The 121,896-nt window shown below is 42.7% G+C and overlaps 4 protein-coding genes and 1 pseudogene across 8 annotated transcripts; 3 read left to right on the plus strand and 2 right to left on the minus strand.

Annotated features, from left to right (window-relative positions):
• The first annotated feature begins 50,180 nt into the window (after nucleotides 1-50,180).
• On the plus strand, nucleotides 50,181-54,766 carry rhbdd2 (rhomboid domain containing 2). The gene is made up of 4 exons (XM_039005323.1): nucleotides 50,181-50,680; nucleotides 50,896-51,300; nucleotides 51,518-51,665; nucleotides 51,886-54,766. The coding sequence occupies exons 1-4, from the start codon at nucleotides 50,494-50,496 to the stop codon at nucleotides 52,373-52,375; spliced, it is 1,230 nt and encodes a 409-aa protein (XP_038861251.1). The 5' UTR covers nucleotides 50,181-50,493; the 3' UTR covers nucleotides 52,376-54,766.
• A 3,105-nt stretch (nucleotides 54,767-57,871) lies between these two features.
• Nucleotides 57,872-84,691, minus strand: LOC120057437 (annotated as a pseudogene).
• Nucleotides 78,213-101,597, minus strand: tmem120a (transmembrane protein 120A). Of its 4 annotated transcripts, none has more exons than XM_039005324.1 (12): nucleotides 101,422-101,596; nucleotides 99,314-99,432; nucleotides 99,044-99,160; nucleotides 98,754-98,813; nucleotides 98,508-98,603; nucleotides 97,987-98,076; nucleotides 95,830-95,895; nucleotides 95,474-95,535; nucleotides 95,142-95,234; nucleotides 93,695-93,759; nucleotides 93,527-93,595; nucleotides 92,856-93,357 (listed from the first exon to the last, which is right to left on the minus strand). In XM_039005324.1, exons 1-12 carry the CDS (start codon nucleotides 101,497-101,499, stop codon nucleotides 93,244-93,246), a joined length of 1,029 nt encoding a protein of 342 aa, XP_038861252.1. In that variant the 5' UTR covers nucleotides 101,500-101,596; the 3' UTR covers nucleotides 92,856-93,243. The 4 variants fall into 4 exon arrangements, 3 of the variants coding, with proteins under 3 accessions (XP_038861252.1, XP_038861255.1, XP_038861253.1); XM_039005327.1 differs by lacking the exon at nucleotides 101,422-101,596 and adding an exon at nucleotides 101,287-101,394; XR_005477865.1 differs by lacking the exons at nucleotides 92,856-93,357; nucleotides 93,527-93,595; nucleotides 93,695-93,759 and adding exons at nucleotides 78,213-78,360; nucleotides 84,080-84,783 and having other exon boundaries at nucleotides 101,422-101,597.
• Nucleotides 101,598-108,243: 6,646 nt separating this feature from the next.
• prr11 (proline rich 11) lies at nucleotides 108,244-113,322 on the plus strand. 2 transcript variants are annotated; one of them, XM_039004668.1, is made up of 10 exons: nucleotides 108,244-108,357; nucleotides 109,275-109,393; nucleotides 109,612-109,726; nucleotides 110,806-110,928; nucleotides 111,035-111,274; nucleotides 111,373-111,471; nucleotides 111,649-111,767; nucleotides 112,062-112,121; nucleotides 112,241-112,337; nucleotides 112,451-113,322. In XM_039004668.1, the coding sequence occupies exons 1-10, from the start codon at nucleotides 108,343-108,345 to the stop codon at nucleotides 112,517-112,519; spliced, it is 1,056 nt and encodes a 351-aa protein (XP_038860596.1). In that variant the 5' UTR covers nucleotides 108,244-108,342; the 3' UTR covers nucleotides 112,520-113,322. The 2 variants fall into 2 exon arrangements, with proteins under 2 accessions (XP_038860596.1, XP_038860597.1); XM_039004669.1 differs by having other exon boundaries at nucleotides 111,038-111,274.
• Nucleotides 113,323-113,580: 258 nt separating this feature from the next.
• smg8 (SMG8 nonsense mediated mRNA decay factor) lies at nucleotides 113,581-119,189 on the plus strand. Its single transcript, XM_039005328.1, has 4 exons — nucleotides 113,581-115,166; nucleotides 115,340-115,485; nucleotides 117,472-118,371; nucleotides 118,678-119,189. Exons 1-4 carry the CDS (start codon nucleotides 113,648-113,650, stop codon nucleotides 118,891-118,893), a joined length of 2,781 nt encoding a protein of 926 aa, XP_038861256.1. The 5' UTR covers nucleotides 113,581-113,647; the 3' UTR covers nucleotides 118,894-119,189.
• The last annotated feature ends 2,707 nt before the right edge of the window (nucleotides 119,190-121,896 follow it).

Raw genomic sequence — 121,896 nt, forward strand, 5'->3', positions numbered from 1 at the left:
TCATCAATCTACACACAGTACGCCATAATGACAAAGTGAAAACAGGTTTTTAGAAAATTTTGCAAATGTATAAAAAAACAAAAACAGAAATACCTTATTTACACAAGTATTCAAACCCTTTGCTATGAGACTCGAAACTGAGCTAAGGTGCATCCTGTTTCCATTGATCATCCTTGAGATGTTTCTACAACTTGATTGGAGTCCATCTGTGGTAAATTAAATTGATTGGACATGATTTGGAAAGGCACAGACGTCTATATAAGGTCCCACAGTTGACAGTGCATGTCAGAGCAAAAACCAAGTCATGAGGTCGAAGGAATTGTCCGTAGAGCCCCGAGACAGGATTATATTTGTATTCATTATGGATCCCCATTAGCTGCTGTTGAGGCACAGATCTGGGGAAGGGTACCAAAACATTTCTGCAGCATTGAAGGTCCCCAAGAACACAGTGGCCTCCATCATTCTTAAATGGAAGAAGTTCGGAACCACCAAGACTCTTCCTAGACCTGGCCGGCCGGCCAAACTGAACAATAGAGGGAGAAGGGCCTTGGTAAAGGAGGTGACCAAGAACCCGATAGTCACTCTGACAGAGCTCCAGAGTTCCTCTGTGGAGATGGGAGAACCTTCCAGAAGGATAACCATCTTTGCAGCACTCCACCAATCAGGCCTTTATGGTAGAGTGGCCAGATGGAAGCCACTCCTCAGTAAAATGCACAGCCCACTTGGAGTTTGCCAAAAGGCACCTAAAGGTCTCATAGACCAGAAGAAACAAGGTTTTCTGGTCTGATGAAACCAAGATTGAACTCTTTGGCCTGAACCTGGCACCATCCCTACGGTGAAGCATGGTGGTGGCAGCATCATACTGTGGGGATGTTTTTCAGTGGCAGAAACTCAGAGACTAGTCAGGATCGAGGGAAAGATAAACATAGCAAATTACAGAGAAATCCTTGATGAAAACCTGCTCCAGAGCGCTCAGGACCTCAGACTGGGGCAAAGGTTCACCTTCGAACAGGACAACGACCCTAAGCACACAACCAAGACAATGCAGGAGTGGCTTCGGGACAAGTCTCTAAATGTCCTTGTGTTGCCCAGCCAGAGCCCGGACTTGAACCCGATCAAACATCTCTGGAGAGACCTGAAAATAGCTGGGCAGCGACGCTCCCCATCCGGTCTGACAGAGCTTGAGAGGATCTCCAGAGAGCAATGAGAGAAACTCCCCAAATACAGATGTGCCAAGCTTGTAGCGTCATACCCCAAAAGACTTGATGTAATCGCTGCCAAAGGCGCTTCAACAAAGTACTGAGTAAGGGGTCTAAATACTTATGTAAACGTGATATTTAATTTTTTACATTTTTTATAAATTTGCTACAATTTCTAAAAAACTGTTTTTGCTTTGTCATTATGGGGTAATGTGTGTAGTTTGATGAGGAAATAAGGCTGTAAAATAGCAAAATGTGGAAAAAGTCAAGGAGTCGGAATACCTTCCAAATGCACTGTATACTGTACTATAGTACAGTCCTATACAATCAGTGACGATTTTAGCATGTAAATCCTAGTGGGGCAAGCAACAACAACAAAAAATCTGATGCATGCCAGCAAAGACACTACACAACACAACACTAAACAATACATAAATTGCACTATAACGGCGACAAGCGTTGCCCACAAACTGTTAGGGCCTATATAAAGCTATCCCAACAGCCGAGCTTTCTTTCCAGCATAATGGAGTGAATCCTTACCACCGCCACACCTGGCTATCAGTGGATCCTTGTCTGGCAGCGAAACAATTAATTCAGACTCGTTTACTGCCTTTTTAAAAAACATAGCTGATATGGCTGACTTGCTTAACACAAATGTGGTTTCTACTGACCATTGAGATGTACAAACTATGGCATAAGGGAACAATGAATGGATGAGGCATTCCGTAATTTCGATTAAGACATTAATGAGCGAGCGACGATGGATGTAATCAATATACAGTTGAAGTCGGAAGTTTAGATAAACCTTAGCCAAATACATTTAAACTCAGTTTTTCACAATTCCTGACATTTAATCCGAGTAAAAATTCCCTGTCTTAGGTCAGTTAGGATCACCACTTTATTAAAAGAATGTGAAATGTCAGAATAATAGTAGAGAGAATGATTTATTTCAGCTTTTATTTCTTTCATCACATTCCCAGTGGGTCAGAAGTTTACATACACTCAATTAGTATTTGGTAGCCTTGCCTTTAAATTGTTTAACTTGCGTCAAACGTTTTGGGTAGCCTTCCACAAGCTTCCCACAATAAGTTGGGTGAATTTTGGCCCATTCCTCTTAACAGAGCTGGTGTAACTGAGTCAGGTTTGTAGGCCTCCTTGCTCGCACACGCCTTTTCAGTTCTGCCCACAAATTTTCTATGGGATTGAGGTCAGGGCTTTGTGATGGCCACTCCAATACCTTGACTTTGTGGTCCTAAAGCCATTTTGCCACAACTTTGGAAGTATGCTTGGGGTCATTGTCCATTTGGAAGACCCATTTGCGACCAAGCTTTAACTTCCTGATTGATGTCTTGAGATGTTGCTTCAATATATCCACATAATTATCCTTCCTCATGATGCCATCTATTTTGTGAAGTGCACCAGTCCCTCCTGCAGCAAAGCACCCCCACAACATGATGCTGCCACCCCCGTGCTTCACGGGTGGGATGGTGTTCTTCGGCTTGCAAGCCTCCCCCTTTTTCCTCCAAACATAATGATGGTCATTATGGCCAAACAGTTCTATTTTTGTTTCATCAGACCAGAGGACAATTCTCCAAAAAGTACGATCTTTGTCCCCATGTGCAGTTGCAAACCGTAGTCTGGCTTTTTTATAGCGGTTGTGGAGCAGTGGCTTCTTCCTTGCTGAGCGGCCTTTCAGGTTATGTCGATATAGGACTCGTTTTACTGTACTTTTGTACCTGTTTCCTCCAGCATCTTCACAAGGTCCTTTGCTGTTGTTCTGGGATTGATTTGCACTTTTCGCACCAAAGTATGTTCATCTCTAGAAGACAGAACGCGTCTCCTTCCTGAGCAGTATGACGGCTGCGTGGTCCCATGGTTTTTATACTTGCGTACTATTGTTTGTACAGATGAACGTGGTACCTTCAGGCGTTTGGAAATTGCTCCCAAGGATGAACCAGACTTGTGGAGGTCTACAATTTTCTTGGCTGACTTGTGGAGGTCTTGGCTGACTAATTTTCCCTTGATGTCAAGCAAAGAGGCACTGAGTTTGAAGGTAGGCCTTGAAATACATCCACAAGTACACCTCCAATTGACTCAAAGTATGTCAATTAGCCTATCAGAAGCTTCTAAAGCCATGACATAATTTTTCTGGAATTTTCCAAGCTGTTTAAAGGCACAGTCAACCTTGTGTATGTAAACTTCTGACCCAATGGAATCGTGATACAGTGAATTATAAGTGAAATAATCTGTCTGTAAACAATTGTTGGAAAAATTACTTGTGTCATGCACAAAGTAGATGTCCTAAACGACTTGCCAAAACTATAGTTTGTTAACAAGAAATTTGTGGAGTGGTTGAAAAACAAGTTTAATGACTCCAACCTAAGTGTATGTAAACTTCCGACTTCAACTGTAACTATGTGTTCAGCACTTTTGAAATGTACAGCAACAGAATGCAGAACATGGGCTGCTCTTACATTATTTTCCCTGTACACCAAATCAGAACCGTAGGATAAATAAAGGGGCATATAAGCAGACCATGAAACCTCTTACAATATTAGATGATAACATTTCTCAAAAACAGGTTATAGGCTACATGTACAGCACCACCGAGTCAGAACAGTAACATTAGGTGAAATTAAGAGGTGAAAATAGACCAAATTATTAGGGGAGGCACATGGGCTGCTAACAGCTTACTACACAACATACACTTAGTATTACTTTCTTAGCTACAGTATACATCTCCCTTGCATATTACATAATTTATGCAGCAGCATACAATACATTTTTGGACTCAACTTGACTTGTGATGTGCTCACTTAAACATGAAGGTGGCGTGGCGGTTTTGTCATCAAAGTCTGGATTTATGGTGGGAAGTCTGGAAAAAAACGCACAGACACTCCATTGAATAGCAGGCTAGTGGTTGCTTTGCATTGCTTGCAGTTAGCCACTGATTCCTTCTAAACGACTCATTGTTGAATTTGCGATTTCCAACTTGATGTGTAATCTTTATGTCCAATGGCGATGAGCACCGATACGTTTTATCTATAATTTCTCTTCGTTATTTCTCTTCATATGACAAGGATTAAAAAGGATTTGCCAGTAGATTGTCGACTTGATTCATGATGATGACTGCTAGCTAAGATTTTGAAAGTAAGATGTTGACATGATCAGTTCAATGAAAGCTACTGTACATATATCGTGATTTGACGTCATTTTATCTGTGGCCAATGACCTTGAGCCTTCTTGGAAGGGCACTTGTAATATAACTCTATGGCTGGACACAAAGGGGTGACATTTTTTATGTCTACCCGTACTAAGGACATAAACTTTACGATGACGTAGTGTCCCCATGAGTGACAGAACACTGAGCCAATCACGGCACAATGCTCCTATTTTTTGCTGGCTCGCCCCACCACAGAAAGCACTGAGCTAGGCTGAAACACCTGCATTTTGGAGCTACCTTCCTCAAGAAAACAAAAAAGAGACCGTGTGTATGCGGCTTTATTAACTGAATGATATATATTTTTTTTTACATTGTTTGCAAACTGATATGTGACACGTATTAATGCCAAAATAACATGCAAAACAGGCAAGCCCTGAAAAATATATATATTTATATATATTGTTTTTGGGGGGGTTGCTAAAAATGTGGAGCTCAAAACAGGTATGTGACGGGTCGCCACTGTATACAATGAGCACTGTGTAGGCATAGACCTGGGAGACCAAGTGAGTGGACTGATCACTGACGTTAAGAGATCAATTGACAGTCTGTTCGATAACCAAGCCTTCAGGCACTCCGGCTGTATGTCCATTGGATGCCATACAAGTTAGATCTGTAGCTGAGTGATATAGGAGCATGTCATGTATAATTGCCATAGTGGAGTTCAGCTATATCCAGGGTTGTGTCCAATGGCCTTGCTCCTCTTAAAAAGGTACTTTGTGCTCGTGGCAGGTGCCAATAGGACGTAGTTTGTGAAAATTACGACCAATTTCAGAAAGTAGGGCCTGAGACAAACATTGGGCTTGAGGCTGTGCTGTTAAGTTGACAGTGGTTGAGAGGCATGTATAATTTAGGCAACCCTCAAAACCCGGAGACAGCAGCCGCTCGTAACAAAGGTGCCATTGCTCTGGCTTGGTAGCACAGATGGGTAGCACAGAGAGGGCTTTGTACTGAGAGAGAGAACGAGGGATAAAAAGGGAGAGTGAGAGAGAGGTCTACCAGAGGAGTGAAAACCTTGAAGCAGCCAGATGCTGCCAGGTCTGTCCCCTGCCCCCACTTCACTCTTTAATTACTGGGCACGTCAATTCACAAGGGTGACATGTTATAGAGGCCAGACAACAGGCCACTGAGTATTACACCTACAAATCTTGCCAGCTCTGGTACAGACACACATCCACAAACACAATACAGAGATACAGACAGATAGAAATGCATACCCAACCTTTATAAAGGTGTGTGTCAGTATTACGCATATTAGTGAGTACAGACCCACTGGTGTTGTATTAAAAAGAAAATCCTGCTAGGCCATATGTAGCCCATTAGCCCTGCTCACACCAATGTGGGCAGGTTCCCCTAGCAGGCTGGTACTCAGCGTGGCATCCCCTGTAGCGCCGGGGCCTGGCTGGCGTCCTCACCCTGCCAGGCCAGATGATGAGTCGGGCATATGATGGTTCAACACACTAGCAATGTCCCGCATCGGCTTTACTTCCCACCGCGTGGCCAGACTGACGTTGGTTCCAGGAAGAGGCACATAAAGGAAATGAAGGTGTCTTAATGTAAGGGGTGGCCGTTTTGTAAGAGTTCGCCGCTTTAAGATTAAATTGTGGATGATGGTTGAGATGTAGTCAGGGGGCTGGCTGAAAAAGAGGTTATTGAGTGTGAAAGTGGTTGTAGTCAGTCTCATGCTATAACTAGCGAGCTAATTGGCTTGTGGGGATTTTTTAAAATAAAAAATAAAAAATCTTACCAATGTAGGCAAAACTATCAAGTACTATTTCAAAAATAATTTCATAGTTTGGGTTTAACAAAATCCTGATACTTCTGCCTATTTCCTTTCGCTTTCTTTATAGGGACCACAGTCAGAACTAAAGTAGTAGTATTTTCCCAGTCAATCATTTGTTGTACAGAGTTTAGAACACATTTTATGGCTGTTTAATTAGATCCAGACCTGTGTTTCTTGCTTCCTGCCCTTGTGATGCTGTGGGAAAAGAGGGAGGTTACAAGTGGGAATACATTGAATAGAGCCATTAATAGAGAATTGTATTAAACATTTCCAAATGCATTGAAACTTGGAACAGAACCAAGATCTCCGACAGAGGTTGCTGCACATTGGATTCACGTATTGTACTTTTTTGTGTATTGTAACATACACCTTCACCTTCTCAACAAACACTGAGTCAATAAAAATACAATACTGCTCAGGCAGAGGAAACAGGATGAAAATGAAAAGAAGAGCGATGGGAAATAGTGGCGTGCTCAGGTGCCTGTGTTTGTGGAGCCCTTGTTAATCCGGCATGTAATGGAAAGCAGAGATTACTTTACAGAGAGCAACAGTCACTGCATATTTATCTTAAACACAGCTTCATACGGCCTAGAACCTCTTGTTTCAGGGAGCCAGAGGAGCTGTTCAGGCCAGAATAGTTTTTCTTGCTTTTAATGAAATGAGGTGAAAGACGGAACGAAATGGACGCCGGGCCGGGACTAGGATAAGAAGGAGGTTGTGGTACCCTCGTTACGGGGGGTAGAGTCATGGGGCAAAAACGAGAGCATCGGGGCTTTAACGTATTGAGGCCACAACGGAGATGCTGATGGTGTGAAAAACTCTCCCTTGTTTTTGTTAGCCTTTTTCTCGTGCTCGCTTCCCTCCATCTGAAGCACCTTGGGTGATAGAATTTGTCCATTGTTTTCCTGGCCTACCCCCTCGGTTCATCACTATTACAACACATTCTGTGGAGACAGCAGCTCCACCACTAGCCAAACCCACATGACATCTGTGGACAGTCATTCTGCTTCCTCAAGACATTGAGAATTTAGAATCATTCTATGGACAACCTCAGCATCTTAACTCTGTTATGGTCAAGTCTTTATGGTGCTGTGTTATCCACCTGGATTTGCTCAACCAGACCGTATGACAGCATACTGTAAATCATAGCCTTAGCAATCAAAACAAAACAAAGTTACTTTTATTTATTCAAATGTTGTTTTCAGTTCACGTTTACATTTTAGCAGAGACTCTTATCCAGAGCGACTTACAGGAGCAATTAGGGTTAAGTGCCTTGCTCAAAGGCACATCAACAGAGTTTTCACCTCGTCAGCTTTAGGATTAAAACCAGCAACCTTTTGGTTACTGGCCCTACGCTCTTAACTACTAGGCTACCTGCAGCATTATGGTCACAGACAGGTGTGCTTTAATCAGCATCTGACTCTGGACTTCATGCCATCTCACTTTAGATCACTTTTTATAGAAGACTTCAAACCAAGTCTCTGGCCAGGCCAGTTAGAGTAAACCAGCCCTCACAGGCACCAAAATGGCCCATTTTAGGCCCATAAATGGACGACCACCACACCATGTCTGCACATCACAAACATCCATACCTGTCTGACACACAGCCTGTACAGCAAAAAAAACAACGAGACCTCGTCAGACACGAGAGCCAATCACATTGTCTGGAACCCAAAGAATCCCAAACCTGGGGTGTGCGCCAACATTTGTGGCTTTTCCCACGTGCTCTGGCTGGCCTGCAAAGGCCGTTTGCTCGGCCCAGGAGCTAGTCTTACAATACCTCTCTCCCATCTGCACTGCATTACTGGGCCTGACGCTCTGCCCGCCACTCAAAGGAGACTTTATGGATCTGTGAGAGTGCGAGCTGCTCCCTCTCAGACTGTTTCCCATTAAGATCTCCATCGCCATCGAGGTTCTCTGTTACATACTTACACCTACTCACACCTCCCCGGGAAACCTGCCTTCCATTTACCTCCACTCACATAGCCTGTTTTCTTTTCTACAAACTGGAACGATGAGCTGATTGAAGGCGTTGTAGTGTTAACTTTTACCCGTCCGTTTTACTGTTATCGAATAGTACTGAAAGCCTACAGTCACCTCAATGTTATGAGAGAGACGTTGTCGGCTAGGATTAGTAGTTTGTCAGTAAAGTCAGTCAGCAACGGTCTGGGTTTGTCATTTGGTGTCCTGCACTCTGTGGCTTGTTTTACCTCAAATGAGAGGGTACGGTATGATGCGGTTTACACAATCCCATTAATACACCAAACTTACTTCTAGGCCAGTTAATCATACATACTGTAAATGTGTGTGTGTAAGTTGACAAAAACCTTTGTATGAGAATGAGTGTGCTCGTTTTATTGAATAAGTATGTCTGAGTAAGACAGTGAGTGTGTTCATGTGCCTGCGAGGGTATGTGTGTCTGTGTATGTGTGTGTACTGTACTATATGTGTTTACAGTACATTAATAAATGTACTGTTCCTTTGTTTTTGCACGGATAGCAGAAGGGAAAAGTATGTAGCCCGTCTAGTCCATGCCTTGCTGATAGACGTACGGGTCGGTGGAAGGACAAAGGGGGAGAGGTGATAAGACTCCCTCCCAGGTGTTGGTTCCAGGAGGAGTCTAGCCAAGAGGATGTGGTTTCCCTCTCCACCCCAGCCTGGCTCACCAAGAATGCTGAGTTACTGGGAAAAGCGGGACAGGAAAAAGATACAGCGCGTACCGACCAGGGCAGCACTATTTTGTGTTTTACTAGGCTCACATGGCCCAAGCCTCACACTTTTAACCTCAGCAGATTCTGCAAAGCTGCTTTCTGTATTGTTCTGCAGAGACTGTGTTTATAACATGTGTTTATCAGGACTTTGCAGTTGTTTGTTATGGCTGACTCAGTGCTTGTTCTTCAATCCTGAATCATTTGAGCCAAAGTATTAGGAAAGCTGAGGTCATCAAGGGTCAGCAAGAACTTTTGAGAACGATAATAAACCAGGGTGTAATACGACCTGAGCTTGAATCTGAACAGTACATGGATCCAAATTGGAATGACTTGACTGTTTGCTCAGATTAATTGGAGCTTCATTCACAGTAAGCAGGAGGTTGAGTACACAGACATGGATTTAGTTTTGGGCAGGGTTTCCTTACTCTATTCTCTTTGACAGACCTTAGTCAGCAGGGCCTGAGCAGCTGGCTCCACCTGCTGTCATTTTACCTTTCAGCATTTATATGCAAGTTTTTCGTCTTCGTCAATTATAGATTGAATTCAATGATCGTCATAATCATGGGATGATTGGTCAGTATCGTACTTTACCAAAACAAGAAATGTATGCACATTTACATTTATTTGACAGGGACAATGCACATTAATCAACATTTCTGTAAATGTGCCAGATTTAGCCAGCTGTGTCACACCCTGATCTGTTTCACCTGTCTTGTGATTGTCTCCAACCCCCACCAGGTGTCTCCCATTACCTCATGTGTATTTATACCTGCGTTTTCTGTTTGTCTGTTGTCAGTTCGTCTTGTCCCTTCAAGTCCTACCAGCGTGTTCTCGTGTTTCCTGTGCTCTAGTTTTTGCTTTTCCTTGTCTTCCCAGTTCTGATCCTGCCTGCCTCTGATTTGGATTACGACTATTTGCCTGCCTTGACCTACTGATTGCCCTTGTACTGTAATAAACTCTGAGATTTGTACTATCCGCCTCCTGTGTCTACATCTGGGTCTTAGCCTGAGCAGTGATAAGCTGCCTATTTTTTCAAACCATTACACCCCAATTACGATCCCATTTCAACACAGAAGGCTCTATCTAGCCTCCCCAGTTACTGTACTACAACCAGTTATTTAGTCCCTGGTCCTTATGCATGTGACATAAGCACTGAGTTATAACTACTTCTGCTGTCAAAATGTCTGTCCTCCCTGAAAATATGTGAAAATATGGTATTGTGTTTCCATATTGGTGAAAGTACAAAACAAGAGGAAGTCTGAGAGCATGCAATAGCCACAGAGGGAATGGAGGAGGGGGGAGCGTAGACCAAAATAAAAACACTGCAACATTCCAAAAAAGGTTAAATGCCTTTATGAAAACAGGAGCAGCATCACTTAGAAAATATCTGCTGGAAATAACATTATTGCTGCAAACACGTTGTGTGGGAAACATGATCGGCTGCCAGCTGTTCCCTTTTTTTCCTCTTGTAAAAAATGATAATTTGCTAGTTTGTATAATTCCGAACTTGTCAACATAATTTGAAGCGACGCATTATAAATGTATTGGCAAAGATGAATTGAATCCCAAGGCACAGAGAAATGCCACAATAACATGACTTCAATTGAAGGAAGAAGTCAGAAATGTTCACTAAAGATGGTGGTCATTTACTGAACTCTGTCATTGGGACATTTCACATAGACATACCCACAATGTAATGACACATGTAATGATACATTGTGGGTTTCCCTGTGGAAAGGAGCTATTGTGGGGCTCATGCTAAACTACAGAAACAAATGTATAGTCAACTGACTGTGGCTAGATCAAATCCTCCTATTGCCTCATATCCCTCTTCATCCTCCCCTCCTCCAATAGATCAAGTCTGGCAACAAGGCTAGCTGTTGTACACCACAGAAACATTTCATACTCTCAGATGATTTCTTTACAAGTTCACGGCCAAACTGCTTGTAACCTTGCAGTCAATGTAGTGCTCCCTGCTCACAGGTCTGTTGTTTTACCCTTGACCTGATGACCTCATTAAGTCGGGTGTAAGTTTATTGATACTGTCAGTGACTGTGGACCAGACTGTGCTTACGACTTTATACAAGATGTCCCTCCCTGCTGCTATTTGACTTTCAACCTGTGTGCTTGGACTCTTTCCAGCCTATGATCCAACCGCACTAGGCCCCCTAGACCCCTGAGCATCCCTGCTCACATTTCCACGCCAAACAACCATCTCAATGACATCTAAACATCCCTCAATACAGACATCATCTCTCTGCCCTCCACACCGTATCAGTTCCACACTGAAAAGTCTCCGCTTTCCAAATGGGGGAGAGACACCGTTTCCACTTGAGCCTACTCTGCTTTATTGCATTACCCATAATCCCACTCACACACTACTGTGGCAAGGACTGCTCAGAGTTGGGTTTCGCAGAGTTGGCACATAAGCTGGGCCCTCACAGACATCCGTCCCCTCTGCCATCCACTAAGAGGATGGTAGCAAATGGCACGTCTCTTGGCAGCGGAACACAGAGCCGTAGAGGATGTCAGTCTCGCCCCTGGCATTCTGCTCATGTAGCACCACTGCAAATGGTGGTGGCTGAGGGAGGAGGTGGACATGTCACTTCTCTTGTCTGGTTTTGGTTTCTGTGCTAATGAAGAACGGCAAGTTGGCTCAAGAAGAAAATATGTCTAGAACTGGAAGTTGGCTAAAGACTTGCACCCAGCAACCATCACAGCCCCTTCCCATTGGAAGTGCCATGCATTGTAAACTTGGAACATATGCTAATGCTAATGTGAAGCCTTTACTGTTTATTAAAAGTTAGCATGTGTTTGGCCCCAGCAGGCGCAGCGCTGGGGGACTGGTCAAGGCCTTGGGGACTGGTCAAGCGGACTGGACCCCCGGCCGCTCGCCTCAACACACTCCACGCCACTGACCCCAAGGAGATTACGAGCGCACCCAGCGGGCAATAAAACGGGTTGGCACCAGAGATTCACGTTATTGCATCTGTCAGCAGGAAACAGGGCTGGATTAAGGGGACGGGGCTGGAGGGGTGGAGATGGCGATGTCTTGTTTGTTTCTCTTTCATGATCCCCCCCTGTCAGCTGTCACTCAAGTAGAGGCAGAGGAGGCCCTGAGGTCTTAATATCATCGTCTGTATGAAGCCCTGATTGATATGTTAGGTTGATACGCTGAGGTCTTAATATCATCGTCTGTATGAAGCCCTGATTGATATGTTAGGTTGATACGCTGAGGTGCTGTTGGCCCACAGTTGTAAGCTGTGAGACATATTGATTTTAGTGGCAACTTGGAGGAAACCTTTTTAATATCCCCTCTGAAACTTGACCATCCCAAATGTGTTTTGTGGTCCTCAAAGTTGACAACATGGAAAGCAAGTTTTGGGTACTGGACTTTCGACATGGCTCAAAATCTTGTTAGCCTGCTGAGCTAAAGCCCGAAGGCAAATCCTCAGGTCTCAGGCAAGATTGCTCATCGCATAAGCATACAGTAGCTCTGAAAACTACCTCCACTACACCATCACATAGCAACCATTTGACAACAGAACTGAATTTATGTTTGTTAAAAGAGCAGTCATTCAAGCTGCACTGCCTTTCTCAGGGGATGTTTTTTTGCCTCCTGCAGTCACTGCAGGAGCTTTTCCGCTCTACATCCGCCACACTGTGACCAGCTGAGGACCAGAGCAATGGTCACACAGCAATGGTGTGTGTGTGTGTGTGTAAGCAGTGAGCTGAGGCCTGATTCGCGTGGGGTGTTCTGTGGACTCTGCACACACATACAGAGACCAGCCTCCTGTTTATTGCTGAAGCAATGATGGGAGGCCATTTTCTAGAGCTGTGAGCTGTGGAAGAGAAAACAAATGTGGAGAATGCCAAATGATGTGTCTCCACAAGACTAGACTTTGACGATTTCCAGTCCTCTGGGGATAAAGCAATCTGGAATCAGGAGGCTGATGCTGTGTCTCCAGAGTCAGGAAGCAGCTAGCACAAGAAGTGGCGGTGGTGAGATAGGGAGGCCTGATAGGACACAACACTGTCCCAGCCAGCTGAGGGGTGCTGAGTAAGGAGCCCCAGCAGCCCATGGCTCTACCTCAGCGGCAGATTCCAGATTCCAGGCGGCCCCGGGGAATAGCCGGGAATGCTCGGACCAGCTGTTTGGGACTAGAGCGTGGGGAGCTAACGGGGTTGGAATGGGTTTAGCACATCCCAGGAGACCCAAAAACCAGTTTAACATTTAATCAGCTGGCCATATCTCTCTACCTCTCGCTCTGTTTTGTGGAGGCTGTGTACTGGAAGAAGACCCTGAGTTTTTTGTTCTCTTCTCAGTAACCAGAACACTCCTTATGTCGGCCGTTTTTTCTGTTGTTTTGACTGAGGTTTTGCATGTGCAATGTCTTATCAGCTAGAGTTAGTCTTTAGCCCCGTTTATACCTGACGCTTACATGTGTCCTTCGTCCTTATCTTGTCCTGATCTTGCCAGTTTACACTTGTAAGACCTGATCAAAATCAGTTCACGATGATTCTTTTAATCGTCTACACCTGTCTAGACATGTGGGTAGAATCAGAATGAGGACAAGATCAGGACAAAGGTTACATGTTAGAACCAGATATAAACGTGGCTTTAATGCTTGGGAGCTCTGTAAAATGTACTTTTATTTAACTAGGCAAGTCAGTTAAGAACAAATTATTATTTTACTATGACAGCCTACCCCGGCCAAACCCTCCCTTAACCCAGACGACGCTGGGCCAATTGTGCGCCACCCTATAGGACTCCCGATCACGGCCGGTTGTGGTACAGCCCGGGATTGAACCAGGGTCTGTAGTGACACTGAGATGCAGTGCCTTAGACCGCTGCACCACTCGGGAGCAGTTCCTTGTTATACATGGTAAATTGTTTTTTGTTGCATCATCATATCTGTTGATTGGGCGATAGAGTGTTCGGCTACATATACAGTATCAGAATCAGAATCACCTTTATTCACCAAATACATTTACATATACCCGAGAATTTGATTAAGTGAAATGGTGCTGCCACAGTAAACAGAGTCAACAGACAGAATATACACGATAAACATAATACAGACAGAATATATCTGCGCTATATCTGCTAGCATACTAACTGTTAGACCATAGGTAGACCTTTCCCAGGCAGTCTCTGTGGGAGTTTGCCTGGATGGGGGTCAGGGGGGTTGCGGGCCAGGATGGGTGGGTGGCATTCCTGTCAGTGTCACCTCTCACAGAGCAGTCTTGTTCAGCAGACAGGCCCAGTTGTCACCAGGAAGGGAGAGATTTGCCTTCTTCTTCTTCACCACATGGCCCCTCACAGACAGCTGCTCTGCCATTACACCGCCCACAGGACAGCAGAAAAGGTTTTAAGTCAAGTAAATCAGAACAGGAGACGAGGGATAAATAGAGGGAGGTTGTAGCCATCCGAATGTAACCAGGCCCATTGCAGGAGCCAAGGATAGGATGGTGTGACCGGTGTAGAGTGCCTCTGCGTTGTGTTTTGATCGGCTTGCATATGACCAAAGGATCAGGATTTATCTTTTATTCTTTGATAATAATAAAAACAAACATCCATAAATGAAGTGTTGTGCAGTCCTTATGCACCAACTCCTCTATTCCACATGGATATAGTAAACAGGGCGCAAATAAGAATAACAATTGTATCGTTTGACAACGATACAATATAGTGCAATGTACCGTATAGCCTATGGGCCTGGGCTAGCCAACTTTCATAAATGACAGCCAGGCGTTACGTACAGTTAGTACATGACGTGCACTTGCAAACTCACAGTGATATATAATCAAATTATCATAACAAAAACACAACATAACTGATAAAGAAAGAAACCATAAAATAAATGTTGTGCTGCCTTTATGCACCAACTCCTCTGTAAAGTACAAATTAACAAAAGGGGGCATGAATAGCCATGCTAGCCCAATGACAACATGTAGCCTACAGTAGAACGTACAGTAGCTAGCATGTACAGCATTCACAAATCAACAGATGAAAAGTTCATAAATGCCTGAAATGCATAAATATCACAATATACCGGTAGAAGACCATAATATTCCAAAGTCAGTGACAATATAAACTCAATATCTGTGCTTTAACATACGGGATTGATTATGATTTTCATGGGACAATTTTTCAGTAACCTACCTCTTCCAAATTGATACAGTAGACAGGGAAGAGGTAAGGGGGGCAGGGGATGTTCATGAGGGGGAATACAGAAGGAGAAGGAAGTGTGCGACATTAAAAAGGACACTTAAAGCAATAAAAGGAATGTACAGTAATATCAGGCATGGGAACTATTCAGACTTTGTGTAATTATACAACATAAAATGCAACACTTGTTACATGAGCATGGGTGCTACATTATGTGATGTGGGCTGCCGGTACTGTATGTGACCCTGTCAATATTGTTATATTGTCAAGGCGTGTCATAACATGTCATATCAACTTATGAACAGTTATTAATCTTGTATGATAAACCTTATTATGTATGAAACTGTCAAACATTAAACCAAAGTTTATATGGTTACCTATAGCAGCGTTTCCCAAACGCAGTCCTTTTGCCTTAGCAGTACACAGCTGATTCAAATAATCATAACTTGATGATGAGTTGGTTATTTGAATCAGCTGTGTAGTGTTACGGCAAAAACCAAAACGTGCACCCAGGAGCGGTCCTCAGAACCAAGTTTGGAAACCCTGACCTATAGCAATCTTTTTGTGCAGCAGGGGGAAAGAATATGTTTCAGTTTCATAGACATCCATGTGACCCTTTAGCAACATGCATCTGGCTTGCTGTCAGCATTATCTGCAGATTAGGTTGTCATACGGGCTACATCATTAGAATATCAAACTCCTTTCCACAAAGTTGCCCACATACAGCCCCCGACATCACACTCACACCATGTGATTGACTGGCAACTCCCCTGTCTCTAGTACAGGTGACAAGTTGACCCAGGAGATGTCTGGAGTGGACTGTTGGCATGTGGACAACATAGGTGACCTCAGAGACAAATAGCAAAGATACACACCGGGGAGGGAGGGATGACGGTTTAGGCATGGTAACTAGTTAACGGCTTTTCAGATAGAGACATGGAGTGTGATGTGTCAGGGGGACCGATCTGCACATAGTACCGGTGTTATGAAGAGAACGGTGCTATGGGATGAGGGCATTGCCTGGCAGCGGGCCACCACTACTCTAATCCACCCCATGTTGGCAGATATACAACCCCACTCACACCATAACACACACTGGTAGGCTTGTGTAAGGCGCAAGGCCTCTGGGACTCGATATAGTATGTGTGTCTAGTTTGTAGTGTGTGTCTAGTTTCTAATGAGTGTATGTATCATGAGCATGTTCATTTGTGTGTGTGTGTGTGTGTCTTTATTTGTGTAAGGATGTGTGTGTGTTGTCAAAAATAGGATTAACTCTGAGTCGCTATCAGGGTCGCATAGAGTGTGGAGTGAGCCAGTGTTTTACAAGGCACGGATCAAGGCTGGCCTTGGGGTCCCAGATAAAAGCAGGGGCCCTGGGGTCACTGAGAGAGAAGAGGGAGGCACCAGCCATGACACTAATGTAATACACACACAGACCTGACACCAAGCCCCCGCCACCCTCTCATCCCCCAAGCCCTCGTGCCACAAAAAGTTGTCATTATCTCTCCCAACATAGCCCCACTATCAACCCCCCATCACCCATATAGCCATTCATATTTACATACTCTGTCATTCCCAGTAGGAAAGCATTGCAACAGATTGTAATACATATTGTACACATAACGCATACATAGCTGCTCTCTCTCTATCAGCCTGTGGCGGTCTATCAGTGTCAATGTTCCAGGGCCTGCTCCACTGTTATATAGCTATAGCGCCGGGTCTCTGGGGGTGATGAGGCCTGGCTGTAAGCATTCAATGCCCGCATGGTCCACTGATAAGCAGGGGGATGTTTGGGATGCCGACACTTTCTAACGGCTGGGGGGGAGGGAGGGAAGAGGGTTCTGCTAGTTGTCACTGGAGCTGTGGAGGTAGGCATACAGACAGGAAGACTGTGGTTGCTGATACGGAAGGTGACCAGACGGGACTGATTCACTACCTTCTTGTATGTGATATAGAGAGGTGCAAATGTAACTTTCATATGACAAAGATGTGGTCACTATGATCAATAGAAAAAATACTGAAGTGGTATTATTCAGTATTCCTTATTGAATCAAAGTCATATTCGTTTTTGCATGCCATTTAAAAACATGATTAATGTTTTTGCAAATTGAGTACAATTTCAATTAATTTCCTGAAATGACTATAAGCAACCTTGCTCACACTATCAGACTGAAAGTTTGTGCTTTTGAAATTGTCTTCTTTGGAAGTTTTCAAGTGGCCTTGTTCATTTCAAGAAATACAGCACAATGTGAACAATATCCCCCTCTACTGTAAAGCAATAATCCAAGAGTGATCCAGATTATTTTCATTATGGAGAAAATGTGTTTTCCGTGAAAAAGAACATGGAATACTTTCTACAGTGGATTGTTGGGAGGCGTGCCCACATGGCAGCTGGTTAGAGAGGAGTGTTTGTGTGTGTATGTGTGTGCGTTACTGTGTGTACGTGTGTGTGTGTGTGTGTGTGTGTGTGTGTGTGTGTGTGTGTGTGTGTGTGTGTGTGTGTGTGTGTGTGTGTGTGTGTGTGTGTGTGTGTGTGTGTGTGTGTGTGTGTGAGTATGTGTGAGTATGTGTGTGTGTGTGTGTACGTGTGTGTGTGTGTGTGTGTGTGAGTATGTGTGAGTATGTGTGAGTATGTGTGAGTATGTGGGGGTGTGTGCAAGGAAGTGGTGCCAGGTGGCTCTCTGCAGGGAGGGGGATAATTAAGTGGAGGTTGTGTTCTAGCTGACCTTGACCACTGGGTCCTAAAACACTGGGCAGGTGTCCAGGGCAAAGCCGGGGTGATTACACACATACACGCACACACACAGCTTTGGATACAGCTTTAGAAACTTTGTTCTAAAGCTGCATCCACGCCCATTGGATGTAGTGACCATAATATAGTTGCTATATCCAGAAAAGCCAAAGTTCTGAAGGCTGGGCCTAAAATAGTGTATATGAGATGATTCAAAATGTTTTGTAGTGATTCCTATGTAAAACATATTAGTTGGTCTGATGTTTGTAACGTGGAGCATCCAGACGCTGCACTTGATGCATTTATGACATTGCTTCTTTCAGTTATTGATAAGCCTGTATCTATTAAGAAACTGACTGTTAGAACTGTTAAGGCTCCTTGGATTGATGAAGAATTGAAAAACAGTATGGTTAAGAGAGATGTGACACATGTTTCATAAACAACAGGTGTAGACTAACAGTGAAATGTTTACTTCCCAACAATGCAGAGAAAAATAGAAAAATAATAACACAAGGAATAAATACACAATGAGTAACGATAACTTGGCTATATACACGGGGTACCAGTATGTAGTCGATGTGCAGGGGAATAAGGTAATTGAGGTATTTATGTACATATAGGTAGGGATAAAGTGACTAGGCAACATAATAGATATTAAACAGTAACAGCAGTGTATGTGATGAGTCAAAAGAGATTAGTGCAAAAAGGGTTAATGCAGATATTCATTAACCCTTTTTAGGTAGCTATTGATGAACTATTTAACTAATTATTTAGCAGTCTTATAGCTTCGGGGTAGAAGCTGTTCAGGGTCCTGTTGGTTCCAGACTTGGTGCATCAGTACTGCTTGCCGTGCGATAGCAGACAGAACAGTCTATGACTTGGATGGCTGGAGTCTTTGACAATTGTTAGGGCCTTCCTCTGACACCGCCTGGTATAGTCCTGGATGGTAGGGAGCTTGGACCAGTGATGTACTGGGCCATACGCACTATACTCTGTAGCGCCTTGCGGTCGGATGCCTAACAGTTGTCATTCCAAGTGGTGACGCAGCCAGTCAAGATGCTCTCAAGGGTGCAGCTGTAGAACTTTTTGAGGATCTGAATCTTGCCAAATCTTTTCAGCCTCCTGAGGGGGAAGAGGCGTTGTCGTGCACCATGATAGTTCCTTAGTGATGTGGACATAGAGGAAATTGAAGCTCTCGACCTGTTCCAGAACAGCCCTGTCGATGTGGATGGGGGCATACTCGGCTCTCCGTTTCCTGTAATCCACGATTAGCTCCTTTGTCTTGCTGATGTTTGAGGGAGAGGTAGTTCACCGGGCACCACACTGCCAGGCCTCTGAACTCCTCACTGTAGGCTGTCTCATCATCGTTGGGGATCAGGCCTACCACCGTTGTGTTGTCTGCAAACTTAACGATGGTGTTGGAGTCGTACGTGGCCACGCAGTTGTGGGTGAACAGGGAATACAGGAGGGGACTAAGCACATACCCCTGAGGTGCCCCCCGTGTTGAGGATCAACGTGGAGAATGTGTTGTTCCCTACCCTCACCACCTGGGGGCAGTCCGTCAGGAAGTTCAGGATCCAGTTGTAGAGGAAGGTGTTTAATCCCAGGGTCCTTAGTTTAGAGATGAGCTTGGAGGGCACAATGGTGTTGAATGCTGAGCTGTAGTCAATGAACAGCATTCTCATGTAGGTGCTCCTTTTGTCCAGATGAGGAAGGGCAGTGTCGAGTGCAATAGAGATTGTGTCATCTGTGGATCTGTTAGGGCGGTATGCGAATTGGAGTGGGTCCAGGGTGTCTGGGATGATGGTGTTGATGTAAACCATGACCAGCCTTTCAAAGCATTTCATGGCTACAGATGTGAGTGCTACGGGGTGATACAGTTGAAGTCAGAAGTTTACATATTTTTAAGTTGGAGTCATTACAACTCGTTTTTCAACCACTCCACAAATGTATTGTTAACAAACTATAGTTTTGGCAAGTCGGTTAGGACATCTACTTTGTGCATGACACAAGTAATTTTTCCAACAATTGTTTACAGACAGATTATTTCACTTATAATTTACTGTATCACAATTCCAGTGGGTCAGAAGTTTACATACACTAACTAAGTTGACTGTGCCCTTAAACAGCTTGGAAAATTCCAGAAAATGATGTCATGGTTTTAGAAGCTTCTGATAGGCTAATTTACTTAATTTGAGTCAATTGGAGGTGTACCTGTGGTTGTATTCCAAGGCCTACCTTCAAACTCAGTGCCTCTTTGCTTGACATCATGGGAAAATCAAAAGAAATCAGCCAAGACCTCAGAAAAAAATTGTAGACCTCCACAAGTCTGGTTCATCCTTGGGAGCAATTTCCAAATGCCTGAAGGTACAACGTTCATCTGTACAAACAATAGTACGCAAGTATAAAAACCATGGGACCACGCAGCCGTCATACCGCTCAGGAAGGAGACGCGTTCTGTCTTCTAGAGATGAACATACTTTGGTGCGAAAAGTGCAAATCAATCCCAGAACAACAGCAAAGGACCTTGTGAAGATGCTGGAGGAAACAGGTACACAAGTTTCTATATCCACTGTAAAACGAGTCCTATATCGACATAACCTGAAAGGCCGCTCAGCAAGGAAGAACTGCTCCAAAACCGCCATAAAAAAAGCCAGACTACGGTTTGCAACTGCACATGGGGACAAAGATTGTACTATTTGGAGAAATGTCCTCTGGTCTGATGAAACAAAAATAGAACTGTTTGGCCATAATGACCATCATTATGTTTGGAGGAAAAAGGGGGAGGCTTGCAAGCCAAAGAACACCATCCCAACCGTGAAGCACGGGGGTGGCTGCATCATTGTGTGGGGGTGCCACCCCAGTAAAACGAGTCCTACAGTATATCGACATAACCTGAAAGGCCGCTCAGCAAGGAAGAAGCCACTGCTCCAAAACCGCCGTATAAAAAGCCAGACTACGGTTTGCAACTGCACATGAGGACAAAGATTGTACTATTTGAAGAAATGTCCTCTGATCTGATGAAACAAAAATAGAACTGTTTGACCATCATTATGTTTGGAGGAAAAAGGGGGAGGCTTACAAGCTGAAGAACACCATCCCAACCGTGAAGCATGGGGGTAGGTAGCAGCATCATGTTGTGGGGGTGCTTTGCTGCAGGAGGGACTGGTGCACTTCACAAAATAGATGGCATCATGAGGAAGGACAATTATGTGGATATATTGAAGCAACATCTCAAGACATCAATCAGGAAGTTAAAGCTTGGTCGCAAATGGGTCTTCCAAATGGACAATGACCCCAAGACCCCAAAGTTGTGGCAAAATGTCAAAGTTGTGACCACAAAGTCAAGGTATTGGAGTGGCCATCACAAAGCCCTGACATCATTCCCATAGAAAAGTTGTGGGCAGAACTGAAAAAGCGTGTGTGAGCAAGGAGGCCTACAAACCTGACTCAGTTACACCAGCTCTGTTAGGAGGAATGGGCCAAAATTCACCCAACTTATTGTGGGAAGCTTGTGGAAGGCTACCCAAAACGTTTGACGCAAGTTAAACAATTTAAAGGCAATGCTACCAAATACTAATTGAGTGTATGTAAACTTCTGACCCACTGGGAATGTGATGAAAGAAATAAAAGCTGAAATAAATCATTCTCGGATATAAATCATACAGGATACACACCTCCATCTACAGTATGAATACCTCCATCTACAGTTTAAACACCCCCATCTATATTATAAACACCTGAAATAAATCATACAGGATACACACCTCCATCTACAGTATGAATACCTCCATCTACAGTATAAACACCCCCATCTATAGTATGAACACCTCCATCTACAGTATAAACACCTCCATCTACAGTATAAACACCCCCATCTATAGTATGAACACCTCCATCTACAGTCCAAACTCCTCCATCTACAGTCCAAAATCCTCCATCTACAGTATAAACACCTCAATCTACAGTATAAACTCCTCCATCTACAGTATAAACACCTCCATCTACAGTATAAACACCCCCATCTACAGTATAAACACCTCCATCTACAGTATAAACACCTCCATCTACAGTATAAACACCCCATATATATTATAAACACCTCCAACTACAGTATAAACAACTCCATCTACAGTATAAACACCCCATCTATAGTATGAACAACTCCATCTACAGTCCAAACTCCTCCATCTACAGTCCAAAATCCTCCATCTACAGTATAAACTCCTCCATCTACAGTATAAACACCTCAATCTACAGTATAAACACCTCCATCTACAGTATAAACACCTCCATCTACAATATCAACTCCTCCATCTACAGTCCAAACTCCTCCATCTACAGTATAAACACCTCCATCTACAGTCCAAACTCCTCCATCTACAGTATAAACTCCTCCATCTACAGTCCAAACTCCTCCATCTACAGTATAAACACCTCCATCTACAGTATAAACACCTCCATCTACAGTATAAACACCTCCATCTACAGTCCAAAATCCTCCATCTACAGTATAAACTCCTCCATCTACAGTATAAACACCTCAATCTACAGTATAAACACCTCCATCTACAGTATAAACACCTCCATCTACAATATCAACTCCTCCATCTACAGTCCAAACTCCTCCATCTACAGTATAAACACCTCCATCTACAATATCAACTCCTCCATCTACAGTCCAAACTCCTCCATCTATATTATAAACACCTCCATCTACAGTATAAACTCCTCCATCTACAGTCCAAACTCCTCCATCTACAGTATAAACACCTCCATCTACAGTCCAAACTCCTCCATCTATATTATAAACACCTCCATCTACAGTCCAAACTCCTCCATCTACTGTATAAACACCTCCATCTACAATATCAACACCTCCATCTTCAGTATAAACTCCTCCATCTACAGTATAATCACCTCCATCTACAGTATAAACACCTCCATCTACAGTCCAAACTCCTCCATCTACAGTATAATCACCCCCATCTACAGTATAAATACCCCCATCTATATTATAAACTCCTCCATCTACAGTATAAACACCTCCATCTACAGTATAATCACCTCTATCTACAGTATAAACAACTCCATCTATAGTATAAACACCTCCCTCTACTGTATAAACATCTCCATCTACAGGATACACACCTCCATCTACAGTTTAAACATCTCCATCTACAGTTTAAACATCTCCATCTACAGTATAAACACCTCCATCTACAGTATAAACACCCCCATCTATAGTATAAACACCTCCATCTACAGTATAAACACCCCCATCTACAGTATAAACACCTCCATCTACAGTATAAACACCTCCATCTACAGTATAAACACCCCCATCTACAGTATAAACTCCTCCATCTACAGTATAAACACCTCCATCTACAGTATAAACACCCCATATATATTATAAACACCTCCAACTACAGTATAAACAACTCCATCTACAGTATAAACACCCCATCTATAGTATGAACAACTCCATCTACAGTCCAAACTCCTCCATCTACAGTCCAAAATCCTCCATCTACAGTATAAACTCCTCCATCTACAGTATAAACACCTCAATCTACAGTATAAACACCTCCATCTACAGTATAAACACCTCCATCTACAATATCAACTCCTCCATCTACAGTCCAAACTCCTCCATCTACAGTATAAACACCTCCATCTACAGTCCAAACTCCTCCATCTATATTATAAACTCCTCCATCTACAGTATAAACACCTCCATCTACAGTCCAAACTCCTCCATCTATATTATAAACACCTCCATCTACAGTCCAAACTCCTCCATCTACTGTATAAACACCTCCATCTACAATATCAACACCTCCATCTTCAGTATAAACTCCTCCATCTACAGTATAATCACCTCCATCTACAGTATAAACACCTCCATCTACAGTCCAAACTCCTCCATCTACAGTATAATCACCCCCATCTACAGTATAAATACTCCCATCTATATTATAAACTCCTCCATCTACAGTATAAACACCTCCATCTACAGTATAATCACCTCTATCTACAGTATAAACAACTCCATCTATAGTATAAACACCTCCCTCTACTGTATAAACATCTCCATCTACAGGATACACACCTCCATCTACAGTTTAAACATCTCCATCTACAGTTTAAACATCTCCATCTACAGTATAAACACCTCCATCTACAGTATAAACACCCCCATCTATAGTATAAACACCTCCATCTACAGTATAAACACCCCCATCTACAGTATAAACACCTCCATCTACAGTATAAACACCTCCATCTACAGTATAAACACCCCCATCTACAGTATAAACACCTCCATCTACAGTATAAACACCTCCATCTACAGTATAAACACCCCATATATATTATAAACACCTCCAACTACAGTATAAACAACTCCATCTACAGTATAAACACCCCATCTATAGTATGAACAACTCCATCTACAGTCCAAACTCCTCCATCTACAGTCCAAAATCCTCCATCTACAGTATAAACTCCTCCATCTACAGTATAAACACCTCAATCTACAGTATAAACACCTCAATCTACAGTATAAACACCTCCATCTACAATATCAACTCCTCCATCTACAGTCCAAACTCCTCCATCTACAGTATAAACACCTCCATCTACAGTCCAAACTCCTCCATCTATATTATAAACACCTCCATCTACAGTATAAACTCCTCCATCTACAGTCCAAACTCCTCCATCTACAGTATAAACACCTCCATCTACAGTCCAAACTCCTCCATCTATATTATAAACACCTCCATCTACAGTCCAAACTCCTCCATCTACTGTATAAACACCTCCATCTACAATATCAACACCTCCATCTTCAGTATAAACTCCTCCATCTACAGTATAATCACCTCCATCTACAGTATAATCACCTCCATCTACAGTATAAACACCTCCATCTACAGTCCAAACTCCTCCATCTACAGTATAATCACCCCCATCTACAGTATAAATACCCCCATCTATATTATAAACTCCTCCATCTACAGTATAAACACCTCCATCTACAGTATAATCACCTCTATCTACAGTATAAACAACTCCATCTATAGTATAAACACCTCCCTCTACTGTATAAACATCTCCATCTACAGGATACACACCTCCATCTACAGTTTAAACATCTCCATCTACAGTTTAAACATCTCCATCTACAGTATAAACACCTCCATCTACAGTATAAACACCCCCATCTATAGTATAAACACCTCCCTCTACTGTATAAACATCTCCATCTACTGGATACACACCTCCATCTACAGTATGAACACCTCCATCTACAGTTTAAACACCCCCATCTATATTATAAACACCTCCATCTACAGTATAAACAACTCCATCTACATATAAACATCCCCATAATTAAGTAAATGTACTTCTATTCTTTCTCTTGCCACTCATGTTGCAGTGAAAGGAAGAACAAGAGTGGATTAGCAGATGCATTAGTCTTGTCACATCCTCCCAAGACAGCAGTAGTCACAGCTGGGCTGGCTGGGCAGAGCTCCAGTGTGTTTCTGTACAAATAAAGCCTTCCCACAATCCTCCTGTCTGTCACTGCTGGGAAATGTCTCCTCTCACAGATATGGACCCTCTTCCCATCAGGCACCTCTTTTCCTGGACCCTCCTTCTCATTCAAAACATAAAATTCTTGATTGGAAATGGACATTTTAATTTGAATATTTAGTAGGCATGATTATTTCTTGTTTCAGACCAACAGGTTCCTCCTCTCTTCCTGATGATGTTACTTTTGTGAGACTTTTGAAACAACAGCCTTCTAATTATATCGTGTTTTACAGTATAACATCTAAACTTTATATTTATGATATACTGTATCTGTGTTTTGTCAGTCGCCTGACCCTCAGCCATAGGAATTAGGGCCGGGTCATCTCCTCCTCGCGGGCCCCCGTGGTCAGCCAGTAATCAGGAGACAAAGTTCAGCAGAGCCTCTAATGAAGATGCCTAGCACATCTGACAGGTTGACCCTAGATATGGTGTGCGCACACACACGTGTGCCTGTGCGCATGCATGCTTGTGTGTATGTTAAGAGGGGGGGGGGGGGGGGGGGGGGAAGATCTGTCAACAAGAGGGTCTGCGTGAAAGTCCATGTACTAATAAAAGCGCCCCCGCACCTGTTGAAAAGGAGGGAGGGAGAGACGACAAGCAGGCAATGACTATCTTCTTTTGCTTTTGGACTACATACCTCCAATAGGGTAATTCATTATTTTTCACACTATAAGCTACAACCATTACATACATGCCAAATATCATGACACAAGCACTACATTGTCTATGATGGGATGCTGAATAGTTGTTGTTCTACTTGTAGTACCCAATGGGATATTTAATTTGTCCCGATAACTACGATCGGTTTACACCTGGCTCCCGCTGTGGCTTTCTGAGAACAACAAAGCCACATTAAATTACAGAATGTAGCTGCCATAGCAAACTGTTCTCAGTGTTACATCTGATGCAAGCAGATGGCAAGTGCCATGCATTTCAGAGGCAGAGTGGGCACCAGTACACCATTCAATGCTGTTAAATGATATAACATGAAAGAAACGGCATGACATCATGATACTGTTCATCTTCTGATAGCATGCTTGTCTGAGAATGAAGTGTAACATCTATCGCAAGTCCTTGAGTATGTGGAGCCGGTTCTATCATATAATGGAATGGAGTTGTTCAAATGGTTAAGTAAAACCCAGACTTTCCATATGAGTGGTCATTGTAAGCAATGGAAATAACTAATGCTGCTGGAGGAAGCAGTGAACTTAGACTCACCTTAGTGAGCTGTAAATCTCTTGTTTAGTCTGCAAATCATCAAATCAAATCAAATGTATTTATATAGCCCTTCTTACATCAGCTGATATCTCAAAGTGCTGTACAGAAACCCAGCCTAAAACCCCAAACAGCAAGCAATGCAGGTGTAGAAGCACAGTGGCTAGGAAAAACTCCCTAGAAAGGCCAAAACCTAGGAAGAAACCTAGAGAGGAACCAGGCTATGAGGGGTGGCCAGTCCTCTTCTGGCTGTGCCCGGTGGAGATTATAACAGAACATGGCCAAGATGTTCAAATGTTCATAAATGACCAGCATGGTCAAATAATAATAATCACAGTAGTTGTCGAGGGTGCAGCAAGTCAGCACCTCAGGAGTAAATGTCAGTTGGCTTTTCATAGCCGATCATTAAGAGTATCTCTACCGCTCCTGCGGTCTCTAGAGAGTTGAAAACAGCAGGTCTGGGACAGGTAGCACGTCCGGTGAACAGGTCAGGGTTCCATAGCCGCAGGCAGAACAGTTGAAACTGGAGCAGCAGCACGGCCAGGTGGACTGGGGACAGCAAGGAGTCATCATGCCAGGTAGTCCTGAGGCATGGTCCTAGGGCTCAGGTCCTCCGAGAGAGAGAAAGAAAGAGAGAAAGAGAGAATTAGAGAGAGCATACTTAAATTCACACAGGACCGGATAAGACAGGAGAAGTTCTCCAGATATAACAAACTGACCCTAGCCCCCCGACACATAAACTACTGCAGCATAAATACTGGAGGCTGAGACAGTAGGGGTCAGGAGACACTGTGGCCCCATCCGATGATACCCCCGGACAGGGCCAAACAGGAAGGATATAACCCCACCCACTTTGCCAAAGCACAGCCCCCAAATACACTGTATATTACATTATTTTAAATAATCACCGTACCCTTTTATGTTTTTGGGGACTAATCCAAGCTTTACATGACTACCAGGCCAATGCAGGTATATGGACTGGACCATTGTGAGGGAGAGTGGGTGCAGTAGGCGTTGTATGAAAGGTTTCCGATTGGTGTGTCAGTAAGTAGCATAGCAGTACGGCTGGATAGTGGACTAAGTGAACTGGTCTTTATCAGTCTGCCTGTCAGCTCTCTACAGAGACCCCCACAGACCCCCTGCACATACTCTGTTACATTAGAACCCTAGAAAACACACACACACACACTTATCACCTAGCTGAGAAGATAAGTGCAGGAAAGTAATCCTCCCCTCTCCCCCTATTTTAGTCACTTTATCATCTGCGCTCATTGGTCAGTTACACAAGACACCCCAGAGGCCTCATAACAGAATATTGTTATTGAGAAGTCGAGCAGGCAAAAGAGAGGTTCTACTAATATAGGAGCAAGGTGGAATCCTATTACACAGGCACCGACGCATGTGGCAGGGTTTACAGTCCATTACGGATTACAATTGGAGAGCCAGCCATGATCTGCCCAACAATGCCTCTCTAGCAGACAAACTCAATGCATTTTATGCACGTTTTGACAAAAACAACACCGAGCCATGCACGAGGGCCCCTGCTGACCCAGTGGACTGGGTGATCTTGCTCTCCAAGGCCGACATTAGTAAGGTTTTTAATCAGGTCAACACTTGTAAGGCCGTGCAGCTGGCAGGCATATTCATGGTCATTTTCAACCTCTCCTTGTCCCAGTCTGTAATCCATACATATCTCAAGCTGACCATCATCATTCCTGTTCCCAAAAACTCTAAGGCTTCATGCCACAATGACTACCACCCAATAGCACTCACATCTGTAATCATGAAGTGCTTTGAAAGGCTGATTATGGCACATATCAACTCAATCATCCCAGACACCCTAAACCCACTCCAATTTGCATACCACCCCAACAGGTCCATAGATGATGCAATCTCAATTGCACTCCACACTGCCCTCACCAACCTAGATATATATGCCATTTAAATCCTTGAAGCTCTGACGATAAGAAGAATACCTATGTGAGAATGCTGTTCATTGACTACAGCTCAGCAATCAACACCATAGTCCCCTCCAAGCTTGTCACCAAGCTTGGGACCCTGGGACTGAACACCTCCCTCTGCAACTGGATCCTGGACTTACTGACGGGCCGACCCCAGGTGGTTAGGGTAGGCAACATTACCTCCGCCACGCTGACCCTCAGCACGGGGTCCCCACAGGGGTGTGTGCTTAGTCCTTTCCCTGTTCACCCACGACTACATGGCCATGCACGATTCCAACACCATAATCAAGTTTGCTGACGACACGACAGTGGAAGGCCTGATCACCAGCGACGATGAGACAGCCTACAGGGAGTATGTCAGTGACCTGGCAGTGTGGTGCCAGGACAACAACCTCTTTCTCAACGTCAATATGACCAAGTAGCTGATCGTGGACTACAGGAAACAGGTAGGCGACCACGCCCCCATCCACATCGACGGGGCTGCAGTGGAGAGGGTCGAGAGCTTCAAGGACTTAAAATGGTCCACACACACGCAAACAGTCGTGAAGAATGCCTCTTCCCCCTCAGGAGGTTGAAAATTTTTTGCCATGGCCCCTCAAATCCTCAAAGTTCTACAGCTGCACCATTGAGGTCATCTTGACTGGCTGCATCACTGCTTGGTATAGCAACTGCACAGCCCTCGATCGCATGGCGCTACAGAGGGTGGTGTGGACAGTCCAGTACATCACTGTGGCTGAGCTCCATGCCATCCAGGACCTCTATATCAGGCGGTGTGAAAAGAAGGCCCAGAAAATTGTTAAAGATTCTAGCCACCCAAGCCATAGACTGTTCTCTCTGCTTCCTCACAGCAAGTGGTCCTGGAGCATCAAGTCTGACACCAAAAGGATCCTGAACAGCTTCTATCCCCTTGAAGGCATTCAGTTGTACAACTGACTAGATATCCCCCTTTCCCTTTTCCAATAAGGCTGCTAAATAGCTAACAAAATGGCTACACAGACTATCTGCATGGACCCTTCTATTTATTTATTTTTTTGCACTATCTGTGCAAACTCACACACTCACTCACACACACACTCACACTGACAGTCCAACACACTCACACTCACTCACACTTAATTTGCTCACAGACACATAACCTGCACACACATTCATACTGACTCTACACACACGCACACACACTCATACAATCATCATATAGGCTGCTGCTACTTTGTTTATCATAAATCCTGATGCCTAGTCACCTTACCCCTATACATATCTAACCCTACCACTCCAGAATCTCTTCTATTTTTCGTGTGTTTCTTTTCTACTTGACTTTGTTTTTTATTTTTTACACTACTACTGATATTGATTACTGCATTGTTGGGAAAGAGCAAGCAAAAAAAGGCATTTCACTTCACTAGTGCATGTGACAATAAAACTTGAAACTTCACAACTATAGTAGTTGCCATTCAAGATTTATTTAACAATGAATAAAGGTTTTAAAAAATCTATCAATCCAGCCACTTGAGGTTCCACCACCAGAATGAGAGACAGAATACAACAAACATACATGTAAAAAAAAATCCAAACCCCTTATTACAGTGCCAGATGACCTCCATTATCTATCAACAATTATAAACTCTACATTGCGTCTTGCCTCAGAACAGCCCTTAGTCTTGGTATATTGGCCATATACCACACCCCCTTGTGCCTTATTGCTTAATTATAAACTGGGTGGTTCGTGCCCTGAATGCTGATTGACTGACAGACTTGGTATACCCTTAGCCATGGTATATGGCCAAGGGCTGTTCTTATGCACGACGCAACGTGGAGTGCCTGGACACCGCCCTTAGCTGTGGTATATTGCCCATATATCACAAACACCTGAGGTGCCTTATTGCTATTATAAACTGTTTACCATGGTAAAAATAAGTGTTTTGTCATACCCATGGTATACGGTCTGATATACCATGGCTGTCAGCCAATCAGCATTCAGAGCTCGAACCATCCAGTTTATAATGCTTAATAATAAACCTAGACACATCAACGGAAAACATTTTTTCACTCTGACTTGACCTTGTGGTAAAGTGCTAGCAAGTTTCCATTTGGACAACCAACTATATATGTTTGTAATCTATACAGTTTAATTAGGGAAGGGAGACAGACCGTGTTCACACCATGGCCAGCGCCAGGCAACTCTGTGGCGGTGCCAGATGGGCAGAGGGGAGCGGCAGCACTGACAGTTTCCTGGCACCCTCACTCCTCTCAGACACTGTGCTACACATGGGAGTGAGACATGCTAAGCAGTGAGAGAGCTGCACACACGTAGGGGGAAAAGAGGAGAGATGAGAGAGATAGAGTGAGGAGTCTTATCTTATGCCATAACAGGCTTAATACAACCTGGACTTTGCAAGGTAGACCTGTGCTCATCTCATTTCTCAAAATGAAATGCAATGTAAATGTTTAAAAATGTCAAAATTAAATTAGCCCAATGATAGCAGAGTAATGCTTCATATACATTTATCAAACTGTGACACACAACATATACGCATGTTTTCATTGATAAATCAGAGCCATATTTACAAGCACTACAACCTCGCCTGGAAAACGCCCCGCAAAAATGCGCACATTTTGTGCTGGCAGAATAATAGTCTCATTTGCTGTATAATTTGGAAATGTTGGAACTGGGCCACTTCTAAAAGAAAGCGCAGTAGAAAATGTTATCACATTTCTGTGGAGAATGTTTTAATCTTTTGCAGTGACTTTTTCAAGCTAAAAATGCATCCCGCCAATAGCGAGTGCCGAACATTGGCTGCGCATTCTAAATGTTTGTCTATTCAAACAAAAAAAGTAGGCTAAATACTACAGCCACACTATCCAAAACAAGTGTTGTTCAATATTTTGTTTTTTAAATAGATGATTGTGTTGCTATCTCCTGTCTTGGTATAGGCTGTTAGATTAAATATGCTATGATGTCACACTCCTATCTCACAACAATACTGTGGCCCACCCATACTGTCTAGAATACCGCTCTATTTACTTTCAAGCATAATGTTTATTGTGTAGCGGGAATAAACGTGTCATGTGAGAAAATAGGATTATGATTTTGGCCCATATAATAAAACTCAAAGAAACATATTAGACTACATGCTACTATCTCAATACCAACGGCAAATGCACATGTTTTATCATTAGCTGACAATTTAATGTTTTTATTAGCCTACCATTATTACTATTCCCGTGTGTCAAACACCTCCATTTTGCCCAAAACAACATTTACTTGTAATACAATTATTTTACCACTAAAAGTAGCACGTAAGCATGGTCTGAGATTTGCATGGAGATACTCACTTTCCTGTCAAATTCAAATTTGATAAATACGCGGGAAGTGGAGCATGCAAGTTTTTTTGTTGTTGATAAATGGGGCCCCTGGAGAGTACATGTGAGCGGTGTGGCTAGGAACTTTATAGATTGCTTCATTTAAGCTTCATGCTTTTCTTTTTGAAGTTTAAAGTCTGACACACAAGTCTAGAGCTCTGAAAGAGCCAGGATTTCATTTGCCTTTTCTTCATAGCCTCTTTGTTTGCGGCGTGCTCCTGTACCTTTACCTTTGAGTCATTGCCTATGCCCGACCTCCTGACAGTGTTAAACCCTTTGTACTGTCACAGCCTCACAAACACTTTTTTTTAAAGATGTGAGTCTCAGATAATAAGCATATCTTAGTTTTAATATGAAATCTATTGAAAAACTATGATAACAAAACATTGAAAATAGTTCATACATCATCTGACACTGTGCTACAAAGTCATCAAAATGCAACCTCAAAGGAAATGTACATCTCTTAAAATATCTCAACCACATCTCAAAATATATACAGGTAATTACAAAATTACAGAACATAAACGAAGATGGCTGGTGAGGGGGATGTAATCTTGGATACTGGAATTTCTTTAGCAGGATGTTTCAGGTTATCGTTGTGCTGCCTATGTAATACAATGTATGTGTCTATGCAGTGGAATCAGAGTTGAGTTGGGCTGAGGTGTTGATAAGGTCTCTGGGAAAACTCTCTCTGGTCTCCTTCATCCGTCTCATTGCCCTCTGGAATGCCTCTGCCAATCAGAGCACAAATACATTGTTTACCAGACTGTGTTACTTGCTTTTGCTCAGCATATCGTGTACCAGCATCTTGACATTTTGTAATTCTTTCTCAATAATTTGTATGTGGATATGCTATTCCGTACCCAGGACATTATAGACAGCCCCTTGCTGGCTGAAGCCTCCCAGCTGGTCCAGAACACTCTCCCTCTTCTTCAGGTTGCTGGCTTCAACAAATGCCCTGCACACAAGATAAGCACAGTGACATCAAACAAACATAGAAAATATGGCCCAAATTGAAAGCATCCAGATCTCTATAAGTCGTACATTTTTACATTATTCTGCTTTACCCCATACTGGACATAACTGTGGACACCTCATAAAAATAATCTGAAAATATTCACTATGGTATTTTCATCTGTGCAACCAGACTCACCTGGCGTGCTGGACACAATGGAGGTTGAAGGTGACGCTGCCTGTGGTCTGTATGCGGAAGCCAAAGCGACTCAGCCTCTCTCCCTACTGTACATAGACAGAGTCCAGGGGTAGCTGGGAGAGAGTCAGAAGGGAAGGAGCAACGACCATCTCTTTCAAATGCCAGCGCGAATCCTGGAAGGAGCTTCATTGCAGCGATTGGACTGCATGGAGTTAACCATCATCTCAAGTGAACAATTTCAGCTGATAGTTCCAACAGACGAGGAAAACTTGACTCTAGAAAATATTTTTTCCACGAGAGGACTACACATTCTTCATCTCAACGTTAGAAGTCTTCTTCCCAAGATTGAGGAACTTCGCCTACTCTATAGTAACTGTAAGGTGGGAGTGCTTTGCTTTACCGAAACATGGTTGGATGGTTCGATAACAAATACTGAGATTGAAGTTGAAAAGGATGTAGTAATTAAAAGAGACCGCAATCGCAAAGGCGGGGGAGCTTGTATTTATGTAAGATCAGGTATTGGGTTCAACTATAGATCAGATTTAAACCATGACGAGATTGAAGCTGTGTGGTTGGACATTTTATTGCCAAAATGTAAACCTATTATAGCTGGAACCTGTTATAGGCCACCAGACCAGTACAAGTTTTATGAATCGTTGGAGGAGACTTGCTCCAACTGTACAGACTTTGGTAAATCAGATGTTATTGTTACTGGTGATTTTAATACAGATATGCTCAAAAAGGGCCATGCTACTTTTAAAGCTCTTAAAAAAATGTGTAATCTGTTTGCCTTATACCAGCTGATTAATGAGCCCACCAGGGTCTGTCCTTCTACCAAAACCATCATTGACCTTGTGTTGGTGTCATATAGATCAAGGATATCAAACAGTACGGTTGTAAACTTTGGGCTCAGTGATCCTTCCATCATTTTCTGTAGTAGGAAGGCTCAGAAAACAGCTTTTAATTGACATAACTTAATAAAAATTAGGGCTATGAAGAATTATAGTGCAGATATTTTTGTTAATTGTTTGAGCAAATTGGACTGGTCTGCTGTATTGAAATGCAGTGAGGTGGAGAATGCCTGGGGCCATTTTAAATCATTGTTTTTACATACTGTAGATAAGCAGGCTCCAGTAAAAAAGGTTAGAATCAAGCAAAGAACTGAACCATGGAAGAATTATCACATTTTAAATTAAATTAGGCGTAAAAATTTACGCTTTCTGGAGTTTAGGAAATCCAGGGCAGATTATATATTTATAGACTATAAGAAATTAAGAAATTAGGTCAACAGGATGATACAGAAGGTCAAGAAAGAATATTTTAATGACAAAATAGTTGAAAATAGGAACAATCCGAGTAAATGATGGAAGTGTCTGAAGCTGTTAGGTTACAGTAACAGATTAAAGACCAAAGCTCTCAATCTTAGCTTGGACATTGGAGGAAAGGTTACATCAGATAAGACCATGGTTGCAGACAGTCTGAATAGCTATTTTACAACTATAGCTAATACATTAGTTCGCAAGTTACCTAGTCAATCAGGTTGCTATGGGGAGAGTCATGTCCAGCAGTTTTACTCACAGCAGGAGATTCAAGTAGATGATTTTTCATTTGAAAAGGTGTCTGAGTCAACTGTGCTAGAGAGGCTGAAAGAACTTGACCATTCCAAAGCAACTGGTCTTGACAACATTCCTGACAGATTTCTAAAGGATGCTGCGGTAAATATGACCCCCTGTGTAACTCACATTATGAATCTGTCTATTGAGCTAGGGTGTTTCCCAGTGAACTAAAACTTGCAATGGCCATTCCTTTATACAAAAAAGGGAATACGTTAGATCATGGAAACTATCGGCCTGTCTGAATCCCCTGTGCTTTATCGAAGATCATGGAAAAGATTATGTTCAAGCAGATTTACAGTTATATTTCCTTGCATAACCTATTCTATGAGCTCCAATCTGGCTTCAGGAAATCCCATTCCACTGACACCTGCCTACTATATCTGACTGAACACATAAGGAAGGAAGAAGACGGAGGGAAATTTTGTGGTATGGTTATGTTAGATCTCCAAAAGGAGTTCGATACAGTGGATCATGAGATTCTATTAATCAAACTAAGACCCACGGGCTTTAAAAACTAGGCAGGAAAATGGGTCAGCTCTTACCTGCAAGGAAGAAAACAGATGGTGGATGTGGATGGAACCCTGTCTAAACCCAAAATCTTGAACTGCGGGGTACCCCAAGGGAGTGTGCTGGGTCCACTTTTATTTCTATTGTATATAAATGATCTGAAATCTGCATGTACATGTGATATTTTCCTATATGCAGATGATTCTGCACTGTTGGTTTCCCACAAAGACAAAAATGTGGTTGAGATAGCCCTCAGTGCTGAACTTCTGAAAGTCAGTAAATGGCTATATGACAAGAAGCTGTCCCTTCATCTTGGAAAAACAGAGTACATCAAGTTCGGGTCCAAAGTGAAACTGAGGAAATCCACAGATTTTAAGGAGGTAGTAGGTGACATAGTAGTCGCAGCAAAATAATCTGTTAAGTATCTTGGATGTGTGATAGATAACCATCTGACAGGGGAGAGCATGGCACAAAATGTTATCTCCAAAGTGAACCATAAAAATAGGTTCCTGGCTAGAACCTCCAAATATCTGGATAAGAATGCAATGGGGATATTGGCAGGGGCTCTTGTTCAGTGCCACTTCGACTATGTGTAACAGTTTTTCTTCCATCCCTCTCCTCACCCCTACCTGGTCTCGAACTAGGGACCTTCTGCACACATCAACAACTGCCTCCCACAAAGCATCGTTACCCATCGCTCCACAAAGTGCTTTGTGGGTGACTGTTGTTGATGTGTGCAGAGGGTCCCTGGTTCGAGCCCAGGTAGGGGTGAGGAGAGGGACGGAAGCTATACTGTTACATTGATGCTGTTGACCCGGATCACTGGTTGCTGTGAAAAAGGAGGAGGTCATCAGGGGGGTGAGTGTAACCGGTGTGAAATGGCTAGTTTGTTAGCGGGGTGCGCGCTAATAGAGCTTCAATCGGTGACGTCACTTGCTCTGAGACCTTGACCCATGTGGAGCGATGGGTAACGATGCTTCGTGGGAGGCAGTTGTTGATGTGTGCAGAGGGTCCCTGGTTTTAGCCCAGGTAGGGGCGAGGAGAGGGACGGAAGCAAAACTGTTACATATGCATGCTCTTCCTGGTACAATAGTGCCCCCAAGATATAAAAAATTAATTGCAGACATCTCAGAACAAATTAGTCAGGATTATTCTTAAACTTCCAGCACTTACGCATCTTGACTATTCACACTTTGAAAGTCTTAGATGGCTTAAAATGGAGGAGAGAGTCGCTCAGATAAAATTGTGTCTTGTGCATAAGATTGTCCACAGTATGGTCCCCAGATACTTATGTAACTACTTTAACTTAGTAAGGGATAACCATAACTGTTCAACTAGAAGGAGTGAAATTACGTTGTTCCTTTTAGATTTAAAAGTGGTAGGGGAAAGAAACATTTTTATACTCAGCTGCCATTCTTTGGAATAATCTTCCAAAGAATTTGAAACTTATAACCTCCATAGGTAGTTTCAAGTTCTCACTGAAAAAATGCCTAAATAGTAGCATGTCTCAAAAGTGAGTGGCAATATTAAAGTACAGTGCCTTGCAAAAGTATTCATCCCCCTTGGCGTTTTTCCTATGTTGTTGCATTACAACCTGTAATTTAAAAATATTTTTATTTGGATTTCATGAAATGGACATACACAAAACAGTCCAAATTGGTGAAGTGAAATTTAAAAAAATACTGTTTCCAAAAATTCGAAGAAATAAAAAACGGAAAAGTGTTGCGTGCATATGTATTCACCCACTTTGCTATGAAGCCCCTAAATAAGATCTGGTGCAGCAACCAATTACCTTCAGAAGTCTATATATATAGACTTATAGATATATAGATATATATATTAGGGATTGATTGTTTATATATCAAGGTTATGTGAGACAAGGACGATGCACCTGTCCATAGTTGTTTATTAGGAACAGAAATTGTATTAATTATCGGATGCTGTGAAACAAACAAATTGTGTCTGTCATTGTGTGTTGTCATTACAATTGCCGCCTAACCTTGTTGTATTCTCGCTTCCTCTTTCCCTCTCCAAAAGGACCACAATGGAAATAAGCTGTTAAGCTTTATTGTGTTATCCTTGATGATTTTCTTAAATTGTGTGTGGAGACGTCATCATCTGGAGCGCCCTTATGTATGGGTTTTACAAATTGTCAAATAAATTCAATCAATCAATCAAGCTAGACTTGTATTTAAAGAAATCCTTATCTTCTAAGTCAGTGTTTTTAGCACTTTCTTCAGAGAATTGCGATATTTTATTTGTACCTTGAAGGTCCCTCTCACCCTGACGTAACTGTAGTCCTCCATCTCAGGGGATCCACCAATAAAGAAGCGTCTCAGTTCCGACACGGTTCCGGTCTGCAGTCGTCTCCACGTATAGCATGTTATGGTATGCTTCCCTATGGGATACAGACACACACCTGTTTGAGCCAGAGTTTATCATCATTTATACTACTTTCAGAAAACAATTCTGACTGTCATTGAACGGCGCCATGCTCTATACACATCTTACCAGGGGTGGAAGGGATGACCAGGTAGCCATAGCCATAGTTCTGTAGCGCTGCCAGAAGTCCAGGGAGAGGACCTTGAAGTAGAGCACTGGCCATTGGGGGAGGGACTCTATGATCAAATAATAAGCAGAAAAATTAAATAAATGCCATATGAAGTTATGCTATGATGAAATGCATGGAGCCGTGAAAATGCCCGTCACAAATACCATTTAATTTTCATTATCATCAGGAAAAAATATATAAACTCACCCTCTGTCCCATCCTCTCTCCTGTCCCATCCTCTCTCCCTTTCAGCCTCGAAGCTGAAAGGGTAACTGAAGAAAGCCACGTCGTCCTGAAGGCATAATAAAAGCATGTTCAGATGTTTACCTATGTCTCTCATAAGAACAGAGGTTAATGTGAAGACCTGAATTGTAGACCCACCTTTCGTATGACTTTGTGCGACAGGTTCGAGTCGACTGAAATGGCAGAGTGGACCAATCTATGCATAACAGGCAGAGTAAAGTTAGTCAAAAACAACTTGTTAAAAATAACCAGCTACAGTGCCTTACAAAAGTTTTCAGATCTCTTGGATTTCTTCACATGTTATTGTGTTATAAAGTGGGATTAAAATGGATTTAATTGTCATTTTTTATCAACAATCGACACAAAATACTCTATAAATTGGAAGAAATGTTTTATATTTTCTAAGATAAATTACAAATTCAGAATTAAAATATACTCATTGCATGAGTATTCCCTTTGTTCAGCATAAATTCGTTCAGGATTAACAAATCACATAAGTTACATGGACTCGCTCTGTGTGAAATAATAGCGGTTGACATGAGTTTTGAGTGACTAACCCTTCCTCTGTCCCCCATACATACAGTTGAAGTCGGAACTTTGCATACACTCATTAAAACTTGTTTTTCAACCACTACATTTCAAAAGTGCTGAACACATAGTTACAGTTGAAGTCGGAAGTTTACATACACTTAGGTAGGAGTCATTAAAACTTGTTTTTCAACCACTCCACAAATGTCTTGTTAACAAACTATAGTTTTGGCAAGTCGGTTAGGACATCTACTTTGTGCATGACACAAGTAATTTTTCCAACAATTTTTTACAGACAGATTATTTCACGTATAATTCACTGTATCACAATTCCAGTGGGTCAGAAGTTTACATACACTACATACACTGTGCCTTTAAACAGCTTGGAAAATTCCAGAAAATGAGGTCATGGCTTTAGAAGCTTCTGATAGGCTAATTGACATAATTTGAGTCAATTGGAGGTGTACCTGTGGATGTTTTACAAGGCCTACCTTCAAACTCATTGCCTCTTTGCTTGACATCATGGGAAACTCAAAAGAAATCAGCCAAGACATCAGAAAAAAAATTGTAGACCTCCACAAGTCTGGTTCATCCTTGGGAGCAATTTCCAAATGCCTGATGGTACAACGTTCATCTGTACAAACAATAGTACGCAAGTATAAACACCATGGGACCACGCAGCCGTCGTACCGCTCAGGAAGGAGACGCGTTCTGTCTCCTAGAGATGAACGTACTTTGGTGCAAAAAGTGCAAATCAATCCCAGAACAACAGCAAAGGACCTTGTGAAGATGCTGGAGGAAACAGGTACAAAAGTATCTATATCCACAGTTTTATTTTTGAACCTTTATTTAGCTAGGCAAGTCAATTAAGAACAAATTCTTATTTACAATGACGGCCTAGGAACAGTGGGTTAACTGCCTTGTTCCGGGGCAGAACAGCAGATGTTTTTTTTACCTTGTCAGCTCGGGGATTCAATCTAGCAACCTTTCGGTTACTGGGCCAATGCTCTAACCACTAACCTACCTGCCACCCCAGTAAAACGAGTCCTACAGTATATCGACATAACCTGAAAGGCCGCTCAGCAAGGAAGAAGCCACTGCTCCAAAACCGCCATAAAAAAAGCCAGACTACGGTTTGCAACTGCACATGAGGACAAAGATTGTACTATTTGGAGAAATATCCTCTGATCTGATGAAACAAAAATAGAACTGTTTGACCATCATTATGTTTGGAGGAAAAAGGGGGAGGCTTACAAGCTGAAGAACACCATCCCAACCGTGAAGCACGGGGGTAGGTAGCAGCATCATGTTGTGGGGGTGCTTTGCTGCAGGAGGGACTGGTGCACTTCACAAAATAGATGGCATCATGAGGGAGGAAAATTATGTGAATATATTGAAGCAACATCTTAAGACATCAGTCAGGAAGTTAAAGCATGGTCGCAAATGGGTCTTCCAAATGGACAATGACCCCAAGCATACTTCCAAAGTTGTGGAAAATGTCTTAAGGACAACAAAGTCAAGGTCTTGGAGTGGCCATCACAAAGCCCTGACCTCATCCTCATAGAAGTTTTGTGGGCAGAACTGAAAAGGCCTGTGCGAGCAAGGAGGCCTACAAACCTGACTCAGTTACACCAGCTCTGTTAGGAGGAATGGGCCAAAATTCACCCAACTTATTGTGGGAAGCTTGTGGAAGGCTACGCAAAACGTTTGACCCAAGTTAAAACATTTAAAGGCAATGCTACCAAATACTAATTGAATGTATGTCAACTTCTGACCCACTGGGAATGTGATGAAAGAAATAAAAGCTGAAATAAATAATTCTCTCTACTATTATTCTGACATTTCACATTCTTAAAATAAAGTGGTGAACCTAATTGACCTAAGACAGGGAATTTTTACTCTGATTAAATGTCAGGAATTGTGAAAAACTGAGTTTAAATGTATTCGGCTAAGGTGTAAACTTCTGACTTCAACTGTACATACGTGAGGTCCCTTAGTCAAGTATTGAATGTTAAGCACAGATTAAATTACAAAGACCAGGGAGCTTTTTGAAAGTCTCATAAAGAAGAGCAGTGATTGGTAGATGGGTAACAATAACAAATCAGACATTTTATATCTCTTTAAGCATGGTCAAGTTAATAATTAGGCGGTGCATTATGTATTAAACCACCCAGACACATCAAAGATACAATCGTCCTTCTGAACTGAGTTGCAGGACAGGAATGAAACTGCTCCGGGATGTTACCATGAGGTCACTGGTGATTTTAAAACAGCTACAGAGTTCCATGGCTGTGATGGGAGAAAACTGAGGATGGATCAACAACATTGTAGTGACTCCACAATAATGACCTAAATGACAGAGTGAAAAGAAGAATACAAATATACAGAATAATAATAAGTAATACATATTCCAAAACATGCATCTTGTATGCAACAAGGCACTAAAGTAATTCTGCAAAAAAACACAGCAAAGGAATGCACTTTTTGGCATAAATGCAAAGTGTTATGTTTGGGACAAAACCAACACAACACATCAATGAGTAACTGCCTCCTTATTTTCAAGAATGGTGGTGGCTGCATCATGGTATGGGTATGCTTGACAATACTGGGGAGGTTTTCAGGATAAAAAGAAACAGGATGGAGCTCAGCACAGGCAAAATCCTTAAGGCAAACTTGCTTCAGTCTGCTTTACACCAGAGACTGGGAGAGGAATAAACCTTTCAGCAGGACAATAAGCTACAACAAAAGGCCAAATCTACACTGGAGTTGCTTACCCAGAAGACAGTGAGTGCGGTTACATGCACTCACATTTGTCATAAGAAACTAGCTCCCTGGTATACAGAAAATACCCGAGCTCTGAAGCAAGCTTCCAGAAAATTGGAACGGAAATGGCGCCACACCAAACTGGAAGTTTTCCGATTTAGCTTAGAAAGACAGTACCGTGCAGTATCGAAGAGCCCTCACTGCTGCTCGATCATCCTATTTTTCCAACTTAATTGAGGAAAATAAGAACAATACGAAATTTATTTTTGATACTGTCGCAAAGCTAACTAAAAAGCAGCATTCCCCAAGTGAGGATGGCTTTCACTTCAGCAGTAATACATTCATGAACTTCTTTGAGGAAAAGATCATGATCATTAGAAAGCAAATTAGGGACTCCTCTTTAAATCTGCGTATTACTCCAAAGCTCATGTGTCATGAGTCTGCACAACTCTGCCAGGACCTAGGATCAAGAGAGACACTTAAGTGTTTTAGTGCTATATCTCTCGACACAATGATGACAATAATCATGGCCTCTAAACCTGCATACTGGACCCTATTCCAACTAAACTACTGAGACAGCTGCTTCCTGTGCTTGGCCCTCCTATGTTGAACATAATAAACGGCTCTCTATCCACCGGATGTGTACCAAACTCACTAAAAGTGGCAGTAATAAAGCCTCTCTTGAAAAAGCCAAACCTTGACCCAGAAAATATAAAAAACTATCAGCCTATATCGAATCTTCCATTCCTCTCAAAAATTTTAGAAAAAGCTGTTGCGCAGCAACTCACTGCCTTCCTGAAGACAAACAATGTATACGAAATGCTTCGGTCTGGTTTTAGACCCCATCATAGCACTGAGACTGCACTTGTGAAGGTGGTAAATGACCTTTTAATGGCGTCAGACCGAGGCTCTGCATCTGTCCTCGTGCTCCTAGACCTTAGTGCTGCCTTTGATACCATCGATCACCACATTCTTTTGGAGAGATTGGAAACCCAAATTGGTCTACACGGACAAGTTCTGGCCTGGTTTAGATCTTATCTGTCGGAAAGATATCAGTTTGTCTCTGTGAATGGTGTGTCCTCTGACAAATCAACTGTACATTTCGGTGTTCCTCAAGGTTCTGTTTTAGGACCACTATTGTTTTCACTATATATTTTACCTCTTGGGGATGTCATTCGAAAACATAATGTTAACTTTCACTGCTATGCAGATGACACACAGCTGTACATTTCAATGAAACATGGTGAAGCCCCAAAATTGCCCTCGCTAGAAGCCTGTGTTTCAGACATAAGGAAGTGGATGGCTGCAAACTTTCTACTTTTAAACTCGGACAAAACAGAGATGCTTGTTCTAGGTCCCAAGAAACAAAGAGATCTTCTGTTGAATCTGACGATTAATCTTGATGGTTGTAAAGTTGTCTCAAATAAAACTGTGAAGGACCTCTGCGTTACTCTGGACCCTGATCTCTCTTTTTTTAACGAACATATCAAGACTGTTTCAAGGACAGCTTTTTTCCATCTACGTAACATTGCAAAAATCAGAAACTTTCTGTCCAAAAATTATGCAGAAAAATTAATCCATGCTTTTGTTACTTCTAGGTTAGACTACTGCAATGCTCTACTTTCCGGCTACCTGGATAAAGCACTAAATAAACTTCAGTTAGTGCTAAATACGGCTGCTAGAATCCTGACTAGAACCCAAAAATTTGATCATATTACTCCAGTGCTAGCCTCCCTACACTGGCTTCCTGTTAAGGCAAGGGCTGATTTCAAGGTTTTACTGCTAACCTATAAAGCATTACATGGGCTTGCCCCTACCTATCTTTCCAATTTGGTCCTGCCGTACATACCTACACGTACGCTACGGTCACAAGACGCAGGCCTCCTAATTGTCCCTAGAATTTCTAAGCAAACAGCTGGAGGCAGGTCTTTCTCCTATAGAGCTCCAATTTTATGGAATGGTCTGCCTACCCATGTGAAAGACGCAGACTCGGTCTCAACTTTTAAGTCTTTACTGAAGAGATGTCTTCAGTGGGTCATATGATTGAGTGTAGTCTGGCCCAGGAGTGTGAAGGTGAACGGAAAGGCTCTGGAGCAACGAACCGCCCTTGCTGTCTCTGCCTGGCCGGTTCCCCTCTCTCCACTGGGATTCTCTGCCTCTAACCCTATTACAGGGGTTGAGTCACTGGCTTACTGGTGCTCTTTCATGCCATCCCTAGGAGGGGTGCGTCACTTGAGTGGGTTGAGTTACTGACGTGATCTTCCTGTCTGGGTTGGCGCCCCCCCTCGGGTTGTGCCGTGGCGGAGATCTTTGTGGGCTATACTCGGCCTTGTCTCAGGATGGTAAGCTGGTGGTTGAAGATATCCCTCTAGTGGTGTGGGGGCTGTGCTTTGTCAAAGTGGGTGAGGTTATATCCTGCCTGGTTTGCCCAGTCCGGGGGTATAGTCAGACAGGGCCACAGTGTCTCCCCACCCCTCCTGTCTCAGCCTCCAGTAATTATGCTGAAATAATTTATGTGTCGGGGGGCTAGGGTCAGTCTGTTATATCTGGAGTATTTCTCCTGTCTTATCCGGTGTCCTGTGTGAATTTAAGTATGCTCCCTCTAATTCTCTCTCTCTTTCTCGTTCTCTTCTCTCGGAGGACCTGAGCCCTAGGACCATGCCTCAGGACTACCTGGACTGATGGGTTAGGGTTAGGGAAATCCATGAATGGCAACAGCTGGTGTCTGACGGCGACTGATCATACCCATTAAGGTCAGTAAAGGAAGAGTACGTGCTTAACTCTAAATTCCCTTCTGTAACCCATTAAAAAGGGTGCTTGGAACCAAAAATAGATTTTTGTTTTGTATGATACCCATCAAGGACGAGACTAGCGAGGCCAAGGCAATAGTGAACAACTTCAACACCCACGGTTCTCCTGAGGTCATCTTGAGTGACCAAGGTCATGAACGCTGGAATAAGGTACGTATGTTACAGGTTATATTCTGTCACCAATGGTTTGTTATATTTATTTTTTACAATTTGTTTTTGTTTTTCCATGGTACACAATCAGATATATTTCAATATCTTAAAGCACATTGTCAATAGAAATTGCTTTCCTACCCCCTCCTCCAGGTTTGGTGAATGGACCAACCAGACCCTCAAGACTGCCATGGGCAAGTCCCTTGATTGGTATCAGGAAGGGTGGGAGAACAACCTGAAGGTAATTCTCTTTGCACACAACAGCAGCATCCAGGCTGAGTATGGACGGGAGCCGCAGCTAAAGACTGAGGTAAACAATGCAATTGTATATACAATTATTGTATATACTGTAGTCTTTCAAAATTGTGATTGACTTAGTGTTTGTCTATTGCTATTTTTGCACAACGTACTTTCAGATCACTGAAACCCCACCTGACATGGTGGAAATTGTCGAACCAGATCAGAACACCTTCGAGTACTACCTTCAGGCACAGACTGAGAAGGATGTGGAGGTTTTTAAGCAGGTAAAAATGATTGTCTGCTGTTAATATAGTTTCTGTCCCTCCAAGAGATATGTAAGAAATGTATTTGTAATATGAAATATAATTGCATGTATTCCTGTCATCAATCAAGGTGAGACAGAACATGGACAAGGCGCAGGAGAAACAGAAGGAGAGCTACCGGAGCAGAGTGTTTAGGTCTCTGTCTTCTACCCTGTTCCCTTTAACTCTGCTCCTGTTCTCCAGGACCTAGGGGTTCTGTTCAACACCCAGACGTGGATCCACCTGATGTTCTCCATTACCAACCACCCTCCAACTTTTCATTACATCATCTACAGCTACTGTTGTCATGTTATCATTATCTGCTAAGAAAGTTCTTGCTCTATCATACTGGCCCTCTTCACTTCCCTTTGGCCAAAGAAGACCTAAGACCCCAATGCCAGACACTGCCCTGCGGCCGGTGCTGTCCTTCGGATGAGACTCTGCACACAGAGGTCCTATCTCTCTGTGGTCACTAAACATCTCATGGCACTTATGACATGAGTAGGGGTGCTGACTCTGCATCTCCTGGCTATATTTCCAAGCCTGATAACTACACGCTATGTAAATCTAACCCATTATCATACGCTACCCTAGTAGGCTGTATGGGAACCAATATAATTATTGGGTATTTTTTAAATTAATTTTTTAAAGAATGGTGCATGTCTCAAAATATAACAATGAGACCAATATGTGTATTTTGGTAAACATAGTTCATGTTTCTGAAATTAAGTTTCTCTGTGTGTTGGAGGAGTAAGCAATACTCAAAATCTCTGCGAGTGTGTGTGTGTTGTAGTAGTAGTTGGCCATTATTTCTTTGAACATCTCAGTTTGGGCAGCAGCCACTGGAGAAACCTGTCAATCAAACAGAACAGGAGAATAAATAGTAGTTTGCCATTAAACATCAGATAGCTGCTCTTTCTCTGCTATCTCATTCAATTTCTATAATTCTCTACCTAATTCTATTTCTATAAATCTCTAAAATGACCTTGTTATGTTCCCCTCTTCTATTTCCTCACCTCTTCTTCAGACTCTTCTTTTTCCTCTTTCTTGTCCACCTTACTTTCTCCAACATTTTCCACCTGCTGCATCTTACTGGCCTTCTCTTTCTTCACTTGCTTTTTTCCCTTTGACCTTCCCTTCCTGAATATTTTGGACAAGGAGATAAAGTAATATAAGCTTATGGCTATTTTCTACTCTTGAGCTACGATATCTAGAGGTATGATATACTGTAGAAGGACATATGGCCAATATTCCCTTCCTGTTTCCTCTCACCTGTGGGGTCACTCCTGACATTTTCTGGAGCAGCTTCCTGCCGTTCTCACTCAGGTTGGTGATTGGGGCCAGGCGAGGGCTGCGGGTGCTGAGGTCACAAGAGGAGAGAGGCCAGACACAGGACCAGAGACTTTCCCTGGGTTCTATAAGACCAGAAACAACAAACAAACTGTCAGGACAGTGCTATGTTATACACAATCTGTAGATATACTGTATGACTAATCTATAAATACATTAGATACATGACTACACTCAATAAGTACGATTAATTTACAAAGCTCTGGACATAGTTCTTTTTTTCAGGCTTGAGGAGTCTGCTCTCAGCTATTCTGGTCTACATTTCTGCCATGCTCTCTACCATTTCGGCCATCTCTCCAGGCCACTTTCAACCTTTCCAAGTCCTTCAGCCAACTGTCCAGGTTTACTGCCTCAAGATCACTTTCACTGCAGTTTCTCTTCATCACTTGGATCAGTGCCCTCACCTCCTCGCCCATCCTCCCTTTGTCTTCCCTATTCACATCTTCATCCCTCAGTCTTTCTTCCTTCCTCCTCCCCATCCACTTCTCAATCCAGGCTCTGAAGCATCCCTCATTCTTCTGCCTCTCTTGGTTGATGTCCTGACCGTCATTGACCTTCTTCAGGTCTTCCTCCAGGTCGAGCTCTATGGAGGCCAGTTTTTTTTTTAAATCCTCCTCAGGCGCTCCTCGTTGGTGTTGGTCCACTGTGTCTTCTTGTCCAGCTGCTCCCTGCAGGGCCGGACAGTAGGGACCAACTCCATCAGGCGTGATGCCTTCTTCAGGGCTCTCACAGAGGCAGGGAGAAGGATGTTGGGCTTGGCCACAATAATCTGTACAGACATAACGTCAAACCATTGAGATGTAACACACACTAGTGATGCATTGACTCATAAGCAGCAGTCCCGCGGTTATATCCACAGGGCGGCGGGTTTAGGGTCATGAAATATTATGTGGGCGGCGGTCGGGTTGAATAAAAAGAAAACAATACATGAAAAAAATCCATAAATATATCATTCTTGTGTCATTTATATCTATAGGCTATTTAGCATTTGTGCGTAAACCTAAGCTTTAGGGCCTAACTTGGGGCGTGCCAAATAGACTAGACACCAATCACCAAACACTTTTGGGAAAGGGCAGAAAAAGTTATTGTTGATCCACTGACGCAAAAAGGACAATGTCAGAGTTTAATTCAATAAGAGGAAAGCTACGAAATGGAAAGTTGAAAATTAAGAAGGGATGGCCAGAAAAGTAATGTTTGGGAAAGATTTGGTGAAGTATTCAAAGAGGATGATGGAAGTGCCTCTATTATGTGTGATGATTGTGAGGCACTATACAAATTCGACAGTCACAAGAGGGGGATTCAAATAGGCCTATGGCACATCAAGGGAACAAACAGCCTACTGTTCAGATTGGTTAAATGGAAACTGAAATCTGGACACTGACTGTAGATCTTTAACCTCTCACAGTCTTAATATTAACTCCTGCAGAATTGAGCATTTATTGCAGTGAAATGATAGGCTACACCAAATGTAGACTATATTTTGACTTGGAAACAGGAGTGGAGAAATATGATTTCGAATGTGCAGTTAGGGACTGCTTTATCAGCCTCCTAAACGCTGAAAGTAGTTTCCCCTTGTTTTCTTGAGTTATAGCATTTTCTTCTTGCTCTGCGAAAGAATCAGAGATGACGGAGAACTTTACCGATGTCAACTAGATTGAAGCATTCATTCTACCATTTATAACATTATTCCGGTGAGCAAGGGTTTATTTAGTCTTCTATCTAATTATAGACAAGTTGACTAACAAATAACCTACCAAAATGTCGGAAAATATAAGCAGAAACATATCCATATTAGGCACAACAAAATCCTGCACCCCCTGCCAAAAAATCGTTCCGCCTTCTCTGACGGTGTTCTATATTTGCGGGCTAGGGTCAGGTTTTCACTTTTTCACATAAAGTCGGACGGTTGCGGATGGGTTATTAGCAATTGCGGGTGGGTTTGGTTGAACAAACTGCTGACCTGCGCACCACTAACACACAAACACACAAATGTAAGAGAATACCAGTCGAGGGTCCTTCAGTGAAGCCCCTTTTCTCTGTGGTTTCTTTGAAGGCCCTGGACTGTCCTCAGCAGAGGCATCATTGCCATTATCACACTGTGTGTCAGAGAGCTAGTTGGTCATAGTCCATTCTCTACATTCAGTCAAAGAGTTCCTCAAATACATGGTGCAGAACATACCACAAAGTCTGATTCATCCAAGGAGTGGAGAGACAGATTGTCGTCCTCTACCATATCCCTCACTTCAAACTTTGTCACCTTTCCATCCTTCTTATCCTTCACTATCAGCGGTGGTGTCCTCCTTTCATGATCCTCATCATCAGACTGTGTATCAGAGTAAATTATTCTGAGACTATTCTCTTTACAGTCATATCACTCAACACATATATGGTGTACAACTCTCTTACCTCAGATTCACAGTCAGTGAAGGAGTAGATAGAGATGTCATCAGAGTTGGAGGATGAGATCATCCCATCGTAATTTTTCTCCATCAGCCGAGTCACCCTTCCAGACTGAAGAGACAGACAAAGGCATGTACTTAGAGCAGCCATAGAATACACTGGCATTGACTGCCAAGAAAATGTTGAATATTTAGGCAACTCCCATAACATTAGGGATGGGACTAAAGACCTTCCATACTGTAGGATTCTTTAGCATTTCCAATGAATGATTGTCAATTCAACCAAGCCAACCAAAATGGCCATAAGAATCAACAGATTGATCTATCTGTTGTGTCTCTATGGGAACAGCAGAGATGTCTGACCTGGCTGAGAGGCTCTGGATTGATGTCCCGTCCATCCCCAGATGTCTGTTCCTGCCCACAGCTCTCAATGATTGGCTGTGAACAGTAAAGAAAAAATGTAACACTCTTTTGCTCATTTTGGCCTTGGAAATAACTTGGAAATAAATGATGTAGCTATCAATAAATCATTTAAGTAGCTACTGTTATGTGGTTGATTTGAATGTGACTTACAGGCCTTTTGTGGATCTGAGGGGTCTGCGCTGAAGTAGACTGTCAAGACAGCATTCAATTTCAAATGAGTTTAGATGGGGGGGATAACTGCAGTTTGTACATGGAGCATAAGTAATGTTTATGTGTAATTGTTTTCAGGCCGCATTTGACTTACAGGCCTTGGTCTTCTGTGCACCTTACCGGTTGGTCACATCACAGAATCAGGGGTGTTCACCCTCACTGGATTCAACTGTCAACACAACACTCAATTTAAAATGGGATAACAAAGACAGAACACAAATTAAATAAATTGGTATTTACCACATAAGGGCGGCGCCTTAAAGCTCTTTTGATTCTCTCATCACTACAATCCATCTTGCTTTCTGAGGGATACATTTTCATCAATTGATTGGCACAAAACATATCCTAACAAACACACACACACAGACAAATGGCACGCCATTCCCTATATAGTGCATTTACTTTGACTTGTGCCCATATAGTGCACTTATTTTGACCTGAGCCCACTGGGAACAGGTCAAAAGTAGTACACTACAGGGTGCCATTTGGGACTTCTCCAAAGAATGTAAGAGTCTACCAGACGTTCTAAACTCCAAATGACCTTGTGCTGTGCGAAAGAGTCCAACCAACCGTTTACAATCGTACTGTAGTATTCTCTGCACAGACTTCAGCGAGGGCAGACTATGCGGCAAAATATTACCTGAAACAACCTGATTGAAGAAAGAGATTGTACTGATGATATCAAAGCGGAACACAGTTTATGTCGCGAATTGATGCTTGGTTACATAACAATAGGTCACCGTTTAATGGCCGCGCATAATACGTCACGAGAAAGGCGTAAATGGGACCGGACTGGTGGCATCTCCCCCCTTGTTGTAAATTATAACTGTCAAATCAAATCTATGTAGCTATCTAACTCAAATGTCTGTTGAGGACTCTTTGATAATCACATTTGAGGCACATGTCAGCAGGTGGCAGTGTCTTCAAATGCTGTAGTTTATGATGGGTGCAACAGTTGAGCAACTTTGAGGTTGTGATAATTGAAATGCGGAAGTACATTTGTTTTGGCTGAACAAGCTTGTTCGCATATTTCTACAATTAATCTTCTTAAAATCGGATTTTAAACCTAACCAAACTGCTAATTTAATGCCCCAACCTTAAATTAAGACCAACAAGCTTCTTTTTCCCCATTAATTTTTACGATATATCCATTTTTACTTTGTGGCTGTGTTATCTAGTGGGAACCTCTAGTTAGCTAGCTAGCTACCCTCTGGCTAAAGTGTACTGCAATTTTGCATAAAAAGTTGATTGATTATCCAAGTACTAGTTTGAAAAATATGCACCGGGCATCAAAATGATCTCCTGCATAGTTTTAAAAGGTATGATTCAGAGGTTCAAGAGTTTTACTCCTGAGTTCAGGCTCACGAGTGGGATTGTTTCTGTCATTATAGTATCATTTGTTTTGTTTATTGTCACTACATTTTTCGGTTTATCAGAGGATGTCTTCAGTCTTGGAATGACAGTTTTTGGCAATGGTCATGGTAAGTTAGCTCGGAGGGGTTGAGTGAATCAACAATCATATGCTCGGTAGCTACTTTGAATGGGAGTGTTGTAACGTTAGCTAGCGTGCTAAAACGTATAGCTAATGTAACAGACGGTGCCAGTAGACTATAGCAGCAAGTTACAACACATCACGGCATGTTTATATCTGTCAACCCTATCATTTATGTTTTAATCCTTTCCTCTTCCTTTGCAGTGCACAAGCTCATCACATACTCCTTCCACCACAAGACAGTGACCCAGCTACTCCTCAGTATTGGGGTTCTGGGGCCTCTCTGTGGTGGCATTGAGAAGAGTGTGGGCACTGTTCGGTTCCTCTTCATGTTTCTGCTGCTCTCTATCAGCACAGGGGTGTTGTACAGCATACTGGGTCTGCTACTGTTTGGTGCATCTGCCCAGAACCAGGTGGAGGGGTTCATTCCAGTATCCCTCTCCCTTATGTGTATGGCCACAGTGCACTCCCGTATGGTTAAGGGCTTTCTTTTCGGGGTCACTGTACCCATGTTAGCCCTGCCCTGGCTGTTTCTGTTCATCATAACACTTTTGGTCCCACACACTGTGTTCCTTTGTAATGTCATCGCCATCATCGCAGGGGGGATCTGTATCCTTACTCCAACCTCATTGCGGTTCAAAATAAATGTGATACGCTCCTCTGCAGTACGTCACAACTTTATAAGTGTGCTTAGTAGTGTAGTTAAGTGGTATTAGGTTATAGGTGTTGTATATGAGTCCTGCTGCTAAACATTATGGCATGTTTGTTTAGAAAAATCTTGCATCACTGCTTCACACATTCTCCTTAACTTGCACTGGTGAAACAGACGGAAAGGGCTGGCTCTCACTTCTGGACATGTCCGATGCCAGGGCATCAGTGCTGGACAAGAAGATGCCTTTCAGGCTGCTGAGGAACATTGGTGTCCTGTATGTCCCTGCATCAATAGAGGCGAGAAGGAAGACGGTCCACCCACCGTGAGTACTGAGAAAGCACCAGACCCATTAAATAACAATTGCTGTGTGCAAGCCAGAGCACATGATGTACTACAGTATAATGAGGTGCAGTTATAATAGATGATCCTCAGCTGTAATTGAATACTGTACAATAAGAACCTAGTGGTCCCCCATGATTAGATAGAGAATCACTGGTATAGATAAGCTCTCTGAAATCTGTCCACGTTCTCATTGATTGCAGAATAATTCCAACCCCAGGCTCCTACCCAGTCCAAGCCTACGCTCCAGTGTCCTCTACCTCCAACCTACAGGCTACCGAGACCACACCAAAGACATTTGAAGGCTGGGCCCACTCCTACTATACACAGGGGAGCCCTGTTCAGCTCTCAGGTTATTACGGACACAACCATGGATATGGCATCAAGCATAGCTTTGGGCCAAGTCACGGACATGGTCACAAACATGGATACAGCTGCAGCCACAGCCAAGGTCATGGACATAGTCACGAACACAGCTTCGGCCATGGACTCAGTCATGAGCATGCATCTGCCTCTCAAACCAGCAGTCACTGTGCTCCAGTGGCTCAACATCCATATTCTCAACATTCCCACCTCAGTCCACTGTCTGTGTCTGTCAGTGCCCCCCAGAGTTTCACAGCAAACATGCCGGAGTCACTGCCAGAATCTGTGACGGTTCATCCAGGAGCACCTGTGTCTTCACTGACAGATTGATGACTTCAATCAGTAACACCAAAACTCGCTATAGCTCAATTGAAATTTATGGGCAATGTTATCGAAGACCGGAAATTACCTTTACATTTCAAGTGTGCTATTCCTTGTAAAAAATCCTTGTAAAAACGTCAACTCATGGTATAACTAATAACATAAAAAAAAAAACATGATGTCAGTGTGGTTATAAGCCGCTATATCTCTGAACTTCTGCGATACAGATTTAATCGAGCCCATAGTTGTCATTCAATGTGTTTTCTGTCTCATGTTATACATTGAGATGTAATATGCTTGGGCAAGTGGTTTGAGGCAGTACTTGAAGGTCCACTTTTTCTTCACTGATGTTTTTGGTTTGAATACACAAGCAGGCTCTGAATGTTCAAGGTCAAATCAATGCAAGAAGGCTTTGATTGTGAGTTGATTGTAAGACCTCCTTTTGGCTTGTGTGTTTTGTACTTTGTGTTTTATTATTTTAAAGTTAATTTCTCTACCGTAAGCCGAATCCGACGTCGTTTTAGAGAATTTGGCAGTACGTCCAACCGGCCTCACATCCGCAGACCACGTGTAACCACGCCAGCCCAGGACCTCCACAGCCAGCTTCTTCACCTGCGGGATTGTCTGACAGCCACCTGATGAAACTGTGAGTTTGCACAACCAAATAATTTCTGCACAAACTGCCAGAAACCATCCCAGGGAAGGTCATCTGGTTGCTCGTCATCCTCACCAGGGTCTTGACCTGACTGCATTCGGTGTCGTAACTGAACTCAGTGGACAAATGCTCACCGTCTATGGCCACTGGCATGCTGGAGAAGTGTGCTCTTCATGGTTGAATCCTGGTTTCAACTGTACCGGGCAGATTTATGACTGCAAAATTAATTGCCTCTGAGGACAAAGTTTAAGTGTGTGGGTGAGCGGTTTGCTGATGTGAAGGTTGTGAGCAGAGTGCCTAATGGTGGCAGTGGGGTTCTGGTATGGGCAGGCATAAGCTACGGACAACAAACAGCAAATTTGCACAGCCGTTGAAGAGGAGTGGGACAACATTCCACAGGCCACAATCAACAGCCTGATCAACTCTGCGAAGGAGATGCGTCGTGCTGCTTTTGGCAAATGGTGGTCACACCAGATACTGACTGGTTATCTGGTCCACGCACCTACCTTTCTTTTAAGGTATCTATGACCAACAGATGCATATCTGTTTTCCCAGTCACGTGAAGTCCATAGATTAGGGCCTAATGAATTTATTTCAAATTACTGATTTTCTTATATGAACTGTAACTCCAGTAAAATCTTTGAAATTGTTGCATTTATACTTTTGTTCATTGTACTTAAATTAAAATAGCATCCACTCAGCACTAAATTAGATCCATTACATGCAGTTTGTTTTGCAATGGATCGTTCAAAATGACTGTCGCTTCAGAGGCAGGTGACAAGTGGGTGAGATGATCCAGAGAGTGGGCTACAAGGGCAGATTATGATATCTTTGAAAAATGAACTAGTCGTGCACAGGAAAGAGAAGCCATAAATGACAACCAAGACTAAATAAAGCAAATCAATGATCTCCATTTATTATTTCTTTACAAATGCATTCTTTAAACTTATACTGTTCATATACAAATATATATTTTGCATATAAAACTGGATCAAGTGGTAAGAGTCATGTAACACATTATACAATATCAGTAATGCAAGAGAAAAATGTAAAAAGGCACATTTCTTATTTAAATGACATGTACCATGCCATATTTGATTATGTATCACTAGAATAGTTGAGGGGTTTTTCTATTAAAAGAAACACAAAATGATAGACTGCTGAACATTTGTATTTAGGCTTTCAACCATCAGCATAATAAAATAAAACTAGATAAAGTTCTTACAGAATTAGTGATTATCAGAACACACATAAATGACAATTAATAGATGTATTCATGTTGACTGCAAGTGCACATACCATACAACACATTTTGCATTGCCTAAATGCCGAGGTAGTGTCCAGCTAAACATAACTAGTAGGTACTAAGCCTTACAGTCGGAGGATGAGAAAAAAAACACCTGGGCATTTTTTACAGTAAACCACCATTTAATCTAAGACCTTTTCTGTAATGAACCGATGAAGAACAAAGCTCAGACTAAACAGTTACTGCAATTTAAATGTATGAATTGTACAGTACATGGTACAATATGAATATGCTACTAGTATGCATATTTGACTAATCTTGCACTGCTCTCTGTATTTACACAACCTTCGTGCATCTGAATAGGCAGCCATGTTGAACTTGTAAATACATTTAAAGACGGCAAATATAGAATGCTTTCAATGCCTTAGACATTTCAGATAAGTTAATTGACAATATATATATATATATACACTGCTCAAAAAAATAAAGGGAACACTTAAACAACACAATGTAACTCCAAGTCAATCACACTTCTGTGAAATCAAACTGTCCACTTAGGAAGCAACACTGATTGACAATAAATTTCACATGCTGTTGTGCAAATGGAATAGACAAAAGGTGGAAATTATAGGCAATTAGCAAGACACCCCCAATAAAGGAATGGTTCTGCAGGTGGTGACCACAGACCACTTCTCAGTTCCTATGCTTCCTGGCTGATGTTTTGGTCACTTTTGAATGCTGGCGGTGCTTTCACTCTAGTGGTAGCATGAGACGGAGTCTACAACCCACACAAGTGGCTCAGGTAGTGCAGTTCATCCAGGATGGCACATCAATGCGAGCTGTGGCAAAAAGGTTTGCTGTGTCTGTCAGCGTAGTGTCCATGGCATGGAGGCGCTACCAGGATACAGGCCAGTACATCAGGAGACATGGAGGAGGCCGTAGGAGGGCAACAACCCAGCAGCAGGACCGCTACCTCCGCCTTTGTGCAAGGAGGTGCACTGCCAGAGCCCTGCAAAATGACCTCCAGCAGGCCACAAATGTGCATGTGTCAGCATATGGTCTCACAAGGGCTCTGAGGATCTCATCTCGGTACCTAATGGCAGTCAGGCTACCTCTGGCGAGCACATGGAGGGCTGTGCGGCCCCACAAAGAAATGCCACCCCACACCATGACTGACCCACCGCCAAACCGGTCATGCTGGAGGATGTTGCAGGCAGCAGAACGTTCTCCACGGCGTCTCCAGACTCTGTCACGTCTGTCACATGTGCTCATGTGCTCAGTGTGAACCTGCTTTCATCTGTGAAGAGCACAGGGCACCAGTGGCGAATTTGCCAATCTTGGTGTTCTCTGGCAAATGCCAAACGTCCTGCACGGTGTTGGGCTGTAAGCACAACCCCCACCTGTGGACGTCGGGCCCTCATACCACCCTCATGGAGTCTGTTTCTGACCGTTTGAGCAGACACATGCACATTTGTGGCCTGCTGGAGGTCATTTTGCAGGGCTCTGGCAGTGCACCTCCTTGCACAAAGGCGGAGGTAGCGGTCCTGCTGCTGGGTTGTTGCCCTCCTACGGCCTCCTCCACGTCTCCTGATGTACTGGCCTGTATCCTGGTAGCGCCTCCATGCTCTGGACACTACGCTGACAGACACAGCAAACCTTTTTGCCACAGCTCGCATTGATGTGCCATCCTGGATGAACTGCACTACCTGAGCCACTTGTGTGGGTTGTAGACTCCGTCTCATGCTACCACTAGAGTGAAAGCACCGCCAGCATTCAAACGTGACCAAAACATCAGCCAGGAAGCATAGGAACTGAGAAGTGGTCTGTGGTCACCACCTGCAGAACCATTCCTTTATTGGGGGTGTCTTGCTAATTGCCTATAATTTCCACCTTTTGTCTATTCCATTTGCACAACAGCATGTGACATTTATTGTCAATCAGTGTTGCTTCCTAAGTGGACAGTTTGATTTCACAGAAGTGTGATTGACTTGGAGTTACATTGTGTTGTTTAAGTGTTCCCTTAATTTTTTTGAGCAGTGTATATATGTTTATTTTTTCACCTTGTGGGTACTTCACAGCAGGATAAACATCCAGAGGCAATATTTCATATCATAATCACCTCTGTTTACGCCTAGTTACACTTACAAAAACAATGTGTAACATTCAATGTATAATATCTCCAACTTTTCTAATCTGATGGGAAACAGTGAAGGTCTGCACTCTATTTTATTAAAAAAACGAATTGGTTTATTCCAAAAATGTCCATAACCTTAAAAGGAGCGCATGGACCAAATGTACACTGAACAAAAATATGAACGCAACATGCAACAATTTCAAAGATTTTACTGAGTTACAGTTCATAAGGAAATCATTCAATTTAAATAAATGAATTAGGCCCTAATCTATGGATTTCACATGACTAGGAGTACAGATGTGTGTCTGTTGGTCATAGATACCTTTAAAAAAAAGTAGGGGCGTGGATCAGAAAACCAGTCAGTATCTGGTGTGACCACCATTTGCATCATGCAGCGTGACATCTCCTTCACATAGAGTTGATCAGGCTGTTGATTGTGGCCTGTGGAATGTTGTCCCACTCTTCTTCAATGGCTGTGCGAAGTTGCTGGATATTGGCAGAAACTGGAACAAACTGTCGTACATGTCAATCCAGATCATCCCAAGCCTGCTCAATAGGTGACATGTCTGGTGAGTATGCAGGCCATCGAATAACTGGGACATTTTCAGCTTTGTGTACCGAAATGTGTACCGATCCATGTGACATGGGGCCATGCATTATCATGCTGAAACATGGCAGGACAATGGGCCTCAGGACCTCATCACGGTATCTCTGTGCATTCAAATTGCCATCGATATAATGCAATTGTGTTCGTTGTCAGAGGCTTATGCCTGCCTGTCCATACCATAACCCCACCCCATACACGCTGTCTGCCATCTGCCCGGTACAGTTGAAACCCGGGATTAATCCGTGCAGAGCACACTTCTCCAGCATGCCAGTTGTCATCGAAGGTGAGCATTTTCCCACTGAAGTCGGTTACGGCGCCGAACTGCAGTCAAGTCAAGACCCTGGTGAGGACGACGAGCGCGCAGATGAGCTTCCCTGAGATGGTTTCTGACAGTTTGTACAGAAATTCTTTGGTTGTATAAACCCACAGTTTCATCAGCTGTCCGGGTGGTTGGTCTCAAACGATCCTGCAGGTGAAGGAGCCGGATGTGGAGGTCCTGGGCTGGCGTGGTTACACATGGTCTGCGGTTATGAGGCCGGTTGGAATTATCTAAAACGACGTTGGAGGTGGCTTATGGTAGAGAAATTAACATTCAATTCTCTGGCAACAGTTCTGGTGGACATTCCTGCAGTCAGCATGCCAATTGCACGCTCCCTCAAAAGATGAGACATCTGTGGTGGCGTTGTGTTACAAAACTGCACATTTTAGAGTGGCCTTTTATTGTCCCCAGCACAAGGTGCACCTGTGTAATGACCATGCTGTTTATTAAGCTTTTTGATTATCTTGGCAAACGAGAAATGTTCACTAACAGTGATGTAAACAAATTTCTGAACAACATTTGAGAGAAATAAGCTTTTGGTTTATGGAACATTTCTGTGATCTTTTATTTCAGCTCATGAAACATGGGACCAACACTTTACATGTTGCGTTTATATTTTTGTTCAGTGTACATGAAAGGCCTGGGGGTTAGGGGTCAATTTGGAGTATGAGACCATTCCCAATGAATCTTGAATGAATTGCACTACCTCTCAGCACGAGTCTCCACAAAATGCTGTCCGTAAGATTACACACCAAAACAATAAGTACAACAAACATTCATCCATACGTCTTTCCATTTAGTGATTATGTGCTGACCTCTAAAAACAGTTTAAAACAGTTCACCGTTATCACTCACCCTCCACCAGAATGAAATAGGTTAACATAGGGGTTTGTGAGTGTGTGATGTAACGTTAGCTTCATCTTCTTTAGCTCCACGTCCTGAGAGTAGCGGCCCTTTGTCATCAGCTTCTTGATGTAAGCCACAGCCTGTGTGTGTGTGAGGCTCCCACCTCCTCAGCAATGTCATAGAAGGCATCCTGCACATCCCGCGCCATGTTCCGGGCATCCCTAGGAAAAGACAAGTGGCAGCCATATTTACAGAGGGAACAAAATAATGATGGATTTTCCTTTTCAAAAAACCCTCAAAGCATGTACAGTGCCTTCAGAAAGTATTCACACCCACATTTTGTTGTGTTACAGCCTGAATTTAAAATGGAATAAATTGAGATTTTCTGTCACTGGCCTACACACAATACCCCATAATGTCAAAGTGGAATTATGTTTTTAGAAATATTTAGAAAGCTATAAAGAATGAAAATCTCAAATGTCTTGAGTCAATAAGATTTCAACCCCTTTGTTATGGCAAGCCTACATAAGTTCAGGAGTAAAAATGTGCTTAACAACTCACATAATAAGATGTATGGACTCACTGTGTGTGCAATAATAGTGTTTAACATGATTTTTGAATGACTACCTCATCTTTGTACCCCACACATACAATGATCTGTAAGGTCCCTCAGTCGAGCAGTGAAATTCAAACAGAGATTCACCACAAAGACCAGGGAGGTTTTCCAATGCTTCGCAGAGAAGGGCACCTATTGGTAGATGGGTAAAAATATAAAAGCAGACATTTGATATCCCTTTGAGCATGGTGAAGTTATTAATTACACTTTGGATGGTGTATCAATACACCTAGTCACTACAAAGATACATGCGTCCTTCCTAACTCAGTTGCCGGCTGTGATAGGAGAAAACTGAGGATGGATCAACAACATTATAGCTACTCCACAATAACATAAATTACAGAGTGTAAAGAAGGAAGCCTGTACAGAATACATTTTCCAAAACACGCATTCTGTTTGCAACAAAGCACTAAAGTAAAACTGCAAAAAATGAGGCAAGGAAATGAACTGTCCTGAATAGAAAGCGTTACATGTTATGTTGGATTTTTCCCAAACATCACTGAGTACCCCTCTTCATATTTTCAAGAATGGTGGTGGTTGCATCATGTTATGGGTATGCTTATCTTCGGCAAGGACTAGGGAATTTTGGGGGATAAAAAGAAATGGAATAGAGCTAAGCACAGGCAAATCCGAGAGGAAAACCTGGTTCAGTCTGCTTTTCAACAGACATTGGGAGACAAATTCACCTTTCAGTAGGACAATAACCTTAAACACAAGGCCAAATATACACTGGAGTTGCTTACCAAGATCACATAATGTTCCTGAGTGGCCTAATTACAGTTTTGAAATCGTCTTGAAAATCTATGGTAAGACTTCAAAATGGCTGTCTAGCAATGCTCATCAACCAACTTAACAGGACTTGAAGAATTTTAAAAGGAATAATGTCCAAATATTGTACAATACAGGTGTGCAAAGCTTTTAGAGACTTACCCAGAAAGACGCACAGCTGTAATCGCTGCCAAAGGTGATTCTAATATGTATTGACTGGGTGTGAATACTTATGTAAATTAGATATTTCAGAATTTAATTTTCAATAAATTAGCAAACATTTCTAAAAACGTTGTCATTATGAGTTATTGTGTATATATGGGTGAAAAAAATAAATATTTAATCCATTTTAAATTCAGCATAACAACAAAATGTGGAATAATTCCAAAATATGGAATAATTTCTTCCTAGGTTCTGGCCTTTCTAGAGTTTTTCCTAGCCACCGTGCTTCTACACCTGCATTGCTTGCTGTTTGGGGTTTTAGGCTAGGTTTCTGTACAGCACTTTGTGACATCAGTTGGTGTAAGAAGGGTTTTTATAAATAAATGTGATTGAAATGTGATTGATTCAAGGGGTATGAATACTTTCTGAAGACACTGTACATATACTGGTGGTCTGAAATGGTTCTTACCCACAAATGTAGATGTGAGCATTGTCAGTATGGATCAGCTTCCACAGGTGTTCATTGTTCTTCTTCAGGAGATGCTGGACGTACACCTGAGCATGGATAATCAAACAATTAGCCTAACTGAACAATTCATTTAAGTGATATAAAAGACATTCTCTTGAAGTCTGCAGGTTCTTAAGGCAATACGAATCATAGGAAGTATCAACAATTGTACCATATCTAAGTCATAGATAAGAGCATATTGAATCTTATCACATAGTTAACGCCTCATAGCTGACAGAGAAGTTAAGCTGTGCTGTGTTACCTTCTCCTCTTGGTCTCTGGAGAAGGCCACGTTGAGCTGAGTCAGCACGCCCACCTTCTCAAACTCTTCCAGTTACTGCTGGTACATGAAGTCCTGATTTCTGTGGCGACAGCCGAAGTACAGTATCGTCTCGCCGACATCCTTCCCTGATAGAAAAACAACACACTCTTTTATTTACTTCTTTTATTTAACCCTTATTTTACCAGGTAAGTACACACTCTTGATGTGAAACTGTGTCACACTGGCACTCTTTTCCCTTTTGCTAACATATTAAAACATACTTGTTGAAAACAAATTCAGGTCAACCTAATTTACTGTAGAACATGGAGACTTGCTTGCTGTGGACTCCATCTATTCTATGCACAAGCCAAACACTGTTCTGTTTTAACAGCTGTTCTTCAAAATCACAAAATACCACACAATACCAGAAAATCCACACTCTGGACACATTTCAATTTTCCAATCCAATAAGTAGACTTAGATGCCAGACGAGGCCCAGGCTTTCTTCCTCCCTAGCTGGTTACCTTGCTCCTTCATCCAGCCTCTCTCCTGGAGGAAGCCCATGAAGGGGGCGATGCCTGTGCCGGGCCCAATCATCACCACCGGGTTGCTGGCCTTGAAGGGCAGCCGGAACTGGGACTTGCGGACGTACATGGGCACGGTGGCCTTGTGGCCGTTGTCCATCACCACCACCTTGTTCTTCAGCCAGTTGGTGGCCACTCCCTTGAAGCTCCGCCCTGTGCTGGTCTGGAACTCCACCACTACCGCACAGATGCTCACCATGTTGGAGTACACCTGACATCAAGACAATACACAGTTATTAAGTAAACATAAAGAAACAAAATAAAGAAACAAATAACTGAAAAAGTGGGAACTGAACTGGCAATAACAGGTCTGCTGTTCTCCGATTCCTGGTACCATATCCTGAACTCCTATGTTGCTCTCCATTCATGGGCGCTGATGTACAAATGTATATTTCTCCCTAAAATGGACAAAGTATTTTTATTTTTTCTAATAGTGGGTCTCACCTTGCCAGAGGAGGCGATGGAGTAGTAGCGAGCCTGTAGGCGGGGCAGCAGCTCACACAGGTGGTCTATGGTAGGGTGGAGGGACGGCATGTCCTCCAACACAGCCAGGATGTTCCTCTGAGAATCCAGCACCCAGCTCTGGTACAGACCCTGACAGAGAGACACAGACAGACAACAGTTACTCTCCATTGAGTATGTTTACATACACACTAATAATTTGATATTAAACTGATTATGGCAGAAGGCAGAGTACGGCATTCGTCATGTAAACACCTTACTCTGCTTATCTTAATCAGCGTACGGTCATAATGGAAGTAAGCATACGCCGATTAAAACACCTGGTTTTATGAGCAATATTTTCTAAATATTAGGACATGTAAACAGCTTAGTTGGCATTCCAGTGGTGTATTTGATCTGCACATGTGCCAGCAGCGGGTAGTGCCAGTAGTATAGTAGTATGCTCGAGTGAAGTGAGTTCAAAAAAACTGAAAGTATGCATCTTATAAATAGTTTTCACATACAAACTTTATATGTCTGAATCAAATAGTCTGAACAAAAATAACATGGTCACTGTAGTAGAACGTTTAATTTGATTGGTGATTTTCAGCATTCATCAAAAGTCCCATCAGGTAGCCTGATTTCAGATGTGTCCATACCAACAGGTTTATTAGGGAAATCGTTCTTCTTGCAAAGCATGTAAACGTTTTAAACAAACTACTATATTAACCTGACTATCCACAATAATCACATTATTGTATGCATGTAACCATGCTCATTGATACAGAGCATTTACAGTTATTCAAACCTATTGACAGCATGAATTTCTGGGTGGGCAGTGGAGTGTCAGTCAGTCAGAGGTTTGAGGGGTGCCAACCTTGCCCTCGGGGGAGGCGGAGGCCATCTTGCGCAGGATGTCCTGGTCCTTGGGGTCGGTGGCGTACTGGGCCAGCTCAAACAGGACGTTGGTGCGAGGGGGGTTGGTGATGTCCAAGTAGTGGGTCAGAGCCGTGCGGTACGTTGTCGGACACGGGAATGGGTGCTTCTTATTGGACTCCTCTGAAACACACACAGATGAAGAATCTTATCAGCATCATTGTTTAAGATTCAAGTTCTCTTTATTTTGAGGCCACTGCATCCATTTTGGTTGTTAATGGTGGACTACATGATTTAGTTGACAACGTGTGCAGCAGTATCTTTTCAACCTCTGGATCATGTGCATTAATTTGCAACCAAATATTATGGAAAATGCCAATGGAAAAAATAACTACTCCAATGCAAATGCAGATGCAAAGCAGCTCACATCATGTCCCTGAGCCATGATTTACAACTGACCGTCGAGGTTGTTGAGAGAGATAACAGTGTCCAGTTCGGCGTCCAGGATCTGGCCTATTCTGTTCACTATTGACACGTCATTAATGGGGTAAACAGCAACGTGGTCTCCAGAGTCATATCTACAGGGAATTAGAAAGACGGGGAGATGGATAAACAAGACTTCCCACTGTATTTATCTAACAAGCAAATGTCATTACATATCCAAGATATTTACATGCTTTTTGCGTGTGTGAAAAAGAAAATTAAATTGATTAACCAACTCAACACTTGTTAGCAGACAGAAGTAATGCAGTAGGCATAGGAAGGCAGAAATGCATTATATTTAAAGGCCCAATGCAGCCAAAAATGTGCTTTGCCTGTGTTTTATTTATATTTCCACACTATGACATGGGAATAATACTGTGAAAATGATAATGCGCTTTTAGTGTAAGAGCTGTTTGCAAAGACTGCCTGAAATGTGGGATGGAGCTTTGGCCTGCCATCACCAGGTGGTAAATTGGTTAATAGCCCAAAAAGAAAGAGAGTTCCAAACCTAACAATAGTTTCAGTTTTCCAGACCAGACAGTCTTAGCAAAATTCTTGCTTGGGAAATGTTTATTTTTGACCATTTTAATTGAAAACAATCACAGTAAGGTACTTAATTGTTACCCAGAAATGATTTGATATTGAGATAAAAACAGCTGCATTGGACCTTTAATGGCATAGGACTTTTCATATAAAATATTAATAAAGAGCAGATACCTGATTTGGGAGCCTGAGATGTCCAGCTCTAAATGCATCAGATGTCGGTCGCCGGCTTGGTTCAGCTGGCGGTTAACCGCTACCGTGGCCAAGTAGGGGTTCTTAGCATCAAAAGGCCTCCAATGACAAATATACTGGAGTTATCACAAAGCCATTTCAGACAAATGGAGAAAAGTGCTACTGTTGTAAAAAGGGTTCGTCCAAAGGTCCAATAAATAACTAACATTTGAGAGGAAATGTCTAATATAAAATGATCTGAGAAGACAAGTGAAGGCACTTTGGCCAATGTCTATAGAGGGATTTAGTTTACACCTGTCTAGGTCTCTCAGATCAGTGCAGATGAAGGAAAATATAATTTCGACTATTGAGATGCACCCTAAAAGCACACTGTCTTTGCTGTTGGCATTGGGGAGATGGTGAGAATCATGTCAGCGTCATGACAACAGTCATCCCTTTATTTTTCAAATTCATATTCAAGCTGCTTTATTGGCATGAAAAACATTGTGTCAATATTGCCAAAGCAATAATAATAAAATTATAAACAATGACAAATAATAATATAGAATGGCAGTAAATAATAATACAAAATTAAATATAAAAATAGTAACAATAAAATGGTAACAGTCAATAATCGAATGTAATGTAATAAAAAAATGAAACTATAACTAACTTATAACTAAATAACGGTCATCTTCACCATTACATCGGTACTACAACTACTATCATCATTACCACTACTACCACCACCACCATCATTAAAGTGCTATCATTACCATTACCACCCATACCATTACTACTTGGAATGATAAACAACAGTAATAATAGTAATAACAATAACAGTAATAACAATAATAGTAATAATAAGTAAGTTACTGCTTACTATGCAGATGTTATTATTCAGTGTCTCTCAGGCTATGGCAGGCAAATACATATTTGGCTGCAAGAGGAGCCATTGCTCCTTCGCCCATGAGTATTTTTAGTTTTTCCTCTGGGTTTAATAAGTTAAAATTTGGAATAAATGTAGAAATTTCTGTGAATAATGAATCTCTTGGTGAGGAATATTTATCACAGTAAAGGAGAAAGTGCATCTCTGTTTCTACCTCCCCTGTCGTGCAGTGACCACATACACGCTCCTCTTTGGGTAGCCATGTCTTTTTATGTCTGCCGGTTTCTATTGCCAATCGGTGGTCACTCAGCCTGTACTTGGTAAGGATCTGTCTCTGCTTCGTATCTCTGACAGAGTAGAGATATTCAGCCAATTCATATTCTCTGTTTAGGGTCAGATAGCAATTTAGTCGGCTTTGGGATTTTGTTTCGTTTTTACAATGTTGTATATATGAGTCCTTTGATTGGTTCAGGATTTTGTTTATTGGAATTCTTTCTTTTGAAGCAGTGCTGGTGTCACTTATTACCTTTATTGCCCTGAACAACAAGCATAATCTATTAATTCCGTTCCATGACAACACAGCTCTGTCATTACGCCTGATAGCTGAGCTCCCTACACCACTCACGGTTTCTGGGTCTCAAAGCTCTTGAGGCGACCCATCTCCCCAGTATACACCTTATTCATGTTGATGTCAGTTGGAAACACCAACTCGTACTGCCGGATGCTAAAGGAGAGGAAGAAACGGACAGGTGGTTACTTCCTGCTCCGCATCTCGACCACTCATGATCACACACCTTTGAAGTCTAAAAATAACCCGTCAGTGCAGCTAAGGGCCGATATCAAATCAAACTTTATTTGTCACATGCGCCGAATACAACAAGTGTAGATCTTACCGTGAAATGCTTACTTACAAGCAGTGCAGATCAAGAATTGTTAAGAAAATATTTACCAAATAAACTAAAGTAAAAAATAATAAAAAGTAACACAATAACATAACAATAATGAGGCTATATACAGGGGGTACCAGTACCGAGTCAGTGTGCGGGGGTACAGGTTAGTTGAGGTAATTTGTACATGTAGGTAGGGGTGAAGTGACTATGCATAGATAATAACAGCAAGTATCAACAAATTGAGGGGGGGGGGGTGTCAATGTAAATAGTCCGGTGGCCATTTGATTAATTGTTCAGCAGTCTAATGGCTTGGGGGTAGAAGCTGTTAAGGAGCCTTTTGGTCCTAGACGTGGCGCTCCAGTACTGTTTGCCGTGAGGTAGCAGAGAAAACAGTCTATGACTTGGGTGACTGGAGTCTCTGACAATTTTATGGGCTTTCCTCTGACACCGCCTATTATATAGGCCCTGGATTGCAGGAAGCTTGGCTCCAGTTATGTACTGGCCCGTACACACTACCCTCTGTAGCGCCTTACGGTCAGATGCCGAGCAGTTGCCATACCAGGCGGTGATTCAACCGGTCAGGATGCTCTCGATGGTGCAGCTGTAGAAATTTTGGGTATCTGGGGACCCATACCAAATCTTTTCAGTCTCCTGAGGGGGGAAATGTTTTGTCGTGCCCTCTTCACGACTGTCTTGGTGTGTTTGGACCATGATAGATCGTTGGTGATGTGGACACCAAGGAACTTGAAACTCTCGACCCGCTCCACTACAGCCCCGTTGAGGGGCCCTGTTCGGCCCGCCGTTTCCCGTAGTCCACAATCAGCTCCTTTGTCTTGCTCACATTGAGGGAGAGGTTGTTGTCCTGGCACCACGGCCCGTTCTGACCTCCTCCCTATAAGCCGTCTCATCGTTGTCGGTGATCAGGCCTACCACTGTTGTGTCATCAGCAAACTTAATGATGGTATTGGAGTCGTGTTTGGCCACGCAGTCGTGGGTGAACAGGGAGTACAGGAGGGACAAGTACACACCCCTGGGGGGCTCCAGTGTTGAGGATCAGCGTGGCAGACATGTTATTGCCTACCCTTACCATCTGGGGGCAGCCCGTCAGGAAGTCTAGGATCCAGTTGGAGAGGGAGGTGTTAAGTCCCAGGGTCCATAGCTTAGTGATGAGCTTCGTGGGCACTATGGTGTTGAACACTGAGCTGTAGTCAATGAACAGCATTCTCACATATGTGTTCCTTTTGTCCATGTCGGATAGGGCAGTGTGGAGTGCAATTGAGATTGTGTCATCTGTGGATCTGTTGGGGCAGTATGCGAATTGGAGTGGGTCTAGGGTATCTGGGAGGATGCTGTTGATGTGAGCCATGACCAGCCTTTCAAAGCACTTCATGGCTACCGAAGTGAGTGTTACAGGGGCAGTAATTATTTAGGCAGGTTACCTTCGCCTCCTTTGGCACAGGGACTATGGTGGTCTGCTTGAAACATGTAGGTATTACAGACACGGTCAGGGAGAGGTTAAAAATGTCAGTGAAGACACTTACCAGTTGATCCGCGCATGCTTTGAGTACACGTCCTGGTAATCCGTCTGGATATGGACAGCCACATACGCTTTTAGTGGGGTTCGCTCTCTGTGATGCAAATGCTATGATGCATGTGCGTATGGTAAAAGGATTGGATGCCATGCAGAGCAGAGTGAAAGGCCTCAAAGCACAGGGGAGACATTCATGTCGGGCACTATTATGCATGCAAACAGAATTTGAAATGGAAATGTGCCGTTGTTTAACCAAATGTGTGGACGGTCATTTAGGTTTGTTATTTGCAGTTGAAGCTTTATGCTTGTTTTTCTGAAAACATGCAAACAATGTCAGAGTCTATCAAACATGAATTAATCAATTGTTTAATATATCTGATATGTCCAGTATTCATAGCTGGTGATACTACCAAGATCCCTTGTTCTGTATTGAATTGGAATACAAAGTAAAACATTATGGGCCGGTTTCCCAGACACAGATTAAGCCTAGTTCTGGACTATAAAGCTTTTCAATTGAGAATCTCAATTGAGAATATGTTTTTATCCTGAACTAGGCTTAATCTGTTTCTGGGAAACCAGCCCTCTAGGTCATAAAAGAAATGTATAAAAGGAAGTACATCTGCTCCTAAAGCTCCATAGTAAATATCTCTAGTTGGCAACCAGTCTGAGTCCGACCAGGAGAGAGAGAGGGGGTAGCCAACTAGCTATTACCTGGTGTTATCTCCTGTGGCCTCCACCCCAAAGTGTTCACACACAGCAGGCCAGAACTGCTCCTTCCATGATACAAAGTCTTCCTCAAGGCTGGGGAAGAGGGTAAGACAGACGTAGAACACAGTCATAGGATATTTTGATAAGATAAATACATACATATTTATGAATATGGATTCATTTAGTACTCACTTGCCATCATCGTCTCCCATTCTCAGGTCATAGATCCTCCTGCCACCCAGCTCTTCCAGTCTCTTGTCGGTATACTTTCCCATTGCATTGAAGTGCTCATATGTTTTATTCCCCAAGCCAAACACCTGCAGAGTTCAAAGGCGGACGCTATAAGCTATCATAGTAGATCAAAATGAATTAACTACATATAAATGTAAAGCTTCCATGATATACAGTACCAGTCAAAAGTTTGGACACACCTACTCATTACAGGGTTTTTCTTTATTTTTACTATTTTCTACATTGTAGAATAATAGTGAAGACATCAAAACTATGAAATAACACATATGGAATCATGTAGTAACCAAAAAAGTGTTAAACAAATCAAAATATATTACACATTTGAGATTCTTCAAAGTAGCCACCCTTTGCCTTGATGACAGCTTTACTTACTCTTGGCATTCTCTCAACCAGCTTCACGAGGTAGTCACCTGGAACGCATTTCAATTAACAGGTGTGCCTTGTTAAAATGTATTTCCTTCTTAATGCGTTTGAGCCAACCAATTGTGTTGTATACCACCCCCCAAGGTAGGGGTGGTATACAGAATATACGGACTTGGTCTTTTACCAAATAGGGCTATTATGGCAAGAACAGCTCAAATAAGCAAAGAGCAACGACAGTCCATCATTACTTTAAGACATGAAGGTCAGTAAATCCGGAAAATGTCTTTAAGTGCAGTCGCAAAAACCATCAAGCGCTATGATGAAACTGGCTCTCATGAGGCCCGCCACAGGAAAGGAAGACCCAGAGTTACCTCTGCTGCAGAGGGTAAGTTCATTAGAGTTACCAGCCTCAGAAATAGCTTCACAGAGTTCAAGTAACAGACACATCTCAAAATAAACTGTACAGAGGAGACTGCGTGAAATCAGGTCTTCGTGGTCAAATTGCTGCAAAGAAACCACTACTAAAGGACACCAATAAGAAGAAGAGACTTCCTTGGGCCAAGAAACACGAGCAATGGACATTAGCAATGGACACTGTCCTTCGGTTTGATGAGTACAAATTTGAGATTTTTGGTTCCAACCGCCATTTCTTTGTGAGACGCAGAATAGGTGAACGGATGATCTCTGCATGTGTGGTTCCCGCCGTGAAGTATGGAGGAGGAGGTGTGATGGTGCTTTGCTGGTGACACTGTCAGTGATTTATTTAGAATTCAAGGCACACTTAACCAGCATGGCTACTAGAGCATTTTGCAGCGATACGCCATTCCATCTTGTTCGTGCTTAGTGGGACTATAATTTGTTTTTCAACAGGACAACAACCCAACACACCTCCAGGCTATGTAAGGGCTATATGACCAAGAAGGAGAGTGATGGAGTGCTGCATCAGATGACCTGGCCTCCACAATCACCTGACCTCAACCCAATTGTGATGGTTTGAGATGAGTTGGACCACAGAGTGAAGGAAAAGCAGCCATCAAGTGCTCAGCATATGTGGGAACTCCTTCAAGACTGTTGGAAAAGCATTCCAGGTGAGGCTGGTTGAGAGAATCTCAAGAGTGTGCAAAGCTGTCATCAAGGCAAAGGGTGGCTAGTTTGAATAATCTCAAATCTTTTTTGATTTGTTAACCACTTTTTTGGTTACTACATGATTCAATATGTGTTATTTCATAGTTTTGATGTCTTCACTATTATTCTACAATATAGAAAATAGTAAAAATAAAGAAAAACCCTTGAATGAGTAGGTGTGTCCAAACTTTTGACTGGTACTGTAGGTCTAGTATATCATGGTAGGTCTACTATATCATGATGCAAACCTGAGTTGACTGTAAATGCAGTAATACCCTATCTCCTCATGTCCAAGCTGTACATTTACTCAATTACACCATATGGATCAGATCTGTAATCTAAGTGGCTTTCTATGGCTGGATGCACAACAAATGTCAAGACCAAGAAAACATGGATTTCCCAGATAAAACGCCACAACCACATCACAATGCTGTCTCAGGAGAGTCGCACAGTGAGACCGAGAGGAATCCATGGTTAACATTGTTCAGTAATGATGTCAATGAGAAAACACTCCAAAATGGAGACTCCCAATGTCTTCAAGCCACAAGCTGCCAGTGCTCTCCTGCTCCAGCCTTGAGGTTGGTCAGGCCCAGAGCTTTGTTTGGCAGGACCACATGTTTCCAGTTGGTTAGTGAGTTTGGAGGGAAGTGGCGCACTGTAGTAAAGTGTGGATTCCAGCAGAGCCTTTCAGAGCCTTATACGCGGACATCTCAATCCCTATCTCCCCTTCAATGGAGATGCAATATGACTTATTCTGTGTGGATCCTGTCATAGCTAAACATGCTGCGCTGCACACCAATGTTGATGCCCATTCACCTTGATGCACCTACTACAGATCAGTCTCAATACTAAATTCAGACAGCAAAATACCAACCGCAAAGTTGACTCCGTTCAGTTCCTCATCGGTCTCCTGCATCCAGTCGTAGAAGTCCTGAGCGTTGTCTGTGGGGTCCCCCTCCCCATAGGTGGCCATGCAGAACACAGCCAGAGAGTTGTCGATCTCTACAAGACGAGGCAGCTCTGACTGAGGAGAGAAAGGAAGAAAAATACATTGGAAATTGAAACAGGATTCGTTCACCAATGCAACAATCAAGTCATTAGCTCTCCTAATGTTATTAATATAATAAATATCCAAATACATTTTTGGATTTAACTTGAAATGAACAAAAATACATTCTAAGACTAAACTTGAAATAAACAAAAATACACAAGAACCTAAATATTCACTACAAAGCTACTGGAGGTTACATGCAGTATGTAGAACACTGAGACAATATAAATAGTGTACTATACACATGTAAAGTCAATGGGAATAAGACCAGTACCATGTCATATTCTTCAAGGTCAGCTGACATGCCGCTCATTCCGTAGCGCTGGGCGTCTTTGGCCAATCGGCCGCAGAACTCCTCAGCTGTGCCCGTCTGAGAGCCATAGAACACCACCATGTTCCTGTTCTGGAGAGGCTGAGGGAGATGGCATCATCAGCAGTCATCCTACATTATAGAGGACTTCTTAAAGTTTCTTAGCTGGACCCATTGGGAACATTGCTTACATCCGCTATGACAGGCTCATTGTCCACCCTCCCTCCCAAAAGCCTGGGAGGAATGAGAGAGCCAAGCCTCAGGGTCGGTAGCTTCAGTCCAACATCACACACACACACAAACATATATTTATTTTGTCTCCATATTATGTCTATCTCCGATAAGCTACCAAGGAAAGGGCTAAGAATAGCCCATTTTAATATACTGTATGTAGCCTTAGAAATAAGGTTCATGAAATCAATAACTTGCTAACATCAGATAACATTCATACTGGCCATCTCTGAAACTCATTTAGATAATTATAGGATACAACAGTAGCAATAGAGATATAACATCTACAGAATAGACAGGAATGCCTATGGGGGAGGTGTTGCTGTATATCTTCAGAGCCATATTTCTGTAAAGCTTAGATAGGATCTCATGTCAAATTTTGTTAAAGTGTTGTAGTCGCAAGTTCACCTGCTTCATCAAACCTCTTCTTTTAGGTAGCTGTTAAAAGCCACCAAGTTCTAACAGTCAGTATTTGGATAATATGTGTGCAATGCTTGATAAATGTGTGTGATGTTAACAGAGAGGTCTATTTTCTGGGTGACATGAACATTGACTGGTTAGCAACTAGCTGTCCTCTCAAGAGGAAGCTTCTAACTGTGACTTATGCCTTAATACGACCCACGTTATCACTCAAACAACTAGAGTGCATACCAATAGTGTTGGATCTGTGACATCCACTTGTATTGATCATATATTCACTAATGCTGCAGAGATTGTCTGCAAAGCAATATCAATTTTCATTGGTTGTAGTGACCATAAGATTGTGGCAATAAGAAGGAAAGCCAAGTGCCAAAGTTTGGGCTCAAAGTCATTTATTAGAGATCATACAAAATGTTTTCTCAGGACTTTTGTTGAAGATACAAAACATGTATGTTGGTGTATTAGGAAGTGAATCCAGATGCAGCACTGGAAGTATAAAAAATTTAAAAATCCAGCACTGGAAGCTTTGTAAAATAATTCATGCCAATTGTTGACAAACATACACCTGTTAAGAAACTAACTGTGAGAACTGTTAGAGCCCCCTTGATTTATTATGAAATTAAATTATGCAAAAGTTGTGGCAAACAAGTCAGGCTCCTCAGCAGATTGGTTTATATTCTGTAAATTGAGAAATGTTGTGACTAAACTTAACAAAAATAACAAGAAATTATATTACCAAACACAATGGAAAAGAGACTTTGGAGTACCGTAAATTATACTGAACAAAAATATAAACCCAACATGTAAAGTGTTGGTCCCATGTTCCATGAGCTGAAATACAAAAAGCTTAATTCTCTAAAATGTTGTGCACAAATTTGTTTACATCCCTGTTAGTGAGCATTTCTCATTTGCCAAGATAATCCATCCACCTGACAGGTGTTGCATATCAAGAAGCTGATTAAACAGCATGATTGTTACACAGGTGCAGCTTGTGTAGGGGACAATAAAAGGCCACTCTAAAATGTTCTGTTTTGAGGGAGCATGCAGTTGGTATGCTGACAGCAGGAATGTCCACCAGAGCTGTTGACAGAGAATTTAATGTTAATTTCTCTACCATAAGCCGCCTCCAACGTCATTTTAGAGAATTTGACAGTACGTCTAACCGGGCTCTCAACCGCAGACCAAGTGTATGATGTTGTGTGGTTGAGCGGTTTGTGCGTTGTGAACAGAGTTCCCCATGGTGGTGGTGGGGTTAAGGTATGGGCAGGCAGAGGCTACGGACAACGAGCACAATTGCATTTTATTGATGGAAATTTGAATCCACAGAGATACCGTGACGAGATCCTGAGGCCCATTGTCATGCCATTAATCTGCCACCGTCACCTTTCAGCATGACAATGCACGGCCCCATGTCTCAAGGATCTGTACACAATTCCTGGAAGCTGAAAATGTCCCTGTTCTTCCATGGCCTGCATACTCAGACATGTCACCCTTTGAGCATGTTTGGGATGCTCTGGATCGACAGCATGTTCCAGGTCCCACCAATATTCAGAGGAGTGGGAAAACATTCCACAATAAACAGCCTGATGAACTCTATGCGAAGGAGATGTCGCAGGAGATGTGTCGCGCTGCATGAGGCAAATGGTGGTCACACCAGATAATGACTGGTTTTCTGATCCACACACCTACCTTTTTTTTAAGGTATCTGTGACCAACACATGCATATCTGTATTCCCAGTCATGTGAAGTCCATAGATTAGGGCCTAATGAATTTAGTTCAATTGACTGATTTCCTTATTCGAACTGTAACTCAGTAAAATCTTTGAAATTGTTGCATGATGCATTTATATTTTTGTTCAGTATATATCATGGGCAGAAACCCCAATTAATCTCCATCGTTCATTGAAGTTGATGGGTCATTTATAACAAAACCTTTCGATATTGCCAATCATTACAATGACTATTTCACTAGTAAAGTGGAAAAACTCCGAAGTGAAATGACAACATTAAACAGTGAACCATCATATTTTTATATAAAAGATCTAATAATGAAAGAGAAGGATTGTTGTTTTGAATTTGGTCAAGTTAGATTGGGGGAGGTGGAAAAACGATTGTTATCCATCAATAATGATAAGCCACCAGGTACAGACAACCTTGATGGGAAACTTTTGAGAATGGTATCAGACTGTATTGCCACCCCTATTTACTAGATCTTTAACCAAAGCCTAAAAGCAGAGAGTCTCAACTCATGGGTTGCGACCCAAGGATTTGAATGGGTCGTGAGCGCAAAAAATGTTTTTATGAAAAATTATGTTTTTTAAATAAAATACTCCATTCTAAACTTAAATGACTAAAACCAGGTATAAAGTGTGTAGAAATGATAATGAACCTATACTTCTAAATCATTTAACCTCAACTATTTTTCTTCAATGACAGTATTTTCAGATTTGGTTGATTTTGTAGTCTCAAACCAGTGAGCTTGTAACGTTCGTCTTCCTCCTCGTCTGAGGAGGAGCAAGGATCGGACCAAAGCGCATCGTGGTTTGAATACATACTATCGTTTATTAAACGAAGACGAAAAAACACTTAAACAAACTACAAAACAATAAACGACGTGAACAGACCTGAACTTGAGAACATATAAAACATGAACGCACGAACAGGAACGAACGAACGAACGAACGAACGAACGCACGAACGCACGAACAGGAACGAACGAACCAGTACCGTGTGGCGAACAAACACAGACACAGCAACAATCACCCACAAACAACCAGTGAAAACAGCCTACCTTAATATGGATCCCAATCAGAGACAATGACAAACACCTGTCTCTGATTGAGAACCATATTAGGCCAAACGAACAAACCTAAACATAGAAACAAATAACACAGACTGCCCACCCCAACTCACGCCCTGACCATACTAAATAAATACAAAACAAGGGAAATAAGGTCAGGAACGTGACAGAGCTTAACATTCTTCATCAAGAAAATTGGCAAAATTGAATTATTGTCAATGAAACGTTGGGACTGTTGTTCCCTTGTCATGTAATTGGTACATTTAGAATATAACAATAAACATAGTTTTCCAGATTGCATTTTGGCAACAACAAAAAAAATTAGATGAGAATATTGGATTGCGAATGAGAAACCTGGTTCAATTTAGGTCTTGAGGGAAAAACAGTCGAGAACCACTGGCCTAAAGGAGTGTGTGTGCCCACAGGCCTGAAAGGAAGCTAAAGTAATTTCACTCGCTAAAAAAGTAGTAAAGCACCCTTTGCTGGCTCTAACAGCCAACCAATCAGTATGCTGCCTGTTCTTAATAAACTTATGGAGGATTGTGTTTGACCAAATACAACGCTCTACATGTCAGCAGCCAAAGCCAGTGAGATACAGTCAGTACCAGAATGGGTGATTAATAATAAACAGGTCTAAAAATCAACACCATCATCCCGGAAACCCTAGACCCATTTCAATTCGCATACCGCCCCAACAGATCCATAGATGATGCAATCTCAATCGCACTCCACACTGCCCTTTCCCACCTGAACAAAAGGAAAACCTATGTGAGAATGCTGTTCATTGACTACAGCTCAGCGTTCAACACCATTGTGCCCTCAAAGCTCATCACTAAGCTAAGGACCCTGGGACTAAACACCTCCCTCTGCAACTGGATCCTGGACTTCCTGACGGGCCGCCCCCAGGTGGTAAGAGTAGAGACAACATCTGCCACGCTGATCCTCAACACGGGGGCCCCTGACGTGTTGAGGATCAGCGTGCTTAGTCCCCTCCTGTACTCCCTGTTCACCCACGACTGTGTGGCCAAGCATGACTCTAACACCATCATTAAGTTTGCTGACGATAACGGTGGTAGGCCTGATCACCGACAACGATGAGACAGCCTATAGGGAGGTCAGAGACCTGGCAGTGTGGTGCCAGGACAACAACCTCTCCCTCAACGTGAGCAAGACAAAGGAGATGATCGTGGACTACAGGAAAAGGAGTGCAGAACACGCCCCCATTCACGTCAACAGGGCTGTAGTGGAGCGGGTCGAGAGTTTCAAGTTCCTTTGGTGTCCACATCACCAACAAACTATCATGGTCCAAACACACCAAGAAAGTCATGAAGAGGGCACGACAACGCCTTTTCCCTCTCAGGAAACTGAAAAGATTTGGCATTGTATTTGATTCAAAACATTCTCTAAGACATAAACCACATAAGCGTGTGACCATTGAGCAAGTTGAGGAAGCTAAACTCCTAGGTATAACATTGGATGGTCAATTATCATGGTCAAGTCATATAAGTTGTTGTGAAGATGGGGAGGGGTATGTCTGGTATAAAAAGATGTTCTGTGTTTTTACACAAAAATCAACTGTACTAGTTGTTCAGGCTCTAGTCTTGTCCCATCTTGATTACTGTCCAGTAATATGGTAAAGTGCAGCAAAATAAACTGAGCAGCACGCCTTGCCCTTAATTGCGCTACAGAACTAACATCAACAACATGCATGCCAGTCTCTCCTGGTTGAGGGTTGACAAGAGATTTAATTGCTTCTCGTTTAGTTTTTACTGTGATGAAAATTCCAGATTTTCTGCATAATCAAATAACATTCAGCTCAGACACCCATACATACCCCATAAGACATGCACCAGGGGTCTCTTCACAGTCCCCAAGTCCAAATGAATTCACAGCAAAGCAGTTTTATAAAGAGTCATCATCACATGGAACTCCCTTCCATCTCCATTTACTCACGCAAACAGCTAAATTACCTTTCGAAATGTATAAAACAAAACATGGAACGGTGGGGACTGTGAGAGGACACACACATTTTTTGTTGTATTGTTTGTATATTGTTGGATTTAAACATTTGTGTGACTGTCCTTGTATTTATTATGGATCCCCATTAGCTGTTGCCAAGGCAGCAGCTACTCTTCCTGGGGTCCAGAAAAATTAAGGCATTTATATAAAATGTTATATACAATTCAATACATTTTACAACACATTAAGTGTGTGCACTCAGGCCACTACTCTACAACACAAAATCCATGTGTATGTGTGTGTATAGTCCGTATGTTATTGTGTGTATGTGTGTGACTGTGCGTCTGTAGTCATGGCTCTATGTAGTACTGTGTGCCTCCCATAGTCTGTTCTGGACCTGGGGACAGTGAAGAGCCCTCTGGTGGCATGTCTTGTGGGGTATACATGGGTGTCCTAGCTGTGTGCCAGTAGTTCAAACAGACAGCTCGGTGCATTCAACATGTCAATACATCTCACAAATACAAGTAGTGATGAAGTCAATCTGTCCTCCACTTTGAGCCAGGAGAGACTGACATGCATATTATTAAAGTCCCGCTTTGTGGAACCTGACCACACAACTAGACAGTAGTCCAGGTTCGACAAAACAAGGGCCTGTAGGACCTGCCTTGTTGATAGCGTTGTTAAGGCAGAGTAACGCTTTATTATGGACAGACCTCTCCCCATCCTAGCTACTGTTGCATCAATATTTATTGACCATGACAGTTTACAATCTAGGGTTACTCCAAGCAGTTTAGTCTCCTCAACTGCTCAATTTACACATTATTCATTACAAGATTTAGTTGAGGTTTAGGGTTTAGTGAATATTTGTCCCAAATACAATGCTTTTAGTTTTTTCTTTCTTGCCACCCATTCTTGCCACCCATTCCCATTCACCCATTTCTTGCCACCCATTCTGAAACTGACTACAGCTCTTTGTCTATCAGTGTATCAGTGTTTTGTTACTTTTCATGTTTTGTGCTGATTATGGACCCCAGGAAAAGTAGCTGCTGCTTCTGCAAAAGCTAATATCGTCCATATATACCCTGACTAGAAACCACATGTTTTAATATGACAGTCACCAAAGCAAGTTAAGTGGCATATAGCCTTCATATCCATTTACTAAATAAATAGACATAATTTTGTCTAAACTAATTGCTTTCTACGTACGACACAGCATTTAGCATAAAGCTACTAACCGTTTTCTTTATTTTCTCAATGAAGCTGGTTTCTCGCTGTGGAGTGACTCTAGAGAAAGACAAAGCAGATGTTAAAGGCAAACATCCACATGTTAACTTAGTCATTCAATCTACTAAATGGCTATTACACTGCCTCATATATAAGAGGCCATTTGAGGAGGGAGAGCAGAACATGTTTTTTACTCTGGAATTCTCAACCCCTTCTGACCCCATGGGAGAGATTTTCGTATGAGTCACACCCACTTGCTAACATGTACCACAGTACTGAAATCCCTTCACAAGTCATGGAAAAGCAGAACAGAAATAGCTCAGTTGATCATTGGTAAAAACTTTGAACAAAGACAGTAACTGCGTGTAAAACTCACCAATGAAAATAACATGTCAATTGTCAATGAAATGTGTGCTCCTTAGCAAAGAACATTGGAGGTATCATTTCAAGTTATGCACTTGCAACATAGAATTATCAAGAGGAAGTCCTTCAAGAAGTGACAATTGCTGCATGTGGTGAAAGTATCTTAAGTAAACTTGTACTGCACACACCTGTAATTCAGACTATAGCCTTTTTGATGACAGGATATCATAATCATAACATTCTGCAACATTGATTGTTATTTCTAAAACACTGGTAAGCAGCCTGGGAAGCTGACGTGCAAATTAGCTAATCAAGTCAAATTTTTTCTAACAGTAACACACATTTTCCTGAAGAGCATCAACATGATAGACAGTGAAGAGAGCATAGTTGAACAAGGTGTCACACACACACACACACACACACACACAGAGAGAGAGGGCGACTGACCTGGCTGCTGCTACCTGTCTTTCTTTGGGCAGAGGGAACACACATCCCATGGCTAGAGGCAGTGTTCTTCAGCGCCGCACAGAACACTTGTCTGATCCACAGTGGGACACAATCCAATAAAGCAGTTGAGGAAGAAGCCCCCTCAGAACGGACTAAGGGCTGGCCTCTCCATAGTGAATTATGCCGATGCAGGAGCGATTCTGTCTCTCACTGAACATATGCCAGGGGATAACACAGAGGGAGAGAGGGATATGAGAAAGAGAGAGAGGAGAACGAGAAAGAGAGTGAGGAGAAAGAGCAAGAGAAAAAGGGAGAGAGGAAAGAGAGACAACCCATGACCATTAATTCCTTGAAGTATTTACATTGTATATAACTTACAAGTAATAGCGTAACCATCATCCATGTACATTTTGTTGTTTATTTATTAGCCATTCTCTCTTTTTCTTTTTTTTTCGTATTTATCCTCATTGCATTGTACTGTATTTACTGAAATGCTGTACCACTATTGCTTTGGCAATAACTACAAAAGAGAGAGAGTTTGAGGTTTAAAAAAACCTTTATGTTTGGGAACCAACACAATGAACACTCAAATCAACAAAAACATGGTTAAACATCAATTAAAAACAACACCAAATCTTCCTCCACAGTAACTAAACACAACAACCTCTGAATACCCCATATGCTCATAAACAGCCCTATGTTATTAACCAGTTTGTAACAGGAAAACTCAACCCTCAGTCTCGCTGCCAACATCCCCTCCAGCATGCCCACCACGTCCCCAGACCCCTGTCCCCGAATACTGTTCTTTCGTGTCTTCCAAATTGCTAATTTACAAAGTTAAGTAAGAGAACTACACCCCTTCGACTAAACCTGTACTTTGGCCCAAATATAAACTGTTGGGAAGACAAAACCTCTCCCATAGCTGAGAACCAGCTAGTGATCAGGTCAATCATCCTGAGCAACCTGGGACTCAGCACAGAATGGACACCCCTCCCCAACAGTAGGCTCCAGGTGTACCAGATGCATATTGGTGTCTATAGCTCCATGTATTATCCTCCATTGGAGGTCAGCTGTCCTCTTATCAATAGGCAGTTTATAAAAATACCACCAACAGCCTTTTGGGGAGGCACCTGGACCAAACTGTCAGATGTGTGCGTACTGGTAGCCAAGTCAGGTGCAGGAGAGCAGAGATTTGTGAACAGGCGGACACTTTTTTTAGGCAAAAGTGCAAAACGCGCAAAACAGTCACAAGAATTATGTTTAACAATAAACATCTTCGTGAAAAATAACACAGAAAAAACAAGCCAGTCTGGCGCGTCAACAATACACACGTAACACAAACAATCTTACACAAAGACATGATGGGGAACAGAGGAATAAATACATGTAGATTGATTGGGGAATGAAAACCAGGTGTGCAGGGAACAAGACAAAACAAATGGATACATGAAAAATGGAGTGGCGATGGCTGGAAAGCCGGTGACGCCGACCGCCGCCCGAACAAGGAGAGCCGACTTCGGCGGAAGTCGTGACACAAACACACCAGCTCACCTCCTCCATTTAACCCCTTCCTGGGAAGAAGCACGGGACACTTTTACACATATTATGTACATGGCCTTCTTTCCCACCGCCCAGCTCTGGAAGGAAAGCAGCATCCCCACGTCCTACTCTAATGCCCCCGCCGCAGCACTAACATTCAGCGCAGGAAACACATAATCCAGACCCTCCGTCCACCAATCAGAGTTGGAAGTATCAGTCACATACTGCCGATAAAGTACTGGCAAGGAATCTCAGACCTCAGCTACGACCTTCCTCAGTAGGTGAGATAATCGGATTCCCGCTCTTTCTCCCAGCTCCTCCAACGATATGCTCCTGCTCCGCATCAGATGACACAGCTTGGTACGCCCCACACCTAACAGGCATGAACGTAGGCTGGCTGAACCCACAGCACGGGACTGGATCAGAGGCTCTTCAAAAAGCCACATCCCTGGTGGCGTGCCAGCCTTACGGGACATATCGGACACTCTCCAAGCCTGCATAACAGACTCATAGAATGGAGTCAGGCCAGACAAATCAACCCCCTCTAGTTTTAAGAGGAAAAGGGGCTTGTCTATGCCCAAACAGCCCGCTCTCCTCATCGTGTAGGCTGTATCGACCCAGCTAGAACCGTCACTGTACAACAGTCTCTGGGCTGCTTGAAGCCGCTAAGCCATGATCCTAGAAGAAATATTCACCAGGCCTTGCCCACCCTTGTGCAGTGGCAGGTACAGGGCAGCAACTTTAATCCAATGTTGTCCAGACCAGAAGAAATTGGCAAGGGTCCTCTGAAGCTTTTGTATCAGGCCTCCCGGTGGCTGTAAAATCATTAGTCTTTGCCACAAGGTAGAGGCGGCTAGGTTATTGGCTAGCAGCACCCTTCACCTATAAGACAGCTGGGGTAGCTCCCATTTCCACCTAGACGATCTGGCACACACCTTCTCCACTACACCCTCCCAGTTCTTTTTCTGAAATACATCAGAGCCTAGAAAAAAAAAAAAAAGTCTTCATCCCATCTCTGCCCCACTGGAGCCCCCCTGGTAACCGTGGAGCGAACCCTATCTGAAGCTGACCTGCCCCCAATTAACTCTAGCTAAGGAGGCCCCCTCATACACCTTCAAAAGCGTTTGAGAGAAGCTTAACATCCTCACCCCTTGTAATAAAAACTGTCACGTCATCTTCATACACAGACAGTGCTATCGTAGGTCCCTTCATATCCCCTGGCTCAGAGAAACCAGTAAGCCTTGCTCTTAAAAAACAAAGGATTGGTTCAATTGTCAGACAATATAACTGTCCTGAAATTGGGCATTCCTGCCTGATAACTCTCTGGACAGGGATGGGGCAGCTCAAACCACACCCCCACCTTCACCATACATGAGGCCCCAGCATACAGTAAACTCATCCAAGACAAAAAAACATCCCCAAACCCAAAGGCTTTTCATTGTTTTGAACAAGTACTGGTGGTCCACACGCTCAAAAGCCTTCTCCTGATCCAAAGAAAGCAAACCCACATTCACATCAGACAGTTTACAAATGTCTAAAACATCTCTTATTAGAAATAAGTTATCAACAATAGAGTGGTCAGGTACACAGTAAGACTGGTCCTTGTGGACTAACAGCCCCAGATATTATTTCAACCTGTTTGAGAATCACTTCGATATAATTTGAAATTCTGCACACAGGTTGCCATTTTTTTTGGGGGGGGGGGTGCAACAATGAAAGCACAGCATGTTGACAGGATACAGGAAGAACCCTCATTGAAAGATTCACACCGCACTTCATAAAAATCCCCCCAGTAGACGCCCAAAAGTTGTTATACAACTCAGATGGTAAACCATCAACGCCAGGGGCTCGGCCTGATGAGAGCTGCATAACTGAAATGGACAGCTCCTGAAGAGTAATGTCAGAGTCCAAAGCAGCTCTCTGCTCAGGGCCCAATTGAGGAAGTCCCTGTAACAACCGTTCAGCACACAGAGGATCACAATCCTCCGCCTTATAGAGGGACAGAGTAGAAATCCACGGCATGTTGGCACATCTCACCGCCATCCGTGGTCACCTTCCCATTAGGGAGACAAAGGCAGACCAACTGTATGCGTTGCGATGTCGACTTCCCTAGGTAAAAAACAACGCTAGGAGCATCCATATCCTCGAGGGTAGCAAAGCGAGACCTAATAAAGGCACCCTTCACTCCTTCATGTATAAACAACCTCAGTTCATGTCTCTTGTCCTGTAAGATCATGACTAGTCTGGGGTAATTCTGAGTGAGCAATTTCAATTGAATAGATTTAATGTCCTGTTCAGAGCCCTGTTCAAGAGCCCTCAACCATCCGATCGACAAGACGCTCTTCGTTAAGAAAAACCACCACCGCTTTATTCATCCGCGGCGCATAAGCAACATTTTCAAAGCCTACCTTCTCTCCTACGGTGACCATAAACTCCTCCACAGTGACAGTAGCTTCAGTAACACACCTGAAGCCGTGCCAAAGTGACAGGAACGGCGTCCCCATGTGGGTCGCCATCCCTACCAAAATCAGGGCAATTCCAACAAGAAATACAATATACCTAATTCTACCACTGAAAAAACCCTTAATCGTGCATAGAAAAAGGAAAAACCCCAAGAACACCACTCGCACTTACAATTCCCAGCATGCAGAGAGAGAGGGGGGGAGAAAGGGGGAGAAAGAGAGAGAGAGGAGAAAGAAAGAGAGAGAAGAAAAAAAGAGGAGAAAAAGAGCGGAAAGAGAGGAGAAATAGAGAGAAAGAAAGAGGAGATAAAGGAAAGAGATTAGAGAAAGAGAGGGGAGAAAGAAAGGATAAAGAGGGAGATGAGAAAGAAAGGATAAAGAGGGAGATGAGAAAGCGGAAAAAGTGAGAGACAGAAGAAAGAGATGGAGAATAGAGAGAGAACGAAAGCGAGAGAGAGCGCGAGCGAGGAGAAAGAGAGAGAGGGGAGAAAGAGAGAGAAGAAAGAAAGGAGAAAGAGGGAGAGGAGAACGGAGGAGAGAGGAAAAAGAGAGGAGAAAGAGAGGAGAAAGAGAGAGAGAAGAGAGGAGAAAGCGAGAGCGAGAGGAGAAATAGAGAGAAGAGTGAAAAAGAGAGAGAAGAGCGAAAGAGAGAGGAGAGAGGAGAAAAAAGAGAAAGAGAGAAGAAAGAGAGAAGAGCGAAGAGAGGAGAAAGATAGGAGAAAGTGAGACTGAAATAGAGAGAGATGAGAAAGAGAGAGAACGAGAGAAGAGAGAGAAGAAAGAGAAAGAGAGCGAAAGCGAAAGCGAGAGCAAAAGCAAGCAAGAGAGAGAACGAGAGAGAGAAATGAACTACTAGTGTGTTTTAGCTCTCTCAACACTGTTCCCATTCAGACAGAGAGAGCCAGTGGGCCTGGTATTTTCCCTGTGGAGGGGATTGATCCAAGCGACGCCAACAAAGGAACATAGGCAACAGTCACTGATCAAGCCCCATGCCAAGTCCTGCCTGCCTATTCCGTGGCAGAAGCCAAGTGGAGACAATGAAACAACAAGGCTCTCAGTAACATTGGTGTGAGATGGACTTCTCAAGCATCCACCTTTCAAGGAAACAGAATAAAAACAAACACTTCAAAAACTTTTCACAGCTTCCTCAAATAGCCTCAACCAGTGCCTTATTCAACAGATGAACGCATGTATAGACCTAATCCAGAAAGTTACAAGGAAAAATAAATGAGAAAACAATTAAAACCACTACAATTGCATGTGGCCTGGGCGATGTAGCTTAATTTCCAGGGTATGTTAGAATAAGCTACAGTCATCCAAGACTCTTAAAACCACTTCCAATCATTTTTTCCTTTGAAAAAACAACCACAAATGTAAACTAATGTGACCACACATGCCCCCAGTTAGGCCTACATGAGGTCAACCCATTAAAATGCTGGAACCCCTGACCAGCCCAACCACAGTGTGGTCTAAAGCAGCACATGCACAAGCACACTGCCAATCCCTGCTTTCCACTCAGCTCCAAGTTCCAGGGCATGAAAATAGAAATTACTTTTGGTCACTAGGGTGCGATAAAATGGGAGTGTTCAAATTTAAACTTCCTGGGTTTTTGAGGGGGAAATCTGAGCAAATACACACTAATGTTAAATCAACCTTGATGATTTAAATGAACAGCTAAGCACACAATCTTTAAAGATCGTTGGCACTATCCCACTTCTGACACCAATATAGCGGATATTGACAATGCAACTTCCACTGCCGGTCTCAAACCCGGGTCCCGCAGTGCGTAGGCAAACATACTAACACTGTTCCAATAGCATACACTCTCTTGGGAGTTGGGATTTTACAAATTAGATTGTCAACGAAACCCTACCTAGGCAAGGGTTTCAAAATATTAAATCATAGAATTTTGGTGGAAGAACACTTACACAGTGGTGAGCCTCTTGAATTCTGGGATTGGCCCCTGTCTTCTTGCGTGAGAGGAACCAGTAGATGAGTAGGCCAATGATGAGCGAAAAGAGGAATATGTCCAAGTTCCTGAACAGAGGTTCCTGCTCAACAGGGGCCCACGTCAGGGCCCTCCGGGACCACACTCTCTGCCTCCAAGGGGCCACTCGTTGTCTGACAGGTCAATACTGGCTGCAGCCAGAGCAGAGAAAGGACCCGAGGAAACAATTACATTAACTTGGTGTAAGACTAGGCTACAAGGTAATAATGTAACAAGGGTTGGATAGGTGCATCTATATTGCCTTATTTACATACTTTAATTGAAATATATAAAGAGAAGGAAAAAAATTACCTTATTAGGGTGTGGCTTAAGCTATGGCCATAGCCTATGCAGTGTACTATTCAGGATACCTGTAATATAGTCCTAATGTACTATGCTTTCTGATTACATTTTAGAAAACATTCCAGGTGACAAATGGGTAAATCCATTTGAATTCAATCACTTTGACAGCCTTTCTTTCAAAATGGCTACCCATGTTTTGAATTAAGACTTACAAACTCACATGTTCAGTCTCCCCAAAAAGCTTGTCCATTTCATGTGACATCCATAATTCCTCTTATTTTCTTTATTTCTCCAACATGCCAGAAGTCAGATTTTTGGGGTATACACTCCCCCCAAGTGGTACTGTAGACACACACATCAAAAGTTTCATTCATATTTTGTTTGTCCATCCGTTGTGATTTTGCATGCAAATGTAACATCCAAAACGCTGGAATCACCCCTAAGTAGTATCGGTGTTGACAAGTTGCCTGCTGCTTTAACACATGAATTGACCTGGGCTATGTAGGGCACATTTAATCAGCAGCAGCATAGTTAGTGAGATGAATGTTTGACACAGCTGAGATTCAGTCATGTAGAGATGAGTGACGACTGGGATTTTGACAGCATTTCTCTCCATGGGTATGACAAAATGAAAGGCAGAATGTTGTGCTCTCGGCTCAAGTAGTACTGAGAACCATTTTTGTCTTTCAATATGCCTTTAATTATTCTGTCAGTCACACACACAAAACATTGAAAGATAGATAGCCTGAGGGTAAATTTGCACAGTGGCAAGAAAAAGTATGTGAACCCTTTGGAATTACCTGGATTTCTGCATATATTGGTCATTGAATTTAATCTGATCTTGTGTCACAACAATCACAAAGTCACATCAATAGACAAACATAGTGTGCTTAAACTAATGACACACTAATTATTGTATTTGTCTTGTCTATATTGAATAGATAATTTAAACATTCACAGTGTAGGTTGGAAAAAGTATGTGGCTAATGACTTCTCCAAAAGCTAATTGGAGTCAGGAGTCAGCTAACCTGGAGTCCAATCAATGAGCCGAGATTGGAGACGTTGGTTAGAGCTGCCTTGCCCAATAAAAAACACTCACCAAATTTGAGTTTGCTATTCACAAGAAGCATTGCCTGATGTGAACCATGCCTCAAACAAAAGAGATCTCAGAAGACCTAAGATTAAGAATTGTTGACTTGCATAAAGCTGGAAAGGGTTACAAAAGTATCTCTAAAAGCCTTGATGTTCATCAGTCCACGGTAAGACAAATTGTCTATAAATGGAGAAAGTTCAGCACTGTTGCTACTCTCCCTATGTAACGGTCATCTTGTGGTGAATGAGCGGACCAAGGCGCAGCGGGTGATGAATACATACTGATTTATTATAACAAGACGAAAACACTAATGAACACTAGAACAAACTACAAAAACAATAAACGAAGTCAACAGACCTGAACAAACGAACTTACATATAGACGAAGAACGCATGAAACAGGAACAGACTACCTAAAACAAACGAAACAGTCCCGTGTGGTATACACAGACACAGGAACAATCACCCACAAACAAACAGTGAGAACAGCCTACCTTAATATGGTTCTCAATCAGAGGAAACGTCAAACACCTGCCTCTAATTGAGAACCATATCAGGCAACACCTTAACCCAACATAGAAAACACATAACATAGACTACCCACCCCAACTCACGCCCTGACCAACTAAACACATACAAAAACAACAGAAAACAGGTCAGGAACGTGACACCCTAGGAGTGGCCGTCCTGCAAAGATGACTGCAAGAGCCCAGCGCAGAATTCTCAATGAGGTTAAGAAGAACCCTAGCGTGTCAGCTAAAGACTTACAGAAATCTCTGGAACATGCGAACATCTTTGACGAGTCTACGTACATAAAATACTAAACAAGAATGGTGTTCATGGGAGGACAGGATCATTTTTGCAGGAGAATGTTAGGCTATCTGTCTGCCAATTGAAGCTCAACAGAAGTTGGGTGACGCAACAGGACAACGACCCAAAACACAGAAGTAAATCAACAACAAAATGGCTTCAACAGAAGAAAATACGCCTTCTGGAGTCGCCCAGTCAGAGTCCTGACCTCAACCCAATTGAGATGCTGTGGCATGACCTCAAGAGAGCAGTTCACACCAGACATCCCGAGAATATTGCTGAAATGAAACAGTTTTGTAAAGAGGAATGGTCCAAAATTCCTCCTGACCGTTATGCAGGTCTGATCCGCAACTACAGAAAACGTTTGGTTGAGGTTATTGAGCTAAAGGAGGGTCAACCAGTTATTAAATCCAAGGGTTCACATACTTTTCCCACCCTGCACTGTGAATGTTTACACGGTGTGTTCAATAAAGACATAAACTTACAATTGTTTGTGTTATTAGTTTAAGCCGACTGTGTTTGTCTATTGTTGTGACCTAGATGAAGATCAAATTTGATGACCAACTTATGCAGAAATCCAGGTATATCCAAAGGGTTCACATACTTTTTACCACTGTAATTGAACCACAACATGTATCCCCATTTGGAAAATGTGAGCAAAATATACACATTGTTCTTTTGATTTGCAGTCCATACATACAGCATGCCATGGATAAAGAAAGTAACTGAAAGCTATAGTGTCATACACCTGGTACTTCCAATAAGTTCTGTCATTTTTGATTGACTTCTGTTGCATCACATTGTGCCCATTATAGCATTGTCTGGGGCCAATTTAATGTAAACAAAGGCAAAATGACATATCTATTGCAATTGTTCAATTACACCAATTAAAATGACAATTTAATGTGGTATATATTAAGGTCCATAATAGTTAACTAATAAAAACTCACTGGTGCACACTTCACTATTGTACTTACTGTAGTGTGGTTTCACAAGTCAAATAAACTTGATAAGATACATTGTTCCCTACACTTCCACAAATATCTGTGGTTGGTTGGAAACACAGTGAATGGTTGGCAAGCTTGCTGCTTGCTCACTTCATCCAGTGTTGCAGATGCCCATTTTTTTGCAATATACATGTGTCACGCCCTGACCTTAGAGATCCTTTTTATGTCTCTATTTTGATTTGGTCAGAGCGTGAGTTGGGGTGGGCATTCTATGTTCTGTGTTCTATGTTTTGTATTTCTTTGTTGTTTGGCCGTTGTGGTTCTCAATCAGAGGCAGCTGTCTATCATTGTCTCTGATTGAGAACCATACTTAGGTAGCATGGGTTTTGTGGGTAGGTGTTTTCTGTCTTTGTGTCAGCACCAGACAGTACTGTTTCGTGTTGGTGTATTTTTTGTTATTTTGTCTTAGTGTTCTGAGTTAAAATAAATATCATGAACACGTACCACGCTGCACCTTGGTCCGATCCTTCTCGTTCCGACGACAACCGTTACAACATGATCATTTAGCTAATCTACAACAGACATGCTGCTATGATGTTCACTTTATTAAGAAGATACTTGACACGTTTGAGCTGACAAATTCTTTCTAAAGTCTGACTTCGTCTTCCACCGCTTAGGTTACCCAAAAACCTGTACAAAACAGTGGAGCACACGTGTGTAATCTGTTCAAAGCAGCTAACGTTAGTTCAAGGATCGTGTTGTATAACGTTAACTTACAGGCTACGTGTTGCCTCCATTGTCTTGTAAGGCGACGTCAAATTCATAACCTTTAAGCATATTTGAACATAGTATAAAGTTGAAGTAAAACAAAATACTAATTGAATTCGAACAAAATAGCTACTTTTACCTTCAAGCTGCTCCAGCACAATAAAACATCAGCGAGGCAAATCGCTTTTACATCATTACCATAGTGTGCGCTGGTGTGCTCGCGGTTGTCAGTAGTTACCACCTCCTTATATAGATCAGTGGATACCCCAGCTACAAAGTCAAAATTAGCTTTTAGGTATGCATAAGATTAGCAGTGTGGTTATGGTTAAGGTTAGGTTTAAAATCTGATTTTAAAATTAAGAAGATAAATTGTAGAATTAGACGGGGATTGCTGCTGGCTGCATGGGCTGGGCTCAGTGGTGTAAAAATACTTTGAAGTACACGTAAGTAGTTTTTTGGTATCTGTACTTTACTAATTTTAGTTTTGACTACTTTTACAAAAAAAAATTATGTACTTTTTACTCCAGACATTTTCCCTGACACCCAAAAGTACTTGTTACATTTTTGAATGCTTAGCAGGACAGGAAAATGGTCCAATTCACGCACTTATCAAGAAAACATCCCTGGTCATCCCTACTACCTGATCTGGCGGATTCACTAAACACAAATGCTTTGTTTGTAAATCATGTCTGAGTTTTTGGGTGTGCCCCTGGCTATCCGTAAAATATATATATTTTTTAAATCATGCCATCTGGTTTGCTTAATATAAGAAATTTGAAATTATTTATACTTTTACTTTTGATACTTAAGTACACTTTATCAATTACATTTACTTTATTTAAAACCAAATACTTTTAGACTTTTACTCAAGTATTATTTTACTGGGTGACTTTCACTTTTACTTGAGTCATTTTCTATTAAGGTATCTTTACTTTTACTCAAGTATGACAATTGGGTATTTTTTCCACCACTGGCTGGGCTGACTGTTAGGGGATAAGATTAGGTTAAGGTTAGTGTTAGGAGTCAGGTTAAAGGGTTAGAGTTAGGGGAAGGGTTAGCTAACATGCTAAGTAGTTGCAAAGTAGATAAAAAGTATTAAGTACACTGAACAAAAATATAAACGCAACATGCAACAATTTCAAAGATTTTACTGAGTTTGTATTTATTATGGATCCCCATGATCTTCTCTTAGCTGATGCCTATAAGCTATTCCCTACTCTACTACCACATATCTACAACACAAAACACATGTGTACGTGTGTGTATAGGGCATACGTTATCGTATCGTGTTTGTATGCATGTGTCTGTGCCTATGTTTGTGTTGCTTCACAGTCCCCGCTGTTCCATAAGGTGTATTTTATCATTTTTTCAAATCAAATTTTACTGCTGCATGAGTTACTTGATGTGGAATAGAGTTCCATGTAGTCATGGCTCTATGTAGTACTGTGCGCCTCCCATAGTCTGTACTGGACTTGGGGACAGTGAAGAGACTTCTGGTGGCATGTCTTGTGGGGTATACATGGGTGTCCTAGCTGTGTGCCAGTAGTTCAAACAGACAGCTCGGTGCATTCAACATGTCAATACCTCTCACAAATGCAAGTAGTGATGAAGTCAATCTCTCTTCCACTTTGAGCCAGGAGAGATTGACGTGCATATTATTAATGTTAGCTCTCTACGTACATCCAAGGGCCAGCTGTGCTTCCCTGTTCTGAGCCAATTGCAATTTTCCTAAGTTCCTCTTTGTGGCACCTGATCACATGACTGAACAGCAGTCCAGGTGCGACAAAACTAGGGCCTGTAGGACCTGCCTTGTTGATAGTGCTGTTAAGAATGCAGAGCAACGCTTTATTATGGACAGACTTCTCCCCATCCTAGCTACTGTTGTATCAATATGTTCTATTAGGTAACACTTTATCCACAATATAGCAGGTGGTGTAAAGCCGTAACACATACATTTTTCCAGCAACAGACTATGATTGATAATGTTAAAATCCGCACTGAAGTCTAACAAAACAGTTTATATGGCCCTAATCTATGGATTTCACATGACTGGGAATACAGATATACATCTGTTGGTCACAGATAACTTTTTTTTTTAAAGTAGGGTCGTGGATCAGAAAACCAGTCAGCACCACACATCTCCTTTGCATAGAGTTAATCCGGGTGTTGATTGTAGCCTGTGGAATGTTGTCCCACTCCTCTTCAATGGCTGTGTGAAGTTCCTGGATATTGGCGGGAACTGGAACACGTTGTTGTACACATCGATCCAAAGCATCCCAAACATACTCAATAGGTGTCTTGTCTGGTGAGTATGCAGGCCATGGAAGAACTGGGACATGTTCAGCTTTCAGATTCCAGGGTTGTGCAAACCCACAGTTTCATCAGCTGTCCGGGTGGCTGGTCTCAGACGATCCCACAGGTGAAGAAGCCGGATGTGGAGGTCCTGGGCTGGCGTAGTTACACGTGGTCTGTGGTTTTGAGGTCGGTTGGACGTACTGCCAAATTTTCTAAAACGATGTTGGTAGAAAAATGTACTTTCAATTCTCTGGCAACAGCTCTGGTGGGCATTCCTGCAGTCAGTATGCCAATTGCATGCTCCCTCAAAACTTGAGACATCTGTGGCATTGTGTTGTGTGACAAAACTGCACATTTTAGAGTGGCCTTTAATTTTCCTCAGCACAAGGTGCACCTGTGTAGTGATAATGCTGTTTAATCAGCTTCTTGATATGCCTGTCAGGTGGGTGGATTATCTTGGCAAAGGAGAAATGCTCACTAACAGGGATGTAAACAAATGTGTGCACAAAATGTGAGACAAATATGCTTTTTGTGCGTATGGAACATATCTGGTATATTTTATTTCAGCTCATGAAACATAGGACCAACACTTTAGAAGTTGCTTTCATATTTTTGTTCAGTGTAGTTGCAAAGTTGCTAATTAGGTCAAATGCTAAAGTTGTTCATGATGAGATTAGAACACACAACCTTTGGGTTGCTAGACATTCATTTTTGCTTTACCAAACTTAATATATCATACTAATTTGAATGTCCTGGGTTTACGTTTACTATGTTACGTCTAATCAATGTAATGTAACATAAAGTAACATATCATACTAAATGAAGTGGCAAGGATTTTTGTTAAAGGTGCACTATGCAGAAATCACTTCATTATTTCCTGGTTGCAAAAATTCTAATAGTTTGCCTAATTTCCATTTATTTGACAAAACAAGCAAGTATAGTGTAGGGAATAATTTTACCATCTAAACCACTGTGAAATATATTTTCCATAACCAAAAATATTATATTTTCAGTTTGAAGCTGGTTTACAAAACCAAAAGTAAAAGACGCAAAACGAAACTTAAGAATGGGAAGCATATAGAAGAGATCTACTGCGTCTTTCAAGTAATCGACAGATCTATAACTCATATTTCTATGTGAATTTGGTCCACTCACCCAAAAAGTTACATATTGGAGCTTTAAATATAATAAGTTTGCTCTGAGACCAGGCTAAACATTTTGGTTGCTAGAGTTTTGCTTAATATACACACACCCATTCACCCCAGCCAACCACCCTGTTTTTTGTTTTTTTTATCCGCCGTCTCCCCGCAAGAGGCCTTTTGCCTTTTGTTAGGCCGTCATTGTAAATAAGAACTTGTTCTTAATAATTTTATATTTAAACTTTAATGGCGTAGGGACGTCGCAAAGACCCTGGCTGTGCCTGTGTCCAATCCACCTGGTCCTGCTACCTATCCTGTGCTGCTGACTACCTGGCGTGCCATAGAATGATGTCCGACTGCCATGCCCCTTACCATCACACCCACATACATTGAATTCCTAAAACATGCACACTATTCATTATGGGTTTTAGGCTGAATATCTGTAAAACACTTGCTGATGTCATAAGGGCTTTAGAAAATAAATGTGTTTGATTGAAGTGTGCTGCCTTCCATTTCCTTATACATTATCAGATAAAATTCCCTTATAAGATCCAATTTGTTTTATTGATATTATTTATTGACTATTAATTACACTTCAGATTGCACAAATTTATGAACATATAATTTAATAAACCTCTAAACAAAACTATCATTACATTAATTGCATGTTGCATCTGGGGAGAAAAATACATGTATTTTACTCTTAATCTAATTTTTACTTCATAATTTCACTTCATAAATCTTTAATCTTTCTTATTAAAACTGTGAATAATGTTCTGTAAATGAGTTCATGGCAACAAATACAATACATGTAATTTTGAAACTATCAGACCAAAGATGAAAAAATGTACTGATACAACCTGATTGGGTGAACGCGTTACGCAACAACATCCGGGACTAGCATTAGCCACTCTAGCATGGTGCTGGAAAACGGCTTCATAAAGAAAGTATGCATATTTTCAGTTTTTTCCGCCTTCTCGCCATTAAATCGATTTAAGGTTTGAAAACAGACTCCTTTGCAGCCTGAATTAAGAATATTTTATGTACGAACCAGTCCACAGGGGATATGAATGTATAGCCGGCTGCACACATTCCCTTTGGATGGTAAGATGAAACGACTCGATATCGCCATCTGCCTGCCTTTGGGCTACAGTGAAATGTGATAACGCCATGTACCTGAAAGGTCCTAAAATTGAATTAAATAGGATGGTTGATGTCAAAGTGAGTTCTATCAAACCATCGAGAAGAACACTATCCATCTTCAAAATAGTATCAGCCAAGAAGAAAGTAAAATTGTCAACATATCAGTGGTAATACGCATGGCATAGTCTCCTGATGAGACATTTAATGAACAAAGCACAGACTCAGTCAGTGGCTTATTATTGCAGTGAGCTCTCTTTTGACACAGCTGAACATGTAGACAGTTTAGTGACTGTCAGTGCAAGGCATGTAATTCTCTTCCACTATAATATCTCCAACCTATTCAGGTAATCTCACACACAATTAAATCATACGATGCTGAAAGTGACAAGCTGCATTTCTCAGAAAAACAAAGAACAATGTGGTTCAACATTTTTACTCAAAACGAAACACATTAGATAAAATGGTGCAACAGAAAAAAGTAAACGTTTACAAGACAAACACATAAAATAGACATAAAAAGCATATTAGTATAAAACACCTTTTGCACATATTCTTTTGAATAAATTGTTGGGTTCATAACAATGTCTAGTTATCTTTCTCTTCAAGTCTTATAGGCTCTTGGACTTGTCTTGGTTGTGGATGTACTTATGGTAGACTACTCCAAGTGTGGTGGAGAAGTTCCCCATGAACAAGACAAGGTAGGAGCAGCCACACATGAAGACCTGTAGGGTGGGGAGGGAGGACAGGTTAGGAATACTGTTGCAAATGTTCACTTTAAATTTGACAGTCAACAAAATAAACAACAAAAAACTAAAGGAGCTTGCCACATATTAATATAAGTTTCATTCATTTCTCTGTGAAATGAAAAGAGCATCTGTGAAATGCACTGACTTGCCACTCTTTACACTCTGGGAGCTGGGCCATCCTGAACAGTGTTAGGCCATTGTAAAGCTGCCAGAACTACAAACACACAGAACATAGTGGTGTCACTCTGCAGAAACAACAATATCCAGAAATAACTTTTGTACTTTCAATAACCCCCCCGCTGCTGATACTCACATGACCAAAGAACAGGAAGGGCAGAAGGAAGGTCAGGCCTCGCCACATCCACGACTGGAAACCCTCTGAGGTGGTGGAATGTTTGTTTACGTCACTAAATACACTACATGACCAAAGTATGTGGGCACCTGCTCGTCGAACATCTCATTCCCAAATCATGGGCATTAATATGGAGGTGGTCCCCCCTTTGCTGCTATAACAGCCTCCACTCTTCTTGGAAGGCTTTCCACTAGATGTTGAAACATTGCTTCCAATCATACACAAGAGGATTAGTGAGGTAGGGCACTGATGATGGGCGATTAGGCCTGGCTCGCAGTCAGCATTCCAATTCATTCCAAAGGTGTTAGATGGGGTTGAGGTCAGGGCTCTGTGCAGGCCAGTCAAGTTCTTCCACACTGATCTCGACAAACCATTTCTGTATAGACCTCGCTTTGTCCACGGGGGCATTGTCATGCTGATACAGGAAAGGGCCTTCACCAAACTGTTGCCACAAAGTTGGAAGCCCAAAATCATCTAGATCGTCATTGTATGCTGTAGTCTTAAGATTTCCCCTCACTGGAACTAATAGCCCCGAACCATTATTCCTCCTCCACCAAACTTTACAGTTGGCACTATGCATTGGGGCAGGTAGAGTTCTCCTGGCATCCGCCAAACCCAGATTCGTCCGTCGGGCTGCCAGAGAACGCGTTTCCACTGCTCCAGTATCCAATGGCGGTGAGCTTTACACCACTCTAGCTGACGCTTGGCATTGTGCATGGTGATCTTAGGCTTGTGTGCGGCTGCTTGGCCATGGAAACCCATTTCAAGAAGCTCCAGGCGAACAGTTCTTGTGCTGACGTTGCTTCCAGAGGCAATTTGGAAGTAGCGTTGTAACCGAGAACAGACGGTTTTTACACACTACGCGTTTCAGCACTCGGCGGTCCCGTTCTGTGAGCTTGTGTGGCCTACCACTTCACGGCTGACCTGTTGTTGCTCCTAGACGTTTCCACATCACAATAACAGCACTTACAGTTGACCGGAGCAGCTCTACCAGGGCAGAAATTTGACGAACTGACTTGTTGGAAAGGTGGTATTCTACGACGGTGCCACGTTGAAAGTCACTGAGCTCTTCATTAAGGCCATTCTACTGCCAACGTTAGTCTATGGAGATTGCATGGCTGTGTGCTCGATTTTATACACCTGTCAGCAACGGGTGTCAAACTAATTTGAAGGGGTGTCCACATACTTTTGTATATATAGTGTATATGGAATGCTCATATAATAACCATACAATACCAGTAAACATGTACGATACAGCTGCAAACTACACTATGTGTTGATGATGATATCAGGTCAATGAGGAGTGATGGAGGAGGATGCGTTTTTGTAATTTTGGTCATGTTACTCTTAAACACGTGATCAGTGAGTAGTCATGATGACACACAACAATATGTGACTTCTCACTCACCAACTGTCAAGTCCATGTTGTGACTCTCTCCCAGGGCTCGAAGTCTGTACAGACAGCCACTCTGGTAATAGTACTGGAGAAACTGGACAAAACCTATTTTGCACAGACAACACAACAACAGAAGTGTACTGTATTAATACTGACACTGTTCTATTTCGTCCCAGGTTTCAGGTCAATCCCATTTCAAAGGTGAATTAATTGAAATGCCTATTCAAAAGTTGAATAGTGCCATTTGTTTTCAATAATGATAGCTTCATATTAAAAACAACTGTATGTGATTTACGCCATAGTCATTCTATCTCACACTTAAAGATATTACAGTTGTGTCTTACTTTGGTACAAGCAGTAGGTGAGAAACTGATTCCTGAACATCTGGTAGAGTATGCCTTCTGGCCTGTAGGACGGACAGGGCAGTTAGATAAGTACTATGGTGCAAATTACATTATAGCCAATCAGAGGTAAAAAAAAAATGCATTTGGGTTGAAGGTCAACAAGCTACCTAATCTGTTCTTCTTGTCTTGTGCACTCATAAATATGGTAATAAAAATGGTAACATGGTAACTTACTAAAACTCCAGGCCTCTGGGGCTGCAGTGTTCAGTGTCTCCCTCGTGCTTAATTTGATCACACGCCCAGCCATAGTTAGAGTGATATCATATTGCAGATGTAGAACATTGGGGAGCACTTACCAAGTCAGCATCACTCCAGACAGGAAGCAGAACACATAGTGATGAAACACCCACCAACCCTTGATCCTGAAGGAACAAACAAACAAGTCACACCAAGATCTACAGTGGGGCAAAAAAGTATTTAGTCAGCCACCAATTGTGCAAGTTCTCCCACTTAAAAAGATGAGAGAGGCCTGTAATTTTCATCATAGGTACACTTCAACTATGACAGACAAAATGAGAAAAAAAATCCAGAAAATCACATTGTAGGATTTTTAATGAATTTATTTGCAAATTATGGTGGAAAATAAGTATTTGGTCACCTACAAACAAGCAAGATTTCTGGCTCTCACAGACCTGTAACTTCTTCTTTAAGAGGCTCCTCTGTCCTCCACTCGTTACCTGTATTAATGGCACCTGTTTGAACTTGTTATCAGTATAAAAGACACCTGTCCACAACCTCAAACAGTCACACTCCAAACTCCACTATGGCCAAGACCAAAGAGCTGTCAAAGGACACCAGAAACAAAATTGTAGACCTGCACCAGGCTGGGAAGACTGAATCTGCAATAGGTAAGCAGCTTGGTTTGAAGAAATCAACTGTGGGAGCAATTATTAGGAAATGGAAGACATACAAGACCACTGATAATCTCCCTCGATCTGGGGCTCCACGCAAGATCTCACCCCGTGGGGTCAAAATGATCACAAGAACGGTGAGCAAAAATCTCAGAACCACACGGGGACCTAGTGAATGACCTGCAGAGAGCTGGGACCAAATTAACAAAGCCTACCATCAGTAACACACTACGCCGCCAGGGACTCAAATCCTGCAGTGCCAGACGTGTCCCCCTGCTTAAGCCAGTACATGTCCAGGCCCGTCTGAAGTTTGCTAGAGAACATTTGGATGATCCAGAAGAAGATTGGGAGAATGTCATATGGTCAGATGAAACCAAAATATAACTTTTTGGTAAAAATTCAACTCGTCGTGTTTAGAGGACAAAGAATGCTGAGTTGCATCCAAAGAACACCATACCTACTGTGAAGCATGGGGTTGGAAACATCATGCTTTGGGGCTGTTTTTCTGCAAAGGGACCAGGACGACTGATCCGTGTAAAGGAAAGAATGAATGGGGCCATGTATCGTGAGATTTTGAGTGAAAACCTCCTTCCATCAGCAAGGGCATTGAAGATGAAACGTGGCTGGGTCTTTCAGCATGACAATGATCCCAAACACACCGCCCGGGCAACGAAGGAGTGGCTTCGTAAGTAGCATTTCAAGGTCCTGGAGTGGCCTAGCCAGTCTCCAGATCTCAACCCCATAGAAAATCTTTGGAGGGAGTTGAAAGTCCGTGTTGCCCAGCAACAGCCCCAAAACATCACTGCTCTAGAGGAGATCTGCATGGAGGAATGGGCCAAAATACCAGCAACAGTGTGTGAAAACCTTGTGAAGACTTACAGAAAACGTTTGACCTCTGTCATTGCCAACAAAGGGTATATAACAAAGTATTGAGATAAACTTTTGTTATTGACCAAATACTTATTTTCCACCATAATTTGCAAATAAATTCATAAAAAATCCTACAATGTGATTTTCTGGATTTTTTTTCTCATTTTGTCTGTCATAGTTGAAGTGTACCTATGATGAAAATTACAGGCCTCTCTCATCTTTTTAAGTGGGAGAACTTGCACAATTGGTGACTAAATACTTTTTTGCCCCACTGTATGTACAGGCCACAGCGAATAAATAGCTAGAATGGACAGTACATATGAGATATAATAAGTGTATTATACATGCAGGATTGTACATCAATGTACAGTAGTTAGTATCAATTCAGGACTGCCGTGTGTGATGTAAAAAAGCTCACAGCATAAAAATCCTAATAAAATTGAATTGTGAAGATTTTTACATCACACACTGTGCAGGTATACGGAAGACGACAAAGAAAAATAGTATCGTATAGAAGTCAATCTATAGTGCAGACAAAGTATCCTTGTGTTTCACACAAGAGATGGCATATGCTGAGGGGACAAAGCAGCATCAACATGCCTCCATGTAATGAGGCTGACACAGACAAGGTGCTGTTTCATTGGACCACTGTTGTAGCGCAAACACACAGTGGTGCAGTGTCTTCAGCTGAATGCAAACACACACCAGCAGTATGAAGTGCTGACTACTGACCTGGAGCCATTGCTAATGAGGATACTCTCCCGAATGGTCAGTGTGCAGTAGTACCACACCAGCAGGAAGTTGAAGAGAGCGTCTAAGGCTCTGCCAAACAAAGACGGACACAACCACAAACACTAGTTCACCAAGTTCACAGTTAAGTTCACAGAGTTCAGAGTCAAAGACAAACAGGAGCAAACGTAATTTTTTGGTATTAGTGCATAATAACAATATATTACAGCTAATAATACATACAATAGTGGAATGTTTTTAATGAGTTGCTAATTTTAGCGTAGCCTAGTGGTTAGAGCGTTGGACTAGTAACTGAAAGGTTGCAAGATCGAATCCCCGAGCTGACAAGGTACAAATCTGTCGTTCTGCCCCTGAACAAGGCAGTTAACCCACTGTTCCTAGGCCGTCATTGAAAATAATAATTTGTTCTTAACTGACTTGCCTAGTTAAATAAAGGTAAAATAAAATAAAAAATCTAAATAAATATGGATTGTCAATAAAATGGTATATGAGAGGTTACTCACCTGTAACTGAATACAAAGCGACATGTGAATGAGAAGACGAGGAGTAGGACGGTGAGGACCAATTTGAATTTCTCATATTCATCTTTGTAGGCAAATCTTGTGGCGAGAGAACAGAGAAAAAGCATCTGTTATGTTCACCAAGAGGCAAACAGTTATGAGTTCAGTTTGAGTATGAGTTCTCATTGTCATGTTATGACTTCATTATTACATTGCAATAGATTTGTTAAATTACTTTAAAGCTCTTACTTGGAGTGTTTGTTGAGCAATGTTACATTCACGTTCCCAAGAACGAGACTGAGGTATAACCTGTACAGCAAAGGGGAGAGAATTTTATCAAGAAAATAATTGTCTACAAATCTTCTCTAATAGAGAGCCAAACTCACTTTGTCTAGTTGAGAGCCAACCCGTATCAAGCTAAACTGTTTTACACTGACAGTTTGGACTACACACTATGTGCTTAAGGTGTGTTGTAGTAGATAGCCTAACACCGAGACGGTAGCCGCTCGCTATGCAAAAGACGCCTATATTTGTTTTACCCATTCTTCTTTGGCAGGAAAGACTCCATTTCAAAGAAAACATTTGGTCTGTCCTTGATAGATTCCTGGATCCCATCTATTGTATTAATTTCCTCTGGACTCAGTGTTTCTTTGCATCTAAAGAGGAAAAGGACAACATGATTTAGTAATAAGTCCAAAGCGGACCAATAGAATAACGAGAATTATGACTAATACACTGTGATTACTAGATAACATTGAAAAATGTGAGGTTCCATGTGTCCTATTACATCAACTGTGCTTGATACTCACTCTTCCAGCGACACCGTGAGCTCTTTTAATTTCTTCCTCTGTCGTGCTATGGCATTGGAACAGCTGTCTTGTAGCTTGGAGACCTCCTCAAGCTTCTGTTTATACAGACGGTGAGTCTCCTAGAGGAAAATAGAGATGGTAAGAACAATTTTGCATCTCTATGGTGCATATGCAGCACACTGTATCATCTCAGTCACTCAGCAATGTGGTTGCACTAGATATGATGGGATATTTCACTGACACTTATTGTCATTGCACGTAACATTAGTATGACCATACAGCTGTATTAAAGCTTGCTTGTGCTGAGCCTATTCATTTTGTTTAGGCTAAGTTTTACAATCTACCTTGACATTTGTACGGACCTAATCGGATGTGGCCTAGGTCTCACACTTTGGAAATTATGGAAATCAATTTCAAAATGTTGGTCTAGTTGTACTGCTTGCTTGTGAGGCTTCCAATGCAGCCATTTTTATCTCAATACCAACAACTTTCGGGGTAACAATGAAGTACCTTACTGTGATTGTTTTTAATTAAAATGGTCAAAAAGAAAACAAAAATAGCTTCTTAGCAAAGAGCAATTTCTCGAGCAAGAATTTTGCTTGGACTGTCTGGGAGTCATCTGAGTATGGAGGAGAAAAGAGAAAACTAGCTTTTATTGACAGAGAGGTTTGGAACTCTTGGTCTATAACTAATTTACCGCCTGGTGATGTCACCTGGCAGGCCAAAACTCCATCCCACCACAACAGGCTAACATTTTAGGCAGTCTTTTCAACCAGCTCTTACACTAAAAGAGCATTGTTGTAATTTCACAGTATTATTCCAACCTCATAGTGGAAATATATAAAACAGAGGAAAATCACATTGACAGCACTGGGCCTTTAAAAAATAAGAAAAGTGATAGCTACTGATCTGTGGGTCCTCCAATGTTATAACTTCTCAAGAGTTTATGTCAATTTACAGTGATAAGTTGTATTAGAAAATTAAATTAGTTCCAAATATATTTGATAGCAATAGCTTTTGTAGGTAGAAATCAGTTACTCTGGAAGCAGCCTAATATCACCAGGTTGTATACAGAACGTGTTTGATATCATAGTGGAATTTAATATGATATATTTAAGCAATTAGGCCCAAGGAAGTGTGGTATATGGCCAATATACCACAGCTAAGGGTTGATCTTAAGCACGACACAACGCAGAGTGCCTGGACACAGCCCTTAGCCGTGGTATATTGGCCATATACCACAAACCCCCGAGGTGCCTTACTGCTATTATAAACTGGTTACCAACGTAATTAGAGCAGTAAAAATAAATGTTTTGTCATACTCGTGGTATACGGTCTGATATACCAAAGCTGTCCACCAATCAGCATTCAGGCCTCGAACCACACAGAGTATAAAGTATGATATATTACATGTATTCAATTTAGTATTGTACTGTGGTATGATTGTTGAATGTATTTTGGGAAATTAATAATTATATGTCAAGGTACATTTAAAAAGAAAAAACTGTTTACGACATTGTTATGCCTGTCCAACTACTGCTGTAATCCTGTGATAAGAATCTGTGTGCCAGTTTTTGTTTAATAAAATAAAATACATATCCTAAAAAATTAAATCAGATGATCAAAACAGCTTTCAAACAGATTTCTGCTGCAGTTGCTTTCAACAAGTTTTTGGTCTGGAGTGGTCCATAAAATTATCCTACTGAAGAACCTTCATTCTTGCATTCTTTCTTGGGTGTGCTAGCTAGCCAGCTAGGTTGACGGTTTGCCAGAGCAGTGGCAAACTGAATGTGGACAGCTTGTTTATGAATACCCAATGCCATTAATAATTCCCATGACATTTCGTTAGATTACTATTTCAATGAACTCGCTAACATTAGTCAGTTCAAGATTGTAAAATGTGCAATCACAGCTAGCTAGCCTACAAGTACATGTTTCTGGATTGGCGAGCATTTGCTGCCAACGTTACCTACCTAGCTAGCTGTCGTAAACACACATTGTGCGGGTTAGCTCGTTTATGGGCGACTGGCTGTAGCGAATTGGCGAACCGCTAACTTGAAGTCAGCAAGTTTGTAGGAAATATACTTTTCTAAAAACATACCCCTTACCTGGACCCGTTGAAAGTCCTTTTCCAGACCCTCCCACTCCTGTAAGCAATCAGCCAAACTAGTTTGGTTGAATAACATTGTATTCCTATGTGGGCAAAGGCAAGAACACAAGAAATGTCAGCTGTGCAACAGTTGTAAGACCTATCACTTCGAGGACACCTCATCCAACTCTGTTTATCCAATGAGGTGTCCCGATTCATTTCTTGAAGTTTTCACCGCCCACGCGTGAGCCAATGAACGCCTTCGAACAATAGAACAGCTGCTTGGGTGACTGTTAATACCGTATTTTTTTGCGCAAGATCATGGTGTCCTCAGTGGCGGAAAAAGTTCCCACCCGACACGATTGTCTCGTTTTTTAAATGAATGGATTGCCAGGGGCACACTCCAACACTCCAACATAATTTTTAAAAAATGTGTGTTTAGTGAGTCGCCAGATCAGAGGCAGTAGGGATGACCAGGAATGTTCTCTTGATAAGTGCGTGAATTGGACAATTTTCCTGTCCTGCTAAGCATTCAAAATGTAAGGAGTACTTTTGGGTGTCAGGGAAATTGTATGGAGTAAAAAGTACATTATTTACTTTAGGAATGTAGTAAAGTAAAAGTTGTCAAAAATATAAATAGTAACGTAAAGTACAGATATCCCAAAAAACGACTTTAGTAGTACTTTAAAGTATTTTTACTTAAGTACTTTACACCACTGGGTGTGCCACTGGACCTTATCATTACATTGATTACATAATCCTGACAAGTTGTCATTCAGCATTCCTATGAAATTCTCAGGGCCTATGATTCCAGAATATCAGCAGGACAAATGTATCACTATGATTCCAGAATATCAGCAGGACAAATGTATCAATGTGTATAAGTTGTTTTAGCTGCACCGATGCCTGGGCCTTCAGAAATAATAATATTGCATTACATATGTGTAACGTCCTGACCAGAGTTCTTATGTGTTTTGCTTGTTTAGTGTTGGTCAGGACGTGAGCTGGGTGGGAATTCTATGTTGTGTGTCTAGTTTGTCTGTTTCTGTGTCCAGCCTAATATGGTTCTCAATCAGAGGCAGATGTCAATCGTTGTCCCTGATTGAGAATCATATACAGGTGGCTTGTTTTGTGTTGGGGATTGTGGGTGGTTGTTTCCTGTCTCTGTGTTTTGTCTGCACCAGATAGGTCTGTCTCGGTTTTTTCACATTTGTTATTTTGTATGTTGTTTGTAGTGTTTCACTTGTTCTTTAATTAAACATGTTGAACACTAGCCGCGCTGCACTTTGGTCCTCTCCTTCACCCCTGGAAGAAAGCCGTTACAGAACCACCCACCAAACTCGGACCAAGCAGCGTGGCAACAGGCAACAGCGGCAGCAGCAGCAGCAGCGGGAGCTAGCAAGGCAGAGTGGCTGGAAGCCCGAGAGGCTCCCCAAAACATTTCTTGGGGGGGAAGACACGGGGAGTATGGCTGGGTCAAGTGGGAGATTTGAGCCAGTTCCCCGTGCTTACCAGAAGGAGCAGTGGGCTAAATTGAGGTACGAGTCGGAGAATGTGGAGGAGTTATTGGACAGATTGGAGGAAAGTGAAAGGATGGGAGATTATGAGACATTTGATGAGTTGTTGGTGATATTGGGGGAGAGCGAAGAGAGAGAGATGTTGGTTTGGCGTAGTATACACGGTACTCGCCCTGAGGTGTGTGATTACCGTGGAGAGCGGGAGTACGGGCAGACACCGTGTTATGCGGAAGAGCGCACAGTGTCTCCTGTACGTGTGCTTAGCCCGGTGTGGGTTATTCCACCTCCACCCACTGGACGGGCTAGATTGGGCATTGAGCCAGGTGTCATGAAGCCGGCTCAACGTATCTGGCCTCCAGTCCGTCTCCTCGGGCCGGCATACATGGCACCAGCCTTACGCATGGTGTCCCCGGTTCGCCAACACAGCCCAGTGCGGGTTATTCTACCTCCCCACACTGGGCGGGCTACGGGGAGCATACAACCAGGTAAGGTTGGGCAGGCTCAGTGCTCAAGGGAGCCAGTACGCCTGCACGGTCCGGTATATCCGGCGCCACCTTCCCGCCCCAGCCCAGTACCATCAGTGCCTACACCACGCACCAGGCTTCCTGTGCGTCTCCAGAGCCCTGTTCCTCCTCCACGCACTAGCCCTATGGTGCGTGTCTTCAGCCCGGTACCACCAGTTCCGGCACCACGCACCAAGCCTCCTGTGCGTCTCCAGAGCCTTGTTCCTCCTCCACGCACTCTCCCTATGGTGCGTGTCTCCAGCCCAGTACCTCCAGTTCCGGCACCACGCATCAAGCCTCCTGTGCGTCTCCAGAGCCCTGTACGCACTGTTCCTTCTCCCCGCACTCGCCCTGAGGTGCGTGCCCTCAGCCCGGTACCACCAGTGCCGGTACCACGCACCAGGCCTATAGTGCGCTTTGAGAATTCAGTGTGCCCTGTTCCTGCTCCCCGCACTAGCCTTGAGGTGCGTGTCTCCAGTCCGGTACCACCAGTTCCGGCACCACGCACCAGGCCTACTGTGCGCCTCAGCAGGTCAGAGTTGGCCGTCTGCCCAACGCCACCTGCACTGCTCGTCTGCCCAGCACCGTCTGTACTGCCTGCCTGCCCAACGCAGTCTGAGCTGCTTGCCTGCCCAGCGCCGTCTGAGCCATCCGCCTGCCCAGCGCCGTCTGAGCCATCCGCCTGCCCAGCGCCGTCTGAGCCATCCGCCTGCCCAGCGCCGTCTGAGCCATCCGCCTGCCCAGCGCCGTCTGAGCCATCCGTCTGCCCAGCGCCGTCTGAGCCATCCGTCTGCCCAGCGCCGTCTGAGCCATCCGTCTGCCCAGCGCCGTCTGAGCCATCCGTCTGCCCAGCGCCATCTGAGCCATCCGTCTGCCCAGCGCCATCTGAGCCATCCGTCTGTCCCGAGCTATTAGAGCCGTCCGTCAGTCAGGAGCCGCCAGAGCCGTCCGTCAGTCAGGAGCCGCCAGAGCCGCCAGCCAGTCAGGAGCCGCCAGCCAGTCAGGAGCCGCCAGAGCCGCCAGCCAGTCAGGAGCCGCCAGCCAGTCATGAGCTGCCCTCCAGTCATGAGCTGCCCTCCAGTCATGAGCTGCCCTCCAGTCATGAGCTGCCCTCCAGTCATGAGCTGCCCTCCAGTCATGAGCTGCCTTCCAGTCATGAGCTGCCCTCCAGTCATGAGCTGCCCTCCAGTCATGAGCTGCCTTCCACTCATGAGCTGCCCTCCACTCATGAGCTGCCCGCCAGTCATGAGCTGCCCGCCAGTCATGAGCTGCCCGCCAGTCATGAGCTGCCCTCCAGTCATGAGCTGCCCTCCAGTCATGAGCTGCCCCTCAGCCCGGAGCTGCCCCTCAGCCCGGAGCTGCCCCTCAGCCCGGAGCTGCCTCTCTGTCCGGAGCTGCCCTTCAGTCCGGAGTTGCCCCTCTGTCCTGAGCTACCTCTCTGTCCTGAGCTACCTCTCTGTCCTGAGCTACCTCTCTGTCCTGAGCTACCTCTCTGTCCTGAGCTGTCTCCTAAATCATGTGGGGGCCTTGGGGAGGATTCCTAGGCCAAGGTCGGGGGCGAGGGTCGCCACTCAACGGACGCTAAGGAGGGGGACAAAGACAGTGGTGGAGTGGTGTCCTCGTCCACCGCCGGAGCCGCCACCGCGGACAGATGCCCACCCAGACCCTCCTCTTGAGTTTTAGGGGTGCGTTCGGAGTCCGCACCTCAGGAGGGGGGTACTGTAACGTCCTGACCAGAGTTCTTATGTGTTTTGCTTGTTTAGTGTTGGTCAGGACGTGAGCTGGGTGGGAATTCTATGTTGTGTGTCTAGTTTGTCTGTTTCTGTGTCCAGCCTAATATGGTTCTCAATCAGAGGCAGATGTCAATCGTTGTCCCTGATTGAGAATCATATACAGGTGGCTTGTTTTGTGTTGGGGATTGTGGGTGGTTGTTTCCTGTCTCTGTGTTTTGTCTGCACCAGATAGGTCTGTCTCGGTTTTTTCACATTTGTTATTTTGTATGTTGTTTGTAGTGTTTCACTTGTTCTTTAATTAAACATGTTGAACACTAGCCGCGCTGCACTTTGGTCCTCTCCTTCACCCCTGGAAGAAAGCCGTTACAATATGGAAAGTGAATATCTTACAATGAACTGACGATCAGCAAGCCTATGGCCTGACAAGCAATGCTTGCAAGCTGGTTCTCACATAATTATGTGTCTGTGTGTGTGTACTATGACCATACTTTAAATATTTGTGAGAAATTGGTGCTCATTGCATACAAATGTCATCAACCACCCAAGGTCAATATAAATGAGGAAGGGAACTTCATGACAAAAATATCCATGTACTTTTAAAAATTTTCATTGGGTAAATAGTGTTCCGGTGAATTACAGGGCTCTGGTGCCATTAAGGTCTGGACTAATTCAAATGATCTACTGTCCATCTTAATAGCAGGGCACTGCAATATCAGTCATTTGTCTACCCAGTGTGTGCAACTCCCAGTCGGACAGCTGTTGTACAAACTCTCGGTTTGGCAGCATGTTGGTTTTACTTGGCAGGACATGCTTCCAGGCCTCCTGCAATGAGAAAATTGCCGTCAATATCATAATGGTGTGGCAAGAAAAACAGAAAAATGTGTCACTTACTAAATGCAGCAGCTTACGAGTTAGTCGAGGTAATATGTACATGTAGGTTGGGGTAAAGTGATTATGCATAGATAATAAACAGAGTAGCAGCATGTGTGAAAGAATGTGAATGTGTGTGTGTCATCAATATGCATGCATGTGTGTGTGTGTGTGTGTGTGTGTGTGTCCGTGTGTGTGTGTTCTGTGTGTTGGAGTGTCAGTGTAGTATGTGTGAGTGTGTGGTTAAAGTCCTGTGAGTGTACATCAAGCCTGTGCAAGAGAGTCAGTGCAAAAAATAAGAATAAAATAAGGGGGTCGATGCAAATAGTCCTGGTAGCCATTTGATTAACTGTTCAGAAGTCTTATGGCTTGGAGGTAGAAGCTGTTAAGGAGCCTTTTGGTCCCAGACTTGGCGCTCTGGTACCGATTGCCGTGTGGTAGCAGAGAGAACAGTTTATGACTTGGGTGGCTGGAGTCTTTGACCATTTTTAGGGCCTTCCTATACTATAAACACGCAGTATTATCATTACTAAGCCAATCAACATTTCTTCAGATTCCCAAAACAGAAACTGGAACAGCCTGAACTTCACTATTTCTATTACACATTCCAAAGAAGACAGGAAAATATATAAATATAACTTGCCCCTAATGTATATTTCAAGTGGTGCAAAAGAAAAGCCATGGCTGCAGCACTACAGCGGCTTATTCTGTGACTTGAAAAAATCTCAACTGCAGGACCAGTGTTGAGACGAGAGCCTAAATGGGGAACATTTGCAACACGATAAGGTCTAATGTTTCATGAGCTGAAATAAAAGATCTTAGAAATTTTCCAAACACAAAAAGCTTATTTCTCTCAAATGTTGTGCACAAATTTGTTTACATCACTGCTAGTGAGCATTTCTCCTTTGCCAAGATAATCCATCCACCTGACAGGTGTGGCATATTAAGAAGCTGATTAAACAGCATGACCATTACACAAGTGCACCTTGTGCTGGGGACAATAAAAGGCCACTCTAAAATGTGCCACAGATGTCTCAAGTTGAGGGAGCATGCAATTGGCATGCTGACTGCAGGAATGTCCACCAGAGCTGTTGCCAGATAGTTTAATGTTAATTTATCTACCATAAACCGCCTCCAACGTTGTTTTAGAGAATTTGGCAGTACGTTCAACCAGCCTCATACCGCAGACCATGTGTAACCACGCCAGCTCTGGAGCTCCACATCCGGCTTCTTCACCTGCAGGATAATCTGGGACCAGCCACCGGGACAGCTGATGAAACTGAGGAGTATTTCTGTATGTAATAAAGCCCTTAAGAAAAACCAATTCTAATTGGCTGGGCCTGGCTCTCCAGTGGGTGGGCCTGGCTCCCAAGTGGGTGGGCCTATGCCCACCCAGGCCCACTCATGGCTGCGCCCCTGCCCAGTCATGTGAAATCCATAGATCAGGTCTAATGAATTTATTTCAATTGACTGATTTCCTTATATGAACTGTAACTCAGTAAAATCTTTGAAATTGTTGCATGTTGCGTTTATATTTTTGTTCAGTATAAAAAGTGGAAGAAAATGCATGCAGCCTACCAATGAAAACACGTATCCTCTCAAAACTGGAGTACAGATCAGCCTCCATTGAATCTGCCACATTAATGTGAAGGATGGTGTGGTTTCCTTTTTTCAACCTAATTTCAAAAGAAAAACATTTTATTAAAACAACTATTTAGGACATGCTCCTTTGACATGTAAATACGAGTCCTCACACACGTGACTAGTGTCTTCAGAGACATTAACAAGGGCGCCCCCCCTAGCCTAATGTCTGTCTCTGCCATTGACTGTGACGTTAGGTCTCTGCTAACAACATACTTGGCGATCTCATTCACTGAAAATGCTAGTAAAAAAATGCAGGCAGTTAACGTTACAGGTTAGGGCAGAAACTTACCTGGTTAGGGTGAAAATCACAAAACGACTTTTCCCACTCAAGTTAGCTTAGCACTTAGCTAGTTAGCTACAACATTTCTAATACATCTCTGAACTAACCACACAAAATGTAGAGGAAATTACACAGGTTTGTTTAGGTTTTATTGCTAGGTAACACAATAACGGGCATTGCGTTTGGCTGGATAGTAATCATTTGTGATTGGTCATTCTATCTACTTCCGTATTCAGTAGCCTATCCACGTAAGTCTTCATCCAGCTGTGTGTAATACGTTTCTTGATTTGTTGAAGCGACTAGTAGTACATTTTGAAAATCCTTGTTGAGCAAAGCAAAGATTGTACAAATATTTGTTTTTATCCTCTAGCTAGTTTGAATACATTTATTTTTATGGCTGGATCATGGGTATGTAACGTCAGTTATAAGTTTCACTAACTTGCATGAATAGGTTAAAAAACAGAAAGCTAGCGCCACGAATACAGATGTGTGTTAACGTCTATGGTCGGACGGTGTTAGGTAGCTAGCATGCTGTGTTGCAAAAGCGTTGCTGGCAGGCAAAACCCATCTTGTTCATGCATTCGCTTGGCTATTGAAGCAGTAACGTTATGCGTTGGCAGTTTATATACATTCTTTAAAACAGAGTTTGTAGACCGTAGCTAGCTAGGTATGAAAAAACAGGAAGTCCAGCCTGTTTGTTGTTACGTTAATTGTCATTTAGCTAGCTACAATGACAATGGTAATGAAGATATTAAATGATTGGACCTAGGCCAGGGGTGTTAAATTCATTTTGCCCGGGGGCCGGATTAGGTATTTCAACGATAATTGGTTATTTTTCCTCACCCTCAACATTTGCAAAAAAAATGTCCTCTTCCGATGCTCCCTGACTGTCTAGCTTTCATTTTGGTGATTTTGTTATTTATAGTCTACACAGTTCGATTTGGTTTTAGTCATTTGAAGGTATATTCAACCCCCCCCCCCCCCCCCCCCCCCCTAGTTATTATTATAACCCCCACCCCCTTTAATTATTATTATTTTTAATTATTTATGTTTTACTCAACCCAACTGCGGGCTGGATTGGACCCTCTCGCAGGCCTTATGTTTGACACCACTGACCTATGCTATGGGTTGCCAATAGAAAACATGGCTGGCTAATTTGTCAAATTGGATATTGCCCAATTACCATTGCAGCCAAAACATTAAAATGTGTGTGTGAGAGAGAGTGAGTTTGAAGATAAGTCTGTGTAAATAACTAACTTGTCTATTAATAACCCATACATATTTTGAAATGTAACTGAATCTGACTCTCTTCACTGTGCCTTTAGGGACCAAGCAAAGCCTTCCTGCAACGCAGGAAGAAGAGGGCCAGCAGCAGACGCTGGGCTGTTATGAGTAAACGGCTTCAAGAAACACCTAAGCCCATCATCACACCTGTAATCACACAGTGAGTCAATCTATGGCTGTCATCACTGCAACATTTTAGTTCATACAGTAGAGTTGTTGTTGACTGACAACCTATATTAGTCTAGACTACTGACAGTTGTCCTTCTATTGTTGCCTACAATGTCAACATGAATCTATGGATGGCTGAATGCACAGGAGGGAGGACAACCCTTTCCTCAACTCTCTTAACACTTATCATTATGTGTGTATTTTCTTAAGACTTGGAAATTGTGACCCAATCACCCAAACCAGTCCAGTTCCTTTGCTAGGTGTCAGAGGGTTGCTGCTGGCATTTGGCAAGGTATGCCAAATCTGGAGGAACTGCCTGAGCCAGGTAGGTTTCTACAGCATGGCTATGTTTGTAACAGGGCTGTTTTGGTTGAGGGGCTGTTTTGGTTGAGGGAAATGTTATGTTAGATTTAATTCCCAAGCACTTGCCTATATGATTCACTCTATATGTCAGTGACACTAACCACATTTCCATCCACAGTTTTTATGCGAGTAAAGTCATACTGTGTAAAAAAATAAATCACAACAGCTGTGATGGAAACAGGAAGTTTCGGTAAAATTGTATATATGCCGACAGATAATTTGTTAGTTCGACATGGTGGGATCTTTTGTGTTTGTAATATTAATTATGTGAGAAATTGCGGCAGAAGCGTTTTTTATGCGCATCATATTAGTAAACTTGGAGTCACGTGATGATATGGTATGTGATCCTCCCACTATGACTTGGGGAAACCATGCAGTTTATTAGGCTACAGATGAAATAATTTATGATGAACTCCACAGGGTGGTGAAAGTGCACAGGGATCTTGATTCTCCTTTCCAATAAATATCGAGGATCCTATTCTGGTGACATGATGATCGATGCTTGACTGCCGTTTGACAAATAAAAATATATTCTTACTCTTATCCATAATAATGTCATCATACCCGCACAGCCTAACCGCACTGTATCTGCCAGCTGTTGGCTAGAGTAAGCACATTTGCTATTTAACGCAACTATCTGTAGAGTTGAAAATGCAAAGGAAACACATTGAACTTTTGGTTTTTATTCGGTACATGAAATCTTAAGCGAAAAAGTTAATTTTGTGGGCACTGCGTCATCACTCACTGATTTTTATCCGCGCTAAGTCAGTTTGGTGGAGAAACTCCACTGCTGGGAAAATGCGCATATTTTCTTTATGCAGATTTTAGAATATTCGCAAGAAAATCTGTTACCAATGGCGACGGTGCATTAAGATGGAGGAATTCAGATATTACGTCATTGTAACGGAGAGAAATGTACGGCGAACTTAGCAAACAAGGCATTTATGGTGAGTACATGGGGGCTGCCATCTTTATGCACCTTCGCCATTGGATGGAAACCTTGCTACAGACCCAATTTCTACTTCCATCTATCTATTGCAGTCATTTTCTGGATTCTTGAAAACATTTTTCTTCTGGCGGGGGTATGCCAAACAATTCGAGACCCTCCAGAATCAAATGGCTGAGCTGCAGAGGGAGATGGATGCCTTGCATTCTGCTCTTCAGGTGAGACACCAACAATTACACTCAACTGAATGTACCTTATGGTGTGATCATGATGTGACAAACAGCCACATGCAGTACTACGTCACTAAAGCCTGTCTTATTTCAGCAGGGGGGTAGCACTGCATGCCACTGCCATGGGACTGTGGCTTGTGGTTTAGTCCGTACAATGTTCCCTACTGCTCCCCTTCTTTCGTTGGGCTGTGGGTCCAGTGTAGACCCTCTCCCTGCTCTCACACCACCAGTCCCAGCCCCACCACCACCACCACCACCACCTCCTCCTCCCCTATCTACCACTTTTCTGCAACCCTACGTCCCTAAAAAAAGAGTGGCCTCCAATGCTCAATACGTAAGAATTTAACTCACCGTTCATTCTTTTTAATTTGGTGGTCATAGATCGATTTCAGTCTCATCTCTCCTATGATCTGACCTCTGTTGGTCACTTAGAGCTCCAAGGAGAAGCAGGACATACTGGTGGCCGTGACCCTCAGGGATTTACAGACTGTTAAACTGAGAAAGGTCATTGTCAGCAGTGTGAAATCAAAGGTAAGCAAGGCATATCCTAAGCCTACTCAAAGTAATGAGTGCTTCCACCTGTCCAAAATGTAAGATCCACAGGACACTCCCACATAGCATGCAGTATTGTGCTTGCTTCTCTTGCATTTCCAGCATAAACGTGTGCAACAAGGCCATTGTATGACAATGGGTCTGTCTCTATTTCAGAGGACTCCAGAGAAGATACGTGCCCCTCTGGTCACTGTGGCAGACCTGCAGAATGTCCGTCTGAAACGATCCCACTGCCAACTGCCCCCTAAGCTCCCCAAATGCCTTAGCACTGGCAGGTAAACCTATCTCCTATTTCTTCATCTGCTGCCATTGTTTTGTGACCAGGAGATTATCAGTGTTCTCCATCATGGTCTTGGGGATCCACCACATGTTGTGCAGGCTTTTGTTCCAGGCCAATACTGATAATAATTTGAATCATGTTTTTCAGTGTTTCAGTGTTTATCAGGCCTGGAACAAAAGCCTGCACACCTGGATGAGAATTGAAGAACAGCTTTTGAAATATTTTGTTTTCTTTATTTGATTTATGTTGTCTTACTGTGGAGATGATCAAATTCTATTTCCCACTCTAGAACACCTTCTAAAAACCCCATGAGTCTGCGTACACAGCTGAAGAGGGTTCAAATCAATAGGTATTGCGTTTCAACACTCAAGTGCTTTATTCTGGGGTTCTTGTGTTACCTGAAAACAGGAAGTCAAAGGACTATAATCAAGTGAGAGCTCAGTCTGACTTTTTCTCTCTATTCTTTAGGAGTCCTGGTGGTACTCCTCTGTTTGACAAGGAGAATATGGGGGCAGGCACTGGCCTCACCCCCATCACGACTCAGGCTCTGCAACGCAAGTTCCAGGTAGGTCACTCACTCCACTCGGGGCACCACAACTTTACAGATCCCATGTGCATGAATGTATGGTTATAAAGGTGTGTCCCCCTTTTCACTACTTTTGTTATTTATTCCCTCAGAGTGCGTTACCACGAGGACCGTCTCCAAAGATAAAGAGTTGCAATGGAAGCTTTGATAATCAAAACTGAGACATATGTTGATAAATACACAATGTCGATCCAGACGAGTTGAAATGTAACAGTGAAAAGCAGCGGTTCTGATAAAAAAGTTAGTGTTGTATGTGGATGGTATGCAAGCTATGGATATAACTTTTGGGCAATGCACATTTACTAGCGCATTCTGCTTTCCACTGCTGAATGGGTTACTGCTTTCCTTTGCTGGATGGGTTACATAATGCTTTCCATTGCTGAATGGTTTATTAAGTGTTAGGGAAATTGAGGATGAAAAGAGGAAACACTGTTGTGTCTTGAACCACTTTTAAAATTAACATAAATTCTGAAAGCAAGCATTTTCTGTTAAAGCTGCTTTTACAGAACAGTCCTGTTAATTAATTGAATGACAGATGAGGACTTGCCTTGACTGCCCCTCTGTATCAGACATAGGATTGGTCAATCCCGACACTGCCTTAATTAAAGCTTCATGCTTCTTGGAACAGTGACATCAAGGAGGATGTTAATAAGTGTGCCATACTGAGATTTAAAAGGCAGTAGTTGAGATACTCTGTACATGTTGAGGAAACACAATCTATGACGAGTTACTTGAACTGAGTGAGATGCATCACATGTTTTTAATGTGGGTTCAGTTAGTCGTCATTTTATGAGGAAGTAACTGTATCTAATGGACTTTGTTTGGAAATTGCACATTGACTAGGGACCCAATATGTTTGTGAGCTATTGTGTTTTGATCTTTTTATGTCACTTTTTTCTAAAATCTTATATTGCATGATATTTTTTATTTGCTACTGTAACCAAATAAAATTTTACATTTTTTACGTTTTTGTTTAAGAATGTATTTTTACCAATATTGTGCTTATAAGAATACTGTAATGAAACAGCAGCGCTTATAAACCCAGGGTCGTTACAATACAATTACATTTGTGAATTCCTAGACATGTTTTAAGTATTATTTTTTTTTTTTAAATTGACACAATTTCGGTATCCATAAAAGACGATACATTTACCTGTTTTGGTTGCGGGAATTTTAAAAAGGGACACAGAAATGTCCCTTGTTTCTACACGGAACATTTTACTTGTGTTCGCTGAAAGTGGCCTTGTGCGCATATATTTATCTTCCCCACATTGATTTGGCCGGAAGAAATGGCGTTGCCCATGAGTTTGGGAGTGCTCCTAGAATCAGAAGTAATAGAGGATCCATTGTACAGAGATGAAGGTCTCTGTGTACTTGGTATATTCGGTAAGACTGCGATGCAACCCGGGTCGCCAAAAGAGTTTCTAATCAACACGCTCGCGGACAAGCACATCTATCATCTCTTCGGACTGGATGAGACCGACAATCAGAACAGTGGAGGCTTGATCCAGGCGTATTACAGCCAAGAACACCGCGTATTGTATCTGGTGCTTACCTCAGTTTGTGACAACCGACAGCTTTTGCGGGCGTGTGAGTCTTTGAGTGCGGGCATCGGACACTCCGAGGCGCATGAATCGTGGAAAGGGGCGGATAAACAGCATTGTTTAGCATTGCTCTATCTCTTCTCCTTGTGCCATGTCCTGCTACTGGTCCATCCTACATGCTGTTTTGATGTCACCTATGACAGATTGTTCCGTGCTGTGGATGCACTTCGTCAGAAAACTCTGCCACTACTACGTGCTGCCATTAAGGATTCCAACATATCCAAAGAATGGAAGGTGAATTGCCGCCCCTGTCCCCCACGCCTTTTATTTGTATTCCAGATGAATGGAACCCTGAGAAGCTGTGGTGGAAATGGTTCAGATCCTTCTGGGGGAAATGCTGACAAGCCCAAGAAGCACTCTCCACGAAGACGCCTACAGCATGCATTGGAGGACCAGATATATCGCATTTTCCGGAAAAGTCGTGTCCTTACCAACCAGAGCAGTAATTGCTTGTTCACTGTCCCTGCTAACCAGGCGTTTGTGTATGTGGTGCCAGGGCCAGAGGAGGACCCAGTGGCAGCCGTGCTGGGGCAGCTGCGCTCCAACTGCGCCCTGCGGGAAAATGACACCAACACCTCAGTATCTGGACCCAGGCGCTATCAACAAATGCGTCACTCTGCTAGACAGCCATCCTTCAATGTAGAAAGCAGCAGCCTCTCAGGGGGGCAACTAGTGGACTGTAGTCTGAAGGAGTTCCTTTGGCAGCATGTCGAACTGGTGTTGACCAAGAAAGGCTTTGATGACAGCGTCGGTCGCAATCCACAGCCTTCCCATTTTGAGCTTCCAACGTACTCCAAGTGGGCCCAAGTGGCCTACAGGCTGCATCAGGTTATGATAGCCAACACAGATGAGGAAAGTGCTGAGCTATCTGTCAAAGTGCAGAGTCAGCTTAAAGTGTTGGAGGGTTTCCTGGACACGGATGCCAAGTTTTCTGAGAACCGCTGTCAGAAAGCCCTGCCGCTGGCACATAGCACCTACCAGTCCAACCTTCCCCATAACTATACCACCACGGTGCACAAAAACCAACTGACACAAGCACTTCGGGTCTATAGTCAGCATGCACGTGGCGTAGCTTTTCAGCGCTACGCCTTGCAGTTGCATGAGGACTGCTACAAGTTCTGGAGTAATGGGCATCAGCTATGTGAAGAGCGCAGTCTGACGGACCAACACTGTGTGCACAAGTTTCACCTGCTGCCTCGGCCAGGTAAAGCCTCAATCACTACCATACAGAAAATTTGAAATTATAGTATTTAAATCACATTATAGGTATCATAACAGGTATCAACATAGTTGGTAATCGGTGTATCTCAGAATATCAATTTTGAACTATATTGTTATTATGGCTAACAACTGTCTTCTATGCTGCTGTATCTGCAGGTGAGAAGCCAGAGATGGACCACAACCCGCCCATCCTCAACCACAACAGCAGGGGGCGTTCCACTGGCTCGTGTAACTGTGGCCGGAAGCAAGCCCCTCGTGAGGACCCCTTTGCCATCCAAGCTGCCAACTATGACTTCTACCAAGTTAGTAACTATCATTTTTTATGCAGAACTTTGTTCTAAAGTGGTATCCACACCCATGGGATTTTGTGAACATCATAAAGTGGCCATATCCAGAAGAGCCAAAGGCTGGGCCTAAAATAGTGTGAGATCATATAAAACATTTAGTAGTGATTCCTATGTAAAAAAAAAAATGAAAAGTTGAACAAATTAGTTGGTCTGATGTTTGTAACGTGGAGCATCCAGACGCTGCACTTGATGCATTTATGACATTGTTTCTTCCAGTTATTGATAAGCCTGTACCTATTAAGAAACTGACTGTTAGAATTGATGAGGAATTGGAAAACTGTATGGTTGAGAGAGATGAAGCAAAAGGAGTGGCTAATAAGTCTAGCTGCACATCTGATTGGCAAACTTACTGTAAATTGTGACTGAACAAAAAGAAGAAACTACAAAACTAAGACAAATAATATAAAGTATGATGGAAAAAAGCTTTGGAGTAAATTAAATTATGGACAGAAAGACTAATTCAACTCCACATTTTATTGGAACAGAAGGCTCAGTCATCACAAAACCTTTTGATATTGGCAATTATTTTAATGACTATTTAATTGCCAAAGTGGGCAAACTCAGGCGTGAAATGCCAACAACAAACTGTGAGACATCATATTCATGCATAAAATACCTAATATTTAAAGGAAAGCATTGTAATTTAGAATTCTGTAAATATAGTGTGGGAGAGGTGGGGAAAGTATTCTTGTCCATCAGTAATGAGAAACCACCTGGTATTGACATCTTAGATGGAAAGCTACTGACAATGTTAGGGGACTATATTGTCTCTCCTGCTTAACTTTAATCTGAGCCCCTGAAAAGTGTTTGTCCTTGGACCTGGATGGAAGGAAAAGTCTGGACATTGGACATACAGTGCATTCGGAAAGTATTCAGACCCCTTCCCGTTTTGTTATGTTACAGCCCTATTCTAAAATGGATACATTTTTCCCCTCAACAATCTACACACAAATACCCCATGATGACAAAGTGAAAACAGGTTTTTAGAAATTTCGGCATATGTATAAAAAAAAACATAAGTATTCAGACCCTTTGCTATGAGACTTGAAATTGAGCTCAGGTGCATCCTATTTCCATTGATCATCCTTGATGTTTTTACAACTTGATTGGGTAAATTCTGTGGTAAATTCAATTTATTGGATATGGTTTGGAAAGGCACACACCTGTCTATATAAGGTCCCACATTTGGCAGTGCATGTCAGAGCAAAAACCAAGCCATGAGGTCGAAGGAATTGTCCGTAGAGCTCCAAGACAGGTTTGTGTCAAGGCACATATCTGGGGAAGGGTACCAAAACATTTCTGCAGCATTGAAGGTCCCCAAGAACACAGTGGCCTCCATCATTCTTAAATGGAAGAACCACCAAGATTCTTCCTAGAGCAGGCCGCCTGGCCAAACTGAGCAATCTGAGGAGAAGGACATTGGTCAGGGACCACTGCGCCACCCGGGAGGCTGGTTACTTAGGCAAAAACGAAAGTAAGGTGGTTGGTCATGGGTGTACATATAACGCGAATGTCTAGCAAACCAAAGGTTGTGAGTTCGAATCTCATTATACAACGCTAGCATTTTAGCTAATTACCAACTTTTCAACTACTTGACACCTACTTAGCGTGTTAGCTAACCCTTAACCCTAGCCTAGCTAACGTTAGCCAGCTAGCTAGAATTCCTAACATATGTTTTTAAAATCCGTAACATATTGTACATTTTGCACATGTTTTACATATAATATTAATTGTTATTTTTATCATAAGAAATGAGCGATGGACATCCACAAATTAGTACATACCATACGAAACGTAACAATTCATACTAAATGGAGTGTCGCCGATTTACGTACAGAATAATACGAAATGCTCTTGAGACCAGGTTGTTGCAGAGGACACCAGCATAACCCCCAACTGTACCTCAGTCTTTTCACTTTATCTCACCCTGTTGCCCTGTAGATGCTTGAAGAGAAATGCTGCGGGATGCTGGAGAGGATCGACTTTCCTGTTTTCCAGCCGAGCACCCCATATCCAGCCCCGGCCTGCGAAGAAGCACCCAGGTCCCCTGAGGTGGCAGCCCCAGTCCTATCGTCAGGGTCAGAGCCATCAGAGGCGGAGAAGCTGAAGGAGAGTATACCAGCATCCCACACTCCTGGGGAGAGCACCAGCCTCAGCCTGGCCCTCAGCCTGGGTCAGTCCACTGACAGCCTGGGGCCCTATGGAGACGGAGGGGGAGGCGAGGGCCAGGAGAAGAGGCCCGGCCTGGTAGACAGCCAGGCCTCCACCGTGGAGTACCTCCCAGGCATGCTCCACTCAAGCTGCCCCAAAGGCCTGCTGCCCAAGTTCTCTAGCTGGTCGCTGGTCAAGCTGGGCCCCGCCAAGGCCTACAACCACCACACTGGCCTGGAGCAGCCGGGCTTCCTGCCTGGCTCCTCCTTCCTCCTGCCCTGGGACGTAGTGATTCGCTCCCGTACCGAAGATGAAGTGGGCCTAACTGAGCCCTTGGATGGGGGACCCTCTTCCTGGCCGGCCCCCAATAAAGCCCTAGTGGGAAAGCGGGGGAGCGCAGGGGGCCTTGGTAGGGGACGCAGGCGAGATGACGTGGCCCGGGCCTTCGTGGGCTTTGAGTACGAGGACAGTAGGGGCCGGCGTTTCCTTAGCTCAGGGCCTGATAAAGTGGTGAAGGTGCTGGGGCCTGGAGGGGCAAAAGAGCCGGCCACCAGGGCCCTGAACACAGACATGCCCCTGTACATCCCTTCTCCAGCCCAGGGGCGCGGCCTGAAGTCCCACTATGCCCAGCTGGCGCGTCTCTACATTGTTGTACCTGACGCCCACCTGGAGATAACACTTAACCCACAGGTACACTTGCCTGGCCTTCATTTACCTGTCAACTGGTGTTTGTCAAAAGTTAATTATTCTCATGTTTTCCTCATCTATAAGTAAATTCCTCACTTCTCATGTTTTCCTGGTGACAAACACCAGTTATGCTAAACTCTCAATGCATTTAGAACTGGACTCATTTTGAGTTGTTAGTGTAGTAACAGGCTGTGTTAGTGTAGTAATAGTCTGTCGACTGGAGATTTTTTTGTTTTGCAAATAGTCCCTTTGTTGATTGAGATGTAATGCTTTAATGTTGACTGTAAAACACTGCCCCTTTCTTCTTAGGTCCAACCGGGCTCTCCTCCCTGTTCAGTGTTCCATCCAGAGCAGACGGAGCTGGTGCTGCCCTCTGATGGCCTGTGGGTCCTACGTTTCCCTTACTCCTACGTCACAGACCGTGGCCCATGTTACCCACCTAAAGACAACCAGCCCCTGGCCAACTACAAGGTCCTCAGAGGTATCTTGCGTGCCAACACTGCCAGCCCCCTTCCACCACAGTAACCCCCACTAATAACATTGTACCGCAAAGTGGCTCTCACTTACTTGCAAGGTTATTGTAAAAATGACTGTGTTGGTTGGACTGTGACCTCTTGCCTGGTGTTGTTTTATCCCCTAACAAATTATTTTGAGTTAAATGGAATTGGTCTGGATAAGTTTATTATGAATGGCAATCTCATAAAATAAAAAAGTGTTGGTCTGCGCACAACTGCATCTCCACTTGGATATATTCAAATTGAAGATATTGCTCTGTTGTTCATGTAAACCATGTCTATTAAGGAGAGAATAAATGGCATCTTATGGATGATCCTTGTCTGTTGGCTTTATTCACTGTTATTGTGCACACTCAATCCAGACTGTCCTGTATAGAGGCTTATTTTGAGTTTGACTGTAGTATGATCATTATTCAGACAACCATTGCTCGCCTGAGGTAGTAGCTCATGATAAGCTGTAGACCACACTAACTAACTAGAGAGTTTATCTGTATTTTTCGTAGCTGTTTACATATCACCAGACTGAGGCTGGCACTAAGACAGCATTGAAAGAGCTGTAACCAAGAAAACTCTCACCCGGAGGCGGCGCTCCTAGTAGCCGGGGACTTTAATGCAGGGAAACTTAAATCCGTTTTACCAAATTTCTATCCACATGTTAAATGTGCAATCAGAGAGAGAAATTCTAGACCACCTTTACTCCACACACAGAGACGTGTACAAAGCTCTCCCTCGCCCTCCATTTGGCAAATCTGACCATAACTCTATCCTCCTGATTCCTGCTTACAAGCTCAAATTTAAGCAGGAAGCACCAGTGACTCGGTCTATAAAAAAGTGGTCAGATGAAGCGGATGCTAAACTACAGGACTGTTTTGCTAGCACAGACTGGAATATGTTCCGGGATTCCTCCGATGGCATTGAAGAGTACACCACATCAGTCATTGGCTTCATCAATAAGTGCACCGATGACGTCGTCCCCAAAGTGACCGTACATACATACTAGAGGTTGACCGATTTAAGATTTTTCAACGCCGATACCGATTATTGGAGGACCAAAAAAAGCCGATACCGATTAATCGGCTTATTATATATATATTTGTAATAAATGACAATTACAACAATACTGAATGAACAATGAACACTTATTTTAACTTAATATAATAAATACAATCAATTTAGTCTCAAATAATGAAACATGTTGAATTTGGTTTAAATAATGCAAAAACACAGTGTTGGAGAAGAAAGTAAAAGTGCAATATGTGCCATGTAAAAAAGCTACTGTTTAAGTTCCTCAGAACATGAGAACATATGAAAGCTGGTGGTTCCTTTTAACACGAGTCTTCAATATTCCCAGTGAAGAAGTTTTAGGTTGTAGTTATTATAGGAATTATAGGACTATTTCTCACTATACCATTTGTATTTCATATACCTTTGACTATTGGATGTTTTTATAGGCACTTTAGTATTGCCAGCCTAATCTCGGGAGTTGATAGGCTTGAAGTCATAAACAGCATTGCTAAGAGCTGCTGTTTGAATGAATGCTTACGAGCCTGCTCCTGCCTAACACCGCTCAGTCAGACTGCTCTATCAAATATCAAATCATATACTTAATTATAATATAATAAACACACAGAAATACGAGCCTTTGTTCATTAATATGGTCAAATCCGGAAACTATAATTTCTAAAACAAAACTTTTATTATTTCAGTGAAATACGGAACCGTTCTGTATTTTATCAAAAGGGTGGCAACCCTAAGTCTAAATATGACTGTTACATTGCACAACCTTCAATGTTATGTCATAATTATATACAATTCTGGCAACTTAATTACGGTCTTTGTTAGGAATAAATGGCCTTTCAACAGTTTGCAACGAGCCAGGTGGCCCAAACTGCTGCATATGACTCTGCTTGCACTGAACGCAAGAGAAGTGACACAATTTCCCTAGTTAATATTGCCTGCTAATATAAATTTATTTTAACTACATATGCAGGTTTAAAAAAATAGACTTGCGTATTGATTTTAAGAAAGGCATTGATGTTTATGGTTAGGTACATTATTGCAACAATTGGGCTTTTTTCGCAAATGCTCTTTTGTTAAGCAGAATGGAAGTGGGGATTTATTTGATCGCCTCTGAATTCTCAGAAGGCAGCCCGCCCTTCTGCCCCTTTTTCTCTGCCTCCTCTTCACGCAAATCATGGGGATCTGGGCCTGTTCCCGAGAAAGCAGTATATCGTTCGCATCGGCCTTGTCAGACTCGTTAAAGGAAAAAGCTTCTACCAGTTCGTGGTGAGTAATCGCAGTCCTGATGTCCAGAAGTTATTTTCGGTCATAAGAGATGGTAGCGGCAACATTATGTACAAAATAAGTTACAAACGACGCAAATAAATGGAAAAAAAACACAATTGGTTGGGGGCACGTAAAACGTCTGCCTTCTCCTCATCGACGGGGCTGCAGGTTGAGAGCTTCAAGTTCCTAGGTGTCCACATCACCAACAAACTAACATGGTCCAAGCAAACCAAAACAGTCGTGATGAGGGCACGACAAAACCTATTTACCCTCAGGAGACTGAAAAGATTTGGCATGGGTCCTTAGATCCTCAAAAGGTTCTACAGCTGCACCATTGAGAGCATCCTGACTGGTAGCATCACTGCCTGGTATGGCAACTGCTCGGTCTCCGACCGCAAGGCACTACAGAGGGTACTGCGAACGGCCCAGTACATCACTGGGGCCAAGCTTCCTGCCATCCAGCACCTTTATACCAGGCGGTGTCAGAGGAAGGCCCTAAAAATTGTCAAAGACTCCAGCCACCCTAGTCATAGACTGTTCTCTCTGCTACTGCACAGCAAGTGGTACCGGAGTGCCAAGTCTAGGTCCAAAAGGCTTCTAAACAGCTTCTTCCCCCAAGCCATAAGACTCCTAAACATCTAATCAAATGGCTCCAGACTATTTGCACTGCCCCCCCCCCCCCCTTTTACACCACTGCTACTCTCTGTTGTTATCCTCTATGCATAGT

The sequence above is a fragment of the Salvelinus namaycush genome, chromosome 12, assembly GCF_016432855.1.
Source record: "Salvelinus namaycush isolate Seneca chromosome 12, SaNama_1.0, whole genome shotgun sequence".
NCBI lineage: Eukaryota > Metazoa > Chordata > Actinopteri > Salmoniformes > Salmonidae > Salvelinus > Salvelinus namaycush.

Coding starts and splice junctions, on each gene's coding strand:
- smg8 (XM_039005328.1), top strand. CDS start 113,648: ATGGCGTTGCCCATGAGTTTGGGAGTGCTCCTAGAATCAGAAGTAATA. Junction 115,167..115,339: donor TCACCTGCTGCCTCGGCCAG/GTAAAGCCTCAA, acceptor CTGTATCTGCAG/GTGAGAAGCCAGAGATGGAC. Junction 115,486..117,471: donor CCAACTATGACTTCTACCAA/GTTAGTAACTAT, acceptor GTTGCCCTGTAG/ATGCTTGAAGAGAAATGCTG.
- rhbdd2 (XM_039005323.1), top strand. CDS start 50,494: ATGATCTCCTGCATAGTTTTAAAAGGTATGATTCAGAGGTTCAAGAGT. Junction 51,301..51,517: donor CATCATCGCAGGGGGGATCT/GTATCCTTACTC, acceptor CTGGTGAAACAG/ACGGAAAGGGCTGGCTCTCA. Junction 51,666..51,885: donor AGGAAGACGGTCCACCCACC/GTGAGTACTGAG, acceptor CATTGATTGCAG/AATAATTCCAACCCCAGGCT.
- tmem120a (XM_039005324.1), bottom strand. CDS start 101,499: ATGTTATTCAACCAAACTAGTTTGGCTGATTGCTTACAGGAGTGGGAG. Junction 99,161..99,313: donor CTCACGGTGTCGCTGGAAGA/GTGAGTATCAAG, acceptor TTTCCTCTTTAG/ATGCAAAGAAACACTGAGTC. Junction 93,358..93,526: donor CAGAGTGTAAAGAGTGGCAA/GTCAGTGCATTT, acceptor CCCACCCTACAG/GTCTTCATGTGTGGCTGCTC.
- prr11 (XM_039004668.1), top strand. Junction 109,727..110,805: donor GGAGGAACTGCCTGAGCCAG/GTAGGTTTCTAC, acceptor TATCTATTGCAG/TCATTTTCTGGATTCTTGAA. Junction 112,338..112,450: donor CTCTGCAACGCAAGTTCCAG/GTAGGTCACTCA, acceptor TTATTCCCTCAG/AGTGCGTTACCACGAGGACC.